Genomic DNA, 116,595 nt, shown 5'->3' on the forward strand with positions numbered 1-116,595 from the left:
AGAATACTACTACTACTACTACTACTACTTACCAGTAACTCTGTAAGGGAGTGGCTAATCTCATCACTAATACGTTTGAACCAGCAGTGAAGACAACTTCTGAACAAGGAAGGGAAACGTTGCTACTTTTGTCTGGATATTTGGATGTCCTGAGGAGGACTCAAAGTTTTAGACCAACAGGAATCGTATGTGATGCTTTTCGATTAAATGTAATTTTTGAATCATATTCCTCACAACATCAAAGCTTTAATATATTTGGATTGTTGTGACATGTAGTCGGAGGCTTTGCTGTCAAACCCTCCATTTCACTGCGTTCCTCCCCCACCGCGTCCTCCTCTCGAGTCATTGGCTTTGCTCTTGTTCTCCTCTGCATCGAGATCACGGCAGGTGCACTCCTCCTGGTTGCAATCCGCCCCAAACTGAATGACCTGACAGTGAACAAGAGCAGCATCCGTCACTTTTCAAAGCCGCCATAGGTCTTTTCATCTACGGCTGGATCCGAATAAACAACAACAACAACACACACATCGAATTGTCTTCTCAGGCATCTCTGTTGCAAATGTCAAATAGACGACTAAAGCGGGAAACACTTTCCATTTGGTTGGTTTCCCTGTTTTAGACTGTGAGATTGTCTGTGTGATAGGATCCCGTGCAGATATACGGCCTATCGCAGTGCCAGCAGGGGGAACACAGCCCAGAAAAGCAGCAGGGTCAAAGGAAATATTACGTCAGTAGAAGCAGAGTCGCTGAAAATGCACGAGTTGAAAAGGTTGGAACATTTCAAGTGTAGCAAAAGCAGGATTTTAAACGACAAAAACAGACCTTGCGGCTAGTAAACCCTTTTGAGCTCATTCGACAGTGTGTTTGACAGAGAGGTAGTTAGTGTTTAGTAACCCCAGTGTGGTCTCGGCACACTTGTATTTCCTCAGTTTCAAAAAGGCCCTCAGGAGGCCGATGAAGCGTGTGATGTCAAATGGTCCAACTTGGCATCTGAATGGCGAGAAACCTTGAGGGTCTTCAGGGGAGGAAGAGAGGAACGCGCTGCCGCGGAGGTGAATGGATGAACACATGTGTAGGATCAACAACAGGAGGCTGCCAGCTCTCGTCTCGGAAGCGAGCCATCACCACAGGTTGCAAAATAAACTCTGGTGCCCCGCGAAGCAGTCTGCTGCAAGAAACGTAAACATTCCTCCCAGTAAGAGGAATACTGGGAAGACGGGAAAGCAGGGTGGGAGGCAAAGAAAGAAAGTACAAATGATGGCAAGCAGGAAGACAACGGGGGGGGGGGGGGGGGGCTTCGCTGCTGAGTGCTCTGAAAGGGGTTGATTTCGGGGTGAGTGGTACTGCGCTGCAGAAGTCACTTCAAATACCAGCAGCCCCATTTAAGACAAATTGGCACAGCCATTAAATGTTTCCTTAACAGCTTCATCTTGACTCAGTGATGCAGGGAGCAAACTCGCCGAGCAGGGCTCAACGTTTGACGATGCTTTACAGCCTCCCCCACAGAAACACGGCCGGGTCGTTTGGCTGTTTGGGTTAATGACATGTCTGCTGTTTTACCGCAGTACATTCATAAGCAGAATTCATGTGACAAGAAATCATTTCACAGCAATGAATTCAACCTCAATCAAAACAAAGTCTAATTGTGTCCTCCTGTCTTTAGTAGTTTGTCATGCAACAGTTGGCAGATTGGATTACATTATCCAGGGATGTCGACTGAATCGTACTCATGTAGTCCTTCTCCCTCTTCGTTCAGGAAATTGCTAAATATACAAAACAAAAACTGTGTGAGCTTCAAAAAAAGAAGCAGCTGACTTCATCAGGATGATCCCGACAAAAGTAGTCAGAAATATGGATTCTAACAGCGGTGATGAGTCGACGGCAAGAACAACAATCAATATTTTCAATAAAGTGTTTGGGCATCCATATCAGGAGCTTTAAATTAATATTTAAAAGAAACGTCCATTGTGACTACCTTCAAAATTATACAGTAAAGTCTTCTTGTTACAGAAGAAGCTCTTCAGGGGCATTATGTCAACAGGTAAAGCTGTCTCAGTGGACATCGGACTAGCCCCTTCTGCAGGGACAAAGTGAATGGCAGCCTGGGGTGGTGGAAACCTTAGTTGTCATTTTAGCAGAAAAGCACAAGTGTCCTCTGTTGTGTTAAGTAAAGATTTGGGAGACTGCACACCGTGGTCAACAGGAGAGAGGGGAAAGTCAAAGGATCGGTTTGTGTGTTTAGCAGAGGTCTGCCGCATAGCGAGGCAGCGCTCAGGCCAAAAGCGACAGGAAGAATCCAGCGGCTGCCTCCAGGCTCCATCGTAGCTGCAATGATGCGAGCCTCGTGCAGACTTCTTCTTACAATTTAAATTAAAACTGGCAGAAAATATAAAATATGATGTAAAAGTGATGAAGGTTCTCACTGAAGTATGACAGACAGGAGACAGAGCAGAGCTGTCGCGGTGGACATTCCTGTTTGTGTACCTTTCTAGTAGAGAGCGTGGATGGGCAGCAGTCTCCTCCATCATACTGGCAGTAGGCACGGTTGTTGATGGTGTCACACCAGCCATCCCCTCCAAAAGGCTGCGCACAAGTTACAGACAGCACCCGGTATTGGATCAAAGTATTACGGAAATGTTTAGATATATAAACAGTACGTCTTCTTCCTGTTTTGGGGGTCACCATAGCAAATCAACCTTCTAGTCGATGCCATTCCTGCTGCAACGCTCCGCATTAATCCGGGCTTGGAACCGGCTAAGGGAGAGACTGCCCCGTGCTAACTGCAAGGGGGGGGGGGGAGTTATTTTGTGTTAAATTTGAAAATCCGAATGGATTTTATCTAATCCATGAACCTTAAAGTGGACAAAAATGAAGTTACATTAAATCACTGGATTTCAGACATTTAACCCCTTCCGGACTTCTTTTTTTTAAAAACACAACTGGGTGCTGAAGGGTCATGGATAACATAGAAATGCATTACAGGGTCAAATTATAGCTTTTCATGCTGAAAGTTGTGATTTGGAAATTTCGCACAGAATGCTTTTTGTCTTTTCCTGAAATAGACAAAAAATGTTTACGCAGTCGTACAACCATCCACAAACATAATAAAAAAAAAAAAACAGTCAGTATATTGACAAATGCTCAGACATGCACAGACGTCACCACTGTTGGTGAAGAAAACCAAAGATGCTAGTGGAAAACATGCACGGTTAATACATTTCTATGAAGTACTACTAACTAGTACTAAGTTTAAAGCCACCATACTTCATCCAACTTGGTTGATCTTGTATTTCAAACATTCAGACAAACATTTGCTCACTGTTAAGCCGTACTCAGAAGAACTAATCTCTTGATCTGAAATGCTCTGGTCAGTGTGAGCGTCTGTCTTCCTGGAGAAACTCTGGAGTTAAAGTTACACAAAATTTCAAACATGTCATGATAAAAGTCTTCTGAATGTTTTCAACTCAATCCTGTGGGCTTCCCTGAGGTGCCAACAATATGAAAATAAGGTACCTGCCAAAGATACATTTGGCTCCGTCTGTTGCACTGATGGAGTTATTTCCAAGGCGCGCTACTAACCCGTGCTGGGGGAGAAAGCAGCTGCTCTGAAGATTTCTGCAGATTTCTCTGCACTTCAAAGAGCTCCCGACTTGATGAATCACCTCAACTTCCCTCACTAAACTGCTCTGGCTTAAATAAATCCATTTAATCATTCTGTTTCTGAGTAAATACTTTCCCAGCACATGACTCACCCAAATTACTACTATAGTATGTCAATCTTTGAATTGCCTCCATGGTCGAGGGCAGACATGATTAACAGCGACCTACGGAGCCGCCTGTCAGTCTTATTGAAATACTGAAGTGAATTTTAACGATTTTCCGAGCTGAGACTTGATGTCGGTTTTGATCTCTGTTTCCTTGCTAAACACTGTTAGAATTAGCCGACCTCACATTTAGCCTGCTTGAGGCCACCTTAAAGGTCGAGGCGAAATACGATTTGGAATTCAACCCAGACGGCTTGCACCCCACTGGAAGCACAAACCTACATCGAACAGCAAACCAGTCTGAGCTGGCTGTGCATCCAAGTCCCCAATGAACAATTAAAAGTTGGAATGCACAAATAATTTAAAGGATATCAGTACCAGCGCAAAAACATGTCGCAGCAATGTAACAGCGGCTTCAGTTAGCTGGGCAGGCAGGCAGTGGAAAAATAAAGCAGGCTGCAAAATATGCTATGCTGTTATGATCCATTTGATAAAACACTTAATGCTAGCTGCAGAAAGCAGAAAAAAAAACCTCAGGATTTCTTTACTTTTCTCAGCGGCCTAAAGTCCAAATATGAGATTCTCCGGTGTAACCACAGATGTAATCAGCTGCACTTCAGACTTTAGCTTCGCCACTGATACTTGGACTAGCAGCTTATTTATATTCCATTTGTACTACATGGAGTACATAGAGTATGCACAGTACACGCAGAAGGCTCCACCCATACCTGTGTGGATCTAACGTAAAATACACGGCTGTAATAAAGACGCTTTAAAGGCCCATGTTTGCTCTGCCTTAAAGATGCATGGAGCTTGCCACACTTACTCTGCTTGTATCTGGGCACAGTTTTTGGAGAGCGTCATGGATAGGGAGGAGACACATGAAATGGAGTACCGGTAATACCACTGCAGAGTACAGTTCAAGCAAGGTAAGACAAATGTGTACTTGAACAACAGGAGAAGAATGTGCATACTCTGCATCCTCTGGTACCACTGCCGAGTACATCGTTGCCTCTGCATTTACCATGTTGTATACCGTACATAAACAATCCTAGCATTAGCATTATAGTTTCATGTCAGTGTCTCTCTCTCTCTCTCTCTTAACCCAACCAGGCCATCCACTATCAGTCTTAGGTTCTGTCAAAGGTTTCTGCCTGTTAAAGGGAAGTTTTTCCTTGCCTCCGTCTCCAAAGTTCTTGCACTTGTGGGTCAAGTTGTGTTCTCTCTGTCCCTGCAGGTCTTTCCCTGCTAATCCTGTAAAGTGTCTTGATATAACTTTCTGTTATGACCTGGTGCAATAGAAATAAAAATGAATTGAATTTCACACTGATCATTCATTCATGCATCTGCTTTGTCCGTTACCGGGTCGCAGGTCGTGCCGGAGCCTATCCCAGCAGTCAACGGGCGAGAGGCGGGGTACACCCCGGACAAGCCGCCAGGTCATCGTAGGGCACTCTTTGATCAAATTTGTTTAATTACTAGTTTGCCAGGAATTCTAATCATGCTGAGAACATGTTAAACGACAGTTCAAGGAAAACAAGGCAAGTATTGTGTCACTGGTGAAACCTGCTCTGTGGGAAATGGTAGCATTATCACCCTGGCAGGAGCTGCCGTGCTGAAAAGGTGGCTGAACTGATCATGGATTTGTTTGAAGCAGGAACACAAAGAGAGGAAACACGGCAGACAGAGTAGCAATGGCATTTGGATTAGATCTGGCATAAAGTACGTGCAGCACATGTGGTTTGATATAATTTACAGCGTTGTCCTGGAGGTACAAGTTACAAACAACTGTTTTACCTAGCAACATCCTCGGGAGGTTGGAAGGGGAAAGCGCTGTGCTGGCAGAGAGAAAGGATATTTTAATACTCTGAGATATCCACAGTTTATGTGTTCCATTGAAAGTTCCAGCCTCTCTGAACCCAATGGGCCAATGCCAAATAAAAACAATCTGGGTTTATGATTTCAGATGATTTACTCTTACTTCTAAAATATGGCTGCAGAGAAATTGACATTAAATTCCAGATTTTGTTAATACAATTTATAGCTCACAACAACTATGGTGAAATGCAATGGCCAAATGTCTAAAGTCATGCGATATAAATAAAGGATTTTTACCTCATTGATGTGAGATTGATGTCACATCGAGATGCTGATTAAAATCGCCTTTACTTTAAACTACCACTTTCTACCAGATCTGTCAGAGTCAAATATGTAGTCAGGCATTGGCCAGATTGCTCCTGATGTTTATTTCCCATGAAAAAGTAACTTCACCAGTTTTTATCATCACAAAACTTGTTGCTTCTCCAATTGTTAAACCATTCCCAGTTTGCACATAGTCATCCTTTTAACCTAGGCAGAAATATATTTTATGTGTTTTGCCAACATAAATAATTAATCTAAATCTAATCTAGTGATTAATTTATTTTCTTTATTGGACAATCCTTTTGTCTTGGCAGGCGCAACAACTTTTGGCAACTGCAAGATATTTGAAAATCTTTGGAAATATTTGAAAGGAATTCTTTTTAAGGATGAAATGTACAAATGTAAATTTCTGCCTGATACGTGTCATCATGAAATGTGAGGCATATTGCACCCTGGCTCTGGTATCTTGAGTAGCGATGACAACAGGGATAGAACACATCATATCTTGGTTGATATTATTGGAATAGCTGGCCAAGGCAATAAATCTGATCCAGTTATGCTCAGTAATGGTGTAATTGTTTTACGGATTAGGGATTCCATAGCTTGACATTTATAAAATATCTTAAAATATCTCATTTAAATGTTTGTCCTAATAGCAGGATAAAAGCCAAACTCAGGTCCTCCTGACCTTCATACTTCACATACATACCTTTCGAAGAACAGATATACACATTCCTCTAATCTAATGTTATTAAAAATGGAGACGGTATTGTTTGATTAACTCCTTCAATACGAGCTATGCTCACTGCCCCCCCCCCCCATTGCCAGCCGTTTTCCCTTGTATTAAACAACCCCGTTAAAAACGCTACAGGTCAGTTACCTCTCCTAGACACTTCTACACCTCCATTCTTCGCCTCTTCATCGCCTGTCTAACTTCACTCGTGCTAATCTTTGTCACTTCCTGGTCCACAACAGGTACCTCACTACCATTTGTTCTCTCTCATTCTCCTCATTCATTAATTCCTCTAAATACTTCTTCCATCTTGCTAGCACACTGCTGGCCTCTGTCAACACGTTGTCATCTCTATCCATCACTCTAACATGCTCTATCGCTCTGTCTGACCGGCCTGTACAGATCCTTCTCTCCCTCTTTACTATCTCACCTGGCATACAGGTCATCATATGACCTCTGTTTTTGTCATTTGGAGTAATTTTCACACTTCTGTTGTGTGGCTGTTTGATTTAAACAAATGGGTAGATGTTGTGGAGGATTATTCGGCGTGGGAGTGGTGGGTGAGAGGGGCCCATGTGGTTCCCGCTTGCCCCGGGCCCCAGCAAGTCTGTTGATGGCCCTGCTCGTCATCATCGTGTCCACCAGCTCTCTAGCTTTTCCCATCATCGTCCCAACATTCAAAATCCCTAAACTCTTCCATTCCCTCTTCTCTTGCTGCTGATGCACTCGTCTTCCTCCTCCCCTTCGCCTCTGTCTTCGACCCACAGTAACCCATTTTCCAGCAGCGTCCCGTGGGTTAACAACGCTGCTGGCGGTCGTTGTTAACCCCAGGCCTCAACCGTTATGGTATGACTTTCTTATTTACTTTGATTTGCATTTTTAATTTTGCCTATAAGTTGCCTTTTATAGATAACTTTGCATGATATGATTACAGCATACAGGCCCTAAATAGAAGACAGCTCAGATCTGTTACATCTTAAGTCGACACTCTCTGTTCTCATTTTGGGGGGAAACCATGTGGATCGCAACAAAAACAGACATTCGTCCTGAAAGCATTGACACCGGTGATGTATTCCATGCTGGCTCGGCTTACCTCACATGACTGGATGCAATGAATGTGTTCAGGGTCCGGATACCATTTCATCATCCCTGTGCAGACAATACTCTGGAAATTAAGCAAAAGGGCAACTATTGAGCAACTAATTTGCAGGAAATGTATATCCACTAAGATTGCCATGGAAACTAACAGCACACTCACAAAAACAATCATTCTTACAGGACGTTTTAGATAGAAGCATTGAAGGAACCCTGCCAACCTCATATGTATATATATATATATATATATACTTCAAAAAAGAAAAGGTTAGGTACCACCAAAATCTCAAATAAGCCTCAAATGAGTTCATACAAATAATAATTGTTATTATATTGTTTTATTCAATTCAGGTTGATCCAGTTAGTGTGAGGCTCTGCTGTGCTCAGCTGACCAACAAGTATGGACAGAGAAAATGGATTTCTTATCCAGTCTGTCCCAGCTAGGGAGACATGTTTCTGAAGGAGTTGAGATAACACAATTACTTGTAATAAAGTATGGAGAAGTAACTGTAAACCTTCCATCCAACTATTTGACCTGACATGGATTGATTAGTTTGCTGGCTGGCTGACTGGACAACCTAAATGTAAGATGAAACTAGAGCAGTTTCATAGTTAACTCAGAAAAGATTTCTTGGATCCAATATTGGGTAACATGATCAACCTTTAAATCAATCAAACAGCCCTATAGCTCTGATCCAACGTCTACCAGGTCGTTCATGGTGACCCGCACGGTATACTTTACACTCTTTGCGAAAGAGATGCATGAATATTCCTACACATGAGGTGTGATGGGAATTGGCTTTCAGATTCACTTTAATAGTCGTTATTATATATTACATAAATATACCATGTAAAATAAAAAAGCAATTCAGTGCTGGTGCAGGTGGGATGTATTTATGTTATCATTGATAAATGAAACAATAGTCTTGTCATGGATTCAGTCAAACCTATGAAACATATTTTTCTTGAATCATGTATTGAGGCTGATCTTCTGATGTATGTAAATGATACAGCTTTATATGCCTATGCCAGACGGCTCCTGAATAGGAACAGTTGCCAGAGCATCTGGAAGCAATGACCCACATCAGCTCGGCCAATCGATCGGTTTATAGTCCTGTTGTTGGTCTCGCACTTGAAAAGCAGAGCTGTTAAATCTGATCGGTAGATATTTAAAGTCATCAGAGACTGTCTAGTATTTGATGTAAGAGAATATAAAAAATGCATTCAAAGATTTTCTCATAACCCAGAATTTGGAACAACTCATGATTGCAGGCAAAGCTCATCCGTGTAGAAGACCCTAGAGAAGAAACATAGTCTTGCAATTCTGTAAAAGATGTGGGCAAATTGCAAATGTGAACGTGTCATCAGGTATTTGGGACAGGAGAATCCATTTTGTAGTTGTAAGAGCTCAGTTTTAATAACTCCACTCTTTATTGCAGCTCTACTGCCAGAAGGAAGGAAGGAAAGATTGTAGGTCTCAGGTCAAAAAGTCCACTGTGAATAATGTCAGTCAAAATGTGAGTGAAGGGAAGTTAAGATAGAAGGTTGCTAAAATATGTCCATATATGTGTGACAGAATCCATTTCCATATTTAGATGCTGCTTTGAGTTTTCAATTTGTGGAATTATACGCATTGTTAGTGATGTCTGTATAAGATTCAATTCTGCTCATTCAAGTTTGAAACTTCAAAAAATTGTTGCTTGCATCAAAGACATCTACGGGTTGTCTCACCTGGACTTTAGTGGGCAGCATCCAGTGCTCTAAAGAGTCAGCTGTGGTGTCATTGGGCAGGACCACAGGGTCAAGCAGATCCATGTCCAGATCCACAAGGCATGTTGGATGGCAGACAAGTCCTGCAAAACATACAAGACTTACCTCCAATGCTCATTAGCATCTGTCAGATGCATTCATGTTTAAATGTTCCACTACATCCTATTAAAATAAATAAATTTAAAATGGCATGCTATGTAAAATGTAAACGGAAACAGAATGGGCTGATTTAGGGCCATTGAAAATGGCATAAAGACATCAAATGTAAAAAATGAAACATTGGATAGTTTTTTGGGTGCAGTTTTCTGAACCCCACCTGCACAGGAATATAGGAAAATAGGAAAAGGACATTATTAGCTCCTCCGAGGAGGTTGTGGTTCAGCCTGCGTTGGTTTGCCAGTCTGTCTAACTGTTAGCAAGATAAAGGTTCTGGACAGATCTTAATGAAATTTTCAGGAACATTTGGTGAATCTTACCAAGAACAGCTGACACAATTTTGGTGATGATCCAGAAGAGATCCTGGATTCTCGATCACTTTGAAATTTTTGTTATCAATTGAGCTTCAAAATGTGTTCCTCGATATATTTTTGGAATTTGACACAGTCGTGTAGGGAGGGGACCGCTATTATACCACCGAATTTCTGGATCTGATCCGGATACTGTGGCAATCTGGATTTTCTCATTTACTCATAATGTAGGTTAAATATATATAAATATATATATATATATATTGTAAAATCTGTATTCAATTCACTCACCAAAAATCCCAGTCAAAGGGGTCTGATATGAATGATCACGAAACATTTATTCTGGTTCTGATCCAAAATGAGGTCAGGAAAAATTATTATTTTAACATTAAAACCCATTTATGGATTCAAAAATCAGTTAAAAATATACATAAACGCTGATTCACTTTTACTTTTCATGGTTGGTGTAAAACGATACCTAGAACAATCTAGAACCTTTTGATCATTAACCAGATCACCATGTGGATGGTGTAGATCCAGTTAGGAGGGGAACGAGCTGCTTGGAGGAGGTCTGCGCTCTCCAAGTGCTTTTCTAGTATCTCAATGTCATCGTCTACAGACACAACATCGATAAGCGATTCAGAGAATCTGAAGAAAACCAATAAAAGTTTGCCGTTTTCTGGCTCTGCATTAGCCAGACACAGAATCGGGTCACAGCACGGGTTTCTATTGACACTTTAGTGTCGCCACGTTTTTAGACATGGGGTTGTAAAAACAGACCACAACTTCCCACTGCATCATCGGAACTCTTTACGTGCTTAACGACTGAAACGTCCAAAGATTGAAAACAAATAGAGAAATATAAGACGTTCAAGCATACACTGTATTTATTTAGTTTACCTCTGACAGACATGTAAAGAACTAAATTGGGCTGAGATATAATTTGCCAATTAGAACTGTTACCCAATTGGATGTGTCATCGTAGTACAGAGGGATATTAATGATGCACATGTCGTATCACAATAAAATTGTTCTTGTGAATTCTTTGGGCCAAAATGATCCTGAGGTGAAACTCTGATATCGTGTCCAGCCCTTGTACTGGGACAATGTACACCTGAATGTGGGCTGGATTCATGCGCAGCGAGGTGGACAACGACTTTGCCGTAAAGGGGAAGTATGTGTCGACATTGACAGTCAACGATTCCATGACTGCTGTGCCTGCTCAGAGCAACGTGGCAAACAGCAGACGCCCCATTTCTGCACACTCACCAACATCGCTCCCCTGCTCACAGCTGTATTCCACAGAGTTGAGATGAAGCGGAGGAGCGCACGATCCCTGAAGCCTGGAACACATGGCGAAGCCTGCTGTCCATTTGCCATCCTTCGTGCAGCGAATTTCCCTCTGGATGCAAACCCATAATAACATTCAGTGTGGTCATCATCAGCATGTTGCTTGCCCCACAATTGCAAAAACAATTCAAGCTACCTATAGAGACGGCCATCTACAGAAGAACCAATCAGGAATGTTCACAACCTTCATACAACAAACATGCGTGTGCTGGCTCATTAGCGTTCATACTTAGCATGACTTCAACAGTAAAATGGCACCATGCATTTTATAAAAGCATGCTGTGTATACTTGGCAAAATTGAAAGTGCACATTTTTATACTTTTTACAAAGCATGTATGCTTCATTTAGGAGAAAAATACAAAAGTAATGTAATATGTTCATGACAAGTTTAGAAGAATGCATGAAAGCACACCTATAGAGCAAACTCTCCAAACTACAAAGAGAAGCGCTTTGTAATTTCCAAAGTAAATTATTGTTAATGATAATATCTTACATTTTCTGTTGGATCAGGGCACTGCAAGGTACACAGGGTATCATAGTACAGACCATTGGTACAAGTATACATGCCCTGGAACACATCAGGCAGGGCTGGACACATCATGGGCTCACAGTTAGTCACCCCCCACTGGCCTCCCTCCAGGCACGCCAGCCCAAAGTACTTCCTATACACAACAGGACAAAATAAATACATATGTGAGCAGCATGAGGTTTGGCTGAAATTAAATTGTTGTTAAGGATGATTCATTTGACATTTCAGTGGCGCAGTGGTAAGCACTGTAGCCTCACAGCGAGAAGGTCCGGGGTTCGATTCCACCCGGAGCTTTTCTGTGCAGGGTTTCCATCTTCTCCATGTCTGCGTGTTTTCTGTCCGGCCTCCTCCCACCGCCAAAAACATGCAATTTAGGTGAACTGAACTAGTCTTTCGTATTACCCTGCGATAAGCTGGCGTCTCATCCGGGGTGTGCCCCGCCTCTCAGCCATAGCCAGCTGAGATAGGCTCCAACAGACCCGAGACCCACAAGGCAGATAAGTAAATAGATGTGCATGTAAATGAAAGCGTGTTATATATTTATATATATATTTAAAAGCTCTTTAATAGCTACTACTGTTCACCATCACATGTTTAACTAATAAAACATCAGGGCTTGTTAAAATGTTTTACACATACAGTATATTTGAGAAAGCATAACTCATAAAGAAATCCAGCTGCAAATGGATCTTTAAATGAAGTTTTTCCACCATATTGTAATTTGTATGTCTTGCAGAACATGTGGTTTTTATTAAAGGTCAAATATAGCTCACGATAAATTCAAATTTATTCTGAATTCTTGGTAATGCAAGACAAATAAAAGACGATGTGGTACAGGAACGTATCATTAGGTTCTCCTGAAGTCTAAATATGTACCTTTACCTCTGCAGCAGGTTGCACACTCACCCCAGAGGCTGCGTCTCATCAGCCCTCATCTCATTAGCAGCGTGCAAACGGTGCCCACTAATGAGCAGTTACGCAATGAATACAATTGGCAGGGTAATGGCGAGGCCCAGTGTGCAGTACACATTTTATTGGACTTTAACATGAGCTTGTTCCGAAACAAAATATCCTGTTACAGATGCCGAAACGCAAAATGCCTGTTAAAGCTGCATGCATTGATATATCGCCATCGGGGTGTTCATGTGGTGCCATGTTAAATATCAAAATCAAAGATCTGCCTTTTGATTAAGCAGTAAATAAGGGGAATCACGCAATTCACTCTGTCACTGAAGGAAGTATCTGTGTCTTCAAATTTGCCAATATATAATATGATTGTTCTAGCATTATTTATTTTGTTGTGCATAAACAGAAATATCTTGCGTGAAATTGCTCATCTACCTACAGTGCCATTGAGTGTTAAATTATTTCAAACATGCTTGACATCCATCGCGAGCAGCCTCGACTCAATGAGATCTTACCTTGGTGCCTTGTTCTTGATACTCCCCGCCACATAGAAGCCGGGGTTACATTGGTAATGGCAGACAGAACCGACATTGTGCCCAGAGGCCAGGCACTCTGCTGTCAACAGCTGAGCATCAGGTATGCTCGGAGCATCCGGACACTCGATCTTGCAGTAGGCCTCTGGGAAAGACCACAGGCCGTCCTCCAAACACACCAACCTGTCGCTGTCACCTGAAGAACAGGGGGGGGGGGGGGTTGGCACTGTAGCCGACTGATCCCCTTATTGTGTCATGAACTAAGATCATCTTTTTGTGAGTTTATGTATTTTGTGTGCTTCTTTTATCCTTCAAAGTCCGAATAAAATATTTTCACATTTGAAATATTTAGAGGGAAAAGATACAAACAGTGTGATTTCTTTTGACCACTGTGAACACTGAATTGTTTTTCTGTGCCGCTTTGCAGCAGCAGTCGATTGGAACAATTCACAAAACACCATTGAGCTCTCATCAATTTTCTGCTTTGCATCCAACACATTAAGGCTGAGTGTTGCTCATTACAGACAAGAAGAGAACAGTAACTAACCCTGTAATATAGCTGGTGGACCGCAAGTGAAGGAGCATTGTTTGCCAAAGGTAGTCCCCCTGGGGCAGCTGAAGATTGCATGGTAGACATGAGCCTGATCTGGCAGGCCACAGTCTACAGGCTGGCAGATAACAACACGATCCCATGAACCATGAAAGCACTCCAGATCCATCTCTATCTGGAGAAGAGTGAGAGAAATAGAAACAGGAGGCGTCCTTTTACAGCATGAGGTGGAAAGGTGCTAAAGTATCAGAGATGCTAGAGCACAAGTCAAATTCTGTACAGATTGTAACTGTAAATGAAACATAAAACCAACTTTAATATTCTCATCTTTCACGGGAGTCCAGTAAAATAAAATTATTTCATGGAGGGAAATAGTGAAAGACATAAGTCAGCCTCTCTCGTGAGTATAATAAAGAATAATACTGAATATAAAATGATTAAAACATCACCTGCATTATGTACTTTGATGTGAATGAATAACTGCTGGACACAGGCATCTTGATCTTATTCAAGATTCAAGATACTTTATTATCATTATGCAAACATAATAAAATCGTGTGAAGGCCCACGGCTCAAGGCACACATTGGAACATAGCGCCTCGGGCCACAACGTGTGTACGCGCCGCCATACCGGAAACGGTATTTCAACAGTGCAACATACAATGCAGTACTCAGTGTACCTGGAAGGGTGAGGTCTCCTTGCCATCGAGGACAGTGATGCTGAAGCCACGGTGACACTGCACAGAGCAGTGAGAGGCCCCCCCTCCTCCGGTACAGCTACAGAAAAGCAGCAAGACAGAGATGCTTGTTGTTTCAGCACCGCTTCAGACTGCACAGTGTTTTATTCTAGAAAGGCCTACCTGACCGAGGCATGCTCTAACTGGGGAGGACTGCAGCTGCCCATCTGACAGGGTTGCCGCGAACAGCTATTGCATAGATGAAGGGAGGGAAGAAGGGAGAAACGGTATGAGAGGCAAGCCGCCAGCTGCCAAAACTCATCATTGTTTCTGGATAAACTTTAAAGAATATCTGTTTTGGAAAAATGAAAGTATGTAATTTTGCAAGTGTAGGCTGCAAAGACAAACTTCTCAGATTGTATATACAGTATTAAGATACATTAACATTTACAGTGTTAAAAAGTATCATTATGGAGACCCTAAAGGGACACAGACAACAACAATCTAGACGTTTGTTATGCACATGGAAAACTGCTTAATGCACATCAGAAACTATCCCACAGGAACAAGAAAGGGTCTCGTGCTCACATACATGTGCCCATGAGAATGCTTCTGGTGCACAGCAGAAATTTAGAGCTTCTTTTAGAGTACATAAAGTACTGTATAGGTGAAAAAAGATGTGTGAAAAGGCCTTTAGTGACATATGATTCAACACCTGTTTGGGAAAGTTTGACAATCAAACAAATTCACAGCAATAAACAAAATCAGCAGAAGGAGGTGTCGTGTGCATAGTCCCTTCCCGTTTATTTCCTTTTTCTGCCTGAGGGTATCTGTGCATTGCGGAAAATGGATTTGTTTACTTTACATATACGAGAACATTCAAAATGTATATTCTGTAATATCAGATGTATTCCTGTGTGTGTGTTAAGCAGGTAGTCGTGGGAGAGCCCACCCTCTGATGCGCACCCAGTCAGGGCGAAGGTGCTGAACTGGCAGGAGGTCCTCAGCGCCACACCTCCTACTGCCACAGATGGGGATGAGAAGAGGAGGATAACAGACGCCGTGATGAAAAAAGGTTGAGAGAGGTCATGGGTCACATTTACCACCAACGGGCTCCGATGGCATGAGAGGTCATGCGTGCCTGAGAAGACCAAAGGGCATCAAGTTTGTTCTTACCTGTGCATTTTCTAATTTTCAGATTTAATCAGATACATGGAAGTCAAAATGCACCTAGTGAGTGGTTCTTGCCAGCAGTATCAGACAGGAAGATTGTGACTGTTTTCCTGCACTTCTCCATAGACCACAGCCCATCTGAAGCCAGATAGACCCTCACGGATGCTGCTACTCCAGGATGGGCAAATCCCAGCTGGACCGACAGGAACAGAGAAAAGTGTTTCAAAGACAGAAAGGAACAAAGAGATCAAGCAGTTTGCTTGTACATGCATGCAATTTGTAAGAACAAGAGACGTGTGACAATGGGATAAAAATATGTTCATTCTGGCCCTGTCAGCGTCACTTTAAATAGTCAGTATAGAAGTCCAGGTGGGTTCTGTTCCTTTATGGGTGTGATTGTACCTTCAATTATTCTTGTTCTGGCTGCTCATTTTGCCTTCATAGTCAAATATGTTACTAAGAGGATGAAATAAATATACACATATATATATATATATATATATATATATATATATATATATACACACTTTGGAATACTTAAGAGGCCTTTAATGCAAATGGCCCTCCAAACCAAGAATATGAAATGAGGTGGCCGCCTTTTAGGGAGGTGGCAGTGATGTTGATGATAGGATGGCTGAGGAACACTTTTCATAGAGAGGGAGAGAGAGAGAGAAAGAGTATTTGAGAGAGTTGTTTCAAGGAGAGCTGGAAGATCACCGATAGTGAACGAGTCTTCAGGGATAAGCTGGCCCTCCAGAAAAGTGCAGGGATGTGTCTGACAAAGAGGGTGTCCATAAATGAAGGGAAAAATGAATCATTGAACAAAGAGGAAATGAAGGATAGAGCAACAAATATGGAGGAAAGAGACACTCTGGTGAAGTTAAGGAACCCTACATTCCAGAACAGAAAGGTAATTATAGTAATCAATGAACTGAATGAATCATGCAATTGGAATGTGTGGGCGTGGGCAGTCTGTGTGGGATGCCCTTCAACCTCACTTTAAAAAGTATTCAGCAGAAAACGTAGCCACACACACACATACCTTCAGCCAGAATGAATGCTCGAGGTCATTTGTGTCTGACTGAGTTGTGCAAGGGAACCAGGCGTTGGTGCGCAAAGTGTCACCCAAGTCCAGGTTCTGGTGCCTGCAGAGCTTCACACAAAACAAGAGACAATGCAAAATAATTATGCATGAGGATAGGAATGTTATTTCTGTTCTTGCTTTCTAAAAGCTCACCTTTTAATACCTTTCAATGTGATGGATACTCCGTGTACTGCCCATGTCAGTACTTATACTGGCCCATGATCAAATTTGTGATGTTTCCACATTCTTACTTTATGGTAGAACAACAGAAGGGTCATAATAACTTTGGGTCATAGATCCTTTTCTAATCCATAAAATCTATTTGCCTATTTTATGTTTGGGCCGTGCCCAAATTCTGCGAGTAGAGAACGTAAAAGGCCATGCTGACTTTATTCGTGGCATTTTCATTTATTTTGTGCATCTTGCCTCTTACACACACACACACTCCCAGGAGGGTTTTTAGTTCTGATACTGTTTCTGACACCAATTCCCATGTCATGATGAACACGTCAAGGTTGTTGTAACCCTAACACATATTGAAAACTGTGAAAACACTTCAGAAACAATGACGGACCTGGGGGGGGGGGGGAGCTATAAATTTTTTTCAAGCCAGCTGTGCTGTCATAGAATGTCCTCCAAACTAATGGGCAAAAGCCCCTTCTGTCCCAATGTCTGTCCCAATGTCTGTCCCAACGTCTGTCTGCTCACTGTGCAATGAAGGGTTTGGAAACCTCTCGCTAGCCCCTTTATGGAATATGCCTGTACAAACAAGGCTGTTCTCATTAGTTTTGGTTGCTAATGTCTTGATGAATTGCTAAAAAATAATGTAGGCTGTAAAAGCTGTAAACCTCGGGGAGACACTAAGCAAGGCAGAAGGAGCGTGAGAACGAGTGCCATTTGGCCAGAGAGAGCAAGCAGAAAGGAAACGCTACGGAATAGTTTGTTCATTCTTCGGGAATCATCAGTTCAAAGGGAACTGCAGAGGTCAGAGAAGGAATATATTGTAATACAGATCTAACTTATCGACATACTCGTTTTACAAGTACTCGGAGTTACGACAGACTTTCAGAACGTTTAAAGTGTTTAGCGACAAGGAATTGTTGTTATGGCAAGCAAAATGCACTGGCTGCAGATTTGAGTACGTACAATGTACAGTAGAAATGGAATATACATTTCATCATTCATTCAATCATTTTCACGTCCGCTTTATCTCCCTTGTGGGTCAGGCGTGTTGCTGGAGCTTATCCCAGCTTTTCTATGGACAAGAAGTGAGGTACACCCCAGAAGAAACCCCTGTTGACACAAAGTCAACGGGGGTTTGGTTTAACGACAAAATCATTTATCGACAGGGTCTTCGGAAAGTAACTCCTTTGTGAAATGAGGACCACCTGTGTTGCTTTGAGTGACCAGAGGCAGCGCTAACAACACTGCTGCACAGCAAAACTCATGCCAGTCAAATGGTTCTCGATATAATGGTTCGAGATATAATGGTTCTACATATAATGGTTCTAGATATAATGGTTGGTTGGTTAATTCGTTCCTAAACAAATGGCACCAGACGGGGGCCCGGATTGCAGGCCAGGCAAAATAAGACATCTTTCAACCAGACCACCAAGTTGTGCTGATATGCAGACAGCATTGAGCTTATTATGGTCTGGAAGTCTTGAAAGTGCCCTGTTCTTAGTTCATACCTTCCCAAATGAGGGCTCCCCAGTGGCAGCATGGGCGGAACAGCGGTCGGGGTGCTGGTGAGAAGCAGTGGCAGTTGATGCCCACTGGTCTGAGTAGCCCAAAGGTGTGAAAGTACCACAGTCCTGAACACTGGAGCCCCGTTCAAACTCCTCACACACACCGTCACCATCGAAGGCGTAACACCGACTCGGTTCACCTTAGGGGACGGAGAGGAGAACAGGAGGACAGGGTTTATGAAAGACAATGAAGCATGCGTTCTTTATCTGGCAGCCCCCCCACAGCTGGACTCCCAAACAAATGCATTTGTCAGTGAAGCAAATCTATTTCTTATTTTTGTTGCCTATTTTTAATGTTAGCCATGCCAACTCAACCATATCCGACTCTAGGATGCCAATAGATTAGAAATTATGTTCAGAAATTAACTTTCACTGCAATTTATTTGTAGAAATCATGCTTTTTTTCAAATGCTAATAAAAAGAAAAAGAAGCCATTATACTCATCTGGCAATATAAAGAAAACTTTATATATATATATATATATATATATATATACATACTTTTTGCATTTGGCCAAATACAGGGACAAACATATTATTGGTCTGCTTGTAGAAATATTTCCTGTTGGTGTTCACCCTTTTGCACTGCATGAATCAAACACGTTTCTTTGTCATCACTTAAAGCCACTTGAGTTTGGATGACAGGTATAGACTGTGTATATAGCACCTGGGTGTCCACACATTCACGGTGTTGGGAGGGTTCCCCAGTCTGGGATCTGGGGAGCCATATAGACAGGGTATGGGGGGGGTCACAATTTATTTATTTTTGGCCTTGGCGCAGCATGTGGGGCCTTAGCGGGCTGGGCTTGGGGTGGGACGGTGGTCCGGCCTCTTGCTCCCTCCTCTCCATCCCAGGGAATAATACTCTACTCCCAAATGGCTGTATAGGGTCGGATAGGGCTGAAGCCCCTGCACTGTCTACTCCCGTTCCCCAGACGCTGGTTCGCTGGGTTGGGGGGTTGCCCGAGCTCGGCGGTGGGTTGGGTGGTGGGGGGGGGGGGTGCGGTGCGGGTGGGGCGGGGGGTGGGGATGGGGGGCGTTGGTGGAGGGTGGGGGGTGGGGGGGGGCTGGGCCGTGGGGGGGGCTGGGGGACTGGGGGGTGTGTGGGATGGGTGGAGGGTGCTGGGAGGGGGGCGGGTGGTTGGGGGGGGCGTGGTGTTGGGTGCTGGTGGGGCGCCAGGCCGGCCCGCTGTGCCCCGTGCCGCTGCGCTGGCCTAGGTTTCGTCGGCTGTGTTGGTGTAAGTCGCCCCCGGGCCCTGGACTGGTTCTTCTGCGTGTGGCTCTGGTGGGGCCATGGTGGTCGTTCTTGGGTTGCTGTAGCTGCTTGGGGTGATCTGGGGGCTTATGTCGCCATTGTTGGGTCCAGGATGGCTGCCCCGTTCTTAGGTGGAGGTTTCACGCATGCCAGATCCACCACGCCAGCACCTATCAAAACTCGTTTAGAGAGTCAACCCCGCACACAGATCTCTGAGTCAGTGGAGGTTGCTGGGTCAGTGTTTGTGGCTCTCACTAAGCTCTCTCTCTTCTTCCTCAGATCTGAGAACTTGGTGATCCATACTTTCCTCTAGAGACGAATGTGAACCTGGTGTGTTGGGACAACTCTTGGTGATGATTGGATGGAAGGGGTAGAATTAAGGGGCACAAATAAATCCATTGCACTTTCTTCTCAGAGCACTGTGTATTTGTCACTTTTTGTTTGTCCATGTTATATGTTCACTGCGGTGTGCACAGCCCTCTACGGCGGTAAGCAGGTAATAAAACCAATAAAATAGGAATAGGCTAGGCTGCCAAGAGGGCAGGTGACATTCACGATCACTATAAGAATAAAAATTGCATAGAACTCTAACAGTGACTGACGTTATGTACGTCACTGTGGAGCACGAATGCAGACAAGGTAAAAAAAAAAAAAAGAAAAAAAAAAAAGGTATTAGACTGGCCTCCACATTTTCAAAAGTTTCTAATCCTCCATTCAGACCATCTAACTGGGAAAGACATTATCCCCAACAGAAACTTCCCCTGCCTGACAAAAGCAATGCTCTTCTCATCACATATGTTCTTTAATTGTGTCTGTCTTTGGAGCGTATTTCTGTAAATAAAAGTCTTTACACAATCAATTCCTGCCTTTTGACTTTAATCCAGATTCATTTCCAAATTAAGTAGATCATTCTTATGCAACCCTCCTACCAAGTTTCATTAAAATTCATCAAGTAGTTAGTAAATCTGCTACCAGACAAACAAGCACTAACAGAAAATAGCTTCCTCAAATTACATGCTACAAGGTTTTATACCAGGAAATGGTGAACGCCAGCTTGTAATGCAGCAACTACTCATGGAAAAAGGATGGAAACACATAATTTGTTTGGACCCATCATCATCTGGACAGCTGTTCTATTGGCTTCAAGCATTCCATGGAAACATGTTGTGTATTAAAGGGAAATTAGGCATTATTCAATGGGTTTTCGTCATCCTGAGTTAATTTGGCATTTGACACAAGGTGAACTCACCAACCAGGTGACAGCACCTGTGAAAATGATTACGACTTTTAAAATCCAAGTCTGTGTATTTTTCAGGCTTCCCTTATGATGATTTCTTGACAATCTTTTATTTAGCCATTTAGACCATCTCTCTTGTATTTCGGGCCTGTATGCTGTAATCATATCAAGCAAAGTTATGTATAAAGCAATGCTTCTTGGACAAAGGCTGCATATGCTGCTCATTTCTGATGAGATGAATAGAAAGGCGGTCGATGTGGATACCGCAGAACTTTGGTGAATTGCATTAACGCAAAAGAGTAAGACAAGTTGGCACAGGCGAAGTTAACTGGGTCAAGAAATTGTAGGAATAAAATTAAAAATAGTTCTCATAAACGCAACCCTGACAAGAATACATGACTTAAAAAGGAAACAATCGTAGCCTAGACTACATGACTAAGAGGTCTCAGAGTTTTTTATGTATGCAACTCAAATGTAGGTTTTTTCATAGTTTGTTTGAACAGAAAAAATCATACAGACTTGGTTTTATTCTGATCTGAGCCATTTTATTACGTGGGCATCGTAGTTCCTAAATAAGATACAGACCAGATTGACCTCACAATTCCACCAGTCCTGGATTCAACACTGCATCCATACACAACTCCATGCAGAAGCAGGCATTTTATATCAATCTGTATACAGAGTGGACTGAAAACATGAGAACGAGAAAGCCTAATTATAATACAGATAGACTCGGTGAGTTGAGGACTAACTAGACTAGGCGTGCCCATTACGTCGTTCGCGAAGGTAGGATGGGTAGATTGGATGCCGTTAAAAAGTAGACGTCAGCCTATCATCCGTGGGGATGATAGGCTGTAAGTGGGGGGAGCTGGACCAAGAAAGAAGCCAAAAACCTACCACTTCCATACGGAGAGGGAGGAGAACTTTTTTCACTGTCATTTTCGAAATGTGTTTGTCTCATCTGCCAGAAATGCAGAGTTGTATTTTCGGACAGTTCGTAAAACCTACAAGTCCGACTTTCCTCCAAAAAGTGAGCCGAGTTTGAAGAAATTCAAGGAACTAAAATCCCAGTTTCCCATTAGTAGTAATTTTTCTCTTAGCTAATTTCAAAAGCGAAGGCAGCCACGGACGCATCATTCAGTGCGAGGCATTTCATCATTAAGAACAATAAATCCTTCCAAGTAGGAGAGATTGTAAAAGGAGGCATTCGTTGACGCAGCGGACTCTTTGTTCAGAGACTTTATAAACAAACCAAAAATATTATCTTCAATCACAGCTCTCAAGCTATCAAGAAGTACAGTTACAGGGCGTAGTGAAGCCATAGCCGAGGATTTGACCCAGCTGGCGATGCAAGGGACGTTGTGGGAACAGAGCAGATTGACAATTGTCCGTCAGAATTTAACGGTTTCAAGACTTTGCTTTACTCGAGCCAGTCGCTACATTCATGTGCCACCATTTTCAGGAAGATGCTGAGGTCGATTCACTCACATCAAATCTTGCAGCACCTAAACCACAAATTTACAGTTTCTTGCTGTTTCTTATTTGACTTGAAATCTTTGCTTCCTCTCAGATCAAAGTGTGCCTGAACCTCATCAAATGTAAACTTGGCTTAAACTCTCAACACAATCTTTCCAAATCCTAACTTTTCTGTTGGATTAGAAACAAAGAATTGCATTGCATGATTTTCTTCTGCCAGTTAGATCTATCAGGTGACTGCCAGTAACTTTTTCAATGAGGTCATGGTAGAAACAAATTCAGAAGCAAAAGCTTTTATAGCTGATTATGGTCCCTAATTGCAGCAAGGTGGCGCAGTGGATAGCACTGTTGTCTCACAGCAAGAAGGTCCCGGGTTAGATTCCTCCAGAGGAGCCCGGAGTTTGCATGTTCTCCTCACATTTGTGTGGGTTCTCTCCGGGTTCTCCGGCATCCTCCCACCTCCAGCTTAGATTAATTGATCACGGTAAACTATGTGTAGGTGTGAGTGCAAAAGTGTGTCGTTGTGTGTCTTCCATGTAGCCCCCTGGCGTCTCATCCAGGGTGTACCCCGCCTAACACCGGTAGTCAGCTGGAATATGCTCCAGCAACATCCACAACTCTTACTTCAGATGAGATGATTACGGTTGTCTTGTCTTAAAGAAAATGAATGAATGAATGATCGATCAATCTCTCAGTGTCGAGCAGCCTACTGTAGAAGTGACTGACAAACCTTTTACTTTTACATAAAGCATATCAGCGCCTGGTGGCGCAGCAGTAAGCGATGTTGCCTCGCAGCAAGGAGGCCACAGGTTCAAATCCAACTTGTGGCCTTTCGGGGAGAACCCACCCATGTCTGCCTGGGTTCTCCGGCTTGGCCCGCAACCCCATGACAGAATAAGCAGTTGGAAGATGAATGAATGAATGAATGGATGTATGAATATACCCTGGAGAACAGAGTGCTGTCAAATTTCATTTGATAAAGCAAGTCATTTGAAAACTGAACAGTGTATTTTACTACCGCAAAGTGTTCTGATGCTTCTCTTCCAACCTAACGTCACGATTCTTCAGTCACCCATTTCTAATAACAATAATGCGTTGGTTTTATAGAGCGCTTTTCAAGGCATCCAAAGACGCTTTACATTGTGCATTATTCATCCACTCCTTACTTGGTGGTGGTGAAGCCACTGTTGTAGCTACAGCTCCAGTGGTGGTGCTACATTATTAGCTCATGGAATCAGTTCAAGCCAGAAGCTTTTATCTCTTAGAATTTAAATTGGATTGGTATTTTCACAACACTACTACATGCTAAGAGGAGATCGGCTGTGTCCGTGTGTGTGTGTGAGTGTGTGCGTGTCACATTTCCATCTCCACTGGAGTGAACGGGAGTATCTCACCTTTGCAGTTGAAGCCCATCTCCTTGTGGCATTTCTTAGAGCAGCCATCACCGTCTAAAAGGTTACTGTCGTCACACTCTTCTGAGCTACAAGCAGAGAACCACAATCCGTTTTCACTTAAATGAGTCTCCATCCTCTGTTAGGTTAAGAAAGCCACTGACCCCCGTATGAGGCCATCACCGCAGTAAGGCTGCCCATGGATGTAGAGGAGAGGTGGGGAGAGATCGCTGAAGAGTCCATCTGCCTCCACCTGAATCCTGTACTGGTACTGAACTCCCGGCTGAACAGAGCTGGAGGGGAGAGGAGAGAAGAAAGTCAACCTCTGAAGACTAAATCTGGATGTGCCTATATGAAATGACTGTTCCGTTGTGTTTGTTCTGTCATTTCAGCAGCAATCCTCTGGTGAAGGCAAACGACACAGTATCCGTGACATGGAAACCTTAAATACAGACAAACACTGACAAATTGTAATCTCAAGAATCCCATTGGAAACTTTTCAGCCATCTATTGTTCCCCTGAGTCAGCGATGTGATTCAGGCTTAGCAGGACACAACGGCTGAGCATCGGTTCCGAGCTCTCACTGGTGTCTACGGTCTCTGTTGCTCACGTTTGGTTCATTCATTCATCTCCTGAACCGCTTTGTCCGTTACCGGGTCGTGGGTCGTGCTGGAGCCAATCCCAGCAGTCAGTGGGCGAGAGGCGGGGACACCCAGGACAAGCCGCCAGACATAGACAGACAATAATTCACACATGCTCACACCTACGGACAATTTAGTGTAACCAATTTGCCTAATTTGCATGTTTTTGATGGCGGGAGGAAGCCGGAGAACCCGGAGAGAACCCACAAAGAGAATGTGTAAACTCCTCACAGAAAGGCCCCAACTGGGATTTGAACCTGTGACCTTCTTGCTGTCCGTCAAGCTGCCAACCTCACATTTGGTTTATATTCAAAAACAAAAAATAAAGGACAAAGGAGCCAGGCCTCCCTACATCACCTCAAACTTGGGCCTCCACCTGTCCTTTACTCTCCTCCTGCTCCTCACCTCCTCAGTCACATGACAAGCCACATTTCTTCTCACCTCTCTCCGAGTCTCTGCATGGTCATCCTTATGTGTTTCACATTCACTTTGTCTCCCTTCCCGTCTTCTTCTCATCTCTCCATTACTCCACCCTCACTCTCTATTACTTTCCAAACTCAATGCTCTCAAACGCACATCTACGCTACGTCTACGCTACATCTTTTTGCACTTAGACACAGCTTGTAACATCAGCCACCCTGCTCCTTAAAACAGCAACAATATCTAAGAGGTTCAAAAGTCAAACATGCTCTCATATCCTAACAGGCGCTTAATCAGCTTTTAATGTAAGTGACTAAAACTTCCTTTTACATTCCAGTCATTAATTGGAACTCCACGACATGGTAAATAAACGGTACACATTGAACCTTGACCCTACAGCTTCAGCCTGCTACAACACAGATGACATGCGGGAATCATCACTGCAGAAGATTCCCATTCCGTTTCATTTGTCAGCATCTTTCGGGAGTTGCATATCCTTATATATATATATATTCAAGCTAGGGAATGGTGTATTTGATCATAAATAGCATCTTAGGTAATCCCTATCATACAGATTTTAACAACTTATCAGTTTTCATTAATGCAGGTTTTTAAATATATTTCCACCAGTATCTTCATATCAGCCCCAGTACAGCATTGCATCAGGGAGCAATCAGTGTAGCCTTAGAGCAGGATGCTTTATAACCCACTTTCAACCCCACTAATGGTTTGAGCTGTGGCTGACCCGTTGCCACGGCATCCAGAGTGACTGGCTGTGGTGCAGAGGGTCGATGGAGAAATCCTCACTGGTTTTCTTCAACTTGGCATCTGACGGCAAACAAGGGTGTGTGTGTGTGTGTGTGCTTGCATTTGTCTGTGTGCATTAGAAGTAAACAAACTCTATATTATAAATGTTAATCTTTATCTGTGGGGAAAATGGAATCTGAGATTTTACCCCAGATGGAGTTCTACGTAATTCAGAGCTGTTCGATAGAATGCATTAAAACCTCTTCCTGCCTCTATGAACGCACAGTCCTAGTTTTCACTAACATCACTTGAAAAAGAGTTGCTTGACACATTTATATGTTTTAATATGGATCCTTATTGGACTGTATGGAAATTACATTTAATTTGTCGCACAATAACACTGGATTCAAAATGTTGTATCAGGTAAATCCGAACTGAAGAAAAGCAAATGGATGGCTTTACCTGTCAGTGAATGTCTGCTGCACCTGAGGTGAGAGGGGTCGTCTGGGGAAGGGAGGCTGCCGATGGACCGTGTACAGGAGAGGATGGCAGCTGGCGCACAGTGGGCTCCTGGGCCCTGAAGACAACATGGCAGCATCGATCTCCATCTTTTCATCAAACGTGCAGATTTTGAGGGCAGTGACTGCATCGTAGGTGTCCAGGCGCAAGGTGAGGGGCATGTCGCAGAAGATGTGCTGGGGTCCAAGGTCAATGCTTTTCCCCGTGTCCGTTATCAACGCTATGTCGGCTATGGCTGGGTTGTCTGCAAAACACAGAGAGAAGCTCAATGTTGTCATCTCAAACTTCCCAATGGGTTTTTATAATAATAATAATAATAATGCATTGGTTTTATAGAGAGCTTTACATTTGGCATTATTTATTCACTCCGTACTTGGTGGTGATGAAGCTACTATTGTAGGCACAGCTGCCCTTTATTTATTTTCAATTTTACAGGATAATTAGATAATGGGTTATTGTATTGGCACAGTCGATTACCTGGCTCAAAGTTATTATTCATATAAGATTCAAATTCAAAACAAAACTTTATTTTTTGATTAAGAAAATAAAAGGAGGATTAAGTCATCCTTTTTACTAAATGTATTCCTGTCATTAAAATGCGATGTGTATGCAGACACTTCATCTAGATAAGCATTGTATGTTGTAAATGAGTCTGATATGAGAACTAAGCCCATTTCACACAATGTGTTGGTACACAGCGTAGCATTAATACAGATATTTGTTATTAGTCAAAGATCAAATATAGATTGTTATTCATATATAAACAGAGAGAAAAGGGTGACCTTTAATAAATTATTTTAGAGACGAGTAATTCAACTCTGTTGTGAAAAGTTTTTTTTTTTTAAATATGGCAGAATGACTACTAACGTTTTTACTTATTTTACTTTTTTTACTTGGCATGAGGTAAAGTCCGGATGCCTTACAGTGCCAAATTTAAGTGTAGTACAATTACCCCAAGTCTAATAGTTCTGAATCTGATGCTGATTACCGTAGTTACCACCTCTAAATACCCCACGCACATTTTCACCAGATTTACATTTTCCAGATGTGAACACAAAAACAAGATCAGATCATTGATTTTTGCAGTATTTCTATGTCTGGATGCCCGTAGGACAGACACAGCCTCCTCCGTCTGTCAATTAATGTCTTCAAATTTCAGGGGTTTTGGGCACTGGTTCAAATTCTTGTAACTCTTTACAAAATGAGGCTCCGATTGCCAAGAATTTGAATCATTATATCTAATAAGCTTCACCACACACATCCAGTTTCCCAGCATTTCACCACTTCCAAACATGTTTATTTGGAACCCAGGTATGACTTCTCCTGCTGCCCTCAGGACATGCCAAAGTGGGGGCATTAGAGCTACACTTACGTGAAGAGACGTAGGTTACCCAAAGGGTGAGTGCCTGTGGAACGACAGGGTGGAGGAACCGTAGTGTGAGGGTGCAGCCCTCTGTGTCGGGACACGGTGAGGTCACGTTGGTGTCATAAAGGCTGAGCTCAGGACTCCAGGCTTGAAGACTGGGCTCGCAGGGCTGCTCCACATCAGGAGAGCCTGGAAGGCAAGAACACCACAGAGACACAGAGATTCTCAGTTACTTTCTCTAGTTCATCATAAATCTAGAAACACAACATGAATAACAATTCAAAAGTCAGATGATAGTGAATAGATCAGATATTACACCAGTGAGTGCCTCGCATTCTTTCAGGTAGATCAACCGAACACACGCGTGTCATGGCTGGTACACGAGCGCATTTTCGTTGGCACGCAGAGAATATTAAGAAGCAAAAAAAATATTGTATTGTATTATATTATAAAGCGGAGTCAGTAAAAAGATTCCTCGTAAAAAAGGCCTGTTTGAAACTGAAGCGCCACCTACAGGCCAGACATGGCACAGCTGAGCCCTGATAAACAAGGAAAGGGGTCCCACTAAACTGCTGCTGCTTCTTCATGCCAGTGATTTATAGATGTGCACTATTACATATAAGGTTCAACTACAGCACTTCGGAGTGAATTTAAATACTGTGAAAAACTGTGAAAACAGATAATTTACAAATGATTTTATTAAAGAAGTCAGAGTTGGCACTGTGGGCTTGATCTTATTGAAAAGTGGCACGCGTCACGAACAAGGTTGCGACCCCTCAGCTAGATGGACCCTTTTCACACCCAACTGCTTGAACACATGGGATCATGGGATCATTAAAATGGGGGGGGAATTAAACTGCGGAAATTAAGCACTAACCTGAGCATCAAATTTGGACAATCCATGGCTAGTATTTCTCTAAATAATGAAAAATAATAATCAATTCAGTTTCTTAAGGCACAAACCAAACCAACGTAGAATAAAATAGCAACGGTTAAAATTGGCTACTGCACCTCCAGCCAAACTCCAGCTGGCAGGTCCATCCAGCAGCAGAGTGAGAGGCAAGAACTCTCCACTCAGAAGGATTCAAGATGGCCAAGAGCTAGAGTAAGTGTTTACATAAAATGACTGATTAAAAAGGGTAAGACCATGCTCTGTGTGTGTGTGTATGTGCATGTGTGTGTGTGTGTCCTTACATATCCACTCATTCACCTTTAGCTGAACAGTGAAGAAAGTTATTTTCTCAAACAGCTGAAAGGCTGCAGAAAAGAGCCAAGTCCTGCCAGTGGTGTGGAATACACAGAACCTCGGACCACAGACACACAGCAACAGCCCGACGTTGTGTGACGGCCAGCGGTCTGTCTGGTGCAGCAGTTTCTGTCCTAAAAACAGTTTGATCTTTTATGAACATGTGATCCTCAGCCAAATGTAGAAATGTGTGTTTTATTTGTGTTGGTGTTCCGCTCATTGGTTTGAAGTAGCGAGACTCACAAAGTCCAGATGAAGTAGATTACTTCAACTTTGGTATAAATAATGTGTACGGTTGGAATGTTTTCTTACCTCTGGCAGGGAGGTTTTGTTTTCACCCATGTGTGTTTTTTGAATTAGTGCGCATGCGGCGAGACGCGCCGCAGCCTGCAACAGCAGCTCCGACTCAACGCTTTGTTTCAAGTTATTGAGAAGTTATTTTTCCTTCTTACTTAACCTTCTAATAAAATAAGAAAATAAAGAATTAACCCTGCTGGTAGAGAGTGTCAGTCCTGTTCTACGTTGATTTGTTTATATTTTGGATGCCTTGTGTGCTCCAGGGATCAGCTGATCTTGCGCCTTCCGGCCGGTACGGGTCTTATGCTACCGGACATTCCAGGTGAAGTTGGGCTGGTTGAGCAAATTACGTGACGCGGGCCTTCGTTGGGCGATGCAGTGTAATGAGGTAGCAGCATGGAGGATCAGGCACTTGTGTAAAAAAACAACTGTTTGCAATATAATGTTTTCATGGAGGAATCCAGTCTGGCTATTCTACTCAGAACTTTTCAAAATAAAAATAATTCAAAAGCATTGCGTAGCCACATATGAATGTTTTTCTTTTCTCTTTGGAAGAGTGGCCAAAAATGTTTTGCTGGAAGTTTGGATAATAACTTGCAACCAGTAATCAAAGTACCGGTAATACAAAGGATTGTAAACAGGGCCGTGTATTGGTGATAAGCCTGAGCTGGAGGCTGAGGATAGATTACAAGCCCGCTGTCAATCTTTAATGTTGTTTAACCACAACACAAAATGACCTACAGCCACAAATCTTCATCTCTTAAAAATCCATAGTGTTTTGCAAACATAATATTGTGATATTCATGTACGTTGAAGCTTTCTTAAACCCCGAGACAAATCCAACAGAGTGTGACATCCTATATTACGCTGCATGTTGAACATGTCTCCATGTTAGTTTACATGCAAGTTAACTTTAAGGTAAGCACAAAAACACAAAGTCAGATTCTGTTCAAATGCTATCAGAAAACTTCCATCACTTCTACTACCTAAAGTTGAGTCGTGTCTTTTGACGTCATCAACCTCAAGCCTCAATCCAGTCAACTGTGGCACTGGCAGCATTTAAAGATACTGAATGTACAAGGACAATTGTTTCCAACATTGTGGCCAGCAGTGTTTGCCATTTGACTTGCGCTTTGCACTACCAGCCATGATGGCCGTGCTGAATTAATGCAATTTCCCCTCTCCCTTTCCTTGCTCAAGGCAACGTTGCCGATCTCCGTCGGACGACAACGTGACTCTGCACATCATCGTCTTCATAAATGGAAAATTGTGAAAAGGGAGCCAGGGTCGCCAGCAGACTGGCTGTCTCCTCCGCTGTGTGCATAGCAATGTTTAGAGTAAGACTGTAATGGACTCATCATCATTATGATCCCACAGTGAAGGAGACCACCATAATCCTCCTGTTCCTCCTTGCCACTTGATTTCAAACAGCAGAAATTCCAGCCGAGGATTTCCACATATTTTGTTAGAGTTTACATCACAAAGAAGGAATAAGCTACTGTGTAGTTTGTTCTGATGATATTTTTTCTTTCTTTATTGTGCTTTGTTTGCATTTTCTCCTTTCGTTCCCATCCACCTGCACGTCATGTAAAAGAAAAGTGGACTCCAAAAATTACACCAGTAATAATTTCTGGAATAATAAGGACCATGTGGTTCCATAAAAAGTGTCACGCTTAAGAGAACAGTGCTGGAAGATGTTTTTTTTAAGCCTTGTTCTTATAGTTTATAGTGAGGTCTGGAGCTGAGGGCAATTATCAATTAATTAATTTCTGCGTTTTCCTCTTCCAGAAGCCATTAGCCTTGCATGCACTTGAACTTTACAGGGAATATATATGTGTGTGTGTAGGTGTGTGTGTGTGCGTGTCCAGAACAAGAGACAGAGGTAGAACTCAAGGACACAAACTCAAACCTGAAACCACCAAATTCCTCCGTATCAAGAATTATTGCGAGGAGTGGGCATCAAGAAGAGGTCAATGTCAGCTATAGAATTTAGGAGGAAGGAGGAGGAAAAGCAATTGTTAGCTTCCTGTCACTCGCAATGAAAAATTTAAATTCACGACTTTTCATTACTGATTTAATAGTGATACAAATATTTTAAGGCATTTAATCTCTAAAAGCCCTTATGTCTCTGTGAAAACCTCCGTTTTGGCATATTTTGTAGATTTACATGCAGTTTCAACTATTTCTCATTCAGAAGGGGTCCATTAATAAGATGGTTACAAACTAATGAGCTGCAATTGAATTAAATTTCTCATTCATTCATTAATTTTCCAAACCACTTTGTACGTTACCGGACCGCGGGTCGTGCCGACGCCTATCCCAGCAGTCTACGGGAGAGAGGCGGGGCACACCCTGGACTAGCCGCCAGTTCTTTGCAGGACCACACACACACAGTCACTCATTCACACACAGGGTGGGAGGAAGACGGCGAACCCGGAGGGAACCCACGCACACACACTGTGTGAGGAGTTTGCATGAATTAAAAAAGGCAAATCTTCTTCCATACTTTGAACACACAAACATTTGACTGACCGACTGCCTCTTCAGGAGTCCAGTATCCTGACGTGTCACAGATTCGTGGTGACGTAGCCTCGTAAGCATACTGATGGAAGACGCCATCTTTCTCACAGTCTCCACAGTTTACCGCAGAGACATGCAAGGAAGAGCTGGAACAAAAGGAAACGACAGCGGAGGATTTTAAAATATCATGCAACAATTCAATATATACTTTAGTACTTTAGTAGCTTCGGCTTGATGGCGTTCTGGTTTACACGGTTGTCTCAGAGCAAGAAGGTCCTGGGATGGTTCCCATCTGGCCTTTCTGTGGGGCGTTGCATGCTTCCCTCCCACCATCAAAAGCATGCTAGGAACATTAGATTAGGTTGGCCCATTATGGCGATGCACTCAAGTCGCCACAAAACACCACTCGGGTTCAGATGCGGCTACCCTCTCATCCACCGGGGTAAACTCCAACATGCATGCACCAAGCCGGGGGGGGGGCACCCCTGCCTGGTGCCTCTCACCAGCGTCAACTCCAGAGTGGAAGAGAGTCCAACCCCCTCTCAAGACGAGTGGTTCCAGAGTCCTTGATGCGTCGAGATGAGGCCAACTATATCTCATGGGAACTTCTCAACCTCAGACCAGCTCAGGCTCAGATCAAGACAATGGTAGAACCTTGTGTTACCCTTCAAAATAGTTACACCCATGACCATTCAAATGGGCAAAAATGCCCAGGGGTAATACAAGGGTTAATACTTAATAGTGATATATTATTACAATTATGAATCAGTCCAGTAGTACCTCTGATAAAGTGGTCCACTTATAGGGGGCAGCCAGTAAATGGTGGCAGAATCTGGACTCTGGTTTGTGACAATAGGGGCTAGCGGGATGGGGGCAGGTTGTCGTCCCATCAGCCACTTCTGGTAGACCATGTCGAGATAACAGTGCATCCGGGCTACCTGGTTGGGTGTGAAATGGTTGGTGCAGTTGTCATCTGATGTAGTGAAATGAAAAGGGAAAAGGCCAGGAATCATCACAGATCAGATCACCCAACAGCGACAAGACGTTGAGAATGCATTAAAAAAAACAAGAACAAGAAAACATTGAAGGCTAATAGTCCAAAGGTTTCTTTGAAATGTGTGAAACAGTTATTATGCTGCAGTACAGATACAATGACACGTGGAATATTGAAATCTGGGTCATTTCAACGTGACGACATGCGACTGTCACACTGATTTGATTTCAAGCATGATACGATCTTCCTACTTTAAAATCGACATGCATATAAACATCTTCAGCATACAGGATAGTATAGGGTGCCACGCCCTGTTGGGATTGGGTATATTTTAGGATGCATTCACTGGACCTGTGTAGCTCATGTAGTTGCTGTAAGGCGTGTCCCGGTACGTGTTAATGCCACAAGAATCGTTAACAGATCCGGGATCCTGGCAGGCTGTGGATTTGGGGGTTGGTGCAGTGTCAGCACACAGATCTCCTGTCTCCATAGACGGGGTCGTCTCCTACAAGTGCAGAAGACAGAAGAGTGAAAAACCCAAACCCGGTATGCACATCTGCTCTAAACTAAAACTAAATGGAATAAACTGCTACATCTGAAGTTTGAAGTGAAGATGTAATGTCTGGCCATTCATTACAAGTAGGATTTTGTTGAAGATATTGCTATTCATTCATTCATTCATCGTCTTGAAAACGAGATGACCGTCATCGCTGACGGCTAACTGCGGGGAACACTCCGGATGAGACGCCATCTCATCAGGGGTCACCAGCAGGGCCACACAAAAGGCAGACCATCATTCATGCTCACACTCACACCTACGGACAATTTTGGAGTAAACAATTCATCTAATTTGCATATTTTAAGAGGTGGGAGGAAGCTGGCGAACATACAGAACTCCACACAGAAAAGCTCCAGGTGGAATAGAACCTCCGAGCTTCTTGCTGGGAGGCTACAGTGCTACCCACTGCGCCACCGTGCTGCCCAGTTAATACAAATAATATTATTTTCTTTATTAAACAAATCAAAAAATAGAATATTTCGTTCTCTTGCCTGACATGGGTCATCACAGGATTCCCGCTCGCTCACCCCCTTAAAAACGTGGTACAGTCCAAAAATGTGGCCCATCTCATGGATCATGGTGTTCTGGTGGCCAGCGACACCGAAGTAGGACGGGTTCAGGACCATTCCACCTGAAGACACAGTTACTGTTCATAGTTCAACGTCCTTAGATAATAGGTATCGTGCAGATTGAGTGTCTGCTTCTCGGAATATGGGTTATTTTAACGTGATTTCACCAACAGTAAAACCAACGATCAAACAAATGGCAGGATTCTAGCCAGCTGTGTGCTTCCTGACGCCGACCCGGGAGGCAGAGAAAAATATAATCTGTCTTTTTATACGAAAAAGTAATCAATAAACACTTTACTAAATACTATAATAACAACGATGTGTTTCTCTAAGTTGGAGGTTATCTCATTCCATTCAAAGTGAATCAATGAGTTTCTTAATATAAAGTGTGATAAATGATCGTTCTTAAATGATCTGAATCATTTATGTATTATCCATTTTCAGATGCTTTTCTGACATACTTTACGGGAGTTGCTGGATTCTATCCCAGCTGACCACAGGCGAGTGGCAGGGTACACCCTGGATGTGTTGCCAGCACATTGCAGAGCCCCACAGAGACAGATAACCTCTCTCTCACACACACACACACACCTTCGGACAGAAAGGAATCAAACCTTCTTGCTGTGAGGCAACAGCGCTACCCACTATGCCACCATAAGTGAGTAATTATACAGTGCAATTAGTTGTCTCTTTTTAATATTATATTAATGTTTTTTTATTTAGTATCTTATATTATCTTATATATTAAACCCCACATACACAAAGTAAAAAGATAATCATCATTATCATCGTCATAATAATGATCATAAACTCAGAGGGCTGAGCTGTTAACAAGCCGTTACGCTGTTTCTCAAAGGCGTCAGCAGTTTCTGCAGGATTACGGATGAAAGCTGACTGATGGCTCTTTTACGTTTTCAGACTTTACTGCTTTTTCTCTTTTGATTGGATTTTAAGGCAGATTTTATGCTCTGTATGTACTGTATATTTAAACGATTATATTCTACCTTTTAGTTGAACAGTACTCTGTTTGTATTTATCTGACGTTCCCTGGTAGCTTTTCAAGAGTCTGAATTTAATTTCACAGAAAGAAGAACAGATCCGGCAGTTAAGGATTTTATGATTCGAAATTAAATATGAAAACATAAAATAACATCCAGATGACTTGTTTTTAAACAGGGGCAGATGCTGAGCAGCTGAAACGGATGTCATGAAGGAGACGTGCTGTAGAGAAGAAAATTAATTTGCTTTATTTGAAGTTCAACTAATAACTTCCTCGAATACAGAACAATTTACTAGAAGCAAAGCTATATAACAGCATAAGCTGGAGTTCATTACCTGTCTGCACAACAAAAGCTTGCAAGTCTAGTTTGGATATTTGATGTATTTTACCAATGTGCTGTGTTAATGTGATTGTCAGTTAATATATAGATATATATATACCGTATTTTCCGGCTTATAAGTTGCTGTTTTTTTCATAGTTTGGTCGGGGTTGCGACTTATAAATCGGAGCGACTTATATATTTATTTTTTTTACAAAATTTGTGAGCGCAGAGACAGTAGCCTAAACATTTCTATAAAAGGTGTTACAGGGAACTCTGTCGCTGTTTCTGGAGGGTCGGAGTTATCTGTCACATCTGTTATCTATAAACACCAATTAGAGGGGCTGAATCAAAATGTTGGCAAAAAGAAGGTCGTATTCTGCTGCTTACAAGCTTCAGATAGTGAAATATGGAGCCGAACACGGTAACCGAGCAGCAGAAAGAGAGTTTGGAGTGAGCGAAAAACTTGTAAGGGACTGGCGAAAAGCGGAGGTTACGCTAACTGAAATGAAGAAAACAAAGAAAGCTAATCGTGGGATGCTAGGTGGCCGCAGTTGGAGGAACGAGTTCACGCATGGGTGCTTGAACAACGTGCTGCTGGGAGAGGTTTGTCAACGGTGCAGTTACGTCTCCACGCCCAGGTGGTTGCCAATGAGGTGAATATAAACGGCTTTGCGGGAGGACCTTCTTGGTGTTACCGCTTCATGCAACGCAAACGCCTCTCTATCAGAGCAAGGACGACACTGTCCCAAAAACTGCCAGCGGACTTCCAAGCCAAGGTTGACAGTTTCCGCGCGTTCATTGAGAAGCATGTAAGTGATCACAACGTGACACCGGATCATATTATCAACATGGACGAGGTCCCCCTCACTTTTGACATCCCCATGGGCCGAAGTGTTGCAGAGAAAGGGCAAAAAAGTGTGAATATCGTTACAACTGGTCATGAGAGATCACACTTCACAGTGGTGCTGGCATGTTGTGGAGACGGATCTAAACTGCCACCGATGGTCATTTTCAAACGAAAAACCATGCCAAAAATCCAATGCTCCTCAGTTGAAGTCGCCGTGAACGAGAAAGGGTGGATTGATGGAGAAATGATGAACTTGTGGCTAACAAAATGCTACAATAAGCGACCGAATGGCTTCTTTAGAGCACGCAAAGCTCTGCTTGTGATGGATAGCATGAGAGCGCACATCACACCACAGTTAAAAAATAAATTAAAAGTTCTCAACTCCATACCTGCCATCATCCCTGGAGGCTTAACCAAAATACTCCAGCCACTTGATATCTCCGTGAATAGGAGCTTTAAGTCAGTTTTGCGTAACCTGTGGGAGCAGTGGATGACGGATGGAGAGCACAGCTTCACGGCAACCGGGAGAATGCGCCATGCAACTTTCCTGGAAGTCATTGAATGGATCGACAAAGCATGGGCTTCAGTGACAACCGAAACCGTCCTGTCGGGATTCAGAAAGGCTGGAATAATTGGAACTGCAACTGACGACGAGTCTGATGTAAGCGACGTAGAAGAGGAAGCGGTGTCTTGTCTACCTGCCGAGTTGGCGGAGTTATTCAAAAGTGACACCGAGGATGAAGATTTCCTTGGATTTCGTGATTCCGAGTAAAACCTGATATTTTGGTAAACTTGTTAGCATGTTCTTTGTGCTATATGTTGTTTGGTGTTGGATTTTAGCAAATAAATTTTCCCCAAAAATGCGACTTATCCTTCAGTGCGACCTATATATGGTTTTTTCTTCTTAATTATGCATTTTTTGGCTGGTGCGACCTACAATCTGGAGCGACGTATAATCCAAAAAATACGGTATATATATATATATATATATATAAAATATTTTTCAACCTAGAAATCTCCATAGGAAATCATTTACTCGACAAAGGCCAGGGAAAGGAATATAAAACATAATAATGACTGCTGGCAAACATTTCTGTGTATTTTATTCATCTGATGAAAGCTTCTTTCTGCTTTGAGCATGCAGTTAATCTCATTTTATAGCTATTAATATCTTTCAAAGACAGCTGGGAAAGGTTTGTGCCGACTAATAGGCTTTCATTGAATCAACAAATGATGTGTTTACTCAATTATGAATGAAATCAACATTTCGAAAGAACAAATACTCAGCAGATGTGATGTTGTAATGTTGAGTCTGCCATCGTTGGCAGTGAAGACTGTTTGTACACACACCGAAGTGAAATTGGTTTGTGTCTTATGGGGGGGGGGTGTTACGGCCCTAGGGCCGCTGTATTTTCCTTGTTGTGTCTGTGTGTCTTTCCTCCTCAAGGTGATCGCCCCTCCTCTGATCAGCGGCTGTTCTCAGCTAATCAGGTAATCACAGTTAAGGAGAGTGGAGAGAGGTGCGGCGCGGGATGGGGGTGGTGATGGTGAGAGAAACCGGTGTGCCACAGGGGTGGAATTGTGAGGCTTGTGTCTGGTCACCGTGTCAAACGCGATTGTGTGGACAATTTTCCCGGGAACAAATTTCTATTGTTTTCCTCCCTTCATCCCCTGGTTAACATCACGGAAGGTAATGTTCCTAATATCAAGTAAACCTCTGGAAAGTGGAGCTGAATTGCTGATGGTAGAACTCACTAGTTCGTGTATGGTAAGTGCACAAGGGTAAAACCGTCATTGTTGAATGTTATATTTCTTTAAGTTGATTAAACATACTCTGTCACCAAAAGGCTCCATTTACCGACCGATCTGCCTGACTTTTGAAGCATATATTCAACTGGTAATCCTCCTAGTTTTTCATTACAGTCACCTTTTTTTCTGACAGTCACATAAATACAACTGATTTTTTATGATATTATTCTGAGCTCCCCTTATCGGACTGTAAAACAAAGACTCCGGAGACCATTTTAGAAGGATTCTTCTTCTCAGTTTGGGGTTTAACATATCTAGGAAGTTTAAAATTGTAAATATGTGTGAATTCTTTGGATATTTTCATTAAAAGATAACCGTTCCCACTAGAACCAGATGCAGTCCATTGGACTTTTGAATCCACTCAGTTGGATCAGCAAAAAAAATAAACAGCGCACAAATAAACAGTTGGAAAATGGGCATGGGTGGCAACAATGGAATGGATCCCACCCTGCCGTCTGTTTGTTTGCTTTTTGTTGGGTTGATTAGCCTTTTCCAGTGGAAAGTGGTCTAATGCCTGGAAGAGGAAGGAGGCAATGCGCCAGGAACATCTCTGCCAGCTCGTTAGACTATGGTCAAAGAAGACAAGAGATGAACGGATGGATAAAACAACACAGAAAGAGAGGCAGGATAAAAGAAAAAGAAAGTTCAAAAAAACAAACGTCAGAGGTATATTTATAAAGACCAATGATAATACAGACAGACGCAAGAGGCATGAAAAGACGACATTCGCACAGTGGCTTGCTTGAATTGGCTCACCTTGGTAGGTCAGAGCCTCCTTTGCCCACGGCCAGGTGGCAGCTCCCGCCAGATCTTCACGCACAGAGTTGCGGGCAAAGAAAACATTGAGCGTGTCACCGCCACTCAGACGCAGCTTCTCCTTGAGCTCTTTCACGCTCATGTAGGCCCTGCAGGAATGGAAAATGGGAAACCAGAGAAATATCAGCACCTTTGGAGCTAAACAGCTTTAGCACAGGTGTGACGCATTTTGGAGACCTTGACATGAGTTACATATTTGTCTTCATTTTGCCAGTCTGTTGCCATTCATAAAAAAATGAGCGACATACAGTTACCACTTGTAGTGCAAAAGTGTTTTCACGTCTGTACACAGTTTAGTCTTACTGAAATTGTTAAATGACCAACAGTCCATCCGCATAGGTGTTGTTAATTAAGCCACCAATTTATCCCGCCTCCCAGGAAGGCGTCAGCCAGTGAGATTGTTGCCTTATGTTTATTGCACCTGTAATACTTTGGATGGTTTGTAGTAGGTGTTTATAGATTTAAACCATGGATTTACCTCACTGCAGATTTGTCTATAACTTAATCTGTAAGTGAGATAAAGTCTAGTTTTGGAGTTGCACTTTAGAAGGGCTAAATAGCAATTAGCTTCCTTCCATCCATTTTCATCCGCTTATCCGGGGCCGGGTCGCTGGGGCAGCAGCCCAAGCAGGGAAGCCCTGCAGACTTCCCTCTCCCCAGCTCTTCCGGGGGGGATCCCGAGGCGTTCCCAGGCCAGCCGAGAGACATAGTCTCTCCAGCGTGTCCTGGGTCTTCCCCGTGGTCTCCTACCGGTGGGACGTGCCCTGAACGCCTCACCAGGGAGGCGTTCAGGAGGCATCCTGAATAGATGTCCAAGCCACCTCAGCTGGCTCCTCTCAACGCGGAGGAGCAGCGGCTCTACTCCGAGCTCCTCCCGGATGACTGAGCTTCTCGCCCTATCTCTGAGGGAGAGCCCAGCCACCCTACGGACGAAGCTCATTTCAGCCGCTTGTACCCGGGATCTCGTTCTTTCGATCACTACCCAAAGCTCGTGACCATAGGTGAGGGTAGGAACGAAGATCGACCGGTAAATCGAGAGCTTCGCCTTTCGACTCAGCTCTCTCTTCACCATGAGCATCTGTGCAGGGTCCGCATCACTGCAGACGCTGCACCGATCCGCTTGTCGATCTCCCGCTCCATCCTTCCCTCACTCGTGATCAAGATCCCGAGGTACTTGAACTCCTCCACTTGGGGCAGGATCTCCTCCCCGACCTGGAGGGTGCACTCCAGGTCGGAGTAACACTTGTAACACTTATGCTAAGCTAAAATGTGTTGGAGCTAGATTAAATCCAACATTTTCCAAGCATTTTTTTTTAAAGAAACTACTCTTAAAAGCACAGGTTAGACCACCTTATTGGGAGACGACAGCTCGCCTCATCCATCAACGTATGTCTCCGTAGCGCCTTCCAAATCACATTTATTTGAATTGGTCAGGATACTGCAAACCACTGTCACCCCCGCCCCCCTCACCAGGTGTGTGCATGATTAATTACCCAGAAGGCACTTTGATGTAAAGTGCTGACTATGTTTTCTTTGCTTGTAGTGATGTCACATGCAATTTTTCTTATGTGCTTTCTTAGCTGGAAGGCTTTGGCCACCGAGCCGCCTTCCCAACCTTCCGAGCGGTGAGAGTCCTGGTGCGGGGGTCTCCATGCCTGGCCAACATTCACATGGATCTGAATCATTCTGAGAGTTTGATGGAAAAGCGTTGCTTGTCTGTGTGTGTTTTCAACTCATCTGTGTAATGTCACAGAAATAAATACTCCACACTGAGTCCTGCACAGATGCATCAGTGTAACGTGTCACATTCATGTTACTGTGAACATTATAATAATTATTATTTCGATCGTATTGTTGTTTGTGAAGTCTGTTTTTCATCAGTGATAACATCATGGATCATTGTTTCATGTTTTTTCCAGTTATATTTGATAAAATTCATTTCAAATGCAGGTGTGTATCCCCCCTTCCCTCTCTCAGTACATGTGTTGTTCTGTAAATAGGAAAATGTTTCCTCGGGCACGTTGCCTGACTAAATGCTTGTCTTTCTCTATCACCAGGGTTCAGCTGAGGCTTCACGCAGAATCCATCGCTTCATGCGCAATTACAAGTGGCAGAAAGTTGACCACTTAACAGCTGAATTTTCAACCACAATGGAGTTCTATAGCAAATCTGGCAAAAACACTTCTGAAGGATTGAAGTGAGAGGTTGGTATTAACAAAAATACCATTTATGGAGAATTCCAACACTGAATAAATCTGTTAATCGGTTAATTTGAGCCTGCAAAAATCACAGGATGGAGAAAAATTCAGAAACTTTACAATACTGTTTTACAGTAAGTCACTGTGATATTCATTTACCTTTTTACAAGATGTGCTGAAACCGATTTACATACAAAGCATGTACTATTCCAGAACACGCCAGCAGCCACGTCTTGTTTGGGGAGGAATGCATCAGTCTGGTCAGTGCTAAAACATCTCCTGACCAAAGTCAACATATTATAATATTGCCTCCAAAAAAGACAAATAAAATATTTCTTTAGTTTTAAACTGTGGTGTTTGTTGGCACTACGATAATGAAAAAATAAATAGGACATTCAGCCAAAAAAAAATATTATTTACTCAAGGGCATATGCATTTCTTGTTAATCCATGAAATAGTTTATTTGTACTTGACAAAACGATCCAAAAAACCTTTTCACGCATTCTTGAGTCTGCCTGTTTAACTAGAACCACTGCAATTCTTTTTTTAGGTTATACCTTACTACATCACAACGATTGCACCAGGTCCCATGTGATAAAGAAGATAAATAGTGATTGATGCACAGCTGGGGGGGGTGGGTTCATAATTTCATGTCATTTCAAGTAAAATATATCTGCAAGAACAAAAGTGAGAATCAAGACATGTTCAGGTAAAAAAAAGATTAGACTGGGTTTGTTCTTTCGGGGCGTTGCCTTCAACACATTTCACACAATTGAACTGTCCAAGATTGACTCATCAATCATTTTTGAAAAGCCTGGTTATGTGTCTCAGCATTATAGCTCCGTCACTCCCTCTCACTCTTGTCTCTCTGTCCTTGTTTTCCCATCCCACCCTGTTCTCTTTATTGTAATACCAGAATGTGCAGCATATCTGGCCATCACACCAGAATGGGTTCTCGACAAGAAATTAGTGTTGTGACAGCATCTGGCTTCTGAAAGCTTTGGCTCAGCACAGCAGCAGCAGCACAGCAGCAGCCCACAGTCTGCATGTCAGGCCAAGAGCTCCGAGCAAAAGGGACGACAGATATCAGAAGCCCAGATCCTACACATAAAAATAGTGTAGGGCTCCAAAGACGCCAACAAAATGTCAGGATCTAGGCATGTTGGAACATTCACACACGTCAGCACTCAGCACTATCAGCAAGCTGGGGTCATGACCTTTCCAGGAGACCTCCACAACTGGGACTTGTTGTAGGACATTCACATGTCCTGAGTTGAGGATCAGGAACTTATAGATAGGAACTGTGACATTTAGAAATACATGACTGGTGTGCAGCAGAGGTCTCATAATCTCTCTTTTGTTGTCACCTATCTGTTTATGTATTTTTGTTTGTTTGTTTGTTTGTTTTTTGTATTTTCGTTTGCAGGTTGACACAAAAGGACTTTCAACGGAAACAAGCCCGCAAGGGCTTTTTTGAAATGCTCCTCTTAGACCGGATGTTTGACGTTATTTGTACTGTAATACATGCTACTGTGTGACTGTACTTGTACTCTAACATTCTATCTAATAAATATATTCATCATCATCATCATCAAAAAATACTAAATGGATTTTTCCTAAACTTGGTGGAAAGATTGCATTTTAGTGCTGATTCAGGTAAAGGATTCAATATTTTATTTTTCACTTTCTTCAATAGTTTGAAATAGAATTTGCAAAAAATGTCACTAATTCAGTAAAAAAGCAATCGAAGCTGTTGTATGTAACTTTTATAATGTGCACTTTATATCATATTTTGTAAAACTCTCACTGCATCCTTCTCACACGAGACGCATCTGTGGGAACAAACAGACTCTTTCAGCCCCATCTAGTGCTCCTAATGCCATGTGCAAGAATCGACCACCACACACACATCTAAACCCAATTCAAGGGGAGTGTCTGGCAGGATCTCAGGCCCCTGCTGCACAACCAACTATACTTTAAAACATTTGAATTTAATGTAATATAAAAAAAAAAGAAACTTTAAATGGAGCTTCCGTATCTCTGAAGCAACATCTCAAACACCAGAGACGTGGAGAAAGACGTACGGACCAGAATGAGCAAAGCTGCTGGCTCCGAAACATCTGGTCCTCCAAATCCGTCGCTGCGGCTACAAATCTATATGTCAGTGGTCTCTATGCCTATGAGACGTGGGTGAAGACAGCCAGCATCACCAATAAGTCGGATGTCTTCCACCGACGATGCCTCAGATCCATCCTGAGGATTTCATGGAGAGACCACATCACCAATGGGGAGGTGATGAGACGGCCAGATGTGGCACCATAACTGGCTGTTGAGGAATTCTTTGTTGGGTTAAGAGGGGGGGGCGGGGGGGGGGGGGGGGTACCCCGACTAAAACTGCTGTAACTAGAATGATAACAATGAGCAGTATTCCAGCTTTACTATTTTTTTCAATACGCGTTATACACAGAGATACTGTCCATTTTATTCTCCAGCTACGCCTTTAGTGATGATTGAAACCTGCTGGAAGGGGAACATTTCATTTTTGTGTCTTCAGAAACTTCAGTTTCTTTGGGATTCTGTTGACTCAAGACATCAGGAGCAAAATCTATCATTTAAAAAATAGTATAGCTTAAATTGCTTTATTCTTTTTCCCAGTAGCAGAGCGTAAATCTTGTGGTTAGGATTTGGACAAAGCCTTGAAGACTCTGGGCCGACGTCTTCCTGGTGAGACATCATGCAAGCTATTTGGAAATCTGCACAAAGCTCTCCGTCAGAAGGAATGGAATCAAGTCAGCAGGGTGCCCCTCGAGTTTTTAGTAAAAACAAGTGTGTACTTGTCCAGGGCTCTCTCAAACAGGGCTCTCTCAAATACCACTGGGGAAAGTGAGAATAACAAGCTGTTCATGCAGCATCATTTATCTCGGGAGAAAATAACCGGGAATTAGTTTTAAATAAACTGTTATGTACTCTATTCAGAGCAGTGGCTAGCATGTCCGATGCGCTGTCCCGCTGCCTAGTAGCGTTTATAATGCCTTTATAGCTACTGAGGGACACACGCGGTTCATCATTCATACTTGCAGATCGCTGCTGCTGCTGCACAAATACAAATACAAATACAAGTCATGTACAAAGTATAGCGATCCGTCTGAGCTCTACATGCGTGTTTTTAGTCTTGTCTCACACTGCATTGACGTTTCCTCTTCCACTTTCACCTGCTTTGGTTTGGTAACCATCACGACCGTACAGAATGAAATTTTCTTAAATATTGTTGCATGGAAAAGTCACACTTTTATATTTTCTGTAGGTATTTACTGTTTGACAGGGAGCATCAATGCAGCCTCTTTCACACTGTCATTATCCCCAGTGATTGGAAGCACTCTGGTCTCCAGATGTGCTGTATGTGGCCAGGGATGCAACAGTTGGGCGTTTTATATGGGATAAATAAATGCCTGTGTCTGCGGGAAACAACACCTACTGTACAAGCCGCTGCTTTCTGTGTGTCGTCTTATGGAAGAGGTTTGACTGCAGTGAGAGTTGCATTACTGCCGTGTCCCTTACCTGTCGGGGGACTCTGGATCGAAGCAGGTCTTCAGGACGTCTGTGACTTCAGCGTCACAGCAATCGCCATCATCGTAGTCATAGTGTATGCTGTTGCACTCCATGTTACAGACGCCATCCTGTCTCTTCCAGTTGTAGCAGTGGCCCAGTCTGAGGCAGTCCCCTCCGTCATGGCCTGTCCTCGGGTGGTCACACTCAGGGTCACATTGGCGGTTTCCAATCTTCCCAATTCGACAGTTGCTAAGGATAAATTGTTCTCGAAGACTGGAGTTTTTTACAGTGTGCAAGATCAGCTCCAATGTGATATTGTAAGGGCTAAAAGCCTCATTCAGAGCCTGGTGCTGGAGCTGGATCTGGGCTTCAGTGACAGTGGGGTCTCCACCATCATCATTGGAAAGGTTGACGATTCTGTAGCGAACTCGCTTGGGGCCGCGGAGCCGCCAGTTGTTGTTGTAGCCAAAGATTATATCAGTGTTATCACAGGATGTCAGTCCGCAGGATGACGGGAGGAAGGCGGAGACAATTTCTTGTTCAGGGAGAGGGGTGGCGATGATGTGTGGATGGAGCCCCACTTTGTTTGGAGTCCAGAGCTGCTCCACCTCAAAGAAAAAGATCAAGCAATATTTTAAATAACTTTGATTATATTTTATCACATATCCAATTTCACATAGCAATTTCATAAGACTGGCAAACTGAAAGTGTAAAGATTAAATCAGTTACATTGGTGAAGTCTGCCCACATCGCCAGGAGTGGCTTGTTTTTGTCACCTTGAACCGGCCCCCTCAGCAGGTCATCATGAGAGCGGGCATAGCCCCACAACACCAGGCCACCTATATGACCTCTGAAGCTATGGCCATAATCTGATTGGTTACTGCCAAGGAAAAGTGTTCTGCACATCTTCATGAAGGGACTGTAGAGATTCCCAGACTGGACACTGCTCTCTCCTACCTGAGGAAAAAAAACAGAGCCTGAGCAAATGGACAGGAACAAAACCCCTCGCTTTTTAACTTATGGACATAGTAAATGATGAATGCTCTGTTCCATTTTCCAAATGTCATTAGATTATTCAAAAGAGCGATTAGCATTCATGAACTCTCATTTTACAGCTGCTAATGTTAAGGCAGTGACACCTGAGAAGCTGTCCTGATGAGGAAATAAATGAACCCATACATATGAACCCTTTCGTGAGGGAATAAACAAATCCATCGGCTTGCATATCAAAATGAATATGCATTGGAGGGCTGTAGACTAGTCACACAAACATCCATCCATCAAGATGATTCAATCAGCTTTTTGCAAAACAGAAAACAATGTCAAGAACCACTTCCAGTGTTTTTCTCATCTGTTTCAGTTTTGTCTGGTGAAGATATTAATCTTATCATTTTTGCAGCAAAGCATTTTATTACTCCCAATTTTATGCTGAAGTAGTCGTATTTGCAAAATGTGAAAATCTCAAATCTGCACCAATAAGTTGTGGAAGGACAGAGCTGGGGCTCAGCTGCTGAGAACTCGGAACCAGGGTTGATTCTTATGTTTTCCCCATGGAGTACTTTATGAAAAAGTATATATACATAAATTATATTGTTCCTTGGATCCAATTTTCTGTAAGCACATGACAAAAAGAGGCTCATCATACAGGCTTGCGGCTTGGAGTGATGTCTGATCATGGCATCATAAAAACCCATACACATGTGCAGAAGATGTTTGGGGTTATAAAGATAAAGATTATAAAGTTATAACAATTGGCGGACTTTGTTTTAACCGTGTCTGCACAAATCCTTATGCCAACACTTTTCTCAGTGTCGTTCTAAATCCTCACTGAATTTAGAACTTCAAACACTATTGTGATAAATATTTTTTTGGGTTTGCTTTGCTGAGCAATGCTGGAGGACAAAGTAATAAAAAAAAAAGAATTTGTACTTTTGAAAGAAAAAGCAGAATAATCTTCCCCCAGTCTGTGAGGAGCAGCAACCCATGAAGTAACATAGACCAGTATAAACTGTTGCTTTGTGAATGTGTTCCTGAACATACAGAGAGAATAAGGGAATCGATGTGCCAATTTCAAGTAACCTATTCCAACGTTTCGGAGCGAACACCATGGCATCAGAGGTTACCATCAAATTATTGTTTTAATATAGCTGATATTTGATTAGTATCTCCAGTATTTGTCAAGCGCATCAATTACTTTTATCAAAAAAGGAGAACATGAAGACATAAATGTCCATCCTCAGCTAAACTGGGAAAAAATGTTCAGCCATGCACTAAAACCACACACCTTAGCTCCATCAACATACAGACTCATGTGAAGGCCGTCATAAGTGACCATCAGGTGAGTCCAGGTATCGGCTCGGTACCGCTGGTGGCTGTAGACAGTGGTGGATCTGACAGCTCGGTCTGTGCGAAGCATGAAGTAGAACTGTGCGTCTTTGATACCCGCAGGCTCCACTGTCCTGATGCCCACTGACCAGCCTTTCTCACTTAGTGAATGAGAGCAGTTGTCAAATACACCTATGACAAATGAGAAAGCGTTGAGCACAGGTCATTAAACATAATTGGCATTTGTCTGCGTACGTCTTGAGGGCATTGTCTGTGTACGTGTAGGCCATTAAACATGTTGTAACAAGTACACCGTCAATCTGCATGATTTTCTTTGTTTTATGTACGTACTAGGTATTATCACAACTTCCTCAACATTCATATTATTTTCATTATCACATTTTTGACTCCTCACTGCCATCTTGTGGATATATTGATGCCAGCCTAAAGGAAAGATGGACGGATGTCAACAGCGATGAAAACTGTTGGATGAATATACTTACATGCATAGTGGGAACATAAATTAGTGTTGATTTACAAAGAAAGAGAGAACAGACAGATCCAAAGTAGACAGAATAGATGGAGGAAGGAGGGTGGAGGTATTTCACTCAGCCAAGGCGAGGCCCAAATGTTTCATCCACTGTTGCAACAGATCCACACGGAACCACATTTGCTTCCCAGATGTTTAAAACAGGGACAAAAAAAGGTCAGGGAACCCCTTCACCCTTTACAATGATGATGTGTGTGTGTGTGTGTGTGTGTCATATATGCATAAATTTAATGTAACATAGGGAAAGTTTAAGGTCATTCCAACTATGCATCACATGTAATGACTGTATTTACACTGTATTGCAGCTGAAAACATGAGAGTGCACCAGGGATCAGCTCTGAGCCCCTTTCTGTTTGCCATGGTGATGGATAGACTAAAAGATGAGGTGAGACAGGAAGCTGCTTGGAATATGATGTTTGCAGGTGACATTGTGATCTGCAGTGAGAGCAGGTAGATGAGAATCTAGAGAAGTGGAGGTCTGCTCTAGAAAAGAGAGAAATGAAGGTGAACAGGAGTATAACAGAGTATATGTGCGTAAATGAGAAGGTCCCAGGGGGGACAGTGAGGTTATAAGGAATAGACGTAAAGAAGGTGGAGGACTTCAGGTACCTCGGGTCAACAGTGCAGAGTGATGGAGAGAATGTGGAAAGGAAGGGAAGAATTGTGTGCAGGCAGGCACAAAATTGGAGGAAAGTATCAGGGTGATAGGAGAGTGTCAGTGAGGATGAAGGGAAAGAACATAACAGCCATGATGGATGGCTTAGAGACAGTGTCTCCGAGGAAAAGACAGGAGGCGGAGCTAGAAGTGGAGGAGATGAAGATGCTGAGGTTCTCCTTGGGAGTGACCAGGTTGGACAGGATTAGAAATGAGACAATAAGAGGGACAGTGAAGGTTAGACGTTTTGGAGACAAGGTCAGAGAGGCCAGACTTTGATGGTTTGGACATGTCCAGAGGAGAGACAGGGACTATATCGGTAGAAGGATGCTGAGGTTTGGACATGCCAGGGAACAGGGTTAGAGGTCGACCCAGTAGAAGAGACATGGACATAGTGAGGGAGGACGTGCACGACTCCCAGGTCTATTTGTTTTGTTGTTGTTGTTCGTTTATGGATTATTTACACCTACTCGTACAGAGACGCAGATTGTATGAATAAGTCAGAAGTCAATGGTAATTTTGCAGTGTGTGAAAGAACAACCTCTTGGTTGAGTCAGTCATTCTTCATTTGAGTCATTTCATTTCAGTTCTGATTTCCCCATCTTCTTAAAACCTGTTTTCATCCAATCGTTTTGACATCGTACAATCTTGTACATTTGTAATACTTATAGAAACAATACAAAAACACTTTACTGTTTTGTTGAAAATGCAATAAATATAGCACCAAAGGAAATGTAGAATTACTACAATAGCATATTCATACCATGCCATAAATGGGCTGAAATGCAGGATTGAGAATGACTGTGTCATGTCTAGCAGAAACAGCAGGAGTTTGTTTTTCACGCTATTTGCCAGATTCCTTCAGGACACTACAAAGGGAAAGGCCCATGCCGCGAAATACTGCTTTCACATAAGGAAGTAATGAGGGGGGGTAAAGTTAAGAAATGGAGTCAGATCTTTGATCACAGTAAATTTGAGTCGACGTAACGGTTTGTGGTCTCCCTCACTATCTGGACAGTTGTGGTGCTGCACCAATTTTAAATTCATTTTGATGTACCTATTGTTGCTCAAATGTGTAGTTTTTCAAATGTAATGTTCTTGATGCAAAATTGCTGGAAGAGCTGTGATGTTCATGTTCATCTGAGCAGCCTGGATAAATAACGATTTCACAAAAGCTGCGCAGGGTCAAGAGAAACAAAGCTAAGCATGAGGAGATGTCTTTGGAATTTACACACTTACGTAACCGCATTGTTGTCTAGAGCCAATGTTGAGGAGAAAAATATTATTTCATTTATTTGAAAAGAAAAAGGCTAGAAAACAATTTTATTGTTCTCACATAACTTGTAAGTAAGATTTAAAAAATGCAGGGAACAAGTAAAAGGTTGGGAATGAAATTGTGAGTTATAAAACCTATGCAAAATATTTAATGTATGAAAAAAGAACGATTTTTAGGAGCTTGGGTAAGTTGAGTTGGGGTGTTTCTATATCATGCATAATATCAATGGTGATTTTTACACAGGAAGCCGGATCAAGCCTGGTTCACCATTAACTATGATGCATTATGAAGAAGAATCCATTTTTATGATGCATCCGTATGTAATGTGATGCTAAATTATGACAGCCCAGACAGTTCTATGAGTCTTCACTCGATCTGGGTGCTGAGGGGTTTACATCAGTCAACCTGTACCTCTTAACTAGACACAAGCATCCATAATCCAGCATTCAGCATTCATCCCTGTGCATCATAAAGCCATGATCTGTTTGACCCTAAACATTAAAAATAAAGAGTGGACCCTTTCTTATTTTGTAGCTCTACTCCACACACCTAAACTCCCCCCCTTGGCTCCGATCCTAACTCCACTTTTCAGTCAGCTCTGCAGCTTTAATTCTCCAGTTCATCCCGCTCCCTAAGTGACAATGTATTAGCTCAAATCTAGATTTTTGAAAATGCTGCATTAAACTGTGGACTTGATAGAAAGTATCATCGCTAGCATTATAGTACGGTAATCTTGCACATCATCACTGCCATACGATCATCCTGCATCGTTGCTGTCACGGTAACATTATCTTTATCAGTGACATTATGCCATCATGGTCATTGCAACTGCATCCTTATCTTTATCCCATTATAGTCGTTATAATTGTTAGCATTTTCAACAGGAGAAAGAAGAACAAGTATGTCAACAAAGGAATTCACTTCCTTTGATATTGTGTGATGAGACCTTTTTTAACATCTTCTCTAATTACGCACTGAATCAGTGTCAACAGAGCTTTGTGGAGAGGCGAGGTGTGGACCTGGCGTCTCCGCAGACGTGTGAGACTGTTCAGGCCATTCTAGTTTTGGTGACCGTGGTTATATCTTTATTCACCATTTGTATCTTTGGGTGAAAATAGCTCGACTTAAAACTGAGACTACAGCTCATTGTAAGAGAAACGGATGTGTTTTATGTAATTACAAGCTGCTCTCTTCAGGGCAGGTTGAGGCTGTGCTGCTGTGTGAAAGTGCCTGAACCCTTGCTTTGCCATGTCTTGCAAAGTGGGCGTGGCCACGGGAGAGTCGGCTGAACACCTGGAGACACACCTGCCATTCATTTGCCACTTAGAATTGTTTTGTATTTAGGCCCCGCCCTGCATATGCGCTGGTCCCAGATTATGGTTGAATGCTCGCTTGCCGACTCATGTTTCTCTCGTCCATATTTCTCCAGTGTGTTTTACCTTCTCTTCTGCGCCTGTGAGATTTGTGCATTTTGTTTTGGCTGTGTTTTTGATTTCCATTTTGTCCCAGCATCTGCCCGCTGCGTAGAGTTTAGTATTTAGTATTTTGTTTTGGCTGTGTTTTTGATTTCCATTTTGTCCCAGCGCCTGCCTGCTTTGTAGAGTTTAGTATTTAGTATTTTGTTTTGGCTGTGTTTTTGATTTCCATTTTGTCCCAACGCCTGCCCGCTGTGCAGAGTTTAATATTTAGTATTTTGTTTTGGCTGTGTTTTGTGTTGATGTTTTCTGGGACCTGAGCCAGTCCAAGTCTTGGTTCTTTTAGTCTAGTGAGTTTTTGTTTTCTGTATTTCCCTTTTGAATACACGAGTAAAGAGTTTTTTTGTTTGTGCCTCTGTCTCTGCATTCTGGGGTCCGGCAGCTTGATCATTACGTCCTGTGATAATAAAGTTAAGTTCTGAGTCTGTTCCAACATTACGGTACGATGCACTTTATTCATCCATGAATCCATACGTCAGAGCAGCATCGGATCTCCATCCTCTCAAACGTGCTTCTGTTTTAGTGACCGGCTGGTGTCGGTCGCCAAACAAAGCTGCTCACTGTGTCGCTGTTGTGATACGAGTCGAGTGAACTGGAGTCACCGGATTGTTCTGTTTACCTGCTTATTATTCATATCCATGTCACTGATGATTGAGTGTGATTGTACTATTGCTTCGATAATGGAAGTTGTAGGCAATGACATTCATTATTGCATGTTTTATTTTTCTTTGCGTCTTTCCTCACCGTGCACGATCTCCCTAAACCCGTGGTGGCATCCTCGAGATTCTTCTGCTCACCAAACATGGCAAAATCCAAACCGATCCAATTCACCATCTCGTACAAACCTGAAGGAGCTCCTCATAGAATGTTTCAGAATTGTAGAATTTATTTGATAATTGATCATTTCATGTCACTCAACTAAGGAATTGATTTAGGAAATATTTCAGCACTGAAGTCCTCCTGTGTTCACTGTGATGTCTGTCCTCTCGTCTCCAGTGGAAACCAAATGGGTTAATCCCTGGATTAAGTCCACCTGACCTTCCTGGTGAAAGGCAGACTCTTGAGATCTTTTCATTAGCAACAATGTAACAGGAAAATTTCACAGGCGTTGCTGTGAGGAAGGATTCGGTAGCCATGTTCTCCGACTAAAAGCAACAAGTACCATAAATTGACTTACAGCGGTGAAATCCAGGCTGTTGAAACAGATGTAGAGAATAAACAGGAGAACAAGGAGGCAGAAAAACTGTGTCTTGACTGATTTGTGTTGGATCGGAACAGGGTGACGCAAACAGAGGAAGGCAGGAGAGGAGAAAGAGAAATCAAAGCAGACACGATGAGTCAAATCTGAAGGGTGAAAACCACCAGCTCCTGGTCAGTGGGGGGGGGGGGGGGGGGGGGGGGCATGATCACGTCTCACCCACCTGCTATGACTGCAGGGTTGCTCTGGCCTCCCTCAGGCTTCACCCACACCTCCAGGCTGAATTTGGCGGCCGGTAGCTCCAGCCCGACGGCCGGGTTCAGCCTCAGTTGCTCCCGACGCCCACTGAAGTACAGGGTGGTCATCCAAGAGGAGGGGGCCCTCGGGACGGGGCTGCCCCAGGGAGAGGAGCTGCTGATGTCCAGGCTCGCCAGAGAATCCGTCCCCTCAACCTCCCCGGAGAAGTCCTCGTCGATGTCCTGGCGGATCCCGCTGGAGGACTGCTGGTGTGCGCCAGCCTGTTGCGCGCGGAGGAGGACCTGGGATACCGTGGGATCTGTGGCGACGGCAGGGGAAACATTCTCCCAACTGGAGTTGGCCTCTTCCTCGCCGAGACTGCGTGGAAACCTGGAGCGAGAGACGCGAGGGGGCTGCGTATAGCCCGCGGACGGTTCTTCTTTCCCCGCGTCATCAAGCCACGGCGCGTCCGGATCGTCATTTGGGTCTCTTCTGATATTTGTGGGTCGTGTTTCATAAAGTCGACCGGGCGTCTCAACGTATCCATTACCGGCTCCTCCAAACGCGCCATCATCCGCGTCGCCCCAACTCTTTTTGTCCTGGCGCGCCGAGGAGACCTGGTCCAGCTCGGTATCAAACCTGCACCCGACGCGTCCTGCACAAACCGCTGAAGCGCTCCGAAGCGTGTGCGCGCGAAGAGACGCCACTGGAGGGCGATGTTGGGACGGGGAGACGGAGCGGGGCTGCCGTCGGGACCTCCAGACGCCGGAGACGGAGCAGGGTTCACCTGCTGCGGCGGAGAGCGCGCGGTCCGCCCGCCGGGCCATGGCGCGTTTGTGCCGACCCAGTGCGTCGCAGCAAATAGGTTTAAGCAGCCACGTGTTAGTGATGAGGAATATGGCGAACGCTAGCTGACTAATCAACATTTTACCAGATCAAGAAATATACTTAATAATAAAAAAAAAGAATTAAATGGGTAGGGGGGGCTCAAAAGATTTCCAGGTCAGCAGCAACACCAGATTGTGATTTGTTTTACGCACATTCAAACAGCAATAAAGCATTGGCTTTGTGATTCATTCAATTTGTCTTTCTTTTTGGATTTTTTTTTTTGTAAAGAAATGAAGAGAACAATAGATATTCTCAAAGTAATTTACTGATAAAAAGGCTGTCACGCTGGAGGATTCTCAGATGAATATCGAGGTTATAATTTAGGTGCTGATTTTGAATGACGCGAGACAGATCTTCATTTAAATGAAGCCTTTGCCGGCGTATAGCTGCTCTGCTCTCGTGCACTTTGCGCGGTGCGTCCTTTCCATTCAGGAAGCTGTGCATACAATATATGTGTAGCTTCTATTACTTGGTTTGTGTTTGCGTGTAGAAAAAAAAAGGTCCACTATGCTTCTGTCCTCGTCCAGTTAGCGCAGACAAGCGCGTGCAGGTTGATTCCAAATAATCAGAAACATAATTTTCTTTTTAGAATAATATTCATCACTTTCCTATGTTTCTCGAAATGTTAGATTTGATTTGCATATGGTAGAAACAGTCCAATGAAATCACGCCCTATAACTTGTCTTTTTTACCTGACCGTTGCTGCATCATTTTTGTGCGTCCTGTTCCATAGAAACAAAAAAAAGAGGGTTCCTCCAGAGTAAGGTGCAGTACAAAGTTCCGACTGTAATATAACTAATCCTTTCATTTGTGAGAGCTGTCAAAAAGAATAGTCCGTTAACCCCTTGCTTCTGCTCCTCCTGTTATGTTGTGCGCCTTTGCGCTTCAGAGAATGACTTGCTGCGCCTTTGCAGCGGTCTTTGCCATATAGTAGTAATAATGAAGGAGTTCCTTCATTCACTCCACTCTCTCTCTCTCTCTCTCTCTTGTCCAAAGCTGTTAGGGTTAGGGTTAGGGGGGTTTCTATCAATGGAGTCTCTCCCCGCCCTGGCATCACCGGTAGGGGGTGTGGTGGAGGTGGCGGTGATGGGAGTGGCGTCCTTCCCTGACTTCACGCTCGGGTTTTACAAGGGAAATCCTCGTCTCTCCTCCTCGTCTGTCCTCCTCAGCTCCCTGCCCAGCTCCCTCATCGTCTCTCCTCCCACGTCTCTCCTCCTCAGCTCCCTGCCCAGCTCCTTCTCTATCTCTGTGTCTCGATGTCTCTATCTAACCACTAAATTTTATCTGGGTCTGATCCAGAATGACTTTAGGGAAAAAATATGAAATCTTTAAAATCAGTTAAAAATACACATCAACTCTGATTTATTTATTTATTTATTTATTTATTTGAGCATCAAACATTAGGCATAAAGTCAAATGGAAAAAAATAAAATAAAATAAACAAACACATTTTCAGAAACATACATGTTTAAGATGCTCAAAAGGAGGATGAAGTGTGAACTTATAAAATCCTACCCCCCTTCACCAACAGATCATCTGAAAACCTTCATATAACATGTTTGCCCACACATTAAACACCGCCATGAACGCAACCTCTCAGTGTTCCAGTAGGTATTCAAACAAAATATATTTGTAAGTAGTACCTTTTACCCATCTATATGTGCATATTTAAAAAATACCTCATATTTGTACTTTCTTTAAAAAATAATGAAACTTTGACACAACTTCAATTCAATATCCGAGTTATTCCATAATTTTACACCGCAGTAATTTTACTTTTCATGGTTGGTGTGTAAAGATACCAAGAACAATCTAGAACCCTTTGATGATGATCCAGATCGCCATGTGGCCATGTGAGCTGCTTGGCGGAAGTCTGCGCTGTCTGAGTGCTTTTCTAGTTTATTAAATTTATTATTTATGGTTTGTTTGAGTTATGAGGACTTTTTGAATTCCCCCCGCCCTATTTTCATCAGCTATCAATCTCACTCATGCTCTGGCTCACTTCAGTGGTACAACACAGACAGGCACATCTGTCTCACATGTGACAAAGGATTCTGCACGCTTTTTAATCCTTCAAATATAATACATTTCACATGTTTCATGACTCTCAGATGTTCTGATCTTTTGTTTTCAAAGCAAAACTGTATATTTATCATGTATAAATGAATAATTGTCTCACATCCAAAAATCTTATCATATAGCTTTTGATAGAAGCTTTTTGCAACGTGTGCAACATCTTTTAACTCAAAAGACAGGAGTGCATGTTGTTTCCAGACACTGAATGCTAAATCTACAAAGTGCTGATCTTTACTGTTGACAATTGTTTCCACTTTGGTTTTTACTACTTGTGGATTTAAAATGATTATCCTTTTGAATGACTGCTTTGTGTAGTTGTATTTATCCTTATAACTTAAACCCAAACAGATTTAAACATAATATACGTACTCATAATTAGCTTAGTAGGAAGGCCTTTGCTCCTTTCTTTTCCCCTAAACCCCTCCATTTTTTGTCAGACTCACTTTGCAAACATTGCCCTTGCTCAACGCTGGAGATGGCGATGGCTCCTCCATGGGTCCCTGCTGGCAGTTACAGCAGGGGCCCATGGAGGGACAGAAATGGCTCCTGAAGAGTGGGAGGCAGGAATTCCAGGATCCCAGCCTGCCTGACCAAGGTATCGGCCTACTAAACATAAAACTTTTTTTGCTGGTAAAGTGCCCTTTGAAATCCAGCTGCAACTGTGTTGGGGGGAAAAGAGAAATAGGAGGGGTGGGTTTAAGAGCGCGCAAGAAGAAAGGGCAAGAATGGGAGGATGAAGCAGAAGAGGGAGAGAGAGTGTAAAAGAGAAAGAGAATGTGTGTGTGTGTGCGCGTGTGAGTAAGTCTGAATGGACATACTCCACTGGGGCCTCCCCCCCTGCTGTCAGGGACCTCCACAGATTATCCTTCAAGTCGGCTTGTCAGTCTTGACCCCACTGACCCTGAGGCCCATACTCTGTCTTCAACTCACACACACACACACACACTTCTCCCTCATGTATTAGTTTCCCCGCACATCCTCATTATTTCATTATTTTCTCCGTCACTCACTCATTCTCTCTTTTGCACCTCTTTACCACTCACTAACCTCCAAATGCTCCGATACAGGTGACGCTCCAACTCCATCATGCCCCCACTCTTACATACTTTCCTGAATTATAGACACACTTGCATGCACACACACATGACACACACTCACATAGACCCAAAAAACCACCTGGTTCCTCCTGAAAAAAAAAGGGGACCCAAAAGGAGAAAATGCAGGGTGATGTGCAGGACAAATGAGGAGGAGAAGAAAGAAGAATAGGGAGAAAGAAAGAAGGCAACCCTTCCACCAACACTGGTATAATATAATAGAGTAGGTGGAAGCAGTGGGTTTGAAGGACACAAATACAACATGGTGTTTGTAACGTCTTGCAAGTCTTTGGCTCAAAAGATCTTATTCAGATCAGGTGTTGCATGTGTGGAGTCTGTAAGGCCTTTGAAGTAAGAGCTAATAAAGATGTTTGGATATGGCATGTTTTATGCAAGTTGAACACTATTTCATTTTTCTAATATACTTCTTTTTATTTCCAGTCTCTCCTATTAATATACACTGTGTGGTATCCAGTAAAGCAGCAGCAAACTGTGAAAAAATGCTAGATATTTCCCAGTTTGTAGCTTTGAGAAGTATTTATATGATTCATATTGTCAGATAGTTTTATGACTTTCCACATCAACTTTGGAGCCACACATTAAACTCAGCATTTCTCTGCAGATATTTTACTGCACTTGGTGCTGCTCTTAAGGGGAATTAATTTACTCTCTAATGCATACAGTCTTTTTCCTTTTGCTGAAAATCCTTTTTTGCACATTCTATCGAAGACCTGTAATTAAATAATGAAAGGAAATATTATCTGGAAAAAAAGATCTTATTACAATATCCCTAGAATATCATTAAATTAGCATTTGTGTCTGACTTGATGAAGTTTAATCAAAATGTTATTTTTTCTGAGGGAGGGGGCCAATTTGTTTTGAATCCGACACTATAATATTACTCACAGGTAGCAACTGGAAAAAGACTTAAAATCCGAGATAGATTACATATATATTTTAATGATTTGCTTCTACTGTAGTTTGGTGTACGGTACTTAATTCACCATCATCTGTGACAAATTGATCTCAACTCCGAGGCCCATCTTTTTGGCCTTACTGAACTTTTATCAGCATCAAATCTATAAGATCATATTTATCTGATAGATTTCAGTTTGTACGTGTTCATGATAAATCTTCTACATCCACAGAAGTTAAATATGGAGTTCCGCAGGGTTCAGTGCTTGGACCTATTTTATTCACGCTGTATATGCTTCCCTTAGGTAACATTATTAAGAAACACAGCATAAATTTCCACTGCTTTGCAGACACACAATTATACCTATTATACCAGTTCAGCCAGACAAAGTCGATCAGTTGGTTAGACTTCAGACGTGCCTTAAGGACATTAACTCCTGGATGACCAAGAACTTCCTGTTATTAAATCTCAATAAAACTGAGGTACTGGTTCTTGGGCCAAAGCACCTCAGAAATGTTTGTTCTAGTGTTGCAGTTGAACTAGATGGCATCTCAGTGTCCACCAGCACCACTGCCAAGAATCTGGGGGTAATCTTTGATCTTTGATCAGGACCTGTCCTTTCAGTCCCAGATAAAGCACATTTCAACGACTGCGTTCTTTCACCTTTGGAATATTTCAAAGGTCAGGCACCTACTAACCCGTGACTTCCAGACTGGACTACTGCAATTCCTTACTGTCCGGCTGCCCCAAAAGGTCTATTAAACATCTTCAGATAATCCAGAACGCAGCAGCTCGTGTTCTGACAGGAACCAGACTGAGAGAACACATTTCCCCTGTTCTGATGTCTCTGCATTGGCTTCCTGTTAGATCACAAATTGAATATAGAATCCTTCTACTCACTTTTAAAGCCCTCACCAGCCAGGCCCCTCCTTACCTTACAGAGATGATTATCCCATATTGCCCCACTAGGACCCTGCGGTCCCAAAATGCTGGCCTGCTCTTGGTTCCAAAAATTTCCAAGAGCAGACAGGCGGGCGGAGCTTTCAGTTATCAAGCTCCTTTATCGTGGAATCGGCTTCCTGTTTCGGTTCGTGAGACAGACACCATCTCTCTGTTCAAGAATAGACTAAAGACTCTCCTTTTTAACTAATCTTATAGTTAATCAATACAATAATCAATATGCTCTTATAGGCCAGCACTGGTGGCTTAACATCATGACACACTTAGCTCCTCCCTCTCACTCTGATTATTCATGTCATAAATATATGTGAGTAATCTCTCTCTCTTCCCCGTAGTCTTGTGCTCTCTCTCCCTCTGTTTGTCCCTCCTTCTGTCTCTGTCTGCAGGTCCTTCTGTCCGTGGTGCTGCAGAACCTGGACCTGTGGCCCTCAACACTGATGTCCATATCGCTAGCATTAGCATTTATAGCTTTATATGTTTTGTTTTGGTATGCTCCTGCTCTGTCTCTCTATCACTTCCCTATCGATCTCTTTGTTTTTGACTCTCCTCCTACCTGTCATTCGCTTGCTCTCTCTCTCTCTCTCTCTCTCTCTCTCAACCCAGCCGGTCAAACAGCCTAGGTTCTGTCCAAGGTTTCTGCCTGTTAAAGGGAAGTTTTTCCTTGCCTCTGTTGCCAAAGTGCAACTCTTCAAGTTGGTCAAGTTGGGTTCTGTCTTTCCCTGCAGGTCTTGTCTTGATATGGTGCCACCGCCTTGAAATAACTTTCTGTTGTAATCTGGCGCTATATAAATAAAATTGAATTGAACTGAATTGAAATCAAATTAATATAAGATAAATGTCTCTAAAGCAGGGCTGGGCAAATATTTTTTCCATGGGGCCACATAAGAAATAGAAAATGTTCTAGAAGGCCAGGACAAAAGGCTGAACTCAATTCTGCACAATATTAATTGTATTTCTTTATTTTAAAAAGCAGTACATAGCAATGATTTGACAAGCTTGTAAGAGTATATGTTATAATTAAGCAATGAAAAATGTAGTTTGCCTTACAAATTTTTTATTTATTCAATTAAATGTCTCAAAACAATGGTAAAATAAATGTGAACGTTTTACCATTTGTGACTATTAGTGAACATTTTCAGTCACATTCACTCAAAAACACATTTTTAGTTTCTTCGGTTCTTAGCATCCTAAAGACATCACAATATTGTCTTTGTGCTCATTAAGAAAGAGGCTTAACTTAATTTAAAACTGCATGTCATTGAATGCAGTTTTAGCCCATGCATGAAGTAAAATGAGAAAATATGTTTATTTTGTAATTTCCAATTAACCTTACACGGGCCGGTCAGAGTCAACCAACCTGGGGCCGTACAATGCCCAGGTCTGCTCTAAAGGGTCTTATGTGCGTTTCCAACTTCAAAGTTGATGATGATGATGATGAATATATTTATTAGATAGAATGTTAGAGTACAAGTACAGTCACACAGTAGAAAATACAAATAAAGTCTAACATCCTGTCTAAGAGGAGCATTTAAAAAAAGCCCTTGCGGTCTTGTTTCCGTTGAAAGTCCTTGGTACATAAATCATCGACATTTAGCAATACAAATTTAACAATATAAATAAAAATAAAACCAAATTCTTACCCTTCATCATATAGATTAGTCTCATAAATGGAGGAACACAATTAAAATACTTTAAATACTGTATAAAGTAACACAGTATAAAATCACAACAAATTCATAATTACAATGGATTAGAAAGAAGCACCTTAAGCTTTCTGTTTCACATATTAAAGTGGGATAAACATGTTCTTGTAACTGGGTGTAAAAATTAAACGTTTTTAATTTTAATTAGATAATTTGCCGAGAACATTCTTAATTGTTTTGACTATTAAAATGTTGGTTTAAAGGACTACATTTGTCATGTATTTTTAGAATCATCTCCAGCAAAGGTCACACTCCTTCTCGCTAGAGGGCAGTGTTGATAGCCGGGAGCTAACTTTGTACTTGGGTAATCGAAGAAACTAAAGATATCCTTCTCCATAGCTAACAGTTACTAGCCGGCTAATCTCCTGGACAATGTAGTAGTGTTTATTTTACCAAACGTTTCATCGTTTATGTCTTTTTGCCATTTGTATTACAGTGATTTTCTAACACGCCATTAGTGGAAGAAGTAACAAAGACACCACGGGACAAGTTTAAACGACCCGGATGGTTGGCCACTGTTGCTTTTTACAAGGATGCTAACACACAAGCGAGCCGGCTAGCTAGCTAGTTAGCAATCCTGCTAAAGTAGCCACACAGTAGCGCTGTCCGGATGCTTTGAAAAGCAACAGTCGGGGTTTGAGGAGTTTCTTGTCGGCCTTGGATATGTCAGGCAGTCGGCCGCAGCAAAACGCTGGTGGGGCGAGTTCAGTGCCCAGCACGAGCAGCAGCACCGCGGGCACTGGGAACACGAACGGCGGCAGTGCAGGCAACGCCGTTACAAGTAATGGTAACAGTTCTGGAAATGCTGTGCCCTCCCGGACTTTGGCACCAGCCAGCGAGGGCGTCTTGTCGGTGCCAACTTTGGCCGCCGTACCGTCGTCTCGGGGCGGGTTTGCTTCTCTGAGCAGACCATCTGCATCATTCGGAGGCAGAAAGAAGTCCCTTCACCAAACACCCCTTTACAACGGTCTCCTGAATTCATACGAAGATAAAAGCAATGATTTTGTCTGGTGAGAGCTGTTTGGAGTGGAGCTTTTGAAGAGTGATCTATTGAAAAGCTAACGTGTGTGTGTGTGTGTGTGTGTTGGTAAAGTTTGACATTGATGCGCTCAGCACGACTTTCTGTCTGATTTTCAGTCCCATCTGCTTCGAAATGATAGAAGAGGCACACATGACAAAGTGCGGCCACAGTTTTTGGTAAGTGTCGCGCTGGTACGGAGTAAAAATGTTAAATGTCCAGGTCGGACTCCAAGATACCTTTTTACTTAAGTTAACTAGAACTTAAATCTAAGCTTTATTTATACTTTTCATTTTTAACAAGCCGAAATCAGTCATGGTGTTCTTGATCAAACACGACTGTGTAGCTTTCGCAATGATGATGATGACAAAATGAGGAAGATATCTGAATGAATCACAGCTAAACTCCATAACTGCTTTCCAGGAGTTTTCAGGGTGAATTTAGAGTCACTGGTGGTTGGTTTTGTTTCTGGAGCTGATACTGTATACTATTAAAAACATTTTTTCTTATAAAGCTCTGCAGATAACAACTGCATACCTTTTTTTTCTCTTTTGTAATTTAAGGACTTTTTATTTCTAGCACTTGTCTCCTTTGCCGTGTGGGATCTCAGAATGGTTTCTGCAATGGGGTTTATTTTATTATTTAGGGTTTCTTAATATTTCTCATTGAAAACTGAACTTTTTTTATTCAAACATTATTAGGTACCATTTCATTAACTTGTTTTTTTATTCTCCTAATTCAATGAAAGGCACCTATGCCAGAGGATCCCAAGTATTTCATGTTCCTTGTGAAAAGATTTGTGCTAAATTTGGAAGAGGTGATCAGACTGTTTTTATATGTATGTAGAATTACGACATTTATGAAATGGAACATTAGCTTAAACTAACAGATGGAGCCATCAGTTTTCTGTCTGCCGCTACATGAAGCAGTAGCAGTGCTCTTCCGTCCTTCTACTGTTGTAATTATTTCCATAATGTTCTGTTTTTCTATCCTAGTTTCAAGTGTATCCGCCAGAGTCTGGAGGACAGCAACAGATGTCCCAAGTGTAACTATATTATTGATAATGTGGATCAGCTTTACCCAAACTTTCTTGGTAGGGATTTTAAATCTGAATATTAAAATCAGAGCTGTATCTATGTTGTGTGTGTGTATGTATGTATGTTTTGTGGAGGAAATCTTTTTTTTTTTATGCTACTCCATAGTGTGTGAGAAATAATTGTCTATATCCTGTTTGAATTGTTTCATGAAATGTAAAAAAAACGCCAATCAGTGTAAACTCAGAGAAGTGCTCTGTAATGTACATTATCTAACCGTTATACTAAAGAGTCAGACAGTTATATCTATATCTATCTATGATGTGTCTGTTTTATTCACTCCAAATAAACTTAAGGCACCATCTCTTTACTATTGCAGACTTGAGTAACCTTATTTTACTTATCCCCCCCCCCCATTCCTCCCCTGTGTACCAGTGAATGAGCTGATCCTTAAGCAGAAACAAATGTCGGAGGAGAAGAGACTGAAATTAGATCATCCTGTAAGTGCAATGCAAGGACCCTGTGCCTTTTTTCCTTCATCTGTTTCTGCAATTCTTGTAACGGGTTTGCAGTGTTGTCATTCGACGCCACAAAGAGGTGGCTAATGCACTCATTGGTGCCTGTGACCTACAGAATGGATCGCGGTGGCAGGTGTTGCAGGGCATACTGAATCCCGACCAGGAGAACTTGGACCTGGCGAATGTCAATCTGATGCTGGAGCTACTGGTCCAGAAGAAGAAGCAGCTTGAGGCGGTAAGTAGGACTGAAAAGCGCTGCGTTCACAATTTACAGAAGGTATTCGAAGAGTTGCATTATCATTCTGCTGCCTCACACATGGGTGAGATAATGTATATCTGTCTTTCCTTTAGGAATCTCAAGCAGCTCAGAGACTGATCCTCATGGAGTTCCTTAAAGAAGCCAGAAGAAACAAGAGAGAGGTGCTGTTTTCACATTTATTTCATTACACTGCTGTGCAGACGGTAATTCGTGAGGAGCACAGTGAACATTTAGATACAAAATATTAAGTTATCTTGCCTGTCTCTGTGAAATAAAATGCATTCATGCATAAAGGAGAGAAAAAAACATAAGCGTGGAGAACAAAAATGAAGTAATTTGAGACCGTCCCGCTGCAGGTATATAGTATTCACCTGTGTTTGTGATTCTGCCAACAGCAACTGGAACAGCTGCAGAAAGAGCTGAGCTTCCTCGAAGAGGACATTAAACGTGTTGAGGTGAAATATGGCTGAATTCACTTAAATCGAAAAGAGAAGGAGCAGCGTTATGAAATTGTATCACGTTTTAAATTAGGGTCGCCGCTGCAGCTTAAGGTGTTATTTCTGTGTTTTTCCAGGAAATGAGTGGGCTGTACTCTCCGATGATAGAGGCGGAGTGCACTGTGCCGAATGTCGAGGCTCCTTCACCGACGCCCAGGTACAGATCACATCAACCCAGTACACACACATGTCATTTATAAACATATTATATACAGCATATTAGCTGCGAGTGAGAGTATCAGCCACTCAGGACAGCCAACTGCTCGCTGCTTCTTAGATTACGAAGTGGAAACACACCTTCGGGACTGACGGCTTTTTCCTCCACATTTTCTTCTTTATCATGTTAACAACAAAACACAAACAGCAGTCGAGATGTTATGGGCTCGTGTGTGGCTTTAAAGTGTGACTTCTATGATTGTTTGTTGAGTAGTTGCAGTCGTATTATTGACACACCGGACTACAGCCAGCCTCCAGGATTTGGTGGAACAGGCCAGGTACGTCAAAGACGCACACGTTTGTGGAAAGATATTCACTCCAAAGGAATAAGAGGAAAATACTACCCGTCTGCAAATACCATAATTATCAGAATACACATTAAATGCACATTGAATGAGTTTCGATAGATTACAGAATGATTGTAGCTCTCCTTTATTGTTAAATGCCTAAAATTGCTTTTCCAGGGAAAGCGACAGACCTGGTACAACAGCACCCTGGCATCGAGGAGGAAGAGGCTGACTGCTCATTTTGAGGACCTGGAGCAGTGCTACTTTTCCAACAAAATGTCACGCATCACAGGTACTGATTCTGCAGCAAATAATGCGACCTGCTTTCCATGAACATATCCAGAAACGTCACCAGTGTGACAGAATAGTGGATCCATTCCTCGCTTTGGCTGTAATGTGAGGAGAATTTCTTGCTGTTGAAATGTATATTGAAGCGCCTACAGTGTTTAGTGTCGCCCCCCTCCCCCCCCCCCCCTTAATATCTTGTATTTAATCCATGTTCCATCGACTCCTTGTGAACAGTGTGTGTGTGTTTTTCAGAGGAAGGCAGGAACCTGAATCAGCTGGATGATTTTATGGAGTGCCTGTCTAAGTTTACCCGTTACAACTCTGTGCGGCCCCTCGCCACCCTCTCGTACGCCAGCGACCTCTATAATGGCTCCAGTATTGTCTCCAGGTGCAGGATTGATGACTTTGTTCTTTGTGTTTTTTTGTTTTTTTAATCTCCATCCAATGCAAAGAGCAGCAGCGGAGAAGTGGTTTCATTCTCCTGCTTTTTGTTCTCAACTATCTGTCAGTATTGAGTTTGACCGAGACTGTGACTACTTCGCCATTGCTGGGGTGACCAAGAAGATCAAAGTCTTTGAGTACGGCACCGTGATCCAAGATGCAGTGGACATCCATTACCCTGTTAATGAAATGACCTGCAATTCTAAAATCAGGTGGGTGAAAGAAGTGTGGGTATTCCGATAACACAAACGTCAGCTGAACGCATTTCAAGCATTTCAAGCTTTTTAACTTTGCTGCTGGTGCGTGACCTGTCGTGTGCTACGGTGACCTGTCGTGAGCTAGAGGTCACCGTAGCTGACACTGGTTATTTATTCCACCAATGGCTTGGCTTTTGTAATGAAGCTCGCCTTGTCCCTGCTTGTTGTAGCTGTATCAGCTGGAGCAGCTATCACAAGAACCTTCTGGCCAGCAGTGACTATGAAGGTACCGTCATCCTCTGGGACGGATTCACTGGCCAGCGGTCCAAAGTCTACCAGGTAGGGAGTCTACCAGCCTTAAAGGTCCATGCTTATCATCCTTTATTACGTTTGTTTTCGTGGATCGGTTGGTTTAAGCTATCCATTTCATCAGTAATGTGTGTGGTGATTTCAGGAACATGAAAAAAGGTGTTGGAGTGTTGACTTCAATCTGATGGACCCCAAGCTGTTGGCCTCCGGTTCTGATGATGCTAAAGGTGTCTGATGCTTCTCCATCTGGTCTTCGGACAGAAATCATCTTCTCGGTTTACAGCTTTGCGACACCCTGTGTTTGCTTACAGTAAAACTGTCTGTGTTTCAGTGAAGTTATGGTCAACCAATCTTGACAACTCGGTGGCCAGCATCGAGGCTAAGGCCAACGTCTGCTGTGTTAAATTCAGTCCTTCCTCCAGGTATCATCTGGCCTTTGGCTGTGCAGGTAAGATCAGCATCTTTTGGGGGTGATTAGTGTCAGATTTCTATTTTTTGTTCTTGGAAACGTTTTCAGACTCCCAGTCGACCTGGCTAGCTCTGTCTGGTCCGGTAAACTGGACGAGTTCATGTTAAAACATTGTACTGGCGTCTCCCATGGCTGGATGGCGAGGGCTAGCAGGATGTAGCTATATGGTGCAGGTGATGCTGTCTGAATCTCACCGTTTGCCCTGTTAAATGTGGTTCAGGCTGCTGTTGATACAGATCAATGTAAAAACTGTCCAGGGAAAGGACGTCTCGCCGAGCAGCCTCCTCTACGGCGGTAACGCTTTTCTCCTCTGTGTCTCATCTGAATGCATATTCTCTTGTTTGTGTGCAGACCATTGTGTCCACTACTATGATCTACGCAACACGAAGCAACCCATCATGGTATTCAAAGGTCACCGGAAGGCAGTGTCCTACGCCAAGTTTGTCAACGGAGAGGAAATAGTTTCTGCGTACGTCCATTTACCCTTACTGTCCTCTCACAGATTCCCTACATTTTAAGTGCGGTTTATTTTTCCGCTATAGATTTTCAGGTTGGCGACTGTTAATGTAGCATCGCAGAGACACGAATATGAACTCCGTCCCTGCAGTTCTGCACTAATTGTGTACTACCTGTTATCTGGCAGCTCGACAGACAGCCAGCTGAAGCTGTGGAACGTCAACAAGCCTCATTGTCTGCGCTCCTTCAAGGGTCACATCAATGAGAAGAACTTTGTCGGCCTGGCCTCCAATGGAGACTATGTTGCCTGTGGTAAGAATTCATTGTAGCCATAAATGGCATAACCTTAATATTTGCTTTGCTGTGTGGAGCCTGTTTGATTCGTCGGCCATTAAAGGAATAAAAGAACTCCTCTTCTTGCAACCATACTGTATTGGGATGTATTAAAATATAATCGTTTGTGTGTTTGTGTAGGCAGTGAAAACAACTCCCTGTACCTGTACTACAAAGGACTTTCTAAAACACTGTTGACATTCAAGTTTGACACGGTGAAGAGCGTTTTGGACAAGGACAAGAAGGAGGATGACACCAACGAGTTTGTCAGCGCAGTCTGCTGGAGAGCCCTGCCTGATGGAGTGAGAGGCCTCAGTTTTACTCTCTGTACTTTTCAAGTTATGCTGAAAGATGGGTCACTCTGACCTATTTAAAGTGAAATCTAGATGCAAATATATTTGTGCTATGAAGCAGACTCTTCTCACATTTTAGCTTTAGCTTATTCCACCAAAGAGCACATTTCACTTCACATTTTGTTAACTGTTGAATTTTGATGAAAATGTTTTGTTGTCTTGCAGGTTAATGAATGCCCCCGAGTACCGGTTTGCTGCACCAGGTTGTAGTTTACTATTTAATGATGCTTTGTTTTTCAGGAGTCCAATGTGCTGATTGCAGCCAACAGTCAAGGAACAATTAAGGTTTGTTATTTGATGCTTTTTTTTTTTTTAAACTAGAATATAAAACGTTTAGCATCAAGAAGGACTTTCAGTCGACGCATGCCTCCACCAAGCCTGCAATGCTCCCTGTAAACGCAGTGGGATCTAAACTGCTGTCTGTATATACTGCTTTATAACATAGCAATAAAATATCTAAACAGAACCTGTAATAAGACAAAGGATTAACTAATGCTTGTGATATCACAAAGCTTAGTGATAGTGATATTACAGTATGTGAATACTGGTACAGTATTTCACACTAAATGCAAAAATGATAATAAAATCTCTTGACAAACAATTTGAATATTTCTTTTTGTTGCTCTTAAAAATTTTTAATGATAGAAAATAATTAATTGGGTCCACGCCTTCATCTGAATCGGCTTTGAAATCACCTCTTCCACATTGCAAAGACCACTTTTCAACAAATAAAAGTAAAATTAATCATTAAAAAATCAGTTAAAATCTTGTTTTGATATTTTACTGCTTTAAAGGCAATAAAATAATGTTCTTCATAGGGGTAACTGTAAAAAAATAAATAAAAAAAGAATAAACTTTCTATTTTATACCTTCATCAAACTGTCTTGAGTTTCTACTTTTGCTATTTTCGGTTGTTGCTGACATCTCGGTTTTTTGGCCCCACAGGTACTTGAGCTCGTCTGAAAGGCCTTGACGTCTTCAGTGTCTGAACGACCCTCCATCAGGCCTCTCTTTGAGGATGAGCCAGTAGCTTCCAGGCTGCCTGCAGAAGTCAACTGAAGCCGTTTTATTTTAATAAGCTATGAATTTCAGATGGCATTAAACCAACATTGAGGAGCAGCGCATCAGTACAGCAGGAGAAGTCATGCTGTCGGCTAAGCCGAGCTTGGGCAGCAGTTGGGCAAGAGGCGTCAGAAAGCATCTTTGTTTCTTTTCATTAAAGTTCTATTAGCTACAATAGAACACTTTATGATTTTAGGTCAAATTTAAACTTGTACCTTTTTTAAATAAAGCTTTAAGGTACATTTAGCCAAATGTGTGACGCATTTAACTTTTTAAAGGCCAAAGCACAAGACAAAAATGACATGCAGAAGACGATGTCTTTACGATAAGCTTTTAATTCCCCTCATTGCTCATCTCTATTCTTCCCCTGTTTTTCTGCATAGTTTATGGACTTTTTTTTTTTCAAGTTGAGAGAAATCAGTTTTAATAAATGACATGAATTTCATTTTGTTAAGTGTATTGTCAGTTCCTTGCTGTCTTAATGTTTTTAAATCTGAGGTGATGAATGGAAATCACAGAAGACTTATTTATCTTGCTATCTGAACAAATGTATGTTTGTGATCACAGTAAACTCATTCAGCTTAAAGCATCGATCTGGAATTCTACATCAAAAAAGATTTGCATGTATGTGAGCTGATTGTTTGGAAAATGAAAAACTTCAGAATGTAGCGGTAGAATTACTCGCATACTTTGTTGAAACATCTGAAATGAGCGTCAGTTTGTGTGAAGTGATGCTTGTGGTGACATGGAGGGGATGTGGGAAGCAACATATTTTATGATCAACTGAGTGAGAGAGGTTTTGTATTTGTGTAATTGAATAAATTATTTCCTAACTATTTTTGTTATTTTGTTACATATGTTTGGCATTTCAGTCTTGACTGAAAATAATCAAGTAATGATTAACACAGTGTCTCCTGTTTTAGGCTAGACTCACAAAACTCAATTAAGGGGCTGAAATTCAAGACAGACCAATGTTCCCTCTAATTTTTCATGCGTCTGAGCAAACACAGTCCCTTGGACAACTTTGAGCAACATCATAATAATACATTTTATTTTAAATACACTTTACATTTGAAAGCAAACCTCAAAGTGCACAATAGTATAAAAATAAATAACAAAAACAGCTGATAAAAATCTACAAATAAAACAGATAAAATCAGTAAGCAAAGGATGTGTGTAGTGTGGTCCCACAAGAGTACTGGAACTCCGATTACAATGGCGTCTATTAGCTGCGTAAAAACATGTGAATCTCATCATTAGCTGGAGCAGCCAGTCACCGGCCACTCACTGACTCACAGTGGAAAATAGCACAGAATGAATTTTTACGTGTTTATGTTATTTTCAATTTAGGTTGGAGAGGACTTACAGGAATTAATGGGGAGGATCGCTATTGAAATGGGCAAACTGAAAATGTGGTTTGACGGAAAGGAATTATCATTAATCTTAAGTAAAACAAAATTCATATTATTCAGTAATTGTGATAAAAATAAACAAGTTCAGGTACAAGTAGATGGGGTCAATATTAAAAGAGTATCAAAACAAGTTTCTTGGGGTGATAATTGATGATAAATTAAACTGGAAGTCTCATATAAAACATGTACAAAGCAAACTGTCAAGATGCATTTCAGTTCTGAGCAAAGTAAAACATATTCTGGACCACAAATCACTCCACATTCTTTATTGTTCATTGATTTTACCATATTTAAATTACTATGCAGAGGTTTGGGGCAATACTTACAAATGTACAACACAATCACCAACTAAACTCCAGAAAAGAGCTGTAAGAATAATTCATAATACCAGTGATAGAGATCACATACATTCACTATTCTTAAAATCAAAACTATTAAAACTCACTGACCTGGTTCGTTTTTAAACAGCACAAATCATGTAGAAAGCAATAAACAAGCAACTTCCGGGAAATATTCAAAAGTTATTCTTTAATAGAGTTGGGGGTTATAAATTGAGGGGGGAGTTCTACTTCAAACATCAGCGGTGACGTACAACATTAAAAGGTTTTTGTGTTTCTGTTTGTGGAGTGAGGTTGTGGAACGGGTTGGGTGTGGAGCTCAAGCGGTGTCCAAGCATAACCCAATTTAAAAATCAGTACAAACAAATGGTTTTAATGAGATACAGTGGGGAAGAAGGGCTTTAACAATCTGGTGTTTTCATAGATGATTTATGAATTAGCTTATTTACTATTTTTATTTTCTATCTTTTGTAAATATATATGTTTGTTTACTTTATTTTCTATTTTGTAGATATATGTGATTCATTTTCTAATTATTTTATATTAAAAAAAAACGTTTATTTACTCTATTTGTTTTCTATTTTTTGTAGATATGTATTACCGGTATATGTATGTTGGGGATACGGTTCATTGCGTAGTGGAGAAGGGGTTAGTTTATATAAGCAAATGCTTCATCCTACTCCTTTTCGGACATGTTGGGTTCGTATTATTATTATTATTATGATTATTATTGACTTTGTTATTGTTATTTTGACTATTGTCATTGTTTTCGGTTTGTTTGTTTTTCTATTTACTTTCTTGTTACTAGCATGTTCGAAATAAAGCATTCATTCTTTCATTCATTCATTCATTTCCCCGGATCTAATGCAGTACCGTGAGAATGAGCGTGGAGCGCACAACACCAAATGGGACAGAAAGAAACGGAACTGACGGTTTCCCAGTAGCGGCGGATTGTTTTAGTCGACGGACAACGGACAGCTCGCTATCGGCCCGTGAAAACAAAACCGGACATGAGTTTTCATGCTAGCCAATTCAATCTTGGGCGTATTTACCGAGTCATATAGCTAAAAGCCGGTTGACGAACTTGAATCAAACGTTGAGACTTCCGTGGTGAAAATGGGAGTTCCAAAATTTTACCGATGGATATCAGAGCGCTATCCTTGTCTCAGTGAAGTTGTCAAGGAACATCAGGTATGGAAACGGGCACAAATAGCGCTAGCTTCACGGCTTGCTGCTAGCTATCAGCAGCTAGCAGGCGGGCCGTGCTACTCTCTTCCACGTAGCATAACATTATTCAATGTATTATATTTACGACTTTATACATTTTAACACAAACTACCTTACTATTTTGGTCCTCCAGCTGCAAAAAAATGCGAACATTAAACGGGTTAAAATGAATCTAACTTTGTAGATATGTCACCTCCGAATATTTTAGGTCTTTTGTTGGCGAAGAACATTCTGAACAACAATAAACCGGTTACATCAGCTAGTAAAGTATCGTTGACTCGAGGGGTTAAGGGACTGCACCTAGTTATTGTTACCAGTTATATTTACAGTCAACGAGCTTTGCGTTTTATGTGAAGTCGTAAAAAATTCAACAACGTCGTCAGGCGAATAGCTTTGGTTGGTCACAAACCTGCGTTATTTGAATGGACCGAGTTCCTCATCGGTCAGATGATATTTCTTTACTGGGTAGTTGTTACATCAGCTGGGAGTTTAAGACAGTTTTGATATGTGTACACGCACTCATTTCTGATCTGTGTTCAGTCCACAGCGCCCTCTTGTGAATTTTTAGATTTGTTGAGTTCTGCTTTTGGATGTACAATTTGTTCACATATAGCTCCCAATAATTGATTTATACAGATAATATTACAATATGTTAAATAAATCAAATAATTAACAGTCAAGCAACATCATATTTTACATATTTGTTCCCTTAACATGAATACTTGCCATTTTTGCACATTGTAACTCTGTTTTTTTACCTCCACAGATTCCCGAATTTGACAATCTCTATCTGGACATGAATGGAATTATTCACCAGTGTTCCCACCCAAATGATGAGGATGTTCACTTTCGTATATCTGAGGAAAAGATCTTTGCAGACATCTTCCATTACCTGGAGGTGCTCTTCAGGATCATCAAGCCTCGCAAGGTCTTCTTCATGGCTGTAGATGGGGTGGCACCAAGGGCAAAGATGAACCAGCAAAGAGGGCGGAGGTTCAGGTAGAGATGGATGTAGGATTACAGGAAACACGGAGGATGTCTTTCCTATATTTGAGTGTAAAGTGACGCCAAGAACAGCAAACAATTTAGATCATTGTTTTGACAGAATAAACTTCTGGGCCTTAATGTGATGTTAGTGTTTCTGTCTCACTTCGTTGAAGGGACGATTGTTATGATGGATGGATACGTCTGTACAGACAGACACAGAAGTTTAAAAGGCATTTATATGAAACAGAAATCGCAGCAAAATATAAAGAAAGGTTAAAAAGAGCAACAAAGTTATTAATATAAGTATCGTGGATTTCCTGTGGAAGATTTTTACCCTGTTGTGGATACCTTCGTCTAACCCTCACTCTCATAAGCAATTTCTCCCCACAATTTCAGTATATCAGAATCTGTTATAAAACTGAAAGAAGTCAATTAAATCTTAAAATTGAAATTGTAGAAACCAGATGATGGGTGATCAATAGCCAGAGACTGACTCTGCGCTCTTTATAACTGCATGTTTCCATCTGTCTCCGTGTGTAGGGCCGCCAAAGAGGCCGAGGAGAACATAAGAAAAGCTCTGGATAAAGGAGAGGTACTTCCCACAGAGGCTCGCTTTGACTCCAACTGTATCACTCCCGGTATGGATGCTTTCAATCGTTGCACAAGCTAACAGTGATAAATGCAGCTGCGGCAGAAAATAAAGAGGTTCAGATTCAGTTTTTTTTCAAACATAGAACAGTACTCATACTAAATTTCTCAACACATTTGGAATCACTCATGTTGAAGTTGAGGTTCTTCATATTTTCACACACCAACAATATGGAAAATCCTCTCTTTTTGTCCACTTTCACGAAGAACCTGCATCATTTATGGTTTAAAAGCAAAGCAGAGCAATCAAGGCATGTGTGTGATTTTTATATATGGCACCGGTATATATTCAAAAAGTGAAATTATGACTTAGTTGGTTTGCTTAGCTTGGGTTGCAAATTAAAAGGAAACATTGGCTGTATTCGCAGCATATATATATTTAGCTGGATCATTTCTGAACCCCAGTAACAGATATGGCATCATGTTATGGTGAGGATTTCCCCCCAGAAGGTGTGTTTTGCTTGAGTCCTGCTCGTAAGGTGTTTTGAAGTAACATGGTAGCTAGACAGTAACCTGATTTGTGAAAGGATTATAGATTTGAAGAGGCATTGTCCCGCATCTGTACTCATGTTGACCGGACTTGTAGGATCAGTATCAGGAGAGGAAAAGGTTTTGTCATCCCAAACTGAGACCCTTCTGGTTTCAGTTGTGGGATTTGTGCTCGAATTTGAAGATTAGCCAAGCCAGCTGTTCATGTTTCATGTTCAGATTATTCTGACCAAGACTTCTATTCATTTTTGATGCAACTGCATTATTTTTGATTTCTGAAAACATGAAATACTGAAATAATGTTTTCAGATCCAACACGGGATTGACAATATTTGTTGGCTTATTAGTGAGAATATTGTTATCCATTTAGCATGAAATTTTGCTGAAAGGTATTTTTAGAGCAGATAAAAGAATGCTAAAATCAATGCTCAGACAACACAACGTCTAAATATGAAGTCCTGATCACAAATGATCCACAATCATTTTCATTGGCTGATATTTTTCTTAAATGACACTGGAGTACGAGGTCCTTCGTTAGCAGCCAGCTACCATGCTGTTTCAAAATGTACAAGCCACAGCCACGCAATCCAGCAATACATCATTCATCCTGTGGGGATTGGTACCGTCTGGTAGAAGGTGTATTACCTCATCCTGCTGTGTTCTCTCTGGTCATGCTCCAATGTAAAAAATATTGGCATCTGTCTACGGTACTGTTAATCCAGCTTTATGACAAAAGCACCTTTCCAGGAATGAAAATATTTCTGTAGCAATCTCAGCGTCTACACTCTCTCCTACGAGATACGCACATTTATAAGGGTTTGCTATTAGCAAATAAACACCTAAAAGTAGCAGGAGAAAAAGCTGCTGCTCGGGACCATGATAAGCAAATGAAATAAACACAAACGTATGCATTCTATCACATTTAGTAGTCGTAATGTATAGTACCGGTACTCATATTGCACTCTTTTACTTTATTCCTATTTTTTTTGACAGTAATACAGAGATAATGAAGTGTAATGACATCACAGAGCTATAGCGGCACACACTGTAGTATATCAAGAATGTTCTAATTGTTTTAGCTGCTTCCTTTAATCCGCTAAAACGTGTCCTCTTCCAGGCACTGACTTCATGGTAAGACTCCAGGAGCAGCTCAAATATTTTGTCAATAACAAGCTCTCCACCGACAAACTGTGGCAGAATGTCAGCGTCTACCTGTCCGGTCATGAGGTGTGTGTGATCAGTTGTTTTAAAGAAGATGCCACTTGGTTTTTGGTACACCCAAAATCAATAGTGCTTGTCTTATATCTGAGTTTCTCTACCCCCCCAGACTCCAGGGGAGGGAGAACATAAGATCATGGAATTCATTCGCTCTGAGAACAGGAGGCCGGGTCACGACCCAAACACGCGGCACTGCTTGTATGGCCTGGATGCTGATCTGGTAGGATTTGTGTCAATGTATTCTGGTACTATGTATTTGCCCCAACCCTCTTTGGATGCTCACACAGTCTCACTATGCGTTTGTAGATCATGTTGGGTTTAACTAGCCATGAGCCCAACTTCTCCCTGCTCAGAGAGGAGGTCCGCTTTGGAGGAAAGAAATCCCAGAAAAGGTTCTATTCCCTGAAATTGGTTTGAATATTTATCTGTTATTTACGTCCGTCTTTTTCTCTTCTAAACTTTGCCTTTTCCTGTTTCCTCTTCTAGGATAACAGCTCCAGAAGAGACGACCTTTCATTTGCTTCATTTGTCTCTGATGAGGGAGTACATTGACTATGAGTTCTCTGTGCTCAGGGTAAGACACATGGACATTATATGGACAGCTAATAAAAAAATAAACTTGCACATTCTCATATTGATTGTAGGAAGGGCTTTTGTCTTCATGGTCTTTTAAGGCCGTCTGTATTGTGGTTGTTTGCTGATTTTCCCCAGGATAGCATTGGTTCTGACTATGATTTGGAGCGAATAATAGACGACTGGATTCTGATGGGCTTCCTGGTGGGGAATGATTTCATCCCTCACCTCCCCAATCTTCACATTAATCATGATGCTCTGCCGTTGCTGTATAAGACCTACATCAGTGTTCTGCCCAGCATAGGAGGTGAGACAGTCCCCCCCGTGGGAGCGTCAGTTACAACTCTGGCTGTGCTCCAGCACACCTCACTAGTCCGTGAACTTTGTTTTATAGTGCAATAAACTGAAGATCTGTGTTAGTACTCGAATGTAGAAATATCACTTGCGTATTTCACGTCTGCAAAAACCCTGCCTTTATACTCAGGTTACCTGAATGAGAACGGCCATCTAAATCTCCAAAACTTTGAGAAATACTTAAAGAAGCTTGCTGAGGTGAGACAACACTGTAAAGCTTTGATTTAGTCCTTCATTAATGTTATGATATTCATTTAAAATAGTGTCAAACACAATTACACTGTAGAGCAGTGGGCTGTGACCGAAGATGGGACGGCGTGATCATCTCGTCTTCGAGAAAAAGAATGAATGAATAACTTTTGTGTTTCCCTTCTATCATCTTGCCTCCAGTTTGACCGAGAACATTTCAACGAGGTGTTCGTGGACTTGAAGTGGTTTGAGAGTAAAGTTGGTAACAAGTATCTGAACGAGGCGGCAGGACTCGCAGCAGAAAAAGAAGCAGATAGCAAAAACGCCAACATGGAAGAGGTCCTCTTTTATGTCCTTTTATTAGTCACAATCGTATTTATACAGCGTAATATAAATGTTTGTGCCGCTTCTGTCCAAGTCATGTCAATTATTAATCTCTTTGTGTCTGTGTGCAGGACTCTGTCCTCTCTCTGACAGCTCTGGACTCCTCAGAAAGAGGTGCCAAAGAAGGAAAGGGACCTGCAGCCGAGGAAGAGGAAGACGACTTGTTTGAAACAGAGTTCAGGCAGTACAAGCGCACCTACTATATGACCAAGATGGATGTGGATGTGGTGTCTGAGTGAGTGTTAACCCCCCCCCCCCCGTAATGCTTTCAGATAAAATACTTGCAACAAGGGACAAAGCTGCCTCATAAAAAGATGATCATATGTGTGAGGGAACAAAATAATTTTTTTAATTCATCACAAATGTGTAATAAAACACATTACACCCGTGACCTCTGCAGGACGGAGGCGCGTAAGACCAATGTCATTTTCATATGCGGCACCTTTAATTTCTAATGATTGTAAGTGGCAACTTGTGGTCCGAGTCTTTGCCACTATATGCGGCAAACGTATTTCACACGAATGATGCATGCGTTTTCCTTCTCTTGATGACAGTGAGTTTCTAGCCAAGCAGGCGAAGTGCTATGTGGAAGGTATTCAGTGGATCCTCCACTACTATTACCACGGAGTTCAGTCCTGGAGCTGGTGAGATTAATGTCACTGTCTCTACGCTTTCATTTTTAATTTGTTTTGCTTTCCAGTGGTTAGGTCTGGTTATGGTTTATTGATGGTTATTATTCCTTGAAGTCTCTTTAATTTAAGGAAAGTAGTTTTGAGTAAGGTGATATGTTTTCCTTCCTTCTGCTTGTAAATCAGCCTTTTAACAACGAGCGTTGTTCTGTCTAGGTACTACCCCTACCGCTACGCACCCTTCCTGTCTGACATCACGAATATATCAGGGTTAAAGCTCGCCTTTGACCTTGGGACACCCTTCATGCCCTTCCAACAGCTTTTGGCCATCTTGCCTGCTGCCAGCATGAAGCTGATTCCCGAGGCTTACAGGGTAACGCTCTTATCCAACGCACACTCACATGTACATAGAATATGTGCTTAAAGGAACTGCAGAAACCGGATGTCCTCATGCTACTCTGTGAACCGTGTTTTAGAAAGTAATTGTACAGGAACCACAGTTGAGATGATAATATCATGTGTTTCCTGTTTCAGCACCTGATGACACATGAAAACTCGCCCATTATTGAGTACTTCCCTCTTGACTTTAAGACCGACCTCAATGGCAAACAACAGGAATGGGAGGCTGTGGTTCTCATTCCCTTCATAGATGAGGTAACAGACCAGAAAGTCTCAAAGCAGTATAAAGGCGGAATACTCATAAATGGTCTAACAGCCGAGGCTCTCTGTCTGTGGAACAGAGGTGCCTGCTAGCTGCCATGGAGCTCTGTAATCACGAGCTGACAAAAGAAGAGAAGGCCCGGAATCGTCACACAGAGTGCGCCGTTTACACACACCATCCTGAAGCAGACTTCACGTACGCCTCCAGCCTGCCTCAGCTGTTCCCTGACATCGTCCACTGCCATGTCAGGTAGACGCACGCAAACCAAACACGAACACACAAATCTTGATTCAGTCATCTGAGCACGGAAGTGGTGCGTTGTCTGCTGAAGAACTTGTAGCATTCAAATTTTGGGATCTGGTCGCTTGCTTCGGTGCTTTGTTGGTTGTTTCTAACCCAATAAGCATTAATATATTATTGATATCATTATCCATCCATCAGTTTTCTTTTGCGTGCCACAGGAGTTGTGACTGTCCCAGCTGGCTCTAGCGAGAGGCGGGCTACACCCTGAATGTGTCGCCAGCGCGTTGTGAAATCTTTGTTCCTGCTTTATGGAATCAGTCGTAGATTTATGGTCACAATGCTTTGGTCTGGAAATACTTTGATTTATTTCCATCTTCACGGAGTTTCCATGAAGCCTGATTATTTTGTCTGTCTGTTGCAGGAATGAAAATATCCCTGTAGATGCCTGGCATGTTCCATTGGAACACATCAGCAAACCTATTGATCGATCAGAACTGTACTTCTGTGGCTTCCCTACACTGCAACGCATAGAGCACAAGGTACGTGTGATGTTTTCTAGTATGAATATACAGTACATGTTACATACAGCGCATGCCTCGGGATTGGATCAAATGCAGAGCATGTATTTCATCATTATATATGATTGTATGTGACCTTTCTTTCTTCTTCTTCGTTTGATCGACTGATATCCTCACGTATGACTTGTGTTCCTTCATTGCACTTATAAGTAGACCTCGATGAAAGCCGCAGCTCTTTATTTTCTGTCCCCTGTCCACGGACTTGCTCTTAGTTTTATAAGAAGAAGAGTGGGGTGGTCGTGTTCCAGCAGAGCAGCAGAGGGGAGAACACCATACTGGACATCCTCCCCAGCAAAGAAGTGCCGGTGAGTTAGTTTCTTATTGCTGGTCTCATTTACTGACCCAGATCATTCATTACAGATGGAATGTATCCTTTGATATGGCAAGTCCCTTGTCCACTGACTGGCCAATCAGAGCATAGCATCTCTGATTGTGGCCTGACAAACAAACTTGTCTTCTTTCATCTTTTGCCATAGTTTCAGATTTCTTGGTTTTCTTGCTTCTCTGGTTTTGTTGATTTCGAGCTATTTTTCAGATGTATAAAGATAGTATTTGTCACCCAGAGATTATTTTCCTCCTTTAAATGAATAGATAGCTAACAGGTCAAAGCTGCTCATCCCGCTTGTCCTCTTTAGGTGTGCGACGATGTCGCTGCAGAAGTACTGGGGAAGTCAGTGTTTGTGAACTGGCCACATCTAGAAGAAGCTCTCATCATTGCAGTTTCAGATGGAGGTGTCAAGTAAGAATTGTTTATGACCTTCTGAACTGGTAGAAGTATGTTTGTGTTTGTTCAACTAGATATTAGTGGATATGTGAAACAAGAGAAATTGTAGTGTACCGGTAGCTCTATGAGGATCCCTGTAGTTTACCGTAACAGAAAACATTGTATCTGTTGATAGAAACTGAAGTGATGAGAAACTATTTTCTTTTTGCGACCCTGCGATACATACTTTTACCACTGAGGGAACAAATTGGCTTTAAAGTGCCAGGTGTTGAAACCTGCCCAGAATCTCCGAGGTTAGCATGCGAGCATGTGTCAGTGTAAGATGTGAGGCGGATACGTGGAACTAAAGCAGTTCCCCTTGAACTCCATTTACAGGTTTAGTCTCTCGGAACCACCTGGTGTCCAACAAGTACACAACAGACCATCCACTCCTCCTCCCCCCAAGGTCACCTGCCTGTCTGACAAAGAGCAGAAGGACTGGGTGAAAGATGTCCAGGGACTCACTGAACAGTAGGGAAACAACAAAACACATGTTCTTTAATCGAAATCAGCTTCAGAACATCAGCATGTCCTTTTGACTGAAGACTGACCGGCTCATGATACCTGTTGCTACCTAGAATCCCTCCTCTGCTTGATGCTTGTGTTTTTGCCTCCTTTCCTTCATCGTGATTTCTCTGTCTCCTAGTTTCTTGAAGAGGAAAGGCATCGTTGTGAACGAGACGGCAGTGCTTTTGTACGGCCAATTGCACACGGGATGGAAATATGTTCCCAAAGCCAGCGGGGAGGTGGAACTGCAGAAACAGTGGGCCAAGCAGGTCCTCCCTTTTGCCTACCAGACTGTGGTTAAGGTACATGCATGCATACGTGAGACCAAAGTTTCCAAATAGAGGTCAGTTGAGATCTATAAATGTAGGAACAACAACATTTATCTCACTTGGGGAACAATTGGGTTCTTTTTTTTACAGATTTTTGGTTCCATGTAAGGATTTGTAAGTCATGGCTCTAGTCCATGACTAGATGTTTGTAGATAATTGTTCAAGGTAAAGCCACAATGGGATATGAACATTAATGCTGTCATACTAGCTAAGCTGTTAGCCAGCCTTTCATCTATTAGCAGATCCACACTTCCTTCCCAAGAGGAAACTGCTTACAGCTGGGTCTGTGTATTACTTTGAGTAAACGCTTCAAGATTTCTTGATGTTGAATTGTTTGATTTTGGAGCGCAAGTTCTTGTGTTCTATTTTTATTTTAGAGAACAGACAACTGTAACACAGATATCTCCAAAACGATCTAGATAGATAAGGGACCTTCACGAGTTCACGTTAGGGATGACCGTATATTTGTCTGAGAAAATAGACGCCACAATGTCCCACAGAAACTATCAATCACTAGACTGCTGAGATATTTATCACATGAACCCTTAGATCAATCATGTGATCAATTTTGCTGATTGGCGACAGACAGCAGGATGAAATGTTTTATTTCATTTCATTGTCCTACCACTTTTCTGCTCTGTGAGTCACGGGGGGTTGCTGGAGCCTATCCCGGCTTGCTGTGGGCAGAGGCGGGGCACACCCCGGATGTGTTGCCAGTGCATCACGGCAAAATCATGTTTGTAGCCATTATTTGAAAGCTGGTTGGTCGGTTACAAATATTGTGATAGTTTTGACAGATGCATTTGTGTAGGCTTCATGCTAAATGATGACCCTTGCACTAATTACCTCTCTCTCTCTGTCTCCCCAAATTATTGGTTCTGTCAGGAGATCAACGCCTTCTATTCCTCTCTGACTTGTTTCAAGAGCTTAGACGAGTTCTTTCCACCCAAAACAACAGTCTTCATGGTGGGGAATCCCTGCTATGGTGCCGTGGGCGAGGTACGTGGTCAGATTTCTGCTCCAGCATGGGGAGCTGCTCAGAATGACCAGAATAACCCTGACTTAATTTTGCTCAGATCCCATAAAACTCACCCAAAGTATTGCAATGATTAGTATTCAGTCATTTATATATAATAACACAGTACTATATATTTTTTTGAACCTCTTGACTCCTCTAATGATTTAATTTAATGGTCCAGGTTTCACATGTTTTGTTTTTTAGCGTCTCATTTGACTGGAATGTCTTCACACGAGTCACCATCTTTTTTCCTCTTTTACTTAACAGGTGCAGGATTCTAGTGATGTCATCAAAGATGGCCGAGTACGAGTGATCTTCAACGTGCCGCAAGAGCCCCAGTTGGAGACCTTGATCCAGAATCAGCATGTAAGACACACACGCGGAGGAACGGCTTCATTTCACACTCAGTTTCAGTCTCATGAGTTTCCTGAGCGCCTGTGATGTATTTGTATTTCGTAGAAATATTGTGTGAATTACAGTCCTGGGTACTTTCTGGCATCTCGTCTTGGCATCACGAGCTACCTGGTGTCCCGCTTGTCCGGAAGCATTTTCATTGGCAGAGGCTCTAAGAAGAAGTAAGTGCTTTTCACTTAAAGCCAAGCTATGTTGTTTATTCACACGTTGCTATGGTCACATTGACTGACTTGTGTTCCAGAGACTTAAGTCTGTAGTGAATAAATGAAGGTCCTTCTTTTAAGCGAGCACACATACTTGCATATTTCTCTCTCTCACTCGTAAACAAATAAGAGAAAAGGCCAAGATCTCGTGGTTGGGCATAGTGTGTGGTCTCGGGCGTTTTGCAGCGAGGTTTCCTTTTTTGTTTGCAGTCCCTGTGGGGAGCAGAGGGCCAACATTGGCCTGAACCTCAAGTTCAACAAGAAGAACGAGGAGGTTCCCGGATACACCAAGAGAACTGAAAAGGAGTGGCTCTACTCTGTCGCTGTGGAAGAAGTGCTAGCAGAATACCTGGAAAGGTAAAAATAAATAATCGAATAAACTGTGAACCTCTTTAATTGGGCTTTTTTTTTTTTAATGCTATTTTTTATGCTTTCTTAGATTTTCTGAGGTTTTCACCACAGTGTCCAAGAACAGTCATGACGATGTGTTCTATGAAGATGACGTTTGGCCTGGCTTGGACCAGAATGGGTAAAGTACTCGGATTATGAGTGGCATTTATTTATTGCTTGAGCGATTACTCGGTGGTGTGTAGTTCTTGATGATCTCCTGATCTCGATGGATAGGGCGGAGAAGGTTGCTGAGATCACGGCGTGGCTGAAGAGTCACCCAGTGAGCGCCGCCAGCAGGGTGTCGTGTGAACTGCGGGTGTTGGATGCTGCAATCGTGGAGAGGATTGAGGAGGCAGTGGAGAAAACCAAGGTGACTTGGACACACAGAGACGCACCCTCAAACTACTTCACACTCCATTTATCCTCTATTTCTGTCTCACTCTCTTCTTTTAGATTAGGAAAAGTACAAAGAAGGTGCGCGTGACAGTCAAGCCTCATCTCCTCTTCAGGGTAAGTACATTTATCATGTGCATCTCATTACTGATTGCATTCTTAATTTCTTCTTGCACACTTAATTTTGAAAAACTCAAATGGCTTTAACATCTTTTCAGCCAGGCCTCATGCAGTCTATGAATTGAAGGAAATAGCTGAATGCATGCATGTGTATTGGGTATATATGAATGTTTTTTGTTTTTTTTGCCTGTAGCCCCTGGAGCAGCAGCAGGGTGTGGTTCCAGACCCGGATGCAGAGCATCACCTCTTTGACAGAGTGGTCAACATCAGGGAGAGCTTCACCGTCCCGCTGGGACTCCGAGGAACAATCATCGGCATTAAAGGAGGTGAGTTTGATTTCTTCCAGCCTCAGTGGTTAAAGGGACAGTTCAGTCTAACATAAATGAACTCATTATCTATTCATCCCCGTGACGATCGGGATGTTGCTGGGGCTGGAGGTCATGACTTAATGACTGCATTTTCAGCTTTCTGGGTGATGATCAGCTGAATGCTGTAATAAAGGAAACACACACTTTTCGTTGTGTCTGACTTTGTGCTCTCAGCGGAACGCGAGGCTGAGGTTCTCTACGAAGTTCTATTTGATGAAGAATTTGCTGGAGGTCTTAATATCAGGTGACTCCATTGATGCTGTCAAAGACATACATATTTCACCCCAAACAAGATGATTTCCGACTGTATCTTCGCTCCTTGTTTTCAGGTGCACGTCACCGCGTGGGTACCGCCTCCCCTCCTGCGCTCTCATCAACCTTTCCCATGGAGCACGCGCGGATCTCACATCCCACAAACTCACAGCCATAGTCAAACCTCAGCCCGCCACAGCCGCTAACTTCAACTCGCAGCGCCAGCTTGGCGGCTTGAATCACTCGCCACGTTCACCCTTCATACCCACACTAGTAAGATGGAGCCACAGACCGCTGATAGAATATTTAAGATCTCTCCTTTTAAAACGCTTCTTTTTCCAACTCCTTGTCTGTAGCATGACAACAAACAAGGTATGGGGAAAGCAGCCTCCCACGGCAACAGGAACTCTCCCAGTAAAGCTCTGAGTCAGAAGCAACAGGCCAAGGTAAGTTTAGGGTCGCCTGTACGCAGACACCCCTTACCTTGATGGGACCGTTTAGTTATGCTTGGTTCCTTTTCTACGCTTCTTTTCATCCAGAGTAAAGAGGAGTATGGAGATGTCTGGCAGTCTCTGCAGAACTCTGGCCCTCCTCACCAGCCTCCGGTTCACTGGCAAAATAATGTGTGTGAGAGAGAGAGAGAGAAAGATAATGAGGGAGAAAACTTGTTATATATGTATTACTTTCTCCTATTCATTACTAACATGTAAGATTAATTAAATTGTCCATGCAGGCTGGTGTATTCTACTGGAGACCATGTTTAGTCCCCCACCAAAAGGGGGTTGAATATGGTCTCCTTTACCCCCCCCCCCCCCATCTGTGTGACAGAGTAGATAGGGGCACTTTACTGGACCGCCTACCTTAACGAGAGGTCTGAAGTAAAGCTGTCTGTTTAAAGCCGTCTAGTATTTACATCAGATTTAGGAAATAAAAGATTTTATTGCATGTTAGACTTTGATCATCTCAAGAACATCACCATCAAAAAGGTGCTGCTTGGTGTTCTATCCAACCTTGTCTGTTTTTCAACTCAAGGAGAAATCATCCCAACAGTTTGGGAGCCAGTTCCCCAACAAACCGGTGAGTACACATCTGCAGTGTTCGACGATGACGATGATGATGATGATGATGCATCGGTTTCATGTAGCGCTTTTCACCACACTGCACTTGAATGATGAATCACAGACGACGTGATTTGTCAAACCAACTCGAGCCATCTGAAAGCATCAAGCTCCCGCGCAAGCTGCTGCGAGGGCGACACTCGGCACTCGTTTTAATATTCACACTTCTTCCTGTTGTCTTCCGGGGCTAATCTCGTGTCCCACCCTGTCTCTTTCTTAGGCTGTTAGTAACACGTGTTGGCAGTTGGGTCGTTAATCGGCCCGCTCCCCGATTAAGTTCAGATTCAGCACGTGCAGACTTTACCCAACCGGGAATCATGGGTAAAATCTGGCAAAGCACCTTGTAGTGCAGCAATAAAGAATCCGCCAAAGGATTCCGGCTTAATGCAAGAGGGATCCATAAACCACGTCACAGATAGGTGTGTGTTTCTGAAGGTGTGTGCGCGCGGTGAGTTGTGTAAGAATTGTTGTTGGTTTGCGCTCATTCATAGGCCCCTGTTGGTGCCATCAGACTGTTGAAGAAAAATGAGGACATCAACTCCATTCTGCTTTCCCAGAGCTCAACCAACAAGGTAAACGCACATTCACAAGCCGACATGTTTAACCTCTCCTTATTGTTTCTGTCTGAGACTCCGACGTTCTAAATGTTGCAACCGTCTTCTGTTAAACTCGCCTCTCTACCTATTTAGACCTCGACTGACTATGAGGACTTGTTGGCCAGTCTCAAGATCTCCCAGGGTAGCCATCAGACGCCCCCCCATCCTGCCCCTCCACAAGCAGCCAGCAGCCAGTCGGATGGACCGTTGTCTCCACAGTCCTTTGCCATGGTGAGTGTCAGGCGTTTAAAATGGCGTGTGAGCAGTGTCCTCTTAGGAGAAGATATTTGACATGCTGTAAACTACAATTTAAAACAATATGGTTTTATTGGCCTCTGTGGTGTTTCTGAATTTGCTTCATTGGTGTTTACGTATGCTGTTTGTTGTTGTAGAAGGGGACATTGGTACTGAAGGAGATGCTTAAGATAGACGGCGCTGGAACAGGAAGTCCCACTTTACACGAGACGGCTAACAGCGCCACCACTGGTGGTCAGCAGCAGAGTAGAAGGAGATCCGCTAAGAAGCTCGGTAACTACCGCGCATACAGGCGAATGAACTGTCAGCAGTTACCGGCCAGACAAATTCATTGGTCAACAGCAGCAGACGTCTTTCTCCCCATTTTCTCTTTCTCCAGCAGCAAATATGAACGCCCCCCCTCACGCTGATGGAGCTTCATTAGCTTTTCCCTCATTGGCCACGTCTCCTCACCCCTCCCATACTCTGCTAACCAGTAAGGTGTCAGATCTCGGGCGGGTCTGTGTGGGGTTAGGAATGGCAGCACCCGAGTACACCTTTATAAGCAACAGACAGGTAACGGAGTAATGTTTGTTAAACATGTAAAACTTGGTTTGAAATCTTTTCAGTGTCATCTGGTGCCGCAGGAACTATGAATCATCAGGTGTGTGTGTGTGTGTGTGTGTGTGTGTGTGTGCGTGCGCGCACCCGCACCCGCACCCCGTCTCCGCAGGGTCTGGTGGTGTGTCAGGTGCGGCTGTCCAATGGCCTGATGGTTCACGGCCCACAGTGCCAATCAGAACATGATGCCAAGGAGAAAGCTGCCTTCTTCGCTCTCCAACGACTGGTACAGTCGCCTTTAGGAATGCATTGGGGGGGGATTAGAATAATTTTGTGTTAAAATAGAGGACAGATTATCTGATGAAGGATAAATGGAACTTTGTTTTGTGGATTGTTGTGACTTTTGCTCTTAAAGTGGACAAATAGGATTCATTGTGGACAAATTAATCACAGGAAATGGTGCTTATTTATTTATTTTTTGCCCTGGCTCATAAATAACTCACCTACTGGCGTCTATGACTTTATCTGAGATCAATCAGAAAGTCTGATGAGCACCTCATAGTAGACACGTGATTCCCAACTCTGGATAAAGTCTTTCTTTGTTAAACTCAGATTCTGTCCTTGAATGAACGTATTTTGGTTTAAGAAATAGAATGCCTGAATCCCATCTCAAGTATTCCAGAAGACGACGTCATCGGAGATGAAGCACAGTTTAACCAAAGTGTGTCTGTGTCCTCCTCCTCCTCCTCCTCCTCCTCCTCCTCTGAAGAGCTCACTGGGAGCAGGCTTCCCCCTCCAGGCTCCTCTATACCCCGGAGTGGGCCAGATGCCACCCCCGCCCATAGGAGCCATGACCCCTATCTTCAACCAGCAAGGTTAGCCATCCTAAATATTTAGCATCTGTTGATGTTGAGTTGAGCTCTTCTCTTTGTCTGTCTTGTATCTCCGACGTAATGAAAGCCATGTGACTGAATGAGTTGGACCCTCGTCATCCTTTTTCCTCCTCCAGGTGGCCTCCTGCTGCCTCCTCAGGGTTACGCCCCTGCCTCTCTGTGGGGAATGACGCGTCCTCCTCACCACCTCCAGAACCAACCGTTCTACGGCTCAGCTGGGACGTTCCCCGGGGCCGCCCATCACCAGCCTGCACCAGTGCTCCCCATCGGCTCACACAACCAGTTCATTCCATTACAGGTAGGCTGCACGGATGATAAAGGGCAGCGCCATAGTGCAGTGGACAGACTGTATCTGACCCCGCCTCACTAGTCCATCTAATATACCCCCCCTCACAGCTCACGGAGACTGCAGGGTTACAGCTAATGGGCCGAACAGGAGCAGAACACATTTCATATGGGTTTAAATATTTTGCTGCGTTTCTGTTTTATTGCTGTGGTGGTTTTTTTTTTTTTTTCTTCGTCATGCTAAGCTAGCTTCCTGCTCGTCCTTTGACCTCGAACAGGTGACTAAGAAGCGAGCGTCGGCCAACAAGAAGAACCAGGAAACACGGGTGTTCTACAGCGCCAGCCAAACTGCGGCCAGACACCAACTCCAGAGAGCCCAGAACCAGCCCCCCGGCCATTCGCAGGCTCGGAGCCATGAGGGCGACCAACACGCTTCAAACAGCGTGCCCTCCTCATCCGGTTCCACTCCAGCAGCAGTTCCCGCTGTGACGGCAGCCCCACACGCACATCCTCGACAAAACACCCCTTCCAAGAAGAAACAGAGGAAGTTGGCTGTCAAGTTTGAGACGGCAAAAGTGTCCGAGTGAAGAAGCTGCGAGGCGTCTTTCAGCTGCCATTAAAAGCAGCCTTTATTTTCATTCAACATTTTAGTGAAGAAAGTTTGGGGAAGAAGAGCAAACTTTTTTAATGCAAGTCCATAATACCCCCCCCCCCCCCCCCTTTTTCTTTTCTTTTCTTTTTATGACTCAAACAAACCAAGGTAGTTCCAGTGTCACCTCTTCATCCAGGTCTTCATCAGGTCACCTCATATGACTGTTCTTTTTTTCCAGTGTAAAACTGAATCCAGTGCACTGGCTAGAAGTGCTGCCGGTTTAAATCGAGAGTGGATCACATCATCGACATTAAAGGTACATTTAGAGGCGGGTTCCGACGCTTGCATGTTTGTGTATTTGGCCACAGATGCCCTTCGTCCCATCTCCACCTCTCCTTCAGACGTTACTTTGGGCGTCGCAGGAGGCGTGGAAGCACTCTGAGCCTGCGCTGGTCATACTATGCAGCTTTTCCTCGTCTTAACTTGGATGTTGGTTCTCAGCTTTGCACTGCAAGCTTTATCTGAACTCTGCATCTTTACTCTCTTTGCTTTTGCCTCGCGGCAATATTAAATGCGTCTGCGCTGGCAGGTTTGGATCAGCGGCGTCGATCAGGCCAGCGTTGAGTTTTCAGTTGCTTCCCTTTCGTGTTGGGATCGTCATTCCCATCAGCTCTGACAGACCTGTGTTGCCTTTTTTGTAATGACGTGAGACATGTATAGCAGTCTCAACGTGTACATGTACACACATTATTTTGCCAGCGCAGGGCTGTGAAACAGAAATAGATTCCGGTCAGCAAGCAGCTTGATCGGTTTTGCGTTGTCGGGCCTGAGAATGACTCCAGGAGCTGATTTCACACACTGATAGAAACGTTTTTGTTCCTGATTTCCCTTCTACTTTTAATCTGCTAAAATAAGAGCTTTGTTTGTTTAATGTAAGGCCTCACACTTTTTACAATGCAATATCTTAAATTGAAACACAAACTATCCATTTGGATTTCTTGTGAAACTGCTTCTGATGCCGCAGACGCTGAACTTGTGTTCCTGTTTTTAACGTGCCATTGTGTTATATTCATCTTGAGAGGTGTGTGGTGTAGGATTTGACAGCTACACACCTCACTTGTACGAGTTAAAGATAAATACCCCCCCCCCCCCCCCCCCCCGCTGGACATGCCCGTGTGGAAAGTTGTTTTTTGTTATGTAAATGCAGCTTAACCACAGTATAACGTTGCACCAACAGTTCTATTTAAAATACATACATTTACATTATTTGCCCACTAAATCGATTTTGGGAATGTTCTATAATTGAGTATTTTAAATTCTTGGCTTTAGCGTAAACATTAACTTGTTTTATTTCCACAAGCACACATTTGTAAAATCTGTCCCTTTTAATGTTTTTTCTGCCTATTTTCGAGCGATGGATTTTAAGGATGCCCTTTTTAGAGATATTCTGCTGCAGGGATTGAATCTGCCGTGAAGCGTCTCACTCTGTCCTTGTTTTGTGGGACATTTTTGTTGTGGTTGACCCGTGACTCAAGCCGGCACGACTGCTGCAATAAAAGGAGGCTTTTGGGAGAACACTTTTTTTCGTGTTTGGAAATGTAACAAAGTAGGGAATTCACAATATGAAGAGATGACTTGCTGCTTTGATTTAGGAATGTGCTGCACATATCCATCTCATTAAAGTGGATCTCACAAACTGTATCCGTTATGAATAAAAGAAAAAGACAAATGATCAGGGCAGCTAAGTGCTGCAAGAATGCGGCCGTGTGTATGGGGAATAGATCATGAGGCCCAATTCTGAATCTTCTGCTTGAGAGACATTAAAGTTTACCAGCAACTTATTCTGCTGAGCGAAAGATGGCCATTAAAATTAAAAACAAAGATGAACACCTTTTCCGCTGCCTCTGGGAATAATGAGGCCAGAAGGGGTGTGGTGGCTATGGTGAAACATACAACTGTACTGATCAATAAAGCCTGGGATCAGGGTGGCTTGTCTTTGATGTGAGTCTTGATACTTAAACTTGAATCTCTCCTGTCATTCTGGTTCCGTTCGGTAATAGATATTTTATGGATGCCAGTGTCGAAACCTTTTGACATGACGTGTGCGAGCGGCTTGGCTTACATTAACAGAAAGATGGAATATTTCACCCACATTATTGCCGTTTAATGTGGGTGGGATGTTGGTATTTAGCAATTTTTAAGTTTTAGTAATGTATTTGACGCATGTTTATAACGTATTTAATCTTAATGGTTTGACATAAAACCGCAGTGAAACGTCACATGGTGAGGCAGACGGTAGCTCTGCCTCAAGACAAATCCATTTCACTCTAATAATAGACCATGTGTTAAATATCATTCTGCTAAATAACGGCCGAAGAAAGACAAACAAATGATTAACAAGCATCCGTTTATTGGTTCCTTCAGAACCCGGCGAAGGCGGCGCCTCTGGAGCGCAGCTCATCAACGCCGTCAGGCTGTCGGTGAACGATCCGGAAATAAGAAACCGACACGTGGGAGCGTGAGAAACAAACTTTAGCAGAAGTATACTAAATAGTTGCTGCAATGCTTCAGTCTAGAGCAAACTGGTGGCGACTAGCACGCTACTCCCCCCCCCCCCCCACACCATCTCCATCTTCTGCACATGGGCCTTGGACGATTTGGAGAAGGTGCTTTTGACCACGTTGAGAGGAACCGCCTTCCCACTGAGGTAGATCTTATTGAGACACGCGGGAAGCAACGACCGCTGCTCCTCCTCAAGCGTGCACGAGTAAGCGAAGATGTATCCCGTCATGAAGGCGTCGAACCCAGCGCGGTGCGTTCCTGTGTCTGTTTTCTTCTGGTGGTCAGCCTTGAACGGAGGCTCAGTAATGTGGGCGGGGCCTCGGTTTTCTGCGCCGGTTCTCGTCTTTGGAACGCCGGCTTTGGTGGAGGACGCATCATCTTCACCTACTTCCATCCCCTTACTGTCTCCTTGACTTTGTCGGACATTCCCATCACTGTCCACTGGAAGCTGACTTTGTAGACATGGATCAGTCCTTTCCTGGGTATCTGGTGCATCCATTGGATCCACATCTATATGGGGCAATTTGTTTTTGGGGGCCCCATCAGAAGTGGAAGAGTCCTCTGTCGTCTTGCCCCGAGCTCTCTTTTTCTTTCTCTCTCTTTTACCCGTGCCTTTTTCATCCTGGAGCACAATCAGGTCAGTGTCATGGGACAGTGGACACTCGGCGCCATTAGGACACCATCCAAAAGCCTGTCAGACAAAACGTGCACAAGCAGAAAGACACAGTTTGGCTCCTCTGTTCTAATAGAAAACCACAACCCACCTTTCATTAGGCGACTGAATCCACTGGGTCAAAAGCTAATGAATACTTTTTACTCACAGAGAAGCGCTGGCAGATTTCAGTCTGTCCCCCAAGAGAAGTCACGGCGGGACACAATCTGTAGTCCACATAGCTGGACATGTGACCAGCATATTGGCAGAACTCTACATGGAGGTGAGGCCCCGTCCCTGCTGTCGTCGCACGGCGACCGCTGTCCAGCTTACTGGAGGGACGATGGACAAGGTGAATAATTAATAACAGCGATACAAAACAGAAGTCCACAATGGGGTGTCCTGTTACTGGAAAGGACACACAGCAAAAAAGCACGTCGCACTATTTACTGCATTCTCGTTCCATTTGTGAAGCCGCCAGGGTTCTATAACAAGGATGAAATAGTCCAGAGGCGCTGCTGCTCATTCTAACATCACGTCCACCGTTTATTTCTAGTCTATTTTACGAACCACCTCTCACCATTTCTTATAGGCGTACTCCAGATAGGACGCCGTGAGACGGAGTTCAAACTCAGTGATGTATTTGGTGTCGTAGATTCCAGCAGGAAACATCTCCGACAGGGCTGCCGTGAAGGTGGCCAAGCGGTCAGGCAGTTGTGCATAAAAGCACTGTCGGAAACACAAAATCACTTCCATTCAGAAACACGGGCACGAGAGAAGCCAAGCTAAATGAATTCCTTCTGTTCAGAGGCGTCTTGAAGGCGTGCACAAACTCTTCATGCGCTCCAACAGCCCCACAGAAAATCACGTCAAGATCTGTTCACAACTTTTTCGAGATATCTTGCAAGTAAACAAAGAGACAAACCTCCTCAAAACCGTGCGGGCAGAAATAATCAATCTCCAAATCATGTTTTCATCTCATAAATTCCCCCCACTAATTTGGTGTTCCCTTTTGGATCAACGACCTGCCGCAGCTTCAAGCGAACGAAGGCTTTCACAATTTCTCAGCATGTGAAATCAGCGAGGTGCGACTGACATCACAAGCGGAAGCAGAATGAACAGCCGACCTCACGGCGCCGGCTCACCTGGTACAGGAACACCATGTCGATGAGGCCATTGTGGAGCACCAGGGGTTTCTTAGCACGCAGCAGTTCAGTGAATAAGACCCGGATGTGGACTCCTCGGTCATCGGATCCGCCCTAACAAAGCAGGCAGAGACACAAGAGGATAAAACCACGGAAGGGAAATAAACCGTTTTCTATTCTATAATAAATTGTTTCATTTATTATATATTGGATATTGATCCCAGCCTCTTGGAAGTAAAGTTGAATAGTGAGGCTTTTACAAGGAGGTAAAATACATAGAATAAAGAGGCTAACCGAGCGGCAGCATAAAGTAGAACAGAGAACAGAATGAATCTAGAACAAAGATCACAACACCTTATTATTGCCCTTGCAGTAAGGGATCCCTTGAGCATACTGCTTGTTAAAATCAAATCCGTGCTGCACCAGGAACTGGACTGACTGGGGCTCTATCACATACTCCTCTGAACACAGCAGGGTGAGGTTATACACCTGGACCATGTATGTGTCTGCAGCCTGGGGGAAGAGGGGAAGGAGAAAAAAAGAGGACATACTTACACAGCACTGCTGTCTGATCGACACACCTTAACTAGTGTATGTGTATTACACGTAAAGCATCTCACAAAAGGTGCCCACTGGTTTTATATCACTAGAGAAGACACTGGTTTACTGCACCTTATGGTCCAGTTTCTTGTAACAGGCGATTCCCAGTGAGAGAATGGAGCGGGACCAAGCTGCATGGCAAACGGCTTTATATCGGTCCTCTATGGATCTGAAAGATGATAATATGCAACCACACATAAGTACCGATGGCAGGACACCGACCCTGAACGTAGGAAGACGGCTGATGCTCACTCTGCCAGCAGCCGCTTCCGGTTCCCCAGGCCACTCAGCTCCTGTAAAACTCACAGGTCAGTGTATGAAGGATTATAGCATAATGAAAATAGAAAAGCTCAGTCCCCTCATCATTAGATTTACACCGTCCACATGGTGATCTGGATCATCACCATTATAAGTTGTTCTTGGTATCTTTATACACCAGCAGTGAAAAGCCAAAGTGAATTAGAGTCCATTATAAGTAAATATATGTTTTTTTTGTATCCAGGCAGGTCACTCTCAAAATTTAATGGAATCCAAGTTAGACCAAGACTCATCTTCAGATTCGTTTCCATCATTTTAACAGACACACGCTGTGAAAAACAGAACCTCCTTGGCGGTAATTAGATGAAATAAAAAGTGCGCGTGCACGTCAGTCGTACTTACCGTGTCTAGTGCAACAAATGAAGACGACTTGATAGCCAGTACCATGGCAGCCCAAAGGTCTTTGAAATTATCGTTTTGCACATCAATGACTGGAACTACCAGGCAAGATGCCATGTTTTCCCTCAATTCACGTATAGACGAAACAAACTTATTGGCGCCTGAAATCTTTCCCGACCGAATATCAGCTATCTTAGCGAACGTTCATTATTATTGCTCCCATAAACCACCTTTATGCATTCAGTGACTATGATACAATTTATTAACAAATACTATTTGAGTCCACAGCTCACAGCGCCTTCCTGTCATGTAAACATGCTGTGTTTCTTGGGTCCTGCAGCAAAAGACCGATTGTTCGTCTGACTATTGCCTGAACAAAAATAAAAATATTTTTGCAGCAAATTGCTTCAAAATATTTTACAATCGACGAATATAGACTATTTGTTCATTTCGGTCCTATATAATTTTTATGTTTCTTCGCCGTCTGACAGTTAAAGTCGACATTTTTATGCAGGCGTTTAGATAGACACCTTTACGCAATACGTCACGAAACCCAAATAGCAACACGACGTGCGCCATTTTGGCTCAAAGAAAGTCAGAAACATTTTATCTCTGATTAAGTATTTGTAAAAGTATTTAAAAGATATATGTTTAAAGTTTGTAGGTCATCATTCTGGCTTTCTACGAGGCAACGCTTAATGTTAGTGTTACATTTTTGTTATTTTTAAAACCGCTTTAATAAATAATGATTAAAATCCTCTACTAAGCTTCATTGGCAGTCAAGCTATCTTGACATTTGCTACGGTTAAATTAGCTTTGCCTTTGGTTCAAATCGCTGCGATGGGCGGCTGCTCCGCTCCGAACTGCTCCAACTCAACCAGCACCGGCAAACAGCTGTTCAGGTTCCCCAAAGACCCCGTCCGGAAGAAGAAATGGGTGATCAACTCTCGGAGGGACTTCGAGCCAACACCGCACTCCAGACTGTGTCAAGTAAGCAGCCAGCCCGCGTCTGCGTTCCGACTTCATTTACTAAAAGCAGCCAATCGGAGACAGCAGTCCCGAAGTAACCTCGCTATTAACGACATGTTTGTTTATTTGCTTGTTTCTATCTCTTTTTCTCAGTATTATCCTGAATGAAATGCGGGTTCAAAAATATAAACGTGTAACTTACATGTAATCGACAGCACATAAATAACGCAGCGAACAGCCCACACGGGAACAAGCCGGCTCTTGGTCCTTGCGTGTGGGTGTGACGTCATCATTAAGCGTGCCACTTCTTGTCTTTTGATTTCCCTCAGGATCATTTTGAGCAGAGTCAGTTTGAGGAGGTAGCGAGGTCTTCAGCTGGGGGGAAGAAGCTGAAGCCCAATGCCATCCCCACGCTGTTCAGTGCTGGGGGCCCCCCCTACCCTGCGGGCGCGGCTCCGTACGTCCCGCTGCCCACGAAGCCGGAACCCGGTACCAGACGTCGCTCCAGCTACTTTCCGATCGGTGGTTGAACTCTCGTCTGTTGAAGGTTCAGCCTCTGAGCGACACGGTGTTTTACATCCGCAGTGGAGAAGGAGCTGAACTTCGGGGACCACGGCTACGCCAGGCGCACCCCCCTCCCTGGCTTGGGCGAGGACACAGACGGGGCCGATTCGGACCATGGGCCCTGCTCGCATTGTCAACTCCTCAGGAAACGGCTGGAGGAGGAGCTGCAGCACACGGCGCGGCTACAGAAGGAGGTGGGAGCAATCTAGATGCAGGCAGCTGCCATTTCCAGCATTCACACGGTGTGAACGCTCCCCAGCGGATCCTGTAAACGCTCTTCTTCTGCTCCGTCAGGCAGAGGAGATGAAGAAGCGTCTGTATCGGCTCGACCGGATCGAGAGGGGTCTCCAGAACTTCCTGTACGAGGACCAGATCCGTGCCCTGTCCCTCACCAAACGCTCCCGCCGTGCCGTCTGGTCTCCAGAGACCATCCTGAAGGCGCAGAAGATCCGCTCTGGCGTTGGCACAAAGGGCTACGAGTTCTTGAGGGAGCTGGGATACCCTTTGCCGTCTTACCGGACTCTGTGTAACCGCTTGGAGACTAAGATCACGGTGACGACCGACATGAGCTGTGAGATGCTGGCGGAGCTGGGCCTGGGGCTCATGGCGCCTTGCGGCAGTCCCGCAGAGGGCGTCGGGGACAACGGAGAGGACGAGCTGATGGCTGTTTTGTCCTGATTGTGGCAAGAAGGCTGCAGACTCTGCTGTGTCGTGGGACAAGGAGGTGCTTCCCGTGTGGAGGACGATGCGCCGCAGCACGCGGTCCCACCGGAGGACATGTTGCAGGCGTTTGCACAAAGCCCGTTGAATTTCCTGCTTGTGGCGGCGGATGATTTTGTTCACGTAGCAGGAGGGCCGGCGAGCTCACATCCTGGCTCTTCTGACGACCACAGAGTCCATATCTCGGCCATAATCAGGTTCCTGAATGTTTTCCGTGTGTCCGCGATGCGCTGGCGACACGTCTGAGGTGTGCCCAACCGCTCGCCCATAGCTGGACCGACTCCAGCAACGAGCCATAAATCAATCAATCAATGGATGATGTTTACTGTGTGTGTGTGTGTGTGTGGCGCAGGAATAAAAGTGACTGAAAATGTGCATTAAATGTTTGTGTTTATCAGTTACTGTGAACCGATCCATCATCCTGTTTGTTCATTCGTTCAACATATTTTACAATCTGAAGCATTTTGCTGTTTCACCACATTCCTAAATCTTCTGTCGCATAAATTACGCCCAAATCAAATTTAAATAGTTTAACAGACGCTCAAAAGAACTGCCATTCTACTGATTATTGATAACCAGAGGTTGTTTTTAGTGGAGGTCATTGATAATAGGCGGGAAGGTGCTTCATTCAAGAGCGCTTCTATTTCCGTTCTCACATTGATATTAGACATGATCACATGCAAAGATTCAACAGGCAGGAAGAGTGTTCTAATCTCACTGGAAGATAGGCCAAGACCCATCTTCAGATTTGTGTTCATCAACATCTGCAGATACTGTGGAGACGTTTGCGTTTTGGCCGTGAGAGGATAGAACAGACGTAAGAACAGAAACATAGAACAAAAACAGAAATGCAACGACGAGTTGAAATCAAAAGATCTAAGACTTCTCATAAGAACACAGAAACTTATCCATCAATCAGTGCCACGTCCCACAGGAATTCAAGACGGCGCGGGTTATCCCTCTGTATAAAAAAGGAAACAAATTAGAACCTGGCAACTACCGCCCTGTTTCCATCCTTTGTTCCATCTCAAAGGTTATGGAGAGAATAATCCAGGAGCAAATCAACCGCTACCTCGCCGAGCATAGCCTGCTCTTTGAATTCCAATCAGGCTTCAGAACATCCCACTCCACTGACACGTGCCTCATATATCTGACCGACTACATTAAGCGTGAAGTAGACTCGGGCAAGTATTGCGGCATGGTTATGCTGGACCTCCAGAAGGCCTTTGACACGGTCAACCATTCAATCCTATTGAATAAACTAGGGGCGATTGGTTTTGATAGCACATCAACAAACTGGATGAAATCGTACCTTGAGGGACGAGAACAAATGGTAGACATAAACGGAACCTTGTCCTCGTCCCTCCCGGTAAGCTGCGGGGTTCCTCAAGGCAGCATTCTAGGACCGTTACTGTTCCTCCTATACATTAACGACATGAATGCTGCCTGTAACTGCAAATTGTTCCTGTTTGCTGATGACTCAGCACTCCTGATTTCGGGAGAGGACAAAGTGCAGGTTGAGGAGGCTCTCAGCTCTGAGCTCACCAGAATCCGTACTTGGCTTACCGATAACAAACTGTCACTACATCTTGGTAAAACCGAATCGATTCTTTTTGGGTCTAAACACTCTCTACGTGAGATAAATGTTAATGATTTCAAGGTCACAGTCGATAATACAGTCATCTCCAGCAAAGAAGAGATTACCTATTTGGGCTGTGTTCTTGACAAATACCTGTCTGGCGATAGTATGGCAACTAAGGTGATCAAAAAAGTCAATCAGAGAACAAGATTTTTGGGCAGAATGTCTGCTTTTGTCAACAAAAGTGCTCTCCGGACGCTTGCTGCAGCCCTCGTTCAGCCCCTCTTTGACTATGCTAGCACCTCCTGGTATTCAAACATCAAAATGTCCCTGAAAACCAGGCTCCAAACCTCCCAAAACAAACTGATTCGGCTACTCCTCAATCTGGGGCCCATGACCCACCTTCTTCCTGGACATTTTGCTAGCCTAAAATGGCTCAGGGTAGAAGACAGGGTTAAACAACTCAAAATGGGATTGGCATTTAAAATAGTCAATGCAGCTCTGCCCTCAGTCCCCTCAATCCCTGCATACCTGACGGAACACCTCCACAGATTTAGTGACACCCACAGCCACAACACTAGAGGGAGCTCAAACAACAACCTGATTACCCCCTCCTATAGGACTAACATGGGTAAATCATCTTTCTACAATACGGCCACCCAAGGGTGGAACGAATTGACTCCCGCCCTCAAAACATGCACCTCTTTGGCCTCCTTCAAAAAGGCCCTAAAAATACACCTTTTAGGGGGACAGAAACGGAGATAGTCATCACGACTCTCTCCGGGTCAAACCCCCCCTCCTTTTTTTTTTTTTTTTTTTTTGTCCACCTATGTTGCACGTATTAATTGCTTTAGTAATTTATTGTAATTTATGTAAGTTATTTATTGTCATTTCGCATCAGTGGTGTAATTTATTTTAGATTAATTGTTAGTTTGCACTGGCGGTGTAATAACATTTTATTTTTGTCTTTCTAATGTTACGTTGCATCAATTGCGTAATTTAATATTGGTTTTATTTTTATTTGTATTGTTATTTGTGGATGATTTATGTACGAAGGACTTTCAACGGAAACAAGCCCGCAAGGGCTTTTTTGAAATGCTCCTCTTAGACAGGATGTTTGACGTTATTTGTACTGTAATACATGCTACTGTGTGACTGTACTTGTACTCTAACATTCTATCTAATAAATATATTCATCATCATCAGAAGGCCTGTTTCTCTCAAATGTTGTTCACCAACTTGTTTAAATCTGTGTTAGTGAGCGCTTGTGAGTTAGCGTTCAGCGCCGCAGTGGCTCTGCCCAATCAGGTGATGTGCACAGCTTCTGTCCCGCCCACAGTGGACTTTGAGCAAATCACATGCAGAGATTAGATGCTTGTTTTTCAGTTCCTTCTGTGAGACAACATTTTCATAAAAAGATCAATCAATAAGACGAGGTTGAAACGCCTGATCGGTTTCATCCAGCTTCACAGAACAGCTTAACTTTACAGTTCCTTTGACCAGCAGGACAACTCTGTTGTTTTGTCCTCTTGATAGTCATCGATTTTTGAAAGTGCAGCCAAGTCTTTGTTTGTTGCAGGATGGCATTCACCTCTACACAGTCAACCCCCCCCCCCAGCGGAGTAAGTAGTGCACGAGAGGTCACGAGATCAATATGTCCTTTGATGTTCCGATCAAACTTTAATTCTGCTCATCAACAATGTCTAGATGTTAAAATTATAAAAGAAAAGGAACATGAAATGGACGGATGAAAGGGAAATGTGCTCTCTCTCTCTCTCTCTGTTTGGTTTGGGGGATGTGCTGAGTCAAGCCCCCCCCCCCCCCCACAGGCTTTAAAAACCCGAGAGGATGAATGTGTCTTCGTGTGGATCACGGGACGGAGACGGGCCAGAGGTACGGCTTTCTTTTTGGGCTTTCAAAATGATGTGATTGTGACCGATTGATAGTTGAAATGTTGAAACCAATGATGATAAAATTAAATGTATGACTAATATTAAATCATTATGGGTTTTTTAGGGCCTTAATGTAATCTGAAATTAGTACGGTCCCGTGATTTATGAGACAATCTAGCCTTTCTGTTGGTTTCCAGAGATTAACATTTATCTAATAAATTTATACAAAGTAATTTAGTGCTGAGTGCTTAAAAGTTATATTTAAAAATATCTCTGCTGGTCTCTCTTTGTTCTCTGCCTACTAGCCGGGTTTTCCATCCCCCCCCCCCCCCCCCGCCCCCGCATTCTTCTACTTGCTGGCCCAGTCTATCCCATAATAAACTGTTCACAAATGTAATGAGAGACACAATGAGGTTTTGCTCTGCTCATTATTGGGGGCTCTTGATCGGCCATTTGGTTCAGGGAAGGGGCCAAATGACTGAAACGAGGTAGTTCTGCAACGTTGTCCTGAACATCTGAGGAACACGGGGGCTCGTTTCCTAATGCTCAAAGCAACCCCGGAAGGAAATGACTCCAGAAAGCTCCTACGGAATAATCAAAGTCTGCAGAAGCAAAGACATTACTGACAATTTCAAGTTGATATCCAATTGATATTGTCTAAGCAGGTAAAATGGAGAGGCTGCAGTAAAGATTTCATCCTGACAGAGTTTTTATTTTTGGATGAACTGTTGTTTAGATCCTTTGTGCATGTTTCGAGCTCTGGCCACTGCGGATCTGTGCTAAGAGGCTTCGTGCATCAAAGGATGACGACGTGTTTTCACTTGCCAGCTAGATTCTGGGAGGCAGGATGCACTCGCTCTCCTTGCTGTGGCTGTCTGGGGCTCTGTCTGGCCTGCTGTGGGCCTCGCATGTCAGCCTGATAGTGGAGGGGGGCACCGATGCCTCCAGGATCTGCAAACCTGCCCCCTACTGGCACATAAATGGACGTGCACCCACGCAAGAGCTGCTGGGAAAAGTGGTGGTCGTGGCGCTCCTGAAGGCCAGCTGACAGTTCTGTCTCACTCAGGCCTCCAAGTAAGAAAGCAGAGCTGAGGGAACAACATGGTGGTGTGTACCGGTATATATATAATATAGTAGATCCTCACCCCTCTCTGTCTGTCCCGCAGCATCGGACGCCTGCGTGCGAAGCTGAACCGCAGCAACCTGACGGAAGTGTCTTTCATGATAGTGAATGAGCAGCAGCCTCAGTCCAGAGCCATGTACTGGGAGCTGAAGAGACGCACGCCCGCTGGTGTCCCCGTCTACCAGCAGTCACCCTTACAGGATGACGTGTGGGAGACTCTGGACGGGGACAAAGATGACTTTCTCATCTATGATAGGCAAGATGTGCACTTATTAAGTCTAGATTCTTCTCTGGTGGATTTTGGCCTCTCGATGAGACTGAAGGACAAAACTAAGTTTTACAATATCATCAAGCATTTGATCTAAAATGAATTGTATTTAGAATAACTATGATAACCCATTAGCATCGAATGTCTTTGTGCATCGCTGTTGAAATATGGAAAGAGGCGATAATAATATTGCGATGTCTTGTTTTCCAGATGTGGCCTGCTCACCTTCCATGTCGTGCTGCCTTACAGTTTCCTGCATTACCCCTACATAGAGGCAGCAATCAGAGCCACGTCTTATAGAAACATCTGCAATTGTACTGTGAGTTACTACAAAACACACACATGCGAATAATGGTCTCTCTCTCATGGTGAAAACAAATGAACCCCAAGTTTTACACACTGTACGTCAGAATCAAGCAGAACTAAACTGGCGCTCAGCAGAGCACGCCTTCACCGAGGCCGAACAATCCGACACACACCTGTCCAGCAGGACGTCCCATGAATCAGATCCACATACGCTGCCTCGCAATATAATATAAAGACAATGCCAGACAAAAATAAACACATTGTGATCCCAGCAGAGCCAGAGTGTTGTATAATGTGTAAACAGCGATCTAAAGACGTTATGGGTTGATGTTGTTTTTAGTTTGTTCTGCTGCCCTCTAGTGGCCAGAGGAATGTAATTAAACTAGCAACCACAAAAGCAGAATTTCAAGTTCATTTTGTATTTCCCAGACTAATTCAACCACAACAAGCAGCAGCATGAAGAATGAAACAGCACAGACCGCTGTCAGTGAGATGACTACAGTACCCACAATTCAGTTGGACATTCAGAAAGCAGATGAAGATACAGCCTCTGCAGGATCAACTCGTCACCACAGCAATCACCATTCTCATCATCCTCATTCTCATCATCATGATCAGCACAAACCGGGCAACAGCAGTCCCCGTTTTGGGACCGACACGGTTAACTAGGAGGGAGACTACCTGGTGTTTTTCTGTGTCTAGTTTAGTTCAGTTGGTCTCGGATCCGTTTTTGATTGACTTTTGTGACGTGTTTTTAGCTTGGCAGGACAAACAACGACTCTCTGAGCGGTCTCATCTGTTTCTGCAGTAATCACCTCGTGTTTTCTCTGTTAGCATCTCCACAGCTCTCTCGTCTGCGTCGGGGGAGCAGCCAGTCCAACGCTGTCTTCTCCCATTAATGAAGCCTTCAGCATAAACCCTGCCTGCAGGAGGCTATAGACGGATGCATGTGGAGAGATCGGATGTTTGATGGTTGCTGTCCCGAGGCAGGAGCTGAGCTGTTCATTGCTGCAGAGCAAACCTCAGGAAGATTACTGTTCCATTCGGTTAATAATTCTATCACTCTGGTCTCAGGCAGTGTCTGGAGGGATACAAGGAGCTGCTTGTTCAGCTGAGCTCGAGCATTATGAGTGGGAACTATTCCTTTAAAATCATCATAGAATAAACCAAACCAGCAAAAACATTGTTTGTAGCGAAGCATCATATAATATACAGTGTAAATAGATTAAATTAATCTACTTTGTTCTTTTCATCAATTGTCAATATTGACAATAGATTCAAAACTTTGTTTCTATTCTGCTTATTACCTGAATGTAGAACAAACATTTAGATCATCTCCATTAAAAATGTTTGATTCCAGTCCTTCCTGCAAATCCTTAGCGTAATACAGAAGCTGTTCCCGTGCCTGATGCAGTAAATATGAATCTATGCAGCCACCAGGTGCAGGCAGGCCTGACACCGAAGGACAGTTCGGGTGTTGAGTTTGAGCTGAGATGAAAACGTGTCACCTTCATTCCAACAGGAAAATTGATTGAGCAGATTAAGTCTCCTTTCTGCACTAGATATCTGTTTTTCTGCACATCAGGGTAAGGACAGAGAGACGGACAATCTGATTACAGATTAAAAATGTTTTATTTCACAAGATATTTTACATATATATAAACATACACACACATGTTGATGTCTGTCCTGGAAGAGGGATCCCTTCTTTGAGGCTCGTCATTAGGTTTCTTCCACCCACACACACACACACACACACACACGCAGATGAACACATTCAACACAAGGCTTAGATGCAGTGTGTGTTACCTGAGGTCAGAGAAACAGCAAAAACAGACTGCATCATGATGAAGATAGGCGTATTGTCATGCTTGTGACGTGGTAGATTACAGCAGATTTTTTATTAATGGATTTAGCAGATTAAATCTGATTGATAAACCTGATAACAGAAAGTCATCTCAAGACATTTTTAGGTCTCGCAGGGAAAGACAGAACCCAACTCGACCCCAAGGGGCAAGCACTTTGGCAACAGAAGCAAGGAAAACCTTCCCTTTAACAGGCAGAAACCTTGGACAGAACCTAAGACTCATGGTGGACGGCCTGGTTGGGTTACAACATGAGAGAGAGAGAGAGAGCAAAGGACAGGTAGGAGGAGAGTCAAAAATGAGAGAGACAGAGACAAAAACAGCATCATTTATAGGCTGCTGAACAAGATCCTGACTAAAGAGCTTCTATATAAAGCTATAAATGCTAATGTAGCGATATGGACGTCAGTGTTGAAGGCCACAGGTCCAGGTTCTGCAGCACCACGGACAGAAGGACCTGCAGACAGAGACAGAAAGAGGGACAAACAGAGGGAGAGAGAGCACAAGACTACGGGGAAGAGAGAGAGATCACTCACATATATTTATGACATGAATAATCAGATAAAGAGGGCGGAGCTCAGTGTTTCATTGTTAAAAAGCAAAGTATTTAGTCTACTCTTGTCTGTCTCACGAACCAAATCAGGGAGCCGATTCCACAATTGGCAGGATGGCGGCGCGTCCAGGAAGTGGGGAGGAAACTGTCGTACACTCGATTCGCTCGCTTTCCGGTATGTCGTAAAGTCGAACAGTCGTAAGTCACGTCGGTCCTAAACCAACGACTGGTGGGAACGCGAGCTTTCATTTACAGACATGAGATGGTAGCACTGGTTTATGTTAATTACACTGTTATTAGTTATTATCAAGTATCAAACCGTGTGTTTGGTTGGAGACAATGAGAGGGACAGTGACGGTCAGACGTCCGTCTGTCTGTCTCACAGCTCCAGCTCTCCAGGCGAGAGAAAGGAATCGAGGAAGCATCTTATGTGAAAGGATTCTTATAACAGGAAGAGAGAAAAAGGAGCGATGACAGAGAGGTCAACTCGTTTGTTATGTTAAATAAGTCACGTTTATTATGTCATAATTACTGCCCAGTTTCTAATGATCGCATAATACATGATATACAATATGCATTTTAATATTAAGAAATCCTATCTTTTTTGGAATTGTAATTTAATCAACTATTTTCCATTATTTCTAATGCATTTTATTGTACTGGTGCCTTGAACACACACACACACACACACACACACACACACACACACACACACACACACACACACACAGCCATGGAGATGTTTTGAGTTTCATTCACCACATTCATTCATTCCGTGTCCATTCATCCAGTACAAAGCCCCACACTCAACACACATTAACCCTTGTTTCATCGCCCCCCCCCCCACCCCTCCCCCAGCTGCTAATAGATGACACGCTCTTATCACCATTTGAGTCACTTTATTCTTCTCTTATGCTCATTGGCTGGCAGTCACAGCCAATCAGCTGTTGACTGCCATTAGCGCCATATCCTGCCCTTTTAATTTATGCCTCTCCTTTGTTAGACCAGTGCCCCCCTCCCCAGTTTATTCCCCCCCCCAATCTGTCATGACTGGTACGTCTAATTCAGAGGATCCCATCCTCTCCCTCTTGTGGACAGACGAGAAGGAATTCTGCTTCCTTTCACGTTTCACCTGCTGTCAAAGCTTAATGTTTCCCTTCTGTTCACTATATTTCTGGGCTTTTATATCCAGCAGCATGTCCTCTGCCACTGGGGGGGGGGGGGCAAACAAAGAATGAAACACCACACGAAAAAGCCTTTAAAGTGGAAAAAATGAAAATGTTGCAAAAGTTAAAGCAATGAAAGCGAAGCAGAAAATGAATACAAAATAAATAAAACCCTGCATGTGATCATTTATCACAATCTGTAGCAATTTATTGATTACTTATCTGATCATTGCAGCTCACTACCATAAAGTATCAAGAATCAAAAACAGGCACCAGTTACAGATTTTCTTTGTAGTAAGTTTTAGTTCCGGCAGCGTATTTTGGTTCTGTGTTTTTGCTACATCTGCCCATCAGCCTGCAGCGTTTGCGTACTTGTGTATTTATATAGATTTGTATTTTTCATTTCCTTTGTGCTCGGACTGCAGCCGCTCCATTCCTCAGTTGTTTAATTGTTTTCTTGCTTTAGTAGAGAAGGTCAAACTGTCTCTCGTGTCTGTCCATGGCTTCCTGTGGACCTGAACATCGTGCGTCTTAAACGGAGACGTGGCCTCGCGTCATAGATGATCTGCGAATGCGTCAAGGTTAAATTCAGCTGAACGTTTCTAACAGGCACAAATACAGACGACAGGAAAGCTGCCTCTGTAGCCACACCCATAGCTAATGTTGAAACCTCGCTATGCTCAGATAGCCGTGTTCTGCACAGAGGAACTCTACTTTTCTTTTCTCATTGCAATACACCTCATTCTGGAAGATGAGCGAAGGTTCTTACTGTTTTTCATGCACATGATTGCAGACATGGCTGCTTTGGCTCATTTCTGGAAATGAGAATTTCTCTTTCATCAAATTGCAAATGTGCAAAGTGCATCTTTGCAAAATCTGATTCATCACATGCACAATAGTTTGTCCAACCGTAAAACTGAATCAACACGTCGTAAAACCGTCCATGACTTAACCAACATGGCTCTCCTGGAGCATTGGATGGATTGATGACGGTAATTGACCGTCAGGTGAAACTAGAACTTGATTAGTGAAGGCAGAGTATCAGATGACCAGTCAATGTTTAGTTACCTGAGAGGTGCGGTCCATGATTGTCTATAGGGCTCGACCCGGACCAGTACGAGTTCTGAATATGGAGCTACTTGGTCAAGGGCCCAAGGCGTGGGTCTTTTGTTTCTGTTTCTATATTACAGGTTGTTATGCTGTACACGTTCTCTGTTCACTTCATTTGTGTGTATTAAAAGTTTCTATTTCCTTGCAGTGTGACGTCACCAAGTGTTGAGAAAGTCCGATCTGCTTCAAGAAAAGAGCCAAATCTCGTTTTATATCCACTACGCAACGACAATAAAGGCTTTCTGTTCTATTCTAGTCAAACCAATTGAGGATTAACTGCAACACTTCAGCTGAAGAGGAAGAACGGGGCGTTTACCATGGCGTGTACCATGGCGTGTACCATGCCTTCCGGACACACCCGCCTCCCTTTAGTCAGAAAGATGCGACAGATTTTATCTACTTTCTTTATGAAAGTAGATAAAGTAGATGAGATGAAAAACTCTGAAGGCTGTGTGATGTCTGACACTTGGATGACACCAGACTGTAAGGCTTTTGCCGGCAGTGTGTGTGTGTGTGTCTGTGTGTGTGTGTGTGTGTAGGTGTGTATGTGCATGTAATACAGCACCATATGGCATGTATAAAAACACGGAGTACACTTGTGTATCATTATAAGCCATATTTTGCTGCTGTCGAGTACTTAATCTGCTCTTCATTTCAACACACACGCGCACACACACGCACACACGCACACACACACTCGCTGCAGGCACAGCTCCAGGTTGATTACTGCTAAGTGCTGCGCTGCTCAAGCATGACTGACTTTCAGGCACAAAGTCACTTTGATCAACCACACAGTGAGCTTCATCTCAAGTATTTAGAGAATTACAATACTTTATAGATGATGCCAAGCTAGCTGCAGCTGTTGCCTAAGTAATTAACACTTTCACTTACAATTGACTGAACATTGAACAACACTTCCATGTCCATTTAAAACACTTCAAACGCCACGGCTGAGAAGGACACGAGTAAAAAGGAAATCTGGATTTCCTGAATTTACTTGTGAATGATTTGAGTTTGTCTCCCTGGCAACAGAAATAGAAGATGTTTGGGCTGCAGTCAGCAAGAGACAGGCTATCATTAATCATCAGGTGTGTGAGAGAGAGAGAGAGAGAGAGAGAGAGCATGAAAGTGCTCTTGAAGCTGAGGATGCTAACTTCCTATAGCGAGTGAGAGGGCTACAGACACACACTCACACACACACGTAATTGTTGCTGTTCAGAGAGGTTGGGCTTGATAAGTGTGCTTGAAGGTGAGTCACTGGGTTGTTTCATACAATGAGGGTTAACAAAGAGGCTGCGCCAGCTCACTGTGATGAGAACAAAAGCTATTTAGTTATTGTTATTGTTAATTAATATTACATGTGCTGCGTGTGTGTGTGAATATGTCTTTACATATGTGTGTACAGTATATATATGTATTTATGTTTATGTATATGTGTGCGCATGTATTTGGCATTGTTTTATCATTTTATTCTTTGTTGTTTACGTGGTCGAAATAAATAAATAAATAAATAAATCAAAATATTTCAACCAAATAGTCCAGTTCCTGTCTGCGTTGGTCACCAAATCAGACGGCAGGGTAAGAAGTCTCATCGTCCAACGACGCCTGTTAGAAATATCCATCAGTCATTTCAGTGTGTGTCATTCCTTGACCCCCCCCCCCCCCCCCCCCCCCGTCTGGCCGCTGCATTGTCCCAATTTACTGGCGATGGGATGAACCCAAAGCCACCTGTATATCCGTCTAATCAAAGTTCTAGAGGAATGCTCCATTTATCCCGAAAGGCATTGAACTTGATTTATGGCATTTATGATTTGTCGGGGGAGACAGTCTAGCACAAAAAGAGATACGTTTGAAAGGGGCTCCGGCCCGCTGGCTTGATTCCTGTTTGCATGGACCTGATTCCACAGCCCTGTTCTGTCTGTTTCATGTCTGTTGTTGGTCAGTCAGTTGGTCCGAAGAAACAGAACTCAATCTTATACTTCACAAACACTTGGTTGTAAATGAAATAGCACAACACAAGGCGAAGGGTGTTTCTCCCTGGGTTCTGTCTCTCAGGCCCAGGAGAAGCAGCACTTTTATTGGCTGCATCTTTTTCATTCTTCTTATCAGATGGTCTGCAAATACAGCCGACAGGTATCACTACTGGACGCAGCAAGATGGAACTCCTGCTGATTTCAGCTACGTATTATTACAGAAGGCTATTTGATTTGATCTTGCAGTGATACTTGACTGTGTAATATGTGGATCAGCCGTATTCTCTCAGCCTCTGCTCACTGGCTCGCTCTAAAGGGTATTCAGACCCTTTGTCCTCTGCTCGGCCCAGCCTTCACTTCTTTACATTATTAAAGCACAAAGACATTTCCTGACACCTCCTTCCTTTCTCCTCCTCCTCCTTGTTACTTCTTTCTTGGCTGCTGCTTACATTTCATCCGCCCTTCTGATCTCCCTTTCCTTGCTTCCCTCACCTGTATTTCCTCTCTTCTGTCTCCCTTTGTTCATCCCACCTGGTCTCTCCTCTTCTCCCCCCCCCCCCCCCCCCCTCATGTCTACAGCGTCTGCCCTTCTTCTCCCCCCCTCTACCCTTTCCGCTCAACCCCGTCTACCCCTTCCTGTCTTCTCTGCCCCTCCTCGGTTCACTTTCTGATGACTGCCGGGCACATTTCATGTGACGTGAAGACAAAGGCCTGAGTACACATGTGGTTTCTCTCCAATTCCCATGTAATATGAAATATTAATGCAGGCATAATTTGGCTCCCTGGATGAGGGGTGGCTGTGGGGGTGGCGGGGGCTTTGTAATCACCAGCGACTGCTGTTTCCTTCCCCAAAGGATGGTAAGACTGTCAGAATGGATTGAGAAGCAGCACAGACAGCAGCCAGTAACTTGCTGGCTGTTACTGCGGCCTGCTTCGTTAATGGCTCTATTGGCTCGTTGCCTGTTATTGAGGGAGCTCTCCTGTCAGGCTGTTTAAAGTTCAAGGTGTTACGTGCTGCGTTTTCAACCATCAACAGTCACGCTCAAATTGGCTTTGATAGGCTGGTACAATCAGCATAAATCATTGGAAGGCTCTATTTCACACTAAAGCTCTATTATATTAGCTATAAACCATGTTACTGCAATTGAAACAATCACAACTGATCAGATCGAGTCAGTTCAAATGGTTTAGATGGATCAATCAATCTAAATCACCTTTCTGTCAATCTGTGTCATTTCAAATGGCCTCCCAATACTGGATTCATCCAAGCCGCTTTAATTCTTTGTTCAACTTTTCGTCTTCAGAAGTGGATGTTTTGATTACGCTATTGATTGATTCCGAATGATCCCTCTGGATACGTTTCTCCCGATGGATCCCATCTCTTTATGTCGACGTCATGGTCCATGTAGACGCGTCTCTCGTCATACTGCAAATGTACTTCCTGTTCAAATTGTATCACCATCTGATCACACTACTTTTACATCAACGCACACACACACACACACACACACACACACGCAGACAAGGTCGCATTCCTTAGTCTTCTGTATGTATATGTGTGTTTTCTTTTTTGCTTTCACTCCTTCTCACTCACACACTCTTGCACGCATATCGCTGGGACACACCCACTCACACACACACACACACACACACCCACAGGGCTACAGTTGCATCACTAGTGAATTACCACGCCGTTCCACGTGATTAAACATGACACTCGGTCCAGATAATGGCGCCTTTCTTCATCTCAATTTGGAAGTCTAATCTTATTGCTTTGATTAGCAGCGGCCTCATTTGCATATCAAGGCCTCCCGTCCTTTAATTCCTCCACCGTAAATCCCCTCTTTATAACTGCAGATAAAAGGATCCCATCTATATGTATCTTTCTAGAATCTTTTCTTTCTCCCCCTTTCCATCTCTTGCTCTTTCTTAACTCCTTGTTTGTTTACCACAGTCGTTATCAGGCCTGCTATGTCGTTATTTCTCCCCCTCTTCAGTATTGAAGTGCCGTCATGACTTCATTGAGATGTAATTACAGCTGTAATTCTAGTTACTCATTGACATACGAGAGTACTAAAATCAGAAAAAGAATGTTTCAGCAAAAGTTTGAATCAGAGAGTGCAACCATAAATTTACAGCCTCAACAGCAGAAGTAAAGTTTGCACTTTGGTCATTGTTCAGCAAAGCAGAATACAATCTGGAATGATCGTTTCTTAGCTGAGGGAATGATGCATGAAATCTAATTCTGGAGGAGAAACTGCCTGTCATTACTATGACAGGAAGATATTTGACATCTCATTCACTCTGGTCGCTCCGGATGTCCTGTCGAGATATAAAAAGAAATCTGGATTTAACCATTTACTTATAATGGAGGCTTCTTGCAAAAAAAAAACCCCAACATCTTGTAAAATATGCATTTATTTCATGCAGCAGAAATTCCAGTCATAAAGGGGTCCGATATGAACTATCATGAAAAATGTCTTCTGGTTCTGATCCAGAATGAGGTCAGGAACAAATATTAGATTTTAACATTAAACCCGTTTATGGATTCAATAATTTGTTAAAAATACACATCAACTCTGATTCACTTTGACTTTTCATGGTTGGTGTATAAAGATACCAAGAACAATCTAGAACCTTTTGGTGCTGATCCAGATCACCATGTGGACGGTGTAGATCCAGTTAGGAGGGGAATGAGCAGCTTGGGGGAGGTCTGCGCTCTCTGAGTGATTTTCTAGCTGTGGCTGAATCCACTTGTGTTCTTTTTTCCTCTATCTCTAATACAACAAGTATTACATAAACCATTGCCCTCATATAGCTGCAGCTTTAAAAAAAAAATCCTTTTAAAAGGTTAAAAAAGAAAGAAAGAAAACATGTTTTCATCAAGCTTGCTTGTACTTTATTAGCATAGGCTCCAGAGCTTTGCCCATAATAGGACATTTCATCACTTTGACTATTCCTGATTGCTCTCACCTTTACCAAGCGGCGGAAGTACCTTAAGTTTATTTTCTATAACATTATAAATACCACAGAGTAAAACATGCTGCAGCACTGAAACTAATGCAAAAGTTGAATTTCAGTACAAAAATACTTTCATTGGATTTGAATTGTTCAGTGTGCAGAATAAGCACTTTAAAAATAAAGATTTTATCTTATACATTAACGTGTACACATCAATAACGTAAAAGGGATGATGATTATAACTCCTCTTGGTATCTTCCTCTAATGGATGATTAATTTGTAAGCTGTTGAGTTTAGAGTAAAATGTAAAAGTATAATGTCTTGTATAACTGTAAATGTGCAAATTCCATCGCATGTCCCACACGATGAACGGTGATGGTACATTCTGGAAGGAGAACTGCAAGGAGAGAAGCTGTGTGAGAAGCTGACCTCTCACACGGAAGAACACGTTCAGCTGGCTCGTAACACAATCTGGTGAGAGAACATCTTTGTTTAATAGCGTGTGTGTGTGTGTGTGTGTGTGTGTGTGCAGAGAGCGCGGGAGATGGTGGGTGTCTTTTATAGGATGTTGGCCAATATCATGTTTTACGTATCTATAAAGAGCTCCAAGGCCATGCTGACTTTTCACCATCAATGGTCTGAGGGAGCCGCTTTATTGAGCGAGATCAAACACGCAGCTGATCGGCGTGGAAAGCCTGAGGCGCTTCAATCATGCAGTCACATCAACCGACAGTTTGATGTCGACCAATGTGAACGCTGGCTCAACAAATTCAGTTCAGAGCCCAAGCAACGTCCACCCATCCATCTTCAACCGCTTATCCGGAGCCGGGTTGTTGCCCAAGCAACGATTAATGTAAAAAGTGTGTACGTTACTCCAAGCATTAATTGCTTAGATACATAAATCATCTCCTGCATGTACAGGAGAGGATTTATGAAGACGTGTCTTAGTGTTAGTTTTTCCATAAAATCCTAATAATATAGTGAAAATGTCTGCTTTATGAATTTAAAGGATCAAACTCCAATTGGCATTCAGTCATCGGTGTCGGTTGCCAAGCCCGAATCAGTTCAGCAGTAGGGTTTAATGAGGAGAGGGCTTGCCCCCACAATAAACAACAACAACAACAACAAAACAAACAAACAAAGCCTCATGCATCTGCCATGCTATCCGGATCAACTCCAAAGTTTTATCGGATCTGCTCTGACCTGTATTTTTTGTGTAATCACATTGACAAAAAAAAGACCCTCATCAGAGATGATGACTGGAAGTCTTCACACTATTTTGCTACAGCATCGTCGTTTTTAACGAGTTGAGACTGCGTATGAGCAAATGAATGAAGGATGATCTCTAAGCGCCTCAGACCATTCACGCTGTAAGATAAGCTTAAGTAGATTATCGTCTGTTTTTTGGAACAGTTTTTTATTAGATTTTTGACTCATTCCAGTAAAAGTGGGCGGGGTTAACCATAAAGCCATTTCAGGAGAGTTCATTGACCTGGAGGTGAGCTTCCACCTCGCCCTGAGCAGCTGCTATAAAAATGCATTGGTCCAGGTTATTGCCCTCTTCCTCACAGACAATTGTACTCATCATCGTCGGCTTCGGCTGCTCTTGTGTCATTGTATGCAGATGAGGGAGGTTGGTAGAGCCGTGCAGTATATAAGGAGTCGGTTTTAATACCTTGCTGTCCCTCCGCTTGCCTCTCACAACTCCGCCCACCCACACCGACACGATGGCCTTCGCTGGAAGATGGGAAACCGAGACCCAGGAGGGATACGATGAGTTCTGCAAGCTGCTTGGTGAGACGTACTAAATAGAGCAAGGCTTCTCCTGCAGGCCAGTCATCAGGGCTCTTCTTTCTGATTGTGTGGACTTCACACTGCGCTTCCTTCTTCACTCCATTAAGGTATCCCCGATGAGACCATTGAGAAAGGCCGTGACTACAAGATAATCACGGAGGTCACACAGGACGGGGACAACTTCACCTGGGGCCAGGTGTACCCCACAAATGCTAAGGTCACCAACAAGTTCACCATTGGCAAGGAGTGTGACATGGAGACCATTGGAGGAAAGAAATTCAAGGTAGGAAGCAAAGATACAGATATCCGAACCATTGGGGGTGTCTAGAAGCGTCGCAGGAAGAGAAAGGAGGATGAGTGTTTTCCGTCGTGCGTTTCAGGCCACCGTGCACATGGAAGGAGGCAAGCTGAGTGCGTCCTTCCCCAACTACCACCAAGTCTCTGAGATAAGTGGCGGCAAGCTCATTGAGGTAAACACTCTCACCCAGGGTGGGGGTGCTGGGAGCCGATACGAAGACAGCCGTTATTACACTTAGTAGCCCACAGGGATTACTGAAGTCATTCATGCTATAGATCTTCAGCTGGCGATAGGCTAGTGAGACAAACCGCCTCGACTATGAAGAACAGAGCAGCAGGCGATTCCACTGTCGTTGGAAGATTCTCTAAATGTCACCATTTTGCAAAAATTTGAATTCAACTGAGGCTAACGTCTTAATTTAGACCAAACAAATTTACAAAATGTGATTAATTAGACATAAAAAAAAATAGTTCACTGTCTGCGATAGCGTGAAAGAAGGAACAAGTGCCAGGGCGGCTGGGGCTTAAACCAGGGCGGCTAGCCACAGCGGACATGGGTTCAAGACTCAAAGGGTTTACTCAAAGTGGCTATATTCCATCCGTCCCGCCATCCATCCTCTTTTCCACTTTACGGGAAGTTAATGGGAGTTGCGTGAGCCTATCCCAGCTTGCTGTGGGCGAGAGGCAGGGTACACCTCGGACGTGTCGCCATAGCATCGTGGGGCTGCTATATTTGTCAAATAAAATGAAAACGTTTTTTTTTATCTGACCTTTTGATCACAGTTTTGATATTTTCTTAATCTTGATAAAATGTCATGCATTTTATTTTACACCCGTACAGATACAGACTTACTGAGGTAATAGTTTTACTCATTAAAATAGATTATTTGTATATATCTAAATTCAGTTGATTGCTTGGTGAATTCAATGTTTTGTGAGCCACATTCACAAAAATATGTCTTTTAATTGTTTGAAGAACTGGAGAAGTTGTCATTTCTATTTCTGTATGGGAAGTGTTACAAAACACTGGAAGAATGTATTGATTGTGGTAATAGCTAACCTATTTTTGATCTCTCTCTAGACCTGTCGAGCCGGTTCGGTGGTGTTGAAGAGAACCAGCAGGAAGCTGTAAATGATAACCTCCTACCGTTAGAATGGAGAGCCCAGACTACGGCTCCTACGATCAATAAACCCAAAGGTGGATTCATACAAATGTGTTTCTGTCTGTTTCTTGCTGGAGTGTTTGGACTAGTGCTTTATCCGTTTACCATGAACGGGTCGGCCACTGCTGGGAGTTTCCAGCAAAAGCAGTAGCAAAAAATATTATACTGAGCATAGGAGACTTGTGAAAAGGATTGGAGAGATTCCCAAGACACTCTGAATAAATGTGAATGTCGCGCTAATCACGACCTGGAAATGCCATTTAGTTTAAAACAAGAAGGCAATTAAACAATGAGAAGTGTTTCATAGCAGCCTTAATCATAATAATGCTCAATATAACAACGAATGAGAAATATGTGGCTTTTATACGGTTGCATAACAGAAAAGTTCAATATTGTTTTATTTCAGGAAGTGAAAGGTGTGTTTGTTCTAATCTACAGTCTTTATCTCTTTAATAACTGCAGCCTACTGCCCAAAAAACACAAAAAGCTGCAACCAAAATATTCGCGTGTTTCATGTCCTTTGAGTGAATCCAGATTTCTGCAGTGTAGCAACACACAGAGCTCCCAATCGTTTCCAGAAGACAAGGCTGAAGATGTTCCATCATTTTGAATAGTCTCCTGAGACTTTCTGAATGAGACACTCATTTCAGTTAGAGTCGTCCGACCGCTGTGCATTATCGCCGCAGTCATCCATTCTCTGGCTGTCGGGCTAAATGTGTTCTGCTGGATTACGGCACCATTGTAATGGCAGCCCCGGTAAAGTGCACGTACACAGACCGTAAATCAGCTGAGCCATTCGTTCAAGAGAGTCTCAGGAATAAACGAAGCCTGATTGGAGACGTTTGAACGGCATGCCATGTTGTTGGATTACAGACAGTCAGACAGAGCAGAGGTGCAGAGAGAGAGAGAGAGAGTGCGCCGTCTGCGTGATGACATCACAGATCACACGATGACATCTGCAGTCCCAATCTTTTCTGTCCTCTCCCTTTCCTTCCTTCTGGTCTCTCTACCCGTATTTCTCTGTGGCTTCCAGCCAAGCAAATGATCAGTTAATTAACCAGCTCAGTCCCAGGATCATTGAAGCAGCTCTCAGCGGAGCGCTGTAAAGGCTCTCAGCGCTCTAAATTTACAGCTTCATTAAGTGGACTGGAGGAAGATACAAATCTTTTGGATGAAATTGCCAGACAAGACCCTCTCGGTGTGTGTGTGTGTGTGTGTGTGTGTGATGGCCTTGACTTCCAACTGGTGACTCAATAGCTCCCTAATGACAACCCTTCTGCCTGTGAGGTGGTGATTGTTTTGGTGTAATAATGAGACATCCTCTTCTACGGCCACAGACGCAATCATGACTTTCACTCTCGGAAAACGAGGCCTGAAAGGAAACGAGTAAGGTTTTTATTTGGGCATGTTTGTGTAGCTCGGCGCTGGTGCAATCACTCTGCAATATCACTTCCTTTGTAGTCGCACACAAATGGGCCTAATTGGCTATTTCCAAGGTGAGTGCAGCTGATTGGCCATTCTGCCTGCTTCTGATTGGTGTCCATCTAGAAAATGAAATCACTGTTATCTTTTGCTTCCTGTTGTGAGAATGTATTTTCAAGCACATGTGGGGTTAATCTCCAGTAGTTTCCAACTCTTAACAGCTATTCTGATTTATTTATGATGGTTTTGTGCAATGGAACCTGGAAAGCACCACCACACCACACAAAGTGGGGTGTGGTGGTGCTTTCCCTGAGAAATCTTGAGGAGCTCATAAAAATAAAGTGTGGGGGGGGTGTTCACATTTGTCCAAATGAACCACATTGCTAAACTTTGTTTTCAACCAACCAAACTATCTATTTTAATCGAATACACATTTTCTGATTGTGAAAAGATTAAAATCTAAATTGAAACTGGAGATCAGAATAATTTGTTTCTACGCATGTTCCTGTTGTCTTTTATGTAACGCAGAATCAGTCCATGAATGCTGACCTTTAGGTATATACACAAATACACTATATTACCAAAAGTATTTGCTCAGCTACCCAAATCAGGGTGTCCCAATGACTTCTATGGCCGCAGGTGTATAAAGCCAAACATGCAGAATACTGCTGTCAGGACCCCGGCTGGTGCTTCCTGATCCACGTGGCTCCACCCCCCGGCTCTGCTCGCTCTGCTCTGCCTGCCACAGCCGTCATCAGCTCATCCATGTCACCTGTGCTGCTCAGGACTCTCTCTGCTCTTGGGTCCACACCATCACCCTAGCCTGAATAATGGGTTGCTCTGCGGAGCTCAGTGAATTTCGGCGTGGTACAGTGGTAGGATGCCACCTGTGCAATAAGTGCTACAATCTAGTGGAATAACAGCAGCTCAGACCTGAAGTGGAAGGCCATGAAAAAATCACAGAGTGGGGTCAGAGGAGGAGATGAACAGAAATGATGTCTTACTTCAGAAAAGGAGGGGCCCAGCATCAGATCAGGTTTATTCTTGTTCTACACAGGAACAGACCGAATACATTTTTTTAGTGACTTTGTTCCATCAGCGCTGGTGTAGTGGTGAAAACACACATTATACGATCTGACGTGTTTTCATGTTTAACAACTGTAATATGCCAGTAGGTCCATGTTGGTCACAATGACCTTCGTCCTCAAGGTGAGACGCTCGGGGTCATTCAGTAACATAAAGCAGCATCCATAGAACGTTATGCTAATGAGCTTGTGTTTTCAGAGCAGCAATGTGTTCAATCAACATTTAAAAGCAGGGGCAGAGATGTTTCTTTGAGACTTATAGTAAAGTAAGTATTTGAGCACCCTGCGTTTTGTCAAGTTCTCCCAATTCAAAATGATGGAGGGGACTGAAATGTCCGTCGTAGGAGCATTTCTGCTGTGAGAGACAGAATCTAAAACCAAAAAATCACAGTGTATGATTTTTAAGTACCGGTATATAATTTAGTTATTTTTCACGATTACAATCGTCTCGACAACGGGAAGATGGATGGATTGCATTGATTGAACATTTGTGATTTTTAATTTGACCCTTGAGAAATCTCAACATCTCAAATTGAATGCCATCCATTATTTAACATTATATATAAATATCACGCCGTGCTTTGTATTCACTCAAACCTTTGGTTGTCTTTCTTGTCAGACAGAAAGCTAACCAGTCATCTATTAATCCAACTTTCTTCCCGTCCAGAGAGGCAGACTCCTTGTGCCCCGTAGCCCAACAGAGGACCTCTCCCTGGGGGGACAGTGGCTGGCTTTGTTCCCCTATCATGCCTTGCATTCCCCAGACCTGCCCCGGTTCCCCGACACGCCTGCTCTGTGGACGCAGCGTCCACCCAGACAGCCGGTCAGCCATCCATCCATCCATTCATACATGTGAGTGGCTGACTTCTTGTGCCCCCGTGGACCAGAACAAGGCCTCTCTCTAGGGGACAGTAGTCTGCTTTGTTCCGCCACTTCATGCCTCACATTCCCCAGACTTGCCCCGGGTCCCCCTCAAGGCACAGGGCACTAGGAGGAGCACAGGCCTCCCGACGCCCCCGTTTCCCTTTCTCCTTCTGATGCTATCACTCTTTCAGAGTAGCCGCCTCCACCACATCAGCACATCTGACTTTTTCTCAAGAGATTTACACCTGCTTTTACTGATGACCTTTTCATTCATAAAAAACCCACATTGTCTCTCCTGTCTCAATCTTTTACATCCAATTTTTATTCCCAATCTTTGCATCACTCGTCTCAGGAATCCTCTTTCTTGATTCAGATATAGCGCCAACAAAGTAGAATTTAACTACGCTTCCGTCCTCTTATCCTCTCTGATTACTAACATTATAAAGTTTTACACCTGGGATCAAATATTCAAACTATTCTGTCGAGCAAGCTCAGCACCATCCACCGGCTCCCCCCCTTTAGCTTCTCACTCAACATAAATCACCAGAATCTGTACCTTCAGCCCACTTCTATTCAGTAAGGAGATGGGCGGGGGCGGAGACTATAATTAAAAATGGCGGCATTGCCGTGACACAATAGCTCTGTGCAGAGAAAGCTTTTATTGCATGTATTTTTCTCAACAGGAGAGTGGGCAGTCTACCCTCTGTGAGCATTTAATTGGTTTAACAGCTGGAGAGAAGGAGGAGGAGGAGGAGGAGGAGGAGGAGAGGTGGTGGTGTCGGGGTTCTCCAATAGAGGAGGGGAAACAAAGGCTGACGAAAAGGTGTGGGGCGATTCTAAATTTGTGGCGTCTGATTTTGACAGATTTATCAGTGACACATTTCCTTTGGATATTGTGCATAAGAATGGAAATGAATAATTAGCATACCTGTCATCACCAATCTCCACAC

At 43.1% G+C, this 116,595-nt stretch overlaps 7 protein-coding genes across 9 annotated transcripts; 5 read left to right on the forward strand and 2 right to left on the reverse strand.

Annotated features, from left to right (window-relative positions):
- Positions 1-305: 305 nt before the first annotated feature.
- On the reverse strand, positions 306-52,941 carry pappa2 (pappalysin 2). Its single transcript, XM_068748823.1, has 27 exons — positions 52,002-52,941; positions 46,584-46,816; positions 45,029-45,256; positions 44,309-44,907; positions 38,493-38,641; positions 33,681-33,820; positions 32,982-33,135; positions 32,417-32,609; positions 31,649-31,782; positions 27,580-27,762; positions 26,151-26,451; positions 24,045-24,173; positions 23,884-23,969; positions 18,466-18,662; positions 16,733-16,843; positions 15,748-15,883; positions 15,484-15,658; positions 14,701-14,766; positions 14,521-14,617; positions 13,838-14,015; positions 13,273-13,486; positions 11,816-11,984; positions 11,241-11,373; positions 9,466-9,587; positions 7,733-7,804; positions 2,485-2,583; positions 306-428 (listed from the first exon to the last, which is right to left on the reverse strand). Exons 1-27 carry the CDS (start codon positions 52,939-52,941, stop codon positions 306-308), a joined length of 5,361 nt encoding a protein of 1,786 aa, XP_068604924.1.
- A 7,374-nt stretch (positions 52,942-60,315) lies between these two features.
- cop1 (COP1 E3 ubiquitin ligase) lies at positions 60,316-66,648 on the forward strand. The gene is made up of 19 exons (XM_068748824.1): positions 60,316-60,662; positions 60,790-60,849; positions 61,666-61,763; positions 62,140-62,204; positions 62,338-62,457; positions 62,574-62,642; positions 62,877-62,936; positions 63,056-63,135; positions 63,409-63,472; positions 63,659-63,773; positions 64,022-64,157; positions 64,279-64,422; positions 64,638-64,746; positions 64,862-64,943; positions 65,048-65,164; positions 65,537-65,654; positions 65,829-65,953; positions 66,116-66,276; positions 66,568-66,648. Exons 1-19 carry the CDS (start codon positions 60,316-60,318, stop codon positions 66,646-66,648), a joined length of 2,151 nt encoding a protein of 716 aa, XP_068604925.1.
- Positions 66,649-70,255: 3,607 nt separating this feature from the next.
- xrn1 (5'-3' exoribonuclease 1) lies at positions 70,256-86,368 on the forward strand. The gene is made up of 41 exons (XM_068748767.1): positions 70,256-70,330; positions 71,133-71,365; positions 71,894-71,991; positions 73,608-73,717; positions 73,818-73,928; positions 74,015-74,100; positions 74,195-74,282; positions 74,420-74,588; positions 74,766-74,833; positions 75,026-75,163; positions 75,280-75,443; positions 75,763-75,852; positions 76,054-76,210; positions 76,372-76,491; positions 76,578-76,747; positions 77,163-77,280; positions 77,532-77,624; positions 77,955-78,058; positions 78,419-78,553; positions 78,729-78,891; positions 79,804-79,917; positions 80,204-80,302; positions 80,396-80,511; positions 80,764-80,910; positions 80,993-81,082; positions 81,178-81,313; positions 81,397-81,453; positions 81,650-81,782; positions 81,999-82,068; positions 82,154-82,349; positions 82,433-82,522; positions 82,616-82,699; positions 83,109-83,153; positions 83,686-83,766; positions 83,884-84,021; positions 84,183-84,318; positions 84,425-84,600; positions 84,758-84,871; positions 85,355-85,460; positions 85,595-85,776; positions 86,042-86,368. The coding sequence occupies exons 1-41, from the start codon at positions 70,256-70,258 to the stop codon at positions 86,348-86,350; spliced, it is 5,109 nt and encodes a 1,702-aa protein (XP_068604868.1). The 3' UTR covers positions 86,351-86,368.
- Positions 86,369-88,764: 2,396 nt separating this feature from the next.
- Positions 88,765-92,287, reverse strand: toe1 (target of EGR1, exonuclease). Its single transcript, XM_068749112.1, has 8 exons — positions 91,975-92,287; positions 91,567-91,607; positions 91,387-91,483; positions 91,069-91,227; positions 90,715-90,828; positions 90,150-90,298; positions 89,739-89,901; positions 88,765-89,608 (listed from the first exon to the last, which is right to left on the reverse strand). Exons 1-8 carry the CDS (start codon positions 92,086-92,088, stop codon positions 88,928-88,930), a joined length of 1,518 nt encoding a protein of 505 aa, XP_068605213.1. The 5' UTR covers positions 92,089-92,287; the 3' UTR covers positions 88,765-88,927.
- A 524-nt stretch (positions 92,288-92,811) lies between these two features.
- Positions 92,812-94,182, forward strand: si:ch73-382f3.1 (uncharacterized protein LOC100151273 homolog). Its single transcript, XM_068748825.1, has 4 exons — positions 92,812-92,961; positions 93,270-93,429; positions 93,526-93,698; positions 93,799-94,182. The coding sequence occupies exons 1-4, from the start codon at positions 92,812-92,814 to the stop codon at positions 94,180-94,182; spliced, it is 867 nt and encodes a 288-aa protein (XP_068604926.1).
- A 4,360-nt stretch (positions 94,183-98,542) lies between these two features.
- Positions 98,543-100,061, forward strand: selenop2 (selenoprotein P2). Its single transcript, XM_068748826.1, has 5 exons — positions 98,543-98,769; positions 98,862-99,074; positions 99,297-99,405; positions 99,753-99,772; positions 99,824-100,061. The coding sequence occupies exons 1-5, from the start codon at positions 98,543-98,545 to the stop codon at positions 100,059-100,061; spliced, it is 807 nt and encodes a 268-aa protein (XP_068604927.1).
- A 10,662-nt stretch (positions 100,062-110,723) lies between these two features.
- fabp6 (fatty acid binding protein 6, ileal (gastrotropin)) lies at positions 110,724-112,313 on the forward strand. Of its 3 annotated transcripts, none has more exons than XM_068749069.1 (4): positions 110,724-110,814; positions 110,922-111,097; positions 111,195-111,284; positions 112,193-112,313. In XM_068749069.1, the coding sequence occupies exons 1-4, from the start codon at positions 110,748-110,750 to the stop codon at positions 112,241-112,243; spliced, it is 384 nt and encodes a 127-aa protein (XP_068605170.1). In that variant the 5' UTR covers positions 110,724-110,747; the 3' UTR covers positions 112,244-112,313. The 3 variants fall into 3 exon arrangements, with proteins under 3 accessions (XP_068605170.1, XP_068605168.1, XP_068605169.1); XM_068749067.1 differs by having other exon boundaries at positions 110,726-110,814; positions 111,195-111,309; positions 112,203-112,243; XM_068749068.1 differs by having other exon boundaries at positions 110,726-110,814; positions 111,195-111,303; positions 112,203-112,243.
- The last annotated feature ends 4,282 nt before the right edge of the window (positions 112,314-116,595 follow it).

This window comes from Brachionichthys hirsutus, chromosome 15, assembly GCF_040956055.1.
Source record: "Brachionichthys hirsutus isolate HB-005 chromosome 15, CSIRO-AGI_Bhir_v1, whole genome shotgun sequence".
NCBI lineage: Eukaryota > Metazoa > Chordata > Actinopteri > Lophiiformes > Brachionichthyidae > Brachionichthys > Brachionichthys hirsutus.

Coding starts and splice junctions, on each gene's coding strand:
- pappa2 (XM_068748823.1), bottom strand. CDS start 52,941: ATGTTGATTAGTCAGCTAGCGTTCGCCATATTCCTCATCACTAACACG. Junction 44,908..45,028: donor TGTGGGCAGACTTCACCAAT/GTAACTGATTTA, acceptor TTTTTCTTTGAG/GTGGAGCAGCTCTGGACTCC. Junction 14,618..14,700: donor TTAGAGCATGCCTCGGTCAG/GTAGGCCTTTCT, acceptor GCTTTTCTGTAG/CTGTACCGGAGGAGGGGGGG.
- cop1 (XM_068748824.1), top strand. CDS start 60,316: ATGTCAGGCAGTCGGCCGCAGCAAAACGCTGGTGGGGCGAGTTCAGTG. Junction 62,643..62,876: donor CCAGAAGAAACAAGAGAGAG/GTGCTGTTTTCA, acceptor TTCTGCCAACAG/CAACTGGAACAGCTGCAGAA. Junction 64,747..64,861: donor AGCGGTCCAAAGTCTACCAG/GTAGGGAGTCTA, acceptor TGGTGATTTCAG/GAACATGAAAAAAGGTGTTG.
- xrn1 (XM_068748767.1), top strand. CDS start 70,256: ATGGGAGTTCCAAAATTTTACCGATGGATATCAGAGCGCTATCCTTGT. Junction 76,748..77,162: donor ATCGTCCACTGCCATGTCAG/GTAGACGCACGC, acceptor TGTCTGTTGCAG/GAATGAAAATATCCCTGTAG. Junction 78,059..78,418: donor GTTTCAGATGGAGGTGTCAA/GTAAGAATTGTT, acceptor CTCCATTTACAG/GTTTAGTCTCTCGGAACCAC.
- toe1 (XM_068749112.1), bottom strand. CDS start 92,088: ATGGCATCTTGCCTGGTAGTTCCAGTCATTGATGTGCAAAACGATAAT. Junction 90,829..91,068: donor ACTGCAAGGGCAATAATAAG/GTGTTGTGATCT, acceptor CTGCTTTGTTAG/GGCGGATCCGATGACCGAGG. Junction 89,609..89,738: donor AAATCTGCCAGCGCTTCTCT/GTGAGTAAAAAG, acceptor TTTGTCTGACAG/GCTTTTGGATGGTGTCCTAA.
- si:ch73-382f3.1 (XM_068748825.1), top strand. CDS start 92,812: ATGGGCGGCTGCTCCGCTCCGAACTGCTCCAACTCAACCAGCACCGGC. Junction 92,962..93,269: donor CGCACTCCAGACTGTGTCAA/GTAAGCAGCCAG, acceptor GATTTCCCTCAG/GATCATTTTGAGCAGAGTCA. Junction 93,699..93,798: donor CGGCGCGGCTACAGAAGGAG/GTGGGAGCAATC, acceptor CTGCTCCGTCAG/GCAGAGGAGATGAAGAAGCG.
- fabp6 (XM_068749067.1), top strand. CDS start 110,748: ATGGCCTTCGCTGGAAGATGGGAAACCGAGACCCAGGAGGGATACGAT. Junction 110,815..110,921: donor TGAGTTCTGCAAGCTGCTTG/GTGAGACGTACT, acceptor CACTCCATTAAG/GTATCCCCGATGAGACCATT. Junction 111,310..112,202: donor CACTCTCACCCAGGGTGGGG/GTGCTGGGAGCC, acceptor AGACCTGTCGAG/CCGGTTCGGTGGTGTTGAAG.